This window comes from Cajanus cajan, chromosome 1, assembly GCF_000230855.2.
Source record: "Cajanus cajan strain Asha chromosome 1, NIPB_CcT2T_4, whole genome shotgun sequence".
NCBI lineage: Eukaryota > Viridiplantae > Streptophyta > Magnoliopsida > Fabales > Fabaceae > Cajanus > Cajanus cajan.
Window position 1 is genome coordinate 38,260,981 of NC_138517.1, and position 144,179 is coordinate 38,405,159.

At 33.3% G+C, this 144,179-nt stretch overlaps 5 protein-coding genes, 1 non-coding gene and 1 pseudogene across 17 annotated transcripts in view; 4 read left to right on the forward strand and 3 right to left on the reverse strand.

The window, feature by feature from the left end:
• Positions 1-4,420: 4,420 nt before the first annotated feature.
• On the reverse strand, positions 4,421-5,026 carry LOC145949621 (histone H3.2-like; annotated as a pseudogene).
• A 15,762-nt stretch (positions 5,027-20,788) lies between these two features.
• Positions 20,789-20,894, forward strand: LOC114915084 (small nucleolar RNA R71). The gene has a single exon (XR_003802945.1). It is a non-coding gene; the product is annotated as a small nucleolar RNA R71 (small nucleolar RNA).
• Positions 20,895-30,331: 9,437 nt separating this feature from the next.
• Positions 30,332-35,991, reverse strand: LOC109788083 (disease resistance protein RPV1). Its single transcript, XM_083060171.1, is given in 8 exon segments — positions 30,332-31,882; positions 31,884-32,062; positions 32,885-33,100; positions 33,296-33,382; positions 33,478-33,768; positions 33,879-34,354; positions 34,357-34,988; positions 35,479-35,991. Coding segments are annotated over 8 exon segments (2,949 nt in total). The 5' UTR covers positions 35,970-35,991; the 3' UTR covers positions 30,332-31,305.
• Positions 35,992-42,263: 6,272 nt separating this feature from the next.
• Positions 42,264-44,416, forward strand: LOC109803753 (zinc finger BED domain-containing protein RICESLEEPER 2). Its single transcript, XM_020365431.2, has 2 exons — positions 42,264-44,262; positions 44,361-44,416. Exons 1-2 carry the CDS (start codon positions 42,264-42,266, stop codon positions 44,414-44,416), a joined length of 2,055 nt encoding a protein of 684 aa, XP_020221020.2.
• Positions 44,417-62,442: 18,026 nt separating this feature from the next.
• LOC109803609 (INCREASED PETAL GROWTH ANISOTROPY 1-like protein 2) lies at positions 62,443-72,812 on the reverse strand. Of its 4 annotated transcripts, none has more exons than XM_020365249.3 (9): positions 72,672-72,812; positions 72,452-72,556; positions 66,959-67,577; positions 66,130-66,561; positions 65,902-66,033; positions 65,206-65,387; positions 64,835-64,946; positions 64,250-64,393; positions 62,443-63,114 (listed from the first exon to the last, which is right to left on the reverse strand). In XM_020365249.3, the coding sequence occupies exons 3-9, from the start codon at positions 67,565-67,567 to the stop codon at positions 62,998-63,000; spliced, it is 1,728 nt and encodes a 575-aa protein (XP_020220838.1). In that variant the 5' UTR covers positions 67,568-67,577; positions 72,452-72,556; positions 72,672-72,812; the 3' UTR covers positions 62,443-62,997. The 4 variants fall into 4 exon arrangements, with proteins under 4 accessions (XP_020220838.1, XP_082916304.1, XP_020220841.1 ...); XM_083060178.1 differs by having other exon boundaries at positions 72,452-72,560; positions 72,672-72,801; XM_020365252.3 differs by lacking the exons at positions 72,452-72,556; positions 72,672-72,812 and adding an exon at positions 67,767-68,100.
• Positions 72,813-75,801: 2,989 nt separating this feature from the next.
• LOC109803407 (uncharacterized) lies at positions 75,802-118,112 on the forward strand. 7 transcript variants are annotated; one of them, XM_029272387.2, is made up of 17 exons: positions 75,804-76,139; positions 79,159-79,259; positions 79,770-79,889; positions 88,678-88,767; positions 88,879-88,994; positions 105,133-105,232; positions 105,695-105,766; positions 105,843-105,890; positions 105,988-106,065; positions 106,137-106,256; positions 106,391-106,496; positions 111,072-111,235; positions 111,504-111,638; positions 112,423-112,553; positions 117,179-117,241; positions 117,333-117,411; positions 117,517-118,112. In XM_029272387.2, exons 1-17 carry the CDS (start codon positions 75,899-75,901, stop codon positions 117,604-117,606), a joined length of 1,854 nt encoding a protein of 617 aa, XP_029128220.1. In that variant the 5' UTR covers positions 75,804-75,898; the 3' UTR covers positions 117,607-118,112. The 7 variants fall into 7 exon arrangements, 6 of the variants coding, with proteins under 6 accessions (XP_029128220.1, XP_020220555.1, XP_029128223.1 ...); XM_020364966.3 differs by having other exon boundaries at positions 79,162-79,259; XM_029272390.2 differs by having other exon boundaries at positions 75,987-76,126; positions 79,162-79,259.
• Positions 118,113-140,743: 22,631 nt separating this feature from the next.
• Positions 140,744-144,179, forward strand: part of LOC109803627 (CBL-interacting serine/threonine-protein kinase 1) — a 6,123-nt gene continuing 2,687 nt past the window's right edge. Inside the window, exons 1-4 of one of the 3 annotated variants that reach the window (XM_020365293.3) lie at positions 140,744-141,381; positions 141,701-141,766; positions 143,931-144,002; positions 144,103-144,179. The exon at positions 144,103-144,179 is cut by the window's right edge and continues 31 nt beyond it. In XM_020365293.3, the coding sequence (XP_020220882.1) occupies positions 141,193-141,381; positions 141,701-141,766; positions 143,931-144,002; positions 144,103-144,179 (404 nt within the window). In that variant the 5' untranslated portion in view covers positions 140,744-141,192. The remainder of the gene's footprint in view (positions 141,382-141,700; positions 141,767-143,930; positions 144,003-144,102) is intronic. The other 2 variants (XM_020365291.3, XM_020365292.3) reach the window with 2 other exon arrangements.

Genomic DNA, 144,179 nt, shown 5'->3' on the forward strand with positions numbered 1-144,179 from the left:
AAGTTTTAAACATATGATCAATCACAGTCTTTTTCTTAAATTTTTCATGCAGTTGTCGTGTCCATTTATCATTACTAGAATTTTTTTTATTCCAGTATAATGTATAGACATATCCCCTATAAAACTCTGTATTGAAGAAAATGTAGAGTGCTTCTATATGTTAGTTTGATACAACAAAGTAATATTTATTAGGACTTGAAATTGTTTCATAAACTACAAACAGAATACGAAATGGATTTGTTGGACTCGATTTAATTTGTATCCATTTCATGGTGAACATCTTGTTTATGGTATCTTTATAAATTGAGGTACTTTATAACAATCTTAGATTAATAAAAAATGTAAGTAGTTGTCACGTGTTTTTGTTATCTAAGAATATAATATTAAAAAAAATTCAAGTTTCGCATCGACTAGAGATTAGACAATTGAATAGTATATAAATGGAAAACAACTCTCACCTTACAAATCGATTTTGTAGGATTGAGTTAGGCTTAAATCTACTATTCTAAAATAGTATTAGATCTATCCTAGATTCTTAAAAATGGGTCATCTATCATTAATACAAGTACCATGAGCATGAGGGGGTGTATTGAGAAAAAAAAAAAAAAAAAACTCAGGTCCCACCAATCCTATATTATTAAAAAAAGGGTCACCCATCATTTATCATAGTGCAGTGACCCGCCAATCCTAGATCATTAAAAAAAGAGGTGTATTGGAAAAAATTCAAGTCTCACCTCTAGGCATGGCAACGGGGCGGGGCGGGGGCGGGTTTTACGTCCCCCGCCCCCGCCCCCGCAAATTTAAACCGCCCCCCGCCCCCCGCCCCCGATACCCGCCGGGGATAAAATCTAGGTCCCCATCCTCACCCCCGGCGGGGTTCGGGTTTCCCCCGCCCCGCCCCCCGCCCCCCGCTTTTATTTTTTTTTTTCTTCTTTTTTTCTTTTAAATAAATATGAACAATTTAAAAAAAATAAAAGAAAAATAAAATAATATAAATTTTTACATATAAATATTTATAATTTTGGTTTATATATATAAAAATAATTTTTTAATTATATTATTAAGCGGGGCGGGGGCGGGGGCGGGTATGGGGACGGGGGCGGGGTGGGTATTAACATCCCCGCCCCCGCCCCCGCCCCCGATTTTATCAATCGGGGAAAACCCGAACCCGAACCCGAACCCGATAAACACGGGTTTTCCCCATCCAAATCGGGGCGGGTTCGGGCGGGTACCCACGGGGCGGGTTAGATTGCCATGCCTACTCACCTCAACTAGAAATTAGGCAATTAAATAATATATAAGTGGAAAGCAACCCTTACTTTACAAGTCAGTTTTGTAGAGTTGAGTTAACCTTAAATTCACTATTATAAGATATATAGGTATAATAATTGTGGATTTCATCTTTCAAAGATGCACTCGAAATCATCCTTAGTTTGCTCACAAATCTTTCAAAATGGACAGTTTTCCTCACGAAGTTGACATTTTGAAACCCAATTGGTACAGTTTTATATAGGATGTTAATTGGGCGTAACGAGTATAGGAAGTAATCTTTTGCTATGTTCTTCGTTGGATAAATTTCTATCTTTTATCTGTCTTCATATTCGTAGAGGTATCTATTAAGTAGATAATTTTATATTTTTTAATTAATATTTACAAATATATGTGGATATTTATTTTAAAAATAAATATATTTTTTTAAAAAAATATAAATAATAATTTCTATCTATTCTAATAATTTCTTTAAAAATAATAGTTTAAAAGTTAAAAATTTAAACTATTCAAATATTATACATAATTTTATTAACCAAGATTCTTTAATTTAAAAACTAAATTTAATAATTAAAATACTTCTTTCTCATAAGTTTAAATAAATTTAATATATATTATGTAGTTGAATATTAGTTAGTATCTACAAGAATAAATATTATGATAACCATACTACTGTGTTAATATGTGAGTATCCATGACCCATAATACAAATTCATTTGTTACCTATAGCGGGTTTTGGGTTTTATCCGTGATATCCAAATGTGTTAGACACCCTTAATTATATACTTCTTTTTGGATAAAAAAAATGGTTTGGATTTAAATACGTCCAAAGAAAAAGTGCATTAGTACAAATAAAAAGATAGTTTTCTTTTATATTATATATATATATATATATATATAAGGAATTTTATAGACAAAATTAAAAAAGAAAAATTCAAATACATAATTTTATTTAAAAAATTATTATTAAATTAAAACATATTATCATTTATTTATCATATCTATAAAATTTATTTAACCAAAAAATCTATAAAATTATATATATTTAATTAAAATAAATACTTAACTTACTTAAATTTTAAAATAAAATTAATTATATAGGATATTCATAAATAATTTAGTAAAATAATAGTTTGATAAGTAAAACACTTTTTATTTTTAAACTTATATAATTTTAAGCAAAATAATTTCATTTTTATTTTTCTTGCAGATAAAAATCAGCAAGAAAATCAGCAAGGAAAATTACCAGTGTAATTTTCTTCAATTAATTAAAATACCATTAAATATTACTTATAGATTTATTTTCACAAGAAAATTTCTCCAAGAAACACACAAAAATTTCCATGATAATTTTTTTGCATATTTTTATACCAACTGTTGTAAAATTTGTAAAACAAAATTCTTACAAATTGTTTTCCTCAAAAAAGATCTATAAGAAAATTTTGCAAATTATTTTTTGCAAAAATGTTCACAAAACTTCTTTACAAATTTATTGTTGCAAAAAAATCTGGAGAAAATTCCTGGGGTTTTTCTCCTTAGGAAAATTTGCAAAAAAAAATAAAACTTTTTTTAGTAATGGAAGCTTGAACAAAAATTTAGAGTTTTAAAATATTCTCTCCCTAACTTTTTTTTTTTAAATCTTGAGTTATGAACTTATGAATTTCATTTTTTTAAAATTGACCTTATATATATTGGTCTTCCTCAGGCCATGTTTTGCACTTAAATTATATCATCTATAATTTAAGCCTAGGATCATCTTAATTCTAACTCTCATCCCAATACATGCATAGATAGCATACAAGAACTCAAAACAACACAAAATATCACTCTTAATTACATATATCACTAGTATACATAATTAAGAGAGAAAAAAACATGGTGTTGTAGTGACCCCTATCACACACCACCTTCACCACCACCACTACACCATCATCATCATCTTCACCACCACCACCACCATTGTTATCACTACCACCTTAATTACTATATTTGTATACATTTTATAAATTAAAATAAAAAAGTGACATTTTCAGCATATGCCATGTGGTTGAAGGTGAAATAACATGCAAATATTCAATTTATGTGTGAATATTTTTGAAAACTTTTTGTAATGTATGAGAAAGTAGTTATAAGTTTGAAACAATGTTTGTCTAAGAAAATGTGAAGAATAAGGAGATTTATAAAACACTTTGTTTTTATACTAATTCACTCAACTAAATTATGTTCAGTTACCTTCTAATAAAACTTAGTCTTTGTGTGGGAGTTCTTTGATAGTATATGTGACATTAGGGTGTGGTTTAGAATTTTTATTTATGTTATTTGAATGTTTCTAGAATATGATGTTAGACTATTTTATTATGTTTTATTTAGAGTTATTATTGGAGTTTTGACTTGAGAAGTTAGTTATGTGGTATCCTATGCAAGATTTGATATTATTTACTTAATTACTTATGTATGAATTTACACTACAAAAAAATCAAGTTTTAGCTACCACCAAAATCGGTCGCTATTTAGGTAAATTCAGTCGCTATTACATTCAGCGACCGAAATAGCGACCGAAAAATTCCGTCGCTAAAACCCTGGTCGCTATTTCAAATAGCGACCGAAATTTTTTCCGTCGCAATTTAGCGACCGAAAAATCAGTCGCTAGACAATAAAAATCCGTCGCTAAAATTTTGGTCTCCTAACTTCTGGAGACCAATTTTGCGACCGAATTTTTTGGTAGCAATTTCCGTCGCTATTTTTTGTATTTATTTAATAAAAACATTTTATGAATCAGTCGCTATTTCGGTCGCTAAAAAACTGTTGTAGCTACGGATAAACTCGGTCGCTATTTCGGTCGCTAAATAATTGATGTAGCTACGGATAAAATCGGTCGCTATTTTGGTCGCAAAATAACTGATATAACTACGGATAAAATCGGTCGCTATTTCAGTCGCTAAAACACCATCAAAAACAAAACAAACCAAATAAATTTAAAATTTTAATTTTGATAAGAACAAGAAACAGATCCTGAGAAAGTAAAAGAAAGAAATGGGGACATGTTTCATATAAAAGAGGTGGTAAAAAGAAATATCCATAAAGGTTTTTTAAATTTGGGGAAAGCTAAAAGCTTAAATCAAAATCACCTGTCTAAGGATACAAACAATGCTAAGACTTAAACATTAAAATTAAACTTGATTATCCTCAAATTACAAATAGGGTTATACATCCACTTACACCAAAACTAGAAATTTCAGACTACTGATAAGTGAAAGTAATCGATTACAATACAGAAGGAAAGCCCTAAGCCCTCTCGCCCCTAATCCTACGAGCAAGCTGAATATCCTTGGGCATAATGGTGACTCTCTTGGCATGAATAGCGCAGAGATTTGTGTCTTCAAAAAGACCAATGAGATAGGCCTCGACGGCTTCCTGAAGAGCAGAGATCCTTGAAATCCTGAGCGATTTCCCTCACCAGCCTCTGGAAAGGAAGCTTCCTGATGAGAAGCTTGGTGCTCTCCTGGTACTTGCGGATCTCCTCAGCGCCACCGTGCCCGCCTGAAACGGTGGGGCTTCTTCACGCCGCCGGTGGCCGGAGCAGACTTACGTGCGGCCTTCGTCGCCAGCTGCTTCCTCGGAGCCTTTCCTCCGGTGGACTTCCTTGCGGTTTGCTTGGTACGAGCCATTGATATCGCAAAGGAGGGTTCCAAGAGTGAGAGAGAGAATGAGACTAGTGTTTGTTTTATTTATAGGGGTACACATCGCCAAAAAAGGTTGAGCGGGAATTTTTCTTTTTTCATTCGGCCAAATTTTGATTCAGCCGCGCGAATGTCACCGTTCATGCGGGTGTCAATCAACGGATGAGCTCTTTCCTCAACTTAAGCCATAGATCGCGATCCCTGTCGCTTACAAAAGCACCAACAGAGATACAGTTTGACGAGCAATTGTTTATTTCAATTGGAAATTACATTGGAAAAGCACGAAATTTGAATTTATTTGTCGTTCTCCAACGTGTTTCTATAAGATCACCCACGGGGTGATGTGTTTGATTTGTCTAGAAAGTCAATTCTACAAGAATGAAAACTCCTCGACAGAGAAAAATATGAAATGATGCACAAATATTATATACATTGGTCTCATTTTATTATAATGACTTGTGTATTCTTTTTTTTTTTCTATAAATGACGATGATGGAATTTGAATTAAAGTTTCATATATATTTTCCAAATCTCTTACGGTTAAGCTGATTCTATGGGATAATTGTGAATATTTTTAGTATAAATAATTTTTCATTATTATTTAATAACGTATTATTAGAATTGTGAGATTATGTATGCGTTTACTATCTTATTTTCATTTTTAAATAACTTTGTAAAATTTTGAAAATTAATTTAAACGTAATTTTTTTCTCTTTCTTTTTCTTTTAAAATCTCATAATAAAAAAAAAAGAGTAAAAAAGTGAAGAAAAATTCTCCTTGTTCAAATAAGTGAATAAAAAAACTTACATAGTTGATTTTATTAAATAAAAAAATAAGGAAAGAAAAGTAGTTAAGCACTTATATGGATCTTTGCAAAAAGTTTTTCAAAATCAACATAAGTTCAATAAATAATTAATAATATTAATAAAATTAATATCTCTACTCTAATCTCATATGTTTCTATTGCTATGTCATCAAGAACATCATCAACAGCATGGTCAGGATCATCTGGGGTAGTACTCGGTGCAGGAGGGGTTGGCCTTAAAGGGTCAATGTTGAGATGGCGTAGTATATATCGCATCTGCTCATCATGCTGTCGCATATGCTCTTCTAATGCTTTTTCCTTTGCTTCTTTTGCAGCAAGCTCAACATTTAATTTAGTTATCCTATTTTGCATTTCTTCTATCACCCCTGCAGTGACTGGTGATGGTAGTGACTTGGAAGATTGTGACTTAACTTTAAATTAATCTAACTCAATTGGAAGATAAATAAAATTTAATAAAAAAAGGTGCTTTATAGAAAAAAAAAGTTTTAAGCAAACGAACCCATTATTAATAGGAAACAGAGTGGAGAAAGCAAATAGTTTTGTTAAACAATCAATTAGACCCAATTATTTATTTATTTATTTATTTATTTTTCGTTCTTACCTAATTCTCTTTGTAAACAAATGTGATACGTTAGCTTCTCTCTCCCGTCTTTCTATTATTTTACTTTCTTTCTATAAATAGTTTGATTGTTTGGCATATCTAATGAAGGAGTAAAGAACTAATTTCCTCTCCCAACATAACCCACCTTAAAGTGAAGATATTGAATAAAAATTTATAATGTTAAACACTAAACAGTAAATTATGAGGCATCTATACATCCACAAAATCCAATATATGATACTCTAATATATTTTAAATATTCTGATATATTTTAGATATGATACTTCTTAAATATGTACGACACTTTTTCATTGTGTCACAATTAAAAATAATTATTTTTTGTTCAGACATAATTTGAACATTTTTTTGATAAAGTAAGTGAATGATAATAAATTAACTAAATTTTTTAAATATATTTTAATTAAAAATATTTTTTTTTATCAATACAATGACTAAAAGTATTATAATAAATAATGAAATTAAATAAATTAAATCTTATAATGATTATTTTTTAATAATACTAAATTAAATATTCTAATTATTTTATAATAAATTAAAATAAAAAAAATAAAATATTTTAACTGGTATTTCAAATAAAATACATTAAAATATTATAATCAAAAGAAATCCGGTATTAAATCCAAAGATTATAAAAATCATAATTAAAATTATAATAAATATTTTGATATTAAATATTTGTATAAAGATATTGCTACAGATTTTAGATTTTATTTATTATATTTTATAATCAAAAGATATCTAATATTAAATCAAAAAGATTATAATAATTATAACTCAAATCCAGATAAATATTTTGATTTACTACTATAATAATTATCAAAAAGATAATTATAATAAACTAATACAGATTTTAGATTTTATTTACTATGTTTTATAATCAAAAGAAATCCAATATTAAATTATAAGATAATAAAAATTATAAGCTTCTGTATTTTATATATATATATATATATATATATATATATATATATATATATATATTACTTTCCCAAAGAAATCAAGTTGGTATAAAATTATTTTCATTTGATGATAATTTATTTTAAAATATTAAAATCTAGTTCATAAATAATTATGACAAGTAGAAATCAAATTAAATAGGAAGTTAAAAGATTTCTTATAAATTTTTTCCTGTTGAAAAAAAAATACTCCTAAAACACTGATGTAGCTACGAATAAAATCGGTCGCTATTTCGGTCGCTAAAACACTGATGTTTCACGGAACCAGATATGATCTTTCATTTTTCTTTTATAATCAAATTTGATTATGATATGAATTGATACGTGATTTTTTTGCCTTTAATTTATTTTGTAATCAGATTGGCTAATTTTGACTTGAAGCAACACATTAAAAGAGGCAATATATTTTGATCATTTATTTCAATAAAAATTTAAAAACAAATCAGCTATACTCACTTGCTCTAACTTTGATCTGAGATCCTTCATGGTTCTCAAAAGATGAATTATTCAATATTTATGTTTCTCCTTCTCTACAGCAAGTAACTGAGCTTGCAACTTTAACGATGAATACTCTAAAAAAATCACAACATTTAATTTGTGCTTAATTTATTTAAAATAAATAAATAAATAAACATTTATTTTAAAATTTTAAATATTTGTATTTAAGAAATTGTTATAGATTTTAAATACATATTTTTAAGTTTTTATTTTACTAAATTAATTGAATATAAATTATATTTTATCACTTTTTAATAAAGAGAGTGAATGAAATAAATTAATTAAAATTTTAAAATATATTTTAATTAAAAATATTTTTTTTTATCAATATAGCGACTAAAAATATTATAATAAATAATAAAATTAAACAAATTAAATCTTATAATAGTTATTTTTTATTACTGCTAAATTAAATATTCTTATTCTTTTACAATAAATTAAAATGAAAAGGTAATAAAATATTTTAATTGATATTTCAAATAAAATATATTAAAATATTATAATCAAAAGAAATCCAGTATTAAATTAAAAGATTATAAAAATCATAACTAAATTTATAATAAATAATTTCATATTAAATATTTGTATCAAATAAATTATTACAGATTTTAGATTTGATTTATTATATTTTATAATTAAAAGATATTTAATATTAAATTAAAAGATATCTAATATAATGTTGAGGATTTTTCAAAGTTTAGAAAAGATATTATATTATGTATATATATTACTTTTAATATTTTACAAAGAAATTAAAGTGGCACAGCGGTACCATGCGTGGCCCATAATCTCCATGTCCATAGTTCGAATCCTAGCTTTGACATTTTAATAAAAATTGCCACATCAATTGACATTTGAATGATAAAAAAAAAAAAGTTTTAGCTACTGATTTTAATTCGGTCGCTAAAATATTCAAAAGTTTAGGATTAGCGACCGAAATAAAATCGGTCGCAATTTTTTTTTATATTTATTCAAAATCGGTCGCTAATTCTGTCGCAGATCATGCTTTCATAAAACACAATTAAATAGCGACCGATTTTCTCGCTACCACCCAAATCCGTCGCTAATTCGGTCGCAAAATAGCGACCGAAAATTTTCGGTCGCTAAATCGATCGCTATTTTGATCAGTCGCTAATTCGGTCGCAAAATAGCGACCAAAAATTTTCGGTCGCTAATTCGGTCGCAAAATAGCGACCGAAAAATTTCGGTCGCTATTTAGCATTTTTCTTGTAGTGTTAGTTTTTGGTTTAGGAATTTCTTATTTATACTCATTGTCACATGTGGGGTAAAGGGTGTCACATTTAGTGGTATCAAATTCTAGTTGATTCAAATCGAACTGTATTATGTGTCGTGACTGCACATTTTGTGTGTACTCTAATATGTGATTGGTTATGTGTTGTGATATGTTTATTTGCCTTGACTCCTTTGTTGATTTGCTTGTTGGAGATGCTTCTTACTTAAGTAAGAAGTAGTAGTAGTTGTTAGTCATATCATTTATGTTGGGCATGTGGGTGTTAGTGGCAGTGTACATTGCTTGCATGCTATCCTTTTGGAAACTGTTGGAAAATCTTCATTGTGTGATATTGAATCTTTTAGTTGCATTCTTTGAATTTAGCACAACTTATTCCTTCATCTTAATTATTTATTGTCAAGATTCAATTGCTTATCTTCTCCTAAAATATTATCTACTTGTTGTGTAATGTTTTAATTTTTAGATACAATATTTTTATTTTTATTATTATACTCTTTTTAAAATAGTAGTCTAAATTTTTAGTTATCATATAATGTATATATATATATATACATATATATATAATAGAGAATAAGTACAATATTTTATATAATTACAAAATATTAAATTTTTATTACAAAATTTTCAGTAAAATAAAATAGAATTATATAATATTTATTCCTAATTTATAATTATTATGATCTGATTAATAAAATAGAATCATATAATATTTATTCACAATTTTATTCTTATTATTATTTTTTTAAATAAGACTCTTAAATTTTAGTTAATATATTTAAAATAAATAGATAAATATTAGTATTTTATTTTTATAAAATTTTATATTTTCAGTAAACTATATATATATATATATATATATATATATGTATGTATGATATCCAATTATATTATAATATTTAATTATTATAATTACATACAAAACAACTTATTATAATGTATATGATAACATATACATATAAAATAGAATGGTTCAGTGACTTGTTTTATAATGCATAGAGACCATAAAATATAGGTCACAGGATCAAATCATGTTGTGTCAGGATATATATATATATATATATATATATATATATATATATATATATATATATATATATTTTAGTAATTAAATAAAATTTTATTCAAAATCTATAAATATACACATACTGCAATATATATAGTAATTAAATAAATTATAAGGAAAGATAAATGTAAATCCGTAATTTATCTATTACAATTCAATGTCTGCAATTAGATAAATGCTTACGTTACAGGCCTAAAAATAGGGGAAGCCTTGAACAGAACTTTGTGAGAGAAAGTAAAAGTGAAGGAAACTAACTTTGTGAGAGAAAGTGAAAGTGAAGGAAACTTTGTGAGAGAAACAGAAAAGTGAGTAAGATAAAAACAATCTTATATATCTTTGAGCAAACTTTACTTCTCTTTAAGGTAAGGGGAGGAGAACTTTATCTTTTTAAAATTTTATATGCTACTATGTTTATTTAATTATGTTATATTTTGTGTGTATTTATTTAGTGAGGTGTCCCTAACCTCATTTATTTGCTTAATCTATGATAATTTTTACTCATAATAATTAATGAGGTGTTCCTAATTTGTGTTATTTAATTATTTTTTTATGATTAACTATAATATAATTTTGTTAAAATATATTTGACTCGTCTTGTCGTTATTTCTTCATGTATTTATAAAGATAAATATTATTCTATGGCCATAAGAATGAAAGTTTGAATTAATTTGTAATTGGAGGTTTACTCTAGGGATTTAAATGAGTAAAGATTTAAGGTGAAATAACCTTTAGTTATTTGATATTTTAATGTTCATTTATCCCGACTATTCACTACAAGTATAATTCAATTTTTTTTATATATCAAGAAAAATTATATATATAATTATTAGTATTAAATATTTCTTTGCATATTATGTCATTACTGATATTTATTGAATAATTGTTCTCACTCCTTATGTTTCTTGTGTAATATATGTAATTAATTTATAAAAATAAATAAATAATATAAATGGACGTTCCAGCAATTCCAACTCCTTTCCCTTCAGTAATCTCTGCAGTTTTTTCTGGCACAACATGGAGTGTTGAGGCTCTAGCCAACTCAGTAGTTTTTTCTAGCACAACATGGAGTGTTGAGGCTCTAGCCAACTCAGTTACTTTCAATGGATTAGCTGTGTCTTCATTCACCTTTTCTCCAAAACAAGAAATTCCAAATGTGATAGATGGATCCATAGTTATTACTTTTTATTTACCTCCTGCAAATCATGTGAATCCTATTGTAAATTTATTTCAACCACCTATGTAAATTTTATAGTAAAAAAACAACTATGATATGTAAATATGTACATATTGTAAATAATTTTAGAATAATATGTAATGTAAAAATTAAAATCGTACGTGAGATATAAGAAGTTATAATTAGGTACTAGTCTAATATGTAAATAATGTAATATATATGAAAAAAATAAGTAACACGTAGTGGTAAATATTTTTAGTTTGTTATTATGTATAACATTATTAATAACATACATGTGTTTTCAATCTATAAATTATATATATATATATATATATATATATATATATAATATTTAGACTAATATTAATACAACTAGACGTTACATGTTGCAATTCTAATTAGTGGTCTTGTTTGTTTTCCTATTGCTTGTTTATAATGTCTTTTTTAAGAGTCTGAAAAAATTCTATAGTTGACTTGTTTAGTTGCCTCTTAGTCAACTAGACATAATCATTAGTACAAACTAACTATCTTTCAACCATGTCTTATTAGTTTGTCTTGATAAAATGGTTGTCTTTCAAGCATCCAGGCAGTTGGAATTTTGTACTCTTGATATGAACACATTACAGAACTTCGCAACTTGATTAACCTCTAAATGCTGAATGGACACCTATCACAATGAGAGAAGTGATAGCTTGGCATATTTAACATGAATAATTAAATACAGGAGGTGGAGGGTACCTATGGTCTACACAAAAAATACATGATATTGATCAATTTCTTCTGGGTCATCCTTGAAGGAGGACATATCTTTTTCTGACAGTTTAAGTTCACGACAGTCAACTGCAGCTTCACGCATGGCATCAGCTTTCCCCCCAGGCCAATTAAAATGCTTCAAGATTGCATACACATCAGCCTGTAGAAAACATAATATATAGCTAATAACTATTAACTTCAGTTCTAGTTTTCTACTACTTGATTGAGACATAAACATTGTTGTTTGGTAACCATAATGTAATTATGAATCTTTTACTGAGAAAACTTATATAGATTTATGCTGTCAAACACTCAAACAACAAAATCAGGTAGCTCAACTGTTCACTTACAGAATATATAGCTAATAACTATTAACTTCAGTTCTAGTTTTCTACTACTTGATTGAGACACACTCATTGTTGTTTGGTAACCATAATGTAATTATGAATCTTTTACTGAGAAAACTTATATAGATTTATGTTGTCAAACTCTCAAACAACAAAATCAGGTAGCTCAACTGTTCACTTAACCAGCTGAGCGGATTGGAGGCAGAGAGTCATATTGATTCAAGGCGCTCAGCCCTTTCCAGGGGCTAAGCCATTTTGTACCTTGCTGAATTAATTGTTTAAAGTTGATTTAACAGTGATCTTGCTGTTTCTTATTTTTATTTGAACATATTGCAGATGGGAAAGACAAGAGCTACCCATGAAGTACCTGCTAGCAAAAAACGAAAGGGGGCCGTTTCCTCAAATCCCCCTCCGCATGATTCTGACAATGAGGAACCTACCCCTCCACCTGTAGCTCCAATCCGTTTGGACAGACAGAGATTTATGACTAAATCGAAGCAACAACGGTATACAGAATTGGAGTCTCGACAAATAATTGCTTAAATGAGGGTAGAGCTAGAAGCAGGAGAGTATACAGAATTTCAAGGAGAGCTGATTAGAAGGAAATGGAAAAAATTGGCCACTCCGGAGAAGAAATATAATGAAGACATCATTAAGGAGTTCAATGCCAATGCTTACCCGCTCCAGAGGACTGATAAGACCAGAAATAGCTGGGTGAGAGGAGCTATGGTCAGCTACTCCAGGGATGCCATTAATGAGTACCTGGGTAACCCTTATAGTCTGGGAGGAGATGGTCTTGATGAGTATGGCCGCATAAAGAAGGCCCGAGCGTTCAATGCTGATAAGATGGACAAGCTTTTATGTCTACCAGGATGCACTTACACAGTAGGAGTGACGGGGAACCCGGATTCATTTCTGAGGAAGAATCTGACCACCACTGCACGCATTTGGCAGAACTTCCTATACTGTAATGTGTATTGCCTTACACACATCTCTGATTTAAACATGCCCCGGGCAACTCTCCTTTACTCCGTTTTACGAAAGAATGGTATGGACATAACTTCCATCATTTCAAATGAAATACACAAGATTGTCCTTTCTACTCCTTCTCTGACAGGTGTTTCTAAACCCCTGGGATTTCCAGGTTTGATTACAGGGTTGTGTCTATTCAGTGGCTCTCGTCTTCCGGGTAATCTGAACAAATCTCTCCGACCTCCCATTAATGCTGCATACATCAAGATTCATTGTAAAAGTGAGCAGCAAGGTAATGCCTCACAGCCTAGACCTCAGAGGCAATGGCAAGGATCTTCCTCCTCTCAAGTACTTGGTCAAGAGTTCATGGCTGCTCATTTTCACCATATTGAGCAAAAAAATTTGGAAAATCATCTGGCGCTGATGTCTCTCAACACCAACATGCTCATCAGCAGCAGTTTCATGGAGGTCCTCCATTCCAATGGCCATCCCCAGAGACTTTCCAACAACAATTCTACTGGCTTGGGGACAGTCCACACTTTGAGGGAGGTGAGGAGGAGGAGCAGCCACAACAGGAGGAGCAGCCGAAGCAAGAAGGTGGAGCTGAAGGAGAAGATGAAGGAGACGATGACGATGAGGAAGACACATGAGGGTTCTTTAGCAGTTTATTTTGATATTTTACAGTAATTTTAGCAGTCGTTTCATTTATTGTCAGTACTTTGAGTTGCAGTCTATTTTGGGTTACGTTAATTGCTTGGACTTTATGTTTTTTTTTTTTGCTTTAGTTTGATGACTCTCCACTTGGTAAGTACTTTTGAACAGTTTCAGTTAGTATGATTGCCTTGTGTTGCTTTAATTTCATGTTCAATCTTTAAGTCCATGTTTGTCTGTTAGTTACATCTTTTTTGGACAACTGTATTATTAATGTATATAAAAAAAACAAACAAACAAACACAAAATTCTTTTTGGGAACTCAACTGACAAATTTTTCTGGAAGGAGCAATTTCATGATTCAAGTTTTCAATGAACAGTGTTTTCTAATATGGAAATCTACATTGTTGTGCAAGTGGTTGTACATTTTTGACTTTAATTGTGTGTTTCAAGTATGTTCAAGTGAAATTAAAATGAGTCTGAAGTTGTTGATGTCTAGGGCACTTAACCAAACCGTGTGAGTGAGTGGGCCAAACAGTTAAAATTCAATCTTTGAGAGTCATCACTGATTCATGCGATCAGTTTTGTTTGAGTCTCTCATGAGTTATAGTTAAGCTATGCATGGAATTTACTAAGGAAGTTGTTTTATTTAGCTAGTAGCCAAAAACCCAACCCATGAATTACATTGTCCCTGGAACAGACAAATATGACCCTAAACAGAACCCCTAAGTTTACAAAGAAAAACCATGATTGTCCTTAGCCTTTTTGGTAAGAGACATTCTCATGAAACAAGTGGGTTTGAACCAAGTTGGGGGTAGCTTGTATGGAGAGATCAAGAAGGTTGGAGCTGAATTGTACAGGCAAAGTGTGTTCCTGTGTATATCTATTACTCTAAAAAAAATCTATTTAGAGTTAATTTTAAATCAAGGTTCCTTGTTACCATTTCATCAATTTGTGTATAGTCTGAAAGAGAAGGAACTAGTAAATTCAATCAAAAGAGGGATGAGACATAAAGAGTCAAGAGAATTCAAGCTGGTGGGAGAATTTGGTATCAACCCATATGAGTGAGAATGTCTCTTGTCAAACAGGCCTTTAGATTCCCAAAGAAAAACCAAATCTCTAATAGCCAGGCCACATTACAACCCTCTTAAGTCCTTAGTGATCCATGCTTATTTTTAACAACAGACTTGTGGGAGACAGGTAACAAATCAGACTGAGCATGTTTTGGTGCATGAAAAGAGAGAAAAACTCACCCTTCACAACATACTAAAGAGAGATACACATTGGTGAGGAAATTTTAGTGCTCTTGACTGAAAACAATGGAAGATGAGTGGATGTTTCCCTTGAGTACGCTTGATGTTCATAAATTTTGTCATTATGTGGGCACCATTTGTAGTAGCATGTACTCACTGGATTTTTCCAACAAGTTCATTGGACTCTTTGAAATCATGTAAGTGCATTAACATATTTTTTGGGTGAAACTTTTAGTATTCACTGGATAGATAAGTTAGTATATTATACTCTCTATTAAGACCTTTTGTTTGAGGACAAAAAAATTTCTAAGTTGGGGGTAGCTATGAGGGGCTGAGCCATTGGGTCCTGGAGCAGAAGTTCTTTGATTCCAAATATAGCTAAGTTTGACCCCAAATTCCCTGGGATTCTTTTTCTAAACTTATCTACAACAAGCATACATTAAACATAAAAGGAAAATGCACAACATGAACCTAACATAAGAACAATTTTTAACCTAAGTATTAGATCCTAAACTTACTCTCTAAAACATCAACACACAACTGAAGCTAAGCATGTAAATACTAAATAACCAAAACCAATTTCAAAACATGTTGGCTGGGTTGCCTCCCAGAAAGCGCTTCTTTATTATCATTAGCTTGACACTCCTATTTGCTCATGGCTCCTTCAAATGTGTGCTGGTAGTGAATCTCTCAACCTCACCACCCAAATAATGCTTGAGCCTCTGGCCATTAACTAACCACGTCCTTCCAGAGGCAGGATCTTCAAGTTCAATGGCTCTATAGGATCTGACAGATTTAATTGAGAAAGGACCTGACCATTTAGATTTGAGTTTTCCTGGGAAAAGTCTCAACATGGAATTGAATAGAAACACCTGTTGGCCAGGTTGGAAGTTCCTGTTCAGAATTTTCTTGTCATGGTATATCTTGGCTTTGTGCTTGTAAGACTTAGAAGACTCATAAGCTTGCAATCTCATTTCTTCCAATTCATGCAATTGAAGCTTTCTTTTCTCCCATGCTGCCTTCAAATCATAATTTAAGGCCTTCAAAGCCTAGAATGCTTTGTGTTCCAATTCAACTGGCAGGTGACAAGCTTTACCATAGACAAGCTGAAATGGTGAGAACCCAATAGGAGACTTGAATGCAGTCCTATAGGCCCATAGTGTGTCATCTAACTTCAAAGCCCAATCCTTCTTAGAACTGGCCACTGTCTTCTCTAGAATCCTCTTCAACTCTCTGTTGGATACCTCAGTCTGCCCATTGGTTTGAGGATGATACGGTGTGGCGACCTTGTGCCTGACATTGTAGTGCTCCAGAACTTTTTGCAATTGAGCATTGCAAAAGTGAGATCCACCATCACTAATTAGTACCCTTGGTGATCCAAACCTGCAAAAAATATTTTTCTTCAAAAATTTTATGACAGTTCTAGCATCAGCTTTCTGCACAGCACTAGCCTCCACCCATTTCGAAACATAATCAACTACCACAAGGATATACTCATTCCCAAAAGATGATGGAAAAGGCCCAATGAAATCAATTCCCCAACAGTCAAAAACTTCCACTTCTAAGATGTTTTGCAGGGGTAACTCATGTCTCTTGGAAACTGTCCCTGTTCTTTGACACTTATCACAGCTCTTGCAATGTTCATATGCATCTTTGAACAAGGTTGGCCAATAAAATCCAGATTGGAGAATCTTTGCTGCTGTTCTTTCACCATTGTAATGTACACCATAGGGCGAGTTATGACAATGCCAGAGAATATCTCTAATCTCAGCCCCATAGACACATCTCCTTAGCAAACCATCAGCACCTATCTTGAATAGATACGGATCATCCCAGACATAGTAGTTAGAATCTCTAAAGAACTTCTTCTTTTGTTGCCAGTTGTACTCTTCCGGAATAACCCCTTCTGCTTTGTAATTTTCCATATCAGCAAACTAGGGTCTTTCACTTACAGTAAACAACTTTTCATCTGGAAATTCTTCTAAGATTTCCTCTTCTTGACTGGTCACCTCCTCATTGACAAGTCTTGATAGGTGATCAGCAACATGGTTCTCACACCCCTTCTTATCCTTGATTTCTAAATCAAACTCTTGTAGCAGAAGAATCCACCGGATCAATCTTGGCTTTGAATCTGCCTTTGTCAACAAATACTTGATAGCAGCATGGTCAGTATAAACAGTGATCTTTGAACCCACAAGGTAAGAACGAAATTTTTCTAATGCATACACTATGGCAAGTAACTCCTTTTCAGTTGTTTCATAGTTAATTTGATTTTCATTCAGCACCTTACTTGCATAGTGAATAACATGAAAAATTTTATCCTTCCTTTGGCCCAAAGCAGCTCCTATAGCATAATCACTTGCATCACACATTAGTTCAAAATCAAGTTTCCAATCAGGAGCAGTGATTATAGGAGCTAAAACAAGTTTGCTTTTTAACAATTCAAAAGCTTGTAAACAATCATGACCAAAATCAAACTTGTTATTTTTAAGAAGAAGGTTACATAGAGGCTTAACTATCTTGGAGAAATCTTTGATGAATCTTTTGTAGAATCCTGCATGCCCCAAGAAGCTTCTAATCCCATTCACATTGATTGGTGGTGGCAACTTTGAGATGATATCAATCTTGGCTGGATCTACCTCTATGCCCTTTTGAGAGACTTTGTGGCCAAGAACAATGCCCTCTCTAACCATGAAGTGACATTTCTCCCAGTTCAGCACCAGATTAGTCTCTACACACCGTTTGAGAACAATGTTGAGATTATTAAGGAAAACTTCAAAGGACGAGCCGAACACGGAGAAATCATCCATGAAGATTTCTATGCATTGCTCCACCAGATCAGAGAAGATTGCAAACATGCAACGCTGAAAGGTAGCTGGTGCATTACACAATCCAAATGGCATCTTCCTGTATGCAAATACACCAAAGGGACAAGTAAAAGCTGTCTTCTCTTGGTCTTCTGGATCCACAACAATCTGATTGTAACTTGAGTAACCATCCAGAAAATAATAGTAAGCTTGCCCTGCTAACCTTTCAAGCATTTGATCCATGAAAGGCAATGGGTAGTGATCTTTTCTTGTGGTTTGGTTCAACTTCCTGTAGTATATACACATCCTCTACCCAGTCACAGTACGAGTGGGAATCCATTCATTCTTCTCATTATAAACCACAGTCATACCTCCTTTCTTAGGCACAACTTGAACAGGGCTAACCCAAGCACTGTTAGAAATAGGATAAATCATACCAGCCTCAAGAAACTTTGTCACTTCTTTTCTCACCACCTCTTTCATTGTTGGATTCAAGCGTCTCTGAGGTTGAGCTACTGGTTTATAATCCTGCTCCATATGAATCTTGTGCATACAATAAGAAGGGCTAATCCCCTTCAAATCAGATAGGGTCCAACCAATAGCACCTTCATTGGCTTTTATAACTTGAATCAATCTATCCTCTTGCTCTTTTGAAAGCTGGCTACTGATTATGATTGGTTTCCCACCATTTGCTTCTAAGAAGACATACTTTAATTGTGGTGGAAATTGTTTCAACTCTAGCTTCACTATTTGATCTTTTTCTTCCTTCTTCAATTCTTCCTTTGACTGAACATTGGTTGATGAGCTTTCACCTTTGTTCAATGCATCAATCACATCCTGGACTTCCGTATCTATAACTTTATCCAACTCTTCATCAAACATGGACAAAGCCTTCTCCAATGGTGATGAATTCTTGAAATTGCTTTGAGTTTCCAAATACAAATCATCTAACACATCAATTCTGAAACAATCCTTATTGCCTTTGGGAAACTTCATTGCTTCAAAAACATTGAAATTCACCTCTTCATCTTGAACTCTCACCTTCAGCTTTCCATCATCCAAGTCAATAATAACTCTAGCTGTCTTCATGAAGAGTCTGCCCAGAATCAATGGAACCTCCAAATCTTCTTCCATGTCCATGACCACAAAATCAACTGGAAACATGAACTTGTCAACTTTCACTATCATATCTTCCACTATGCCATGTGGAAGCTTAATGGATCTGTCTGCCAATTGTAAGGTCATTCTTGTAGGTCTCACTTCCACTTCTCCTATCTTCTTCAACATGGATAAAGGCATCAAGTTAATACTGGCTCCAAGGTCTAAGAGTGTCTTACCCACTGATAAATTACCAATTGATACAGGGAGAGTGAAACTGCCTGGATCTCTGGACTTCTGAGGTAAAGATTTCTGTATAATTGCACTGCATCCTGCCTCAAGCTCCACAGTCTCTTCTTCAAGAATTCTTCTCTTCTTAGTTAACAATTCCTTCATGATCCTAGCATAAGTAGGCATTTGCTCCATGGCTTCAGTGAAAGGAATATTAATCTGTAGCTTCTTGATGATATCTAGAAATCTCAGGAACTGCCTTTCTTTTTCTTTCTTGGAAGGAGCATGAGGGTAAGGTAAGTTTTTTACAGGAACAGTAGAACTGACTTCCTTGCCCTTCTTTTTATTCTTCTCCTTCTCAGCTTCATTTTTCTCTCTTATTTTCTCACTATCTACACTCTCACTCTTATTGTTTTCTCCCTCATTCTTATCACTTTCTTCCTCAACCTCCTTTAATTCACTATTTTCTCCCTTATTCTCAGCACCTTCATTGTTCTCACTCACTCCAACATCTGCACCAACTACCTTCCCACTTCTTGTTGTTATAGCTTTACAATGCTCCTTGGGGTTGGTCTTGGTATTGGTTGAAAATGGGCCTCCAGACATGTCAGCTAATTGTTTAGCTAGCTGACCCACCTGCACCTCTAAATTCTTGATGGATGCCTCTGTATTCTTCTGGTTGTTCATAGATACCTGCATGAACTGGTTCAGAGTATCCTCCAATTTGTTGGTTCTTTCATGCATAGAAGGATAAGCAGGCTGATGTTGCTGTTGTTGTTGTGGTGGTCTATTAGATGGCCCAGCTTCATTCCTCCATCCATAACCTTGGTTGTTATTGTTGTTTCTCCAACCTTGGTTTCCCTACATATAATTATTAGTATTATAATTACGGGAATTAAAATTACCTCCTTTTTGTTGGTTGCCCACATAGTTGACCTCTTCTTCATTTGAAGTTTCAGAACAGTGACCATTGGGATGATCTCCCCCACAAAAATCACATTTTAGAGAAGAATTTGCTTGAGTTGAAGAAGAAGCAATAGCATGAAGCTGTTGTGGAATTTTGGCCATCTGCTTAGTCAATGCTTTAATCTGTTGAGACAGCAGCTTGTTCTGAGCAAGGATTGCATCATTTGTACTTATATCAAGAACTCTTCTTTTATGGGATTGATGTCTTCCATGCTCTGCTTGGTGATCAGAAGATGCCAAAGATTCTATGATTTGAGTAGCTTCTTCTGGACTCACAGTCATCATGGTGCCACCAGCTGTTGCATCCAATAACATCTTCACCTCAGGCTTGATTCCATTAACAAAGAAGTTCAGTTGAGCTATATCTTCAAACCCATGGTTTGGACATTTTCTGAGCAATGACTTAAATCTTTCCCAGGCTTCACAAAATGGTTCATCTGCACCTTGCCTGAAAGTAGTAATTTCTGATTTGGCCTTAATATACTTGGATGAAGGATATAATCTATTCACAAACTTTTTTTCCACATCACCCCAGCTTGTCAAACTTTGATTCGGGTGAGATTGTAACCAAACTTTAGCTTTTCCTGTTAAAGAGAATGGAAACAACCTCAAGTATACAACTTCCTCATCACCTTCAGGAATTCCCATTGTTCCACATAACTCATAGAAATTTGAAAGGTGTGAATATGGGTCCTCATGATCAAGGCCAACAAATTGTTGTGAGCTAACCAAAGTAAGGAAAGTAGGCTTCATCTCCATGGCTCTAGAAGTATTTGGAGCTGCAATGCTAGAGAAATTCCTAGGACCATGTTGTTGTGCATAATCACCTAGGGTCCTTCTAGGAGGCCTGGCTGGTCCATGTCCACCATTATGAGTGCCTGTTCCTTCTTCAGCCATTTCTGTTTCGAGGTGTGGTTGATTTGATGAAGTAGAAGAACTCAGAAGATCTTGCTGTTGTTTTTGGATTCTCTCTAATTGTCTAAGCCTTCTTGTTCTACTGTTGTTTCTCCTTGCCGTTCTTTCAATTTCAGGGTCAAAATGTAATTCCTCGGCTGGAGTTTTTCCTCGCATGCAAAGACTGACTTAAATAGAAAAGTTAGAACAACAGGTAAAGAATATATTTAACAAAATGAAAGCAAAACAATATATACAACAAGCTACAACTTAGAACAATAGAAATCACAAACTATCTTGACACAAGTCCCCAGCAACGGGGCCAAGAAACTTGTTGGATTTTTTTATATAGGCAAGCGTACCCAAGTCTCTGTAGTATAATTTAAAGGTTGTCGAACCTCAGGGACTTGTGAGATAAGCTATGATTTCTATTATACTAATTGATGCTTACGAATGTAAAATTTGGATAATTACACATGTTCAAGGTTGATATGGATGATTGGTTAAATTCAAGTAGCCAAAGATAATTTAACTTGTAGAAAAACAGTTATAAGAAACAGTTGGGATTAGACTTCATCAATCTCCCTCCTATGCATTCCTATTGATTCTTTCTAAAAATTCCATTACTCATTGCCATTGAGTTCTCTAAATTCATTCAGACCCAATCCCTTGGCATAAGAAATTCTAAGATATTTAATTCAATGAATGATTCCTCACTTCATTCAATTAAATATCCTGCTTTAAAAATCAGAACTTGTAGCAACCATTAATTTCAAGACCATCCCTGGCTCTCAAAACTAATGGGTGATTCATTCCAAATCTAGAGTTAGAAAACGTTACCCAACCAAATTCTAAACTCAAAATCAGAGATAAGTGATCAGTTTATCAAAGCATTAAGAACGAAAACAAATCACTAACATAGAGTAATAGATGATATATATATATGAATCAAAGAGGAATACAAAGGAGTTTGACGATTACATCAATCCCAACCCTAGAGCTTAGCTCTCCATAATACAAGAAATCACCAAATTACAAGTTGAAAAGTAGAAGAAGAAGGAGATCCTTTGACGATTCGCGTTCCCACGAGCTCCAAAATACTCTATTTTTCTCCTTTCCCTGTTCTCTATCTTCGTATAGCTTCATGATGCCCTTTTCTCTCTCCTCTGCCCTTATATATGTGATAAAATTAAAACAGAGTGAACAGGAAAGAGACAAATCCGCTCAGCGCCTTGAAACGGCTGAGCGGTTTGAAGAATCCTTCACCATGAAGTAACCTAAAGGGCTGAGCCCCTTGGATCCGCTGAGCGCCTTGGAAGTCCTTCACTGCTAAGCATTCAAAAGGGTTGGGCGCCTCAGATCCGCTGAGCGGCTTGCAGGCAGAAAACATCCTTTTCCTGGACCAAATCTGCTGAGCGGATGGTAGTGGCTGAGCGCCTTGGAGGCAGAGAGCACTCCTTCTCTTCCAGGACCAAATCCGCTGGGCGCCTCTGAATGACTGAGCGCCTTCAGTTTGGGAGGCTCTCTGGCTTGATTCCGCTAAGTGCTTTAGAATGGCTGAGCCATTCTTCTCCAGGTTTCAAAACCTACAAAATAAGCACCAAATTGGATCAAAAGCTTCCTATTCCCTGTACTAACATTAATCAAAAGTACCTCTTTGATTCTAAGCATATATAGATCAAAATAATATCAATATGTACACAAAGTGTGCTAGATAAGTGTCTCAAATGAATATTTAATCAGACTAATTAGACACTTATCAAGTGTTGAGGCTCTAGCCAACTCAGTAGTTTTTTCTGGCACAACATGGAGTGTTGAGGCTCTAGCCAACTCAGTTACTTTCAATGGAGTAGCTATGTCTTCATTCACCTTTTCTCCAAAACAAGAAATTACAAATGTGATAGATGGATCCATAGTTATTACTTTTTATTTACCTGCTGCAAATCATGTGAATCCTATTGTAAATTTATTTCAACCACCTATGTAAATTTTATAGTAAAAAAACAACTATGATATGTAAATATGTACGTATTGTAAATAATTTTAGAATAATATGTAATGTAAAAATTAAAATCGTACGTGAGATATAAGAAGTTATAATTAGGTACTAGTCTAATATGTAAATAATGTAATATATATGAAAAAAATAAGTAACACGTAGTGGTAAATATTTTTAGTTTGTTATTATGTATAACATTATTAATAATATACATGTGTTTTCAATCTATAAATTATATATATATATATATATATATATATATATATATATATAATATTGAGACTAATATTAATACAACTAGACGTTAGATGTTGCAATTCTAATTAGTGGTCTTGTTTGTTTTCCTATTGCTTGTTTATAATGTCTTTTTTAAGAGTTTGAGAAAATTCTATAGTTGACTTGTTTAGTTGCCTCTTAGTCAATTAGACATAATCATTAATACAAATTAACTATCTTTCAACCATGTCTTATTAGTTTGTCTTGATAAAATGGTTGTCTTTCAAGCATCCAGGCAGTTGGAATTTTGTACTCTTGATATGAACACATTACAGAACTTCGCAACTTGATTAACCTCTAAATGCTGAATGGACACCTATCACAATGAGAGAAGTGATAGCTTGGCATATTTAACATGAATAATTAAATACAGGAGGTGGAGGGTACCTATGGTCTACACAAAAAATACATGATATTGATCAATTTCTTCTGGGTCATCCTTGAAGGAGGACATATCTTTTTCTGACAGTTTAAGTTCACGACAGTCAACTGCAGCTTCACGCATGGCATCAGCTTTCCCCTCAGGCCAATTAAAATGCTTCAAGATTGCATACACATCAGCCTGTAGAAAACAAAATATATAGCTAATAACTATTAACTTCAGTTCTAGTTTTCTACTACTTGATTGAGACACACTCATTGTTGTTTGGTAACCATAATGTAATTATGAATCTTTTACTGAGAAAACTTATATAGATTTATGTTGTCAAACACTCAAACAACAAAATCAGGTAGCTCAACTGTTCACTTACAAAATATATAGCTAATAACTATTAACTTCAGTTGTAGTTTTCTACTACTTGATTGAGACACACTCATTGTTGGTTGGTAACCATAATGTAATTATGAATCTTTTACTGAGAAAACTTATATAGATTTATGTTGTCAAACACTCAAACAACAAAATCAGGTAGCTCAACTGTTCACTTAACCAGCTTTCCTTATTGTTAAAGCAGTAAAACTTTTCCTTTATTTTTTACTGCTATAATTAATTATGGTTGCTTGTATTAGTGGGTAAAGTTCTGTTGTAATTATATTTGCTTAGTCTAGTAGATAATATCTTGTTAGGTATTAGATTTTAGACAAATCTACACACTTAATGATGGTAGGAACATGTGTTTTACTGATAGCATTTATGAGCTTTATGTATGGCTGTCATTTTTCATATATTTGCCTTATATATGAATGAAAAACATGCAGAATGGTATGGTTGTCCAGCAAATACGAAATTGCTCTGTTCCCTAACCTTTCCTCTTCTCTGTTTTATGGTTTTGTATGATTTTTATGTTTTATGCTTTTGCTGCCCATTGCATGACTTAACAGTGGTATCAAGAGCATTGTTCTTATAGGCTATGGGTCTGAAAAAAAGTGAGAGGAGAGATTCAACATTTGTGAGTGAGTGATAAAATGGCTTCGGGGAATAATGTATTTGCTGTTCCTCAATTTTATGGGGAAAACTATCACATATGGATTGTCAAAATGAGATCATGTTTGAAGTCTTTTGGCTTATGGGAGTAAGTAGATCAAGATAAGGAAGTTCCACCATTGAGAGCTAATCCTACCATAGCTCAAATGAAGCAACATAAGGAGGAGACTTTGAAGAAGGAAAAAGATGTCTCATGTTTACATTCAGCTTTGACAGATGATGTTTTTACAAGGATTATGCATTTGGAAACAGCAAAACAAATATGGGATGAGCTGAACGAACGATATGTCGGTGATGAACAGGTGAGATCCATCAAACTATTGACTCTTAAAAAAGAGTTTGAAATGCTGAAAATGAAGGAAAGTGAATCAATCAAGGAGTACACTTCAAAGCTATCTCACTTGGTGAACCAAATGAGATTGTATGGTGAGGTTGTCCATGACCACAAGGTAGTCAAAAAAATGCTGATCAGTCAACCCATAAAATTTGAAGCCAAAGTTGTTGCCATTGAAGAGTCATGTGATCTTAAGAAACTAACCATTTCTGAAATGGTCAGTAAATTGCAAGCTCGTGAACAAAGATTCTCCATTAGAATGGATGATGTAACAGAAGGTGCATTTCAAGCAAGACACAAGGGAAAACAAGCTGGTCAGAAAAATAAAAAGAAGCATAATTATAAAGTAGTTGGTGACCAAAAGGGGAAAACCAAGATGGATGGGAGTAGTGAATCTGTAGCAAACAATCATTTTCCTCATTGTTCTCATGCAAAAAGAAAAAATCACTTGTCAAAAGAATGTTGGTATAAGGGGAAGCCTCAAATCCAATGTAATATTTGCAAGAAGTGGGGACATAGAGAGAGGTACTGCAGATTCAGGCAGAACCAATCTCAACCACAACATGCACATCAAGTTAACTTCACCGATCAGCAACTCCAAGATGAAGAACACTTGTTTATGGCTACTCAAACAAGTAGTTCAGGTTCAAATGATGTATGGTATTTGATAGTGGGTGCACAAACCACATGGCGAGGGACTCAAATCTCTTTACTTCTTTGGATAGGGTTGTCCAAACCAAAGTTAAGCTTGGAAATGGAGATATTGTACAAGCTGAAGGAAGAGGTACAGTTTCTGTTCACACTAGCAAAGGTCCTAAATTTATTCATGATGTTTTATTTATTCCTGATTTGGATCATAATTTGCTAAGTGTTGCTCAACTAATGAAGAGAGGATATTCTCTTTCATATAAAAACAATGGATGTATCATATTGGATTCAAATGATTCAGAAGTTATTAAGGTTGAAATGTGTGATAATAGCTTTCCAATCAGTTTGAATCAAGTGAATGAATCAGCTCTTGTTTCCAAACATGATGATTTTGTTTTATGGCACAAAAGATATGGTCACTTTAATATGGGTGCTTTGAAATTTTTGCAAACTCATGATATGGTGAGAGACATGCCTATGATGGGTATTATTGATGATTTATGTGATGCTTGTCAATTGGGGAAAATGCATAGGAAGTCTTTTCCATCAACAAATGTCACACGAGCAATGGAAAAATTGGAGCTTATTCACACTGATTTGTGTGGTCCAATGAGTGTTCCTTCTCTTAGCCAAAGCAAATATTTTCTTCTGTTTATTGATTTGACAAGAATGACATGGGTGTATTTTTTATCAAGTAAAGCTCAAAGTTTTGATGTCTTTAAAAAGTTTAGAGTCATGGTGGAGTCTCAAAGTGGCTACAAAATTAAAATGTTGAGATTTGACAATGGGAAGGAGTATACATCTAATGAGTTTAATGCATTTTTTGAAGATATGGGCATTGTTCATCAATTGACAGTAAGTTATACTCCTGAACAAAATGGAATTTTTGAGAGAAAAAATAGAACAGTAATGGAGATGACAAGATGTTTAATTGCTGAAAAGAAATTGCCAAAATGTTTTTGGGTTGAAGCTGTTTATACAACGTGTATCTTTTGAATAGGCTACCAACAAGAGCTGTTCAAGAGAAAACACCAATTGAAGTTTGGAATGAAGTAAAGCCCACTTCCAAACACTTGAAGATTTTTGGATCTATTTGTTATACTCATGTTGCAGCAGCAAAAAGATCCAAATTAGACAACAAAGCTGAAATGGGGATTTTCTTAGGCTATGCTGCAAACTCCAAAGGTTATCGGGTGTACAATATAAGGTCAAAATAGATTGTGATCAGCAGGGATATTCAAATTGATGAGAATGCATACTGGAAAATTGGGAAAATAATGAAGTTCAAAGGAGCACAAAAACAAAACAATTGACAACCAGTTTCGACCAGGAGCAAGCTGCAAATGAGAATAAAAATCAGATTGTTGAATCTAATTCTCCTGTGCTAAAATCCAAGTCTTTGGCTGAAATTTATGAAAAATGCAATTTTGTTATAAGTGAGCCTTCTTGTTTTGAAGAGGCTTCAATGCATGAAGAATGGAAAGATGCAATGAAGGAGGAGGTGGCCATGATTAACAAAAATGGCACTTGGGAACTTATTTCAAAGCCCAAGGACAAACATGTGATTGGCGTCAAATGGTTTATAGAACAAAATTAAATCCAGATGGTTCCATCCACAAGCACAAAGCAAGGCTTGTTGTGAAGGGGTATTCTCAAATGGCTGGAATTGATTATGGTGATACATTTGCGCCGGTTGCTAGGCATGAAACAATTAGATTAATTGTTGCATTATCGGCTCAATATGGGTGAAAAATCTTTCACTTGGATGTTAAATCTGCTTTTTTAAATGGAGTATTGCAAGAAGAAATATATGTTGAAAAACCTGATGGTTTTATTGTTACAGGTCATGAAGAAAAAGTTTATAGGCTTCATAAAGCCTTGTATGGGCTGAAACAGGCTCCAAGAGCTTGGTACAGCAGGATTGATTCTCATTTTCTGCAAAATAATTTCAGGAGGAGCCAAAATGAGCCTACTCTTTATGTGAAAGATTGTGGCAATGGAAAGAAAATTATGGTTTTACTTTATGTTGATGATTTGTTGATTACAGGTGATGATGTTGATGAAATTGAAGAGTTTAAAATCAGCATGTTGCAGGTTTTTGAAATGACAGATCTTGGAATGATGAGGTATTTTTTGGGAATGGAAGTACATCAGATTGATGGAATTTTTCTCTCACAGAAAAAGTATGCAAATGACTTGCTGAAAAAATTCAAATTGGAGAATTGTAATCTTGTTTCAACTCCGCTTGCTGTCAATGAAAAACTCTCCAAGGCTGATGGTGATGCAAAGGCAGATGTGACTCAATATAGAAGTTTGATTGGTAGTCTTCTTTATTTGACTGCAACCAGACCATATTTGATGTTCTGCAGTAGTTTACTTTCAAGGTTCATGCATTCACCAAGTTTAACACACTTTGGTGTAGGCAAAAGAGTGTTGAGATACTTGAAAGGTACTGCTGATTTTGGCATTTGGTATAGCAAAAGTGATGGAAAGGTTGAAGGTTTTGTTGATAGTGATTTGGCTGGATCTATTGATGACTCTAAGAGCACAACAGGGTATGTTTTTTCACTTGGTAGTGGAGTATTTTCATGGATCTCTAAGAAGTAAGACATGGTTGCTCAATCCTCTGCCCAGGCTGAATATGTAGCTGCAACAGCAACCTCAAATCAAGCTATATGGGTCAGGAAAGTCTTGACAAATTTGAGTCATGTGCAAATGGAACCTACTGTGCTATGGTGTGATAACAAGTCAACCATTTCAATTGCTAAAAATCCAATTCAACATGGAAGAACCAAACATATCAATGTCAAATTTCATGCTATAAGGGAAGCTGAGAAGAATGGAGATGTTCAGTTGATATATTGCAGGTCTGGGAGCAATTGGCAGACATACTCACTAAGGCCCTTCCAAGTGCTAAGTTTAATGAGCTAAGAAGCAAGTTAGGAGTCCTTGAGAAAAGTTTTAAGGAGGAGTGTTAAAGCAGTAAAACTTTTCCTTTATTTTTTACTGCTATAATTAATTATGGTTGCTTGTATTAGTGGGTAAAGTTCTGCAGTAGATAATATCTTGTTAGGTATCTGATTTTAGGCAAATCTACACACTTAATGATGGTGAAAACATGTGTTTTACTGACAGCATTTATGGGCTCTATGTATGACTGTCATTTTTCATGTATTTGCCTTATATATGAATGAAAAACATGCATAATGGTATGGTTGTCCAGCAAATACGAAATTGCTCTGTTCTCTAACCTTTCCTCTTCTCTGTTTTATGGTTTTGTATAGTTTTTATGTTTTATGCTTCTGTTGCCCATTGCATGTCTTAACACTTATCTACCAGGATTAAACTAAATGCTCCAGAAAAACAGAAGGAAAATATGGTAGAGTTAATATAACTCTGATGGGTTTTACGACATTGAATGAAAAATCATCCATCATTTCTAGTTTTTACTCTGATTTAACTAATGCTAATTTTTCAGTCTTCAGCAGTATAATTTTCAGATTTCAGAAAACAGGATGTACACCCTTTTCATACAAATTTAAACCGCTAAACTACTATAAATTTATAATGGAATAAAACCAAAAAGAAATAATAAACGTGCCTATTATTTCTAAACTTATAAAACTCACCTCAAGTTTATTCCTCTTTTAACCTTCTTTCACCAATTTTAATTTTCCGTCCATAGTGCTACTGACTTCTGAACACACCTTTCTCATATTAACTGCCACGTGTCATATAATATTACACATAAAATAAATGAGAAAGCTTCTTCCTCCACAACTAAGTTGCAAGAGAATAAAAGGAAGGAAGAACACAGAAAGGAGTTGCCTATATGACATCAGAAACTAAATTTCAAACTGCACACAGAGGTACGGTAGCAAGATTTTCATTTGTGTTGTCATCTACTCAAGTGTTAGGAAATGGAAAAAAGGAGAACTGATGCAAGTTCTGGTGAAGCTAGTGAACATAAGATGCTTTCTAATTACCAGAGGGTGATACAGTTTTGGTATTTCATTTTTTTTGTAACTAACAGAAAGCCAGTTAGTTTTATGACTTGCTATTTCTGAATAGTGAATCCATATTTGAACATACAATTTTCTGTTTTCTTTTGGTTCTTTACTGGTTAGTGCAGAGATGTATAATGTCAAAATTAAGTTTTATTCTAGCGATACTACTCATGATAGCTTGAAAAAAAATAAGAAAAAAAAATATTCCTCATATCAGTCAAACCAAGGAACAACACTTCTGACTAAACAGGATAAAGTTAAAAATAATTATGCATAAAGAATAAATAAACCTTAGTTTTCTCCTATCAGGTCATACACAAATAATATCTGTTAAGATTTTGATCTGTATAGCCATTGCCCTGTCTCTGCAAATTGTGGGCTTGGCCTGGCCTAAGAATTTCTTATTTCTATTTGTAAGAGCAGATTAGACAGAGAAAAGAAAGGTGACATCACCCATATGAGAACACATAAAAATTATCAACAGTCCTAAAACTTTTCATTCTGGACACTAAAATCTTAAATCTAAAAAAAATAACATTATGTTCTTCGGTTCTGTAGAAAGACCATCACTGGGAGTTCCATGAAACTTGAGGAGCAACAAAAGTTGCAATATGAAAGGCACACTTTATCAATTATGTTTTTCAGTTTTCAATGCCTCTTGCTACCATGGAGAATGCATTTGAATTGAGGTGTCCAAACATAAAATTGGAAATATGAAAGGCACTCTTTTATTTTTCATTGCAGGTAGATGTAGCAAACTAGCAATTTATATTGTTCATAAAATGTGTAAACTGTGAAGCGGGCTTTACCTCATCAGCTTGAGGTGTCACAACTCACAACACATTTTACAAAATATGTGGGAAATTATATGTTTTGGCATGATGCATCTTATATGCAACAGCTCCCTCCTAGAATTGACTTGTGCCTGCAAGACTTTTGCAATGGTTTCTGCAGCATGTACAGCCATATTCTAAATTTACAGTTCAGCTGATTGATTCTCTGGAAGGGTCTGGACTCTGAGAAGTCCTTTGAGTACCCTGAAAAGGACATTTTCATTAGATAAAGAGAAACGGGAGCAGTTGAATAAATGATATTGAATGGCTCAAACAAGTCTCTGCTAAATCTTCATACCACATCACATGATCTACTTTACAGCCAACCTGAAAAATAACAAAATGATACGATGAACAAATAAATCAACACCTACAGAAATGTAATTTTTTTTTATATACAATGATTTCGTCCAAAACCACAGGAAGGAAAGTACCTGAGACGAAACGAAGCACAACCCAATTCCATTTGTTTATTCAAATTGATTCATTGAGTCATGCAATTCCATTTGTTGGATGAAATTGTTATATATTGAAGTGCTTATTGGGCTGATCCCCAATCCTTTTAAAACCTGCCATGGTCGTGTAAGATAAGTTTCCAGGAAGGTGATTCGTGCCTCAATTTTAACCTCAATTTTAAACCGTGTTTGATTTTTGGCTCTTCTATTTAGGAAGTTAGAACATCTTTGGTCGTACATCACACACACATGATCTGATTCTGATTCTAGTGCAGTTCCACAACCATTATAATCTATGTACATTCTAACACTGTATTTTTCACCTTCACTCTCACCATCACTTATAGTGATTTTAACTTCATATCTTTCAACTTTTATCAATTCAGTGAATCGGTTGTCATTACCAAGGACGAAGCAGAAAATCAAGCCAAGCTGGGGGGAAGGTGGAGCAGAAGAGAGATCAATAATTACATAATCTGTTGTGGTCTTATACTCCAACCACTCTGGAACACTGCTTCTTGGATACACATAAACAGCTTGATTAGAACGATAATTATCTTCATAATCATTGTAATTTTCAACATGATCATAATAGGTGTTGGTTTGCAAATTTCATCATGTTGATTTGCACATTCAACCCAATAGCCACTAGAGAGTGTTCGTCCAAGTTCAAGCAATTCAAGAACAAAACTCGTGTCCTGGTTTCCCTTAATTGTTCAACAGCCGTTGAAGGAAACAACAACGCAGTCTTCAATGATTTGCATTCAGTGACATTTAAAGTTTCAAGGCAGGGAGGAAGCTCTGGTAGAGTTTGAAGTAAATAGCAGAATTGGGCTTCTAGAATTTTAAGGGACAGGGGAAGCTCAGGTAGACTTTGAAGTGATTTGCACTCTTGGACATTTAGAGTTTCAAGGGATGAGGGAAGCTCTGGTAGAGTCTGAAGTGAGTGGCAGCATCGGGCACATAGAGTTTCAAGAGATGGGGGGAGCCGTGGTAGACTTTGAAGTGATTTGCAGGACTCTACATTTAGAACTTTCAAGAACAAGGGAACCTCTGGTAGACTTTGAAGTGATTCACAAAATCTAACTTCTAGAGTTTCAAGGAATACGGGAAACTCTTGTACACTTAGAAGTGATCCACAGTTATTGGCTTCTAGATTTGTAAGGAAGAGGGGAAGCTCTGGTAGACTTTGAAGTGAAGCACAGTATCTGACATCTAGAGTTTTAAGGAATAGGGGAAGCTCTGTTATAGTCTGAAGTGAATCACAGTGTTGGGCATGTAGAGTTTCAAGAGAAAGGGGAAGCCATGGTAGACTTTGAAGTAATTTGCAGGACTCAACATTTAGAATTTCAAGAGAAGGGGAAAGCTCTGGTAGACTCTTAAGTGATTCGCAAAATCCGGCTTTTAATGTTTTAAGGGACGAGGGAAGCTTTGATATAGTCTGAAGTGAAATGCAACTTTGGACATTTAGAGTTACAAGGGAAGGGGGAAACTTTGGTAGACTTTGAAGCAATGTGCAAGATTTGAGATTTAGAGTTTTAAGGGATGGAGGAAGGTCTGGTAGACTCTGAAGTGAATAGCAAGCTTGTGCATCTAAAGTTTCAAGGGACAGGGGAAGCTCTGCTATTGTTTGAAGCTTGGTGCAATAGTATACATCTAGATGTAGCAGTTGGGTAAGATTGTTAAAGGATGAAGGTAACCTCACTATGGAACTTCCTGCTAGATGTAGTGATTTAAGCTTCCTTTGATGTCCAAATGATGAGGGAAGTACTCTGATCTTTGTATCTTCTAGTCTCAATTCTGTCATATTCTTTGATATCAATGAGAATTCTATAAGATTGATGCAAAGATCAAGGTTGAGATAATTGAGGCTGCATAAATGGGAATCACTTGCGAGTATGGTAAATGACTTGCAGTTCCAAAGGTCCAATTTTTCGAGTTTTCCAAGAGTGAAAATAGATGGATGCACCTTAGTCAACCTAGAACAACCCCAGAGGATCAAAACTTCAAGATTTATGGCTTTTGATAAATCTGGCAGCTTCTTTAACTCCTCAGAGCTGTTGAGGTCAAGTTCTTTTAAATTCACCAAATTCTGTAATAAAATGAAACAAAATGAAAATATCACACAAATCAAATTATTCATTTTTGTGAATTAACAGAAAATTGTAACTGTGAGCACATATTTACCTTCACTCCATCCCAAAGTTTTTTCATTTTGCTGAATGGTAATTTTAGTATTACTAGTTTTTCGGCAGAAAATTTCTCTGGCAAGGATTTCAAAGAGTAAGAATACCAACAAAGAAATCTTAGTTCAGTTTCCAAAAGTTGAAGACCTTCAGCTAGGATACTATGTCGATAAGAGCCATTATAAATTTCCAAAAATTGTAGTCTACTCATCTTCGCAAATATGTGATGGCTTAACTTTTGCTCCTTAATTTTTGTCAAGTCAATTTGCATGCTTCTAATGGACTCAATACCCTACACCAATGTAGAAGAAAAGAAAAATTAAACATCATCAAAAGCCACATTTCTTGCACATAAAATTTAAAATGTTATTCAAATGATGTTATATTCAGTTAGGTTTTAACCTTGTCATTTTTTAATGCTTCACAAATGTCATCAGGATCCCATAACCAGCTGCAGCTTCTAGGGTCTTTGTTAGACTCTCGACGAACAATCTCCCAACCCATTTCTTGTAAACTATCATGCATACATATAAAATTAAGCTTAGAGAAAGTTATAAGAGCTTTATCTTTCAGCCTTTCTAACCCAACAACCACTGAATTATCACTTTCTTCATCTTTTAGTAAAGATCTTAGATTGCCCACATTTACCTTTCTATGCAATCTAAGAACGAAACATGCAAGATCGAGAAAAATCCGTTGCTCTTTACGATCTAGATCATCATAACTCAGTTTCATAACATCATAAACTTTTGTAGGAGGCATTTTTTTAAGTTTGTTTAGTTCACTTTCCCATACTTCCTTGTTTTTTCCACGGAGACGATGCGCCAACACTTTAAGAACTAATGGGATGCCTTTGGCATAATGGTACATCCTTTTAGCTCATCATCCTCCCTTTGATGATCACTTTGGTTAAAAACAATCAAATTGAAAAGTTCAAGTGCTTTATCAAAACTAAATTCTCTGAGTCGATATATCTCATCAGCTTTGTTAGCATTAAGCACTTGCTCATCTCTAGTTGTTACAATTATTCTACTGCCTGATCCAAAATTATCGAGTGCTCCCAATAAATTTTGTAAGTGATCTGAATCATTCACATTATCAAGAACAATAAAAACTTTCATGCGACCAATTCTTCTAACAATATCATCGGGCAATGAATTTTGTGTGCTGATTCTCACAACATTTGTTAATAACGCAGAAAAAATTTCATTCTTCAAAGAAATTATTCCACGTTTGCTAGATTGTTCTCTTTCATTGGCTAAAAAGTAATAACCTTCATATTCAGATTGTAGTTTGTTAAATATTTCTTCTGCAAGGGTTGTCTTACCGACTCCACCCATACCCCAAATTCCAATAAGACAAATGTCTTTTGACTCTTTGCTCTTACGAATCAATGATTCTACATCTGCAATTTTTTCATCAATTCCAACAAGTCCTTTTGATCTAAACATGGGCTCTGCCAACTTTGTCAACACAAGATTGACAATTTCTTTAAGCAGTTCAGCATCATTTCTATATGACACACACAAAGAGAGAACGTAAGCATTAAATCAATGTCATTAATTTAACTCACTTTTTTAGAAGTTTGGGGGAGGGGGTGGGGGGAGAGGGGGGTGTCATCTTGCATTGTGGCATGGAAACTTCTCTTCATTTCTCCCTTCCTAGAGATTCCTAAACACGTCAATACTAAAAAGGGCCTTTGTTATATTTATCTAGAAATATTTTTTTAAAAAATTAACATTTAGAAATTGAAATGTTTTTAAAATGTAACATGGTTGTAATTCTTTTGTAAACCAACAACGCACAATTGGGCACATCAGACTTCTAGCATTGAGGCATGGGCTAAATTTATTTATCCAAAGTAATGAGTTACTGAATAATAAAGCAATTTACAAGTAAAGGTTTCATCATTTTTAATTTAAGCATCCAGGTTGTGATAACATGAATATAACTACATAACAACTAGAAAATATTGAAGATTTCTGGGGTAAAAAAAGCTTACTGAAACTTTGATGATTCAATTCCAGAAAAACCAGCAGATTCCCTCAAAGCCTGTCTCCACATTTGCACCTTGTTCTCATAGTTCCTTTCATGCTCAGCAAATGCATTCTTGTAACTCTCCAACGATTGATGCCTTACATGTGTGGGTTTCAAATGGTAGAAAATAGGGACTACAATCCGTCCATATTTCTCTTTGCATTCAAGTATTGTCACAAGTTCTTCGAAACACCAACGCGAACAAGCATAGTCTTGTGAGAATATGACCAATGAAATGAACGATTGTTTAATTGCTTGAACAAGTGAAGGCCAGATTTCATGCCCCCTCTCAAGTTTATCATCTACAAAAGCATATATTTTCTTCATTTGAAAAGCCTCAATCAAATGGCTTAGGAACCCCTCACGGATGTCCTCACCCCTAAAGCTAACAAAAACATCATACTTTATTTGAGGAGCATTGTTGTCTGACATTGGTTTTTCCTGTACACCCTTCATCTGTTTTCAAAAGAAGTTAGAAATGAAGTGAAAAATCATGGAGCTTATAAAACAAAGACATTGTTGGATAATCTTAAATTTCTAGAGATATCCGAGATATCCGAGATATCCGAGATATTCGAGATATCCAAGATATCCGGGATATCCGATTTAGTTATCTGGAATTATTTGATTTTGAGTTATTTTGTTTCAGATTAGATAAGATAGTTTTTTGGTAAGTTTTGATTTGATAAGATATTTTATTATCTTCTTGTTAATTCAGTACGTTGTACAATGGCTATTTAAAGGCCATCTCTTATTCAATAAAAATTACAGTGAGTTGCTACGATCACCCACAATTTTAGTGTTACTCGTCTCTCTTAGTTTTTCTACAAATTGGTATCAGAGCTATATGCTCTGAGTGCCGAGTGTGAGGGGAAAACAGTGTGCGCCTGTGAAGGGGGAAGAAAGAAGAAAGAGAGAGTAATGGCAAAGGTTGTGAATGGAATGACCGTACCACAACTGTCAAAGAAAACCAATTATGATAATTGGTGTTTACAAATGAAGACCCTGTTGGGTTCCCAAAGTCTATGGGACATAGTGGAGAAGGGGTTCCAAGAACCCGAGGAGGACGAAGACCAATCTGTGGCTCAGATTGCCACATTGGAAAAGACACGAGTGAAGGACAAATCGGCTTTGTATTTTTTGTACAATGCCGTGGATGAGTCAGGTTTCGAGAAGATTGCAAACGCTGCATCTTCAAAGGAAGCATGGAAGATCTTAGAGGTTGCGCACAGAGGTAACCACCGTGTCAGACAGATCCGACTTCAAACTCTCCGAGGAGAGTTTGAGAGTTTGAAGATGGAGGATAAGGAACAAGTATCCGAGTACATAACTCGGGTGGAGAAGGTGGCTAACCAACTAGGAAGGAATGGGGAGCCAATGCCAGCAAGTAGAATTGTGGAGAAAATCTTGAGATCATTAACAGATGATTTCGAGAGTATTGCATGCGTAATTGAGGAGTCAAAGGACTTGTCAGTTCTCTCAGTGGAAGAGCTCGCTGGGTCACTCGAAGCCCACGAACAAAGGAGGAGGAAGATGAAGAATACTCTTGATCAAGCATTACAGGCGCAACTTGATTTGAATGAAACTCGGAACACTCAGGGCCGAAGATCAGGAGGACAAGGACGAGGTGATCATGGAGGACGAGGCAAAGGACGAGGTGATCATGGAGGTGATCAAGGACGAGGTCGAGGACGAGGTGACCATGGAGGTGGACAAGGACGAGGTGATCGTAGCCAAGGAAGTCAGCCGAGGTCCGAGGTGGAATGTTATAAGTGTGGCAAACTCGGCCACTACGCAAAGGAATGCAGATCGGCAAATTGCTACAACTGTGGCAAATACGGTCACATAGCAAAGTATTGCCGAGCTAAAAGCCGAAGTGAAGAAAAAGGGAAGAATCTTCTCACAGAAGAAGAGGACGAGGAAGCAGGAATTTTGATGATGACGCAGAGCTCGGAGACCAAGCTACGTCCGAGTTCTGCCTCCGAGGTCCAGCTAAACTTGAGTTGCGTCGAGAGATCAACAATTGAGCCTCCAAGCTCATATGAGAAGTCAGAAGCCGAGCTTGATTCAAGTTGCCTAAACAACTCGGTCTGGTATTTGGACACTGGAGCGAGCAATCATATGTGTGGAGAAGAAAGTTTCTTCAACGAACTCATCAAGGTAAAGGCTGGATTCGTGTCATTTGGGGATGATTCCAAGGTGGCGGTAAAAGGGCGTGGAACCATCAAGTTTATGCAGAAGGATGGACGAGTTGGAGAAATAAGGAATGTCTACTACGTTCCCGAGCTTAAGAATAACATCTTAAGCATGGGGCAGATGATGGAGAAAGGAAACTCGGTTCTGATGAAGGATCGAGTGCTTTATTTGAAGGACAAGCATGATCGTTTGATAGCCCGAGTGGAGATGAAAAAGAATAGGATGTATAAACTGGAGCTGAACATCATTCAAAATAAGTGCTTAAAGCTAGACGTGAAGGATGAAGCAATGATGAGGCATTCTCGTTTTGGGCATTTAAACATTGGAGGTTTGACCGAGCTATCAAAGAAGGAGTTGGTGCATGGACTACGTGGTGTTGGGTATTCAAGAACAAGTTTTCCGAGCTCGTCCGAGTACAAAGCAAAGGAGCAAGACATCTACAACTCCACTAACGAGTTACATGTAGTATGTCTATTGACAGGCACAGAAGATATAAAGTTTGAAGAAGCGGTACTTGATGAGAGATGGAAGAAAGCAATGGATGAGGAGATCAGATCAATTGAGAAGAGTGAGACGTGGAAGCTGACAGATTTACCCACAGGAGCTCGGCCAATTGGTTTGAAGTGGGTATACAAAAAGAAGACAAATGCAAATGGCGAAGTAGAGCGCTACAAAGCTCGTCTTGTGGCGAGGGGTTATAAACAGCAGAAAGGCATTGATTATGATGAAGTTTTTGCACCCGTGACAAGGATGGAAACGATTCGATTATTACTGTCCTTAGCAGCTCAGCATGGATGGAAGATACAACAAATGGACGTGAAGTCAGCATTCTTGAATGGGGTGTTGGAGGAAGAAGTCTACGTGGAGCAACCTCTAGGGTACATGAGGAGAGGTGAAGAGAAGAAGGTACTGAAGCTCAAAAAGGCTTTGTACGGTTTGAAGCAAGCTCCTCGAGCATGGAATGAGAGAATAGACACCTATTTCAAGAGAAATGGTTATGAACAATGTCCGTATGAGCATGCTCTCTATTTAAAGAAGTACAAAGAAGATATATTGTTCGTTGCTCTATACGTGGATGACTTGATATTCATGGGAAGCAAAGCTGAGCTGGTTGAGGAATTTAAAGAAGTAATGAAGAGGGAGTTTGAGATGACCGACTTGGGCATCATGAAGTACTTTCTGGGCTTAGAGGTAGACCAAAGAACAACAGGTATTTTTGTGTCCCAAAAGAGGTATGCCGAGGAGATTTTGAGCAAGGCAAAAATGCTGAGTTGCAATCCAGTTTCTACTCCCATGGAACCTAGAACGAAGTTATCTAAAAATGAAGAAGCTGAAAAAGTTGATGCAAGCAGGTACCGAAGCCTAATCGGAAGTCTAAGGTATTTGACAAGTACAAGACCCGATCTGATGCTTAGTGTGGGAATTGCAAGCCGCTTTATGGAGGATCCGAGGCATTCACATTGGAAAGCATTGAAGAGGATACTAAGGTATGTGAAGGGGACGATGTCACTTGGACTGTATTTCACTAAGTCGGACAACTACCAACTTATTGGATACTCGGACAGTGATTGGTGTGGAGATGTGGATGATCGGAAAAGCACAGCTGGGTACGTATTCTTCATGGGAAACTCGGCTTTCACTTGGCTATCAAAGAAACAACCAATCGTAGCTCTTTCAACGTGTGAAGCCGAGTATGTAGCAGCATCTTGGAGTGTCCAACATGCAGTTTGGCTTAGAAACTTGCTATGCAAGCTGGAGATTATGAAAGCTGAGAAAGTGTTGATCCGAGTAGACAACAGGTCGGCAATCGAGCTAGCCAAGAATCCAATCAATCACGAAAGAAGCAAGCACATCGACGTCCGATTTCATTTCATCAGGGAAAAGGTGAAAGAAGGAAGCGTGGAGCTCGAACACGTAGGAAGTAAAGAGCAGGTAGCTGATATCTTTACAAAACCATTGCCGACAACAACATTTAAGAAGTTAAGGAAGTTACTCGGAATGAAAGAAGAAGGAGAAATTTAAGATTATGGGGGAGTTTTGTTGGATAATCTTAAATTTCTAGAGATATCCGAGATATCCGAGATATCCGAGATATTCGAGATATCCAAGATATCCGGGATATCCGATTTAGTTATCTGGAATTATTTGATTTTGAGTTATTTTGTTTCAGATTAGATAAGATAGTTTTTTGGTAAGTTTTGATTTGATAAGATATTTTATTATCTTCTTGTTAATTCAGTACGTTGTACAATGGCTATTTAAAGGCCATCTCTTATTCAATAAAAATCACAGTGAGTTGCTACGATCACCCACAATTTTAGTGTTACTCGTCTCTCTTAGTTTTTCTACAGACATGATATCTATAACAAGTTCAAATACATGAATACTAGATTCTTCTAGATTATCAAGCTTTCAAAATGTGCCTTTGTTCTTCTTTTCTTTGGTCTCAAAATGATTGTTGATGACAGTAGGCAGTCACTGGCCTCGCATGATACATATACTCAGTGAAGCTTTATATATACTATGTCAACTTTTGCCCTATTGGACCGTTTATCATCTTGCAGGACATGATGTTTAAGACGCAATTTTTTACAACTACACCTAGGGGTGTTCACAAAACTATTTAAAACTAAACTTTTTAAATAACTAAACTAAACTAAACTAAAATAAACTAAATTATTTTTTAATAGTTTAAACCAAACTATTAGTTTTAGTGTAGTTTATAAAGTTAAACTATTAAAATTAATAGTTCAGTTCACTAAAATCAAATGCAAACACCGAAGCTGTGAAACACATTCGCGCGGAGACTTCGTACCAGACTATTCGGACTCGCGCACTGAACGCTGAAGCTGTGAAGCACATTCGCGGAGACTTCGTACCAAGACTATCACGTTCGGACTCGCGGAGACGTAGGGTGGGTATTTCAATTTTGCTTCAATCTTCACTTTTCAATGATGGTTCTTCACTTCTTCTGATTCATCTTCACTTTTCACTTTTACTGAGTTATTTGATTTTGACTGAACTATTGGGTGTTTCTATTTGCTCTGCATAAGTAAAGAAAATATTTTTGTTGCTTGCACTCCATGTGTTTGATAATTTGTAGGCAATTTGCTAGACTTCAATTCCCTGCATTATGAGTGATCCAATGGTCTAGTTTAGAAGTAAAGGGTCACATTCATAAACTAGCATCAAACACATTTTACTTATGGGCATTATAGAATGGATGTTACTATTTTGCTCAGGCATGTTCTCACTTTAACAATCTTTCAGGTATGTGCATGTCAATTGCTTGGTAGATCAATTTAGTTAATATCTATGCCAAGTTTCTAAAGCACATTTGGACTTTAGCTCTGCTAATGTCGAAGTTTGGAATGACTGCGAGAGAATTCACGGCATAAAAGCACTTCAATCAATATATAAACAATCTTGAGATCGATAAAGCACTCTACTAAAGAATTTCAAATAAGGAGTACTTTGTTTATTTTCTCAAGTTTGGATAAGTGATATAGCCATTGAAGTGCTGCAATGCAATACTTAATGTAAGTAAACCTACATTATTTTAAGAAACGGTTTGCTTTGCTAACTAATTTATCTAGAACTACTACAATCCCGAATAACATTTTACTATTCATAGACAATGTTGTTATTATATGATTTAGTTAGCATTGCTTAATCAATCCCCAGCTGTTTCAAATCACATTAGATTCACTAACAGTTGAGAGGACGTTACATAAGGTTAGCTGATATGATGTTACTATTCATAGACAATGTTGTTTTGTTATAAATTTGTATTTTCCATTATTTCTTCCTTATTAGCATCAATTATTTATTATCTAGGAATACTCACATTTCTGCTAGTACACAGAAACTGAGTTCCACACTACCATTTTATCAAAATTCTGCTCAACTTTTTTACTTTGTATCAGTGAGGGAGGGGTGGTGGTGTGATTCAACCGGGTCTTTTTCTATGATTTGGTGTCATGCATTTGAAAAGTGAGGTGCAGTGTGAATCTTGTTTTTGTGTTTTGTTTTGTTTTTGTCTTTTTTCATAAAAAATCCTCACTTGCTCATTGTTTTTGGCTTGTGCAATGGCTTTGGACAAGACTCTTTTTTGGGTTTTCTCCTTGGAAAAAGGGTTTTTCCTTATCTTGTTTTTTCGTGCATCTGAATCTGGAATGACTTAATTCTATGGAGGAGTGGGAATGAAACTCATGCATGGAGCGTTGACAAGGAAGCGTTTTTTTTTTCTTTTGGGTTCTGTTTATGAGTATATCTTTTTCCTTTTAACCTTTTCGTGGCTAGTGTTTACACTTTTGAGCCACCTCTTTTTTCTTCACCCATTAACATGTGGTAAAGGCTTAACTGCAAAATTCTGCTTGTATCTTTACTGTTATGCGTTTTTTACTAAATAAAGATGCATGGAACTTCTTGTTACCTTGCACAAGTAGTTATAGTATTTCTATCATGTTTATCTGATAAAGGGTTGATCATTTATTAGCAAAAACTTATTTATTTATTTATTGGTTTGATAGTTGTAAGGGAGAAAAAAATTAAATGGAACCTTCTTTGCCAGAGATGGAACCAGATGCCTCTACCACTAATACTATATTACCACCTCATTCAAGCACATCATTAAGGCGTACTCGATCATTGGTATGGGAGCATTTCACTAAAAATTCTGATGAAGACCATAAGGCGAATTGCAATTATTGTGGTATCTTAATTAAGTACTTGACTGGAACTAGTGCTATGAAGACACATTTAATGAGATGTGATGAAGGTCCAAATAAAAGACTTAAAAGGCAAAGATCAAATTCTTCTTCATCACAAACTGTAGAAGGGCAAGTGAGTGGTGGTGTTCGCTCTTCGCCAAGTTATTTTAAATTTGACCAAGAAATATGCCAAAAGGAGCTTGTGAAGATGTTTGTGGTTGCTGAGTTGCCATTTCAATTTGTGGAGAATGAATCATTTATCAAGTTTTTAAGTGTGTTGCAACCACGATTTAGCGTCCCATCACGCTCTACATTAACCCGTCATATTTTTATACTCTTTAATGAAGAAAGAGAAAATTTGAAGAAATTTCTTTCTATGCATTGTGGGAGAGTTTGTCTTACAACAGACACATGGACATCAATCCAGAACTTGACTTATATGAGTTTGACTGCACACTTTGTTGATAATAATTGGAAGTTGCAAAAGAAAATTTTGAACTTTCGTCAAATCATGGGACATTCAGGAGAGATTATGGCAAAAAATGTTGAGATATGCTTGAATGAATGGGATTTGAATCGGGTTTTTAGTTTAACTGTGGACAATGCTTCATCTAATGACCTTGGGATTCAATACCTGAAAAAGAGGTTGATGTCTTGGCATAGTGTACTTTTGAAGGGGGAGTATATTCATATGCGTTGTTGTGCGCATATTTTGTGTTTAATTGTGAAGGATGGCCTTAAAGAGGTAGATGACTCCATTTTAAGAATTCGTGGTGCAGTCAAGTACATTAGATCCTCACCATCTAGATTGGCTAGATTCAAGGCTTGTGCTGAACAAGAGAAAATTACCTATAAAGGCCTTGTTTGTCTAGATGTTGAAACTAGGTGGAATTCAACTTACTTAATGTTGGAGGCAGCTCTCAAGTATAAAAAAGCATTTGACTTACTTGAAATGCAAGATAATAAATATGTTGAGGATCTCCATAAAGGAAAAGGTGTACCATTAGAATCTGATTGGAATGATGCTCGTTTGCTCTTACCTTTCTTGAAGATGTTTTATGATGCAACGATACGTATTTCTGGTTCTTATCATGTCACTAGTAATATATATATGAAGGAAGTATTTGCAATTGGAAGGAAGATTCGCAAGTATCAAGAGAATAATGATATTTTCATAAGGTCAATGGCTACTCGAATGAGAACTAAATATGACAAATATTGGGGAAGAGCTAATGGAATTAACATTTTGTTACTTATTGCTGTTGTCCTTGATCCTAGGTGTAAATTGGAATATGTTAACCATTTCATTGACTATTTATTTGATGATGATCAGGCAAATGAATTAAAGTTAAAGTTGTCTTCTAGTTTAAGATCACTTTATGAGCAGTACCAAGGTATTGAGGAGGGTTCTCAAAGTAATCACCAAGTAGTACAATTGGATGATGATGATGATGATGATGATGATATCCATGGTATGAGTTTTTATTTACAAACAACTGGGCGTAGATTTGATGCAAAATCTGAGTTGGACAAGTATCTAAAAGAAGATTGTGAGTCTTTCATCAAGTCAGTTGAATTTGATATTTTAAATTGGTGGAAAGTAAACTCAACTAGATTTCCAATCCTTGGAAGTATAGCTCGAGAAGTGTTATCCATTCCTGTTTCTACAGTAGCATCAGAATCTTCATTTAGTACTGGAGGAAGGGTTCTAGATCCTTATCGAAGTTCTCTTACTCCTAGAATGGTGGAAGCACTAGTTTGCACGCAAGATTGGTTGAAAGGATCATCTTTTTTTGTATTTACTAATGAGGACTTTGAAGAGCTTGAGAAATTAGAGCATGGTAAGTTAATATGAATGTTTTACATATTTTTATTATCTTTTTACAATAACTTTTCAAAATTATGAAATATGTTTATTTTTTATTTTTATTTTTTGCAGAGATATTGTCTCCACAAGAAGGGACTTCATTGACCGCTATTAATCTTGATGATTAACATTAGGTGAATGATTTCATTGCACAAATATTTAATATCTATATCTATATAATGAAAATTTCATAGTGCTCTATTTATTTAGCAAGTTAAATCTATATATTGCATATTAATGTGATAATTTTTTTTTAGGTTACAAACTATTTGAATATCAAGAAGCCTTGGACTGTACATGCAAGATTGTAATCAACATGATCAAAGGAAATTCTCTAGAGGAAATTTGAAAGACTAAGATTTGATTGATTTTAAAAAAAAAATGAATGAAAGATCTATCATGGGGACTTTTATCAATGTAATACTTGTTTTGCATTTCAAATTATTTTAAATTTAATTTATAATTAATATCAATGATTTGGTAGCTCAATTTAAAAATGTTGATTTTAAATTTATTTTTTAATATAGTTTAATTTAGTTTATAATTAATAATAATTTAATTTATAATTAATAATAGTTTAATTTATAATTAATAATAGTTTAATTTAATTAATATTATAGTTTAGTTCAAACTCCTAGAACTATAGTGCACTAATCTATATAATAGTTTAGTTTAGTTTAGTCAATATTTATTTTAGTTCAATTTAGTTTAGTGAACTATTTATTATAGTTTAGTTTAGTTTTCTTTTAGTTTAGTTTAGTTTAGCAATTTGAACACCCCTAACTACACCTACCTATTCACACACGCCAAACTCTTAATTGTACCAAATAGGGATGTTCATGATCCTATTTGATACAATGTTGTGTTATTAATAAAATCATAGCATTGTAAAATAATAATACGATTTGTCCTAATTATAAAATAAAGAATTAGCTTTTTCATCGATCTAAATTATGAGTAATAATCATTAATTTTTAAACTTATTTAAGGTTAAATTTATTTTATATCATTTATTTATTATTATTAACTTTATTTTTTTTTTGTATTCACTTATAATTAACAATAAATATGACCACTATTTAAAATAAGGGAAATTTTCTTAATTTCAATAATTTGTTCTATGTTGCTTATAATTAAGATAAAGGTAGCATTAAGATGATATTTATAATAATAAAATAAAATGGTAAAAAAATAATAATTTTTTTTGAATTGATTCTTAGATCATCAAATTTGCAAAATGTAAATCCATGATCCAAACTAATTAAAGTTAGATTTATTTGATTTAGATCGAATTTGAGTTGTGAATTTTATCTGGTTTTTCAAACCAACATATATCCTAGTACCAAATATATCTATTTATTATATAAAAAGTGAGTTAATATGTATTACGTCGACGCCTTAATTTAGAATATATCTAAAATTCTGTCATGTAAGTAACAATCCATATGTGTGATTTTATAATGTCTTTCTTATTTTAACATATTTTTATAACCACAAATCCTAAATATTTGAATTAACTTTTTCATGTTATTCCTTTCTTATGTCTGCCAAGCAAATTTATAGCTCCTCCACAGTCATTACTTTATCGTTGCGATAACTCTATTTATAATATAAAAATTGGGTTACTTTGAATTACATCGACACATCAATTTAGAATTAATATATTTAAAATGTTATCATGTCCGACAAAATGCTTATATGTCATTCTATAATGTCTTTCTTATTATAATATATCTTCATAGCCACAAATGTTAATATTAAGTCAAAAGAAGATCTTACATCTCTTGAATATAGAGTTTTAATGCTAACAAACAAAACGTTTATAAGAGAAAATATCTTAAAAACGCCTTCAAAAAATATTTTTGAAAACACTTATATCAAAAGAAGTGTAAGACATAGATTGTCTATAAGACGTTGTAAATTAGACGAAGCATATAGTCTGTCTAATATACATTAAATGCTTATTATTTATTAAAACTAACGACAAAAGTTTAATGAATATTTCATTCCTTAACAAATTAAACTAGAAGATTATCTTGGAACTCACAAATCTGTTAAAGAAAACAAAGATCATATTTTTTGTTAGGTTCAAGGATAAAGATTTCTAAAATCATAGAGAAAAGCATACAAAGTCACTATTGTTGGTACACCTAGTTGACATTACCTATGCAAGCTTCATTTGGCATGAAAAGATGATACGTAACCTTTTTGATCAGATAAGAGATACCATTTGGTGAAATACAATTAATGTTCGCATTAAATGAGTCGAAGGATTGCCTATCATCACAAGGAAAGACGATGAAGACAGACGAAGCAAACTTGTGAGTTAGACTCAAAGTGTTGCAACGGTCATCTTCTCTATGTTACTATACAAGAAGATTCAAAACTCAAGAAAGAAATAAATACACATTTTTACATAAGAGATATGCTTTTACGTAGAAGATATATCTTCATATAGAAACATACTCTCTATAAATCTAATCTTTGTTGTAAACACTTATTCCTCAATATTGGTTGTATAATGTCTAAGTGAGATGAACACAATACTTGTATAATTTTCATAACCATTGTTATTGATGAAGTTTCAGTTACTTGAAACTTCATGGAACAATCTTCAACTTCTTCTTGCAAATTCCTTGAGAAGGATTCAAGGAAGAGTTCTGGTGCTTGAAGAAGAAATGTTGCTTCCACTTTGAACTAGTTTCCTCGAATTAGAAATGAGTTTAATCCTAAAGCTATAAAGAGGAAGGCTCAAGGAGACTAAGAGAAGAGAACTCTCCTTGGTGACTTTCGGTGGGAGAATTTAGAATCTCTAAGAAGATTAATTCTCATTCAAATGCCAAAAGTGATGACAGTACAAGGCCAAAGAGAATATAGGCCTAAGAAGTGTGTAGGAGAAGCTAGCCTTAACCTAAGGTTAAGATAAACCATGGAATGGTTTAAGTTAACTTTAGGCGCCAAATTTGGATCCAACCATGTGCAAGGCTCATTTGCTTGTGATTTGGCTTGCATTTGAGTGGTATTTGAGTCATGCCATGTGCGCCACTCCACTTGACCGATCACATGGGTCAATATCATCTAAATGCAAACTAAATTACATATAAATGAGATGACACATGTACTTAACTATGCCTAAGTCTAAAAATGGCCGAAAATTACAAGGCCCAAAATCCTATGCTACTTGGCCAAAATACAAGGCCCACAAACAAGAATTACAAGCCCACTAGGCCAATCCTAATCTCTATGGGCTTTAATGCACAACCCAACTAAACAACACTATGGGTTTTTCTTGATTAGTGGCCCATTTTTCGTTCATCCTCTTGACTATGGTCCTAGTGATTGAGCCCTTGACCCATGGGCCTCCATCAGTTATAAGGTTGAGTCTAAAAATGTTTGTCTGAAAAAGAATATTTGTTTTGAGTCTAGCGAGGCTTGTCTGTAGAAGAATAATTATTTTGAGTTTGGAGAGACTTGTTGCTAAAAGAATACTTGGCTAGTTGTTTGGAAAGACAAATCAAAGAATACTTAGAGATTAAGTTAGAAGTGTCTTATTGAAATAATACTTGTATATTTGTTTAAAGATAATGGAACTTAATTTTATTATATTAAGAACTAAACATAGTTTCGGTGGTTGAGATGAACTAATATAAAAATATGCAATGTTTCATTTGACTCCTCTTCACATTTCATCTAAATAAAGTTACCACTTCACTATGAAAATCGTGTGATTTTTGATACACATTATTCAACATCCCTTCTAGTGTATATTTATTCTCCACACCTAAATATCTAGATTAACTTTTCCATGTTGTTCCTAAGTAGGGGTGGGCAAAATGAACTGAACTGAACTGAACTTATAAAAACTATACTAAACTTAAAAATAGTTCTCATGAACTGAACTAAACTAAATATTAGTTCAGACGAACTGAACTGAACTGTTTTTTATTCTATTAAACTGTACTGTACTGAACTATACTGAACTATAATATAAACTAAATTGAACTGCTCTACACCTTAATCTGTTTTTGAACTGCACTATTTTTAAACTGAACTATTCATGAACTGCTTCTAAACTGTGCCTAAACTATGCCTAAACTGTGCCACCAGTCTTGGTTCTGGACAGCCTTGCGGAACAGCCCCATCGAAAGCTCTTAGTGAGTTTACAATCAAACCTAAGAGCTTCTCAGACTGTTCTGGCCACTTGGTCTGAAGTTGCAAATTCACACAATCAAAACTATAGATACATATGTGCAAAAAAAATCAGCTCTTATGAATATAAATTTGTATAAATTTGTACAAATCAGCTCTTATGAAGTAGTGGCAGATGTCTCTGGCGGACAAATAGGCTGTCCAGGAAGAGCTTTTCCCTGAATACCTTTCCCATTTAAATCAGAGCTCTGCACAGCAGATGTATTACTGCTTTCTTCAACAACAGAATCCAATCTCTCATTAACAGGAACTTGTGCAGTGTCCATTGTTCCATTTTATCTTTCACACTCATAATCATAATTATAGCATATAATCATAATTTAATTTAAGAGGTAAAACATATAATCATAATTATAGCATATGGCTGAAGTATGAGATAGAAATCTGCTTACAAGTTTTATTGTACATTAAGAGGTTTAAGCTATGAAGCACTGATAATTTAAATTGCTTCGCATATGAGTACCATATACATATCTAATACCAATACTTTTGGATACTTTATCAATATGTATCACTGAAGTATCCGAAACTTATAAAAAAATTATTAAAACCCAATATTACTACATGAGTGTCGCAACCCGAAAATTTCCGATCTTGCGACTAATGGTTTAAACATCCTTTTAAAGATCTCATCAATTAAGGAATGCCCGGATACCAGACTAATCCTTAATCAATGGTTTTGAAAATAGGTTTTATGGAGTCGCCACCAATGTTTTACTCAAAACATTGGAAAAAGAAAAGATTTTTTAAAAGATCCAATAATGGCCTTCATACCCAGAATTGGGTTCGGGGGTCGGTTACGTGTAAGGAAGGTATTAAGCACCTTACAACGCCCTAAATCGGTACCCTATGATGAAGTTAATGCGATAAGAAATAATAAATTAAATATTATATCCCCTTTTATTGATGATTATTTACATGATTTAAAATTTAAATTAACAATTGACTCTAAAATATCTACATGATTGCTCTTATTATAAACAATATTTATCAAATGTAAGAAATAAAATAGAGAGAAGAAAATTGATTTGAATACCTCTTGAACGAACTCTATTAATCTTCAAAGATGGAGATTTGGGTGCTTTTTGGCAACCCTTCACACTACAATGCCTCACAAAAATCTCAAGAAATACAAAAAGAGAGGGGAAGAGAGAAAAAGAGAGAAATTTCGAGCTATAGGAAGTCTGGACGAAATTTTGGAGTCCGGAGAAATGAGCCCCAGCTGTCTATTTATAGACTTCAGGAAGGGGGTCCAGAACGGCCTGTTCCAAAATCGGAACGGCCGTTCTGGATATGGCCGTTGTGGGTTAATTTGGACCCTGGAACGGCCCGTTCTGAAACCGGAACGGCCCGTTCCGGGGAACCAAAACGGCCCGTTCTGATTTCAGAACGGCCCGTTCTGGGGCCAAATTAAGCCCACATGATTTGGTCTGGAACGGCCTTGGAACGGCCCGTTCCAGATTTAGGAACGGCCCGTTCCAGCCCCGTTCCAGTTAACCTTTTAACCCTTTTCGAATGAGTTTGGAACGGTTCGTTCCGATTTCGGAACGGCCCGTTCCAATTGGGGTTTTTTGGCCCCTTTAAAAGACTTGGAACGGCCTGTTCCAAATCTAGAACAGCCCGTTCTGGACCTTGGAACGGCCCATTCCGATTTTGGAACGGTCCGTTCCAGGCCAATAAAAAACTCAACTTGTGCTTTTGGGCCCTTTAAGGTCCTGTCTTCTTGTTGGCATGCTTCGGGAGCTCCTTCTCTTCGTAACAAAGGTCCATGTCTTTGTTTGTATGCCCCCCGGACGAAATTGGGTGTCTACAGCTGCCCCTCTTTACTTGTCCTTTGGAATAGTAATGTGTTGCTTTTCCAAAGGCAAGGAAAGACGTAGACATTTCGTCCGGGTCTTCTCTTCGTCTCTTTGGTGCTTCTGCATTGTTTCCCTTGTCATAGTGAGGTGAAAATTCAGATTTTCACTCTTGTTTTGACAATAGATACCTTCACGTTGTTTCCTTTGGGTAGACGGTGTTCCCTATATCCTTGTCCCATGGAGCAACTGAGTGTTGGATTGTATGCTCTATTAGGTGTCAAGGATGGTGAACCGAAACATCTAGGCTTCAAGACCCATGTGAATGCCCCATGTCGCTTCCTGTGTCCTGAATCTTCTCCTTTGCTTCAGCAGTGTAGATGCCCCCACACCATTTCTTTCGGGTAGATGGTGTTTACCCGTATCCTTGTCCCTAAGAGCAACTGAGTGTTGGTTTATATGCTCCGTCGGGTGATAAGGATGGTGAACCGAAACATCTAGGCTTCTAGTCTTGATGTAGATGCTTCCTACTGCTTCTGTTTGTCTCATGGTAGTGTGTTTCTTTATTTGTGGCTTGTTAAAGAGGAAGTATATTTATGAGCTCAGCCTCTCCAGGCTGGACTGATATTTAGGGCTTCAGCCGGCCCACTACTAGTTTTGGGGTCTAGCAACCCTTACCGATCTTGTACTAGTTTTAGGGATCTAACAACCCTTACTGATCTTGTACTAGTTTTGAGGATCTAGTAACCTTTTCTGATCTTGTACTAGTTTTGGGGATCTAGTAACCCTTTCGCTAAGGTCAGGTAACCCACTTTGTACTAGTTTTGGGGGTCTAGCAACCCTTTCACTAAGGTCAGGTAACCCACTTTGTTGTTGAAGTAGTTTTGTAGCTCAGCCTCTCCAAGCTGGACTGATATTCTAAGGCTTCAATTGGCCTCCTCTAAGGTCAGGTAACCCATTTTTTTGTTGAAGTAGTTTCGTAGCTCAGCCTCTCCAAGCTGGACTGATATTCTAAGGCTTTAGCCGGCCTCCTCTAAGGTCAGGTAACCCACTTTTTTTGTTGAAGTAGTTTCGTAGCTCAGCCTCTCCAAGTTGGACTGATATTTAAGGCTTCACCCGGCCTCCTCTAAGGTCAGGTAACCCATTTTTTTGTTGAAGTAGTTTCGTAGCTCAGCCTCTCCAAGCTGGACTGAGACTCTAAGGCTTCAACCGACCTCCTCTAAGGTCAGGTAACCCACTTTGTTCTTGTACTAGTTTTAGGGATCTAGCAACCTTTTCACTAAGGTCAGGTAACCCACTTTTTTTGTTGAAGTAGTTTCGTAGCTCAGCCTCTCCAAGTTGGACTGATATTTAAGGCTTCAGCCGGCCTCCTCTAAGGTTAGGTAACCCAATTTGTTCTTGTACTTGATGTCTTCTTGTTGGTGTTGTGAGATGAAAGACTACCCCCAGGTTGATGGGCAGACGATGTTTGATGTGCCCCTGTGTTGGTGGGCAGGAGAAGTAGATGGTTGACAGGGATTCCAATGTTGCCCCTGCCACTTGAGTATTGTGATGCCTCTCCAGGCGCCTGCTTGCGGTAGGGTTTTTTCTAAATTTCATTTTTTAGCTTCGGCTTTTTCATGTTTGAAGCTTGCCTTTTCTGCTATTTTTCTAAATGCTTCGGCTTTTTCAACATTTACGAAGCTCGCCTTTTTCTCATGTTTTTTGCTTTTCTTTTTTGTGTCATCATTGATGGAGGGATCTATTCCCACGATGATGTTATTTGCTGAATCTTGATTGATGAGTATTATTTTGGAAGCCACTCCTGGCTTTGGTTAGGGAACCATTTCTAGTCTTGGCATTCTCTTAGATCATCCTCCATTCAGTTGAGGAGTAGGACGCGATGGCCTCTTCATGCTTATGAGTCTGCTTATTTGGTTGATTCTATTCCACTATTGATATGTCTTTGCTTAGTGGGCACATAGAATCACTTCATGTTGTCGTTTGCCACTGCTTGGCTCATGCTCGGCTATTTTGCTTTGACGAGTGTTTTGTCCTGATGGCTCCTTCTGACCCATAATAAGTAGAATGCATGGATGCATGGATGTAATGAAAATGCAAGACAGAATGATTCTTTTATTTATATTTTTGTGTAACGCCCTTCCATATGCCCCTAACTCATATGCATGCGATGCAGTTTATGCTCATGTGTTTATTCCTAAAGATGCAATTCCTTTTTTTTTTATGTCGGGAAATTAACCTGTACGCATTAAGGTTAATGATGACGATTCCTTTTCATTCATGTCGTTTATGATCATTGTTGGGATATGTTCTTTTGAACACGAGGTTCCAGTGGCTCCTCAATTATCAATGTGTAGTCAAGCGTCTCCCAACTCCGTTCGGGGACGTCTCGATCTTTCCTCTGTGAGTATTCACTGTGCATTCTCCGTGTATATTTTTGGTACCATTTTAATGCCATAAGGGTCAAGCGAAAAGAAAGAAGGGATGTTTGTATTTTTTCAAAAGATTGTTAGAAGGGATTTTTTTTTCAAAAGGGGTTTTTAGAAGAATGGCTGGCCAAGGTGAGCTTTAGTGTTTATGGCTATTAAACAAGGCATATTTGTTGCAAAGAAGCTATCATTGTGTTTTAGCCTTTTTGGAAAGTGGAGTGATGACTCGGGGTTACGTTTTGTTTAGATGATCCCCCTGAGCTGCCTTTCGGTTTTCAACTCAGGTTGCTGCTTTAACGTCCTAACTTTTGCCTAGGTCACTTGAGATGTGTTTCCTAGCGGACATTTTTCTTTTGATATTTTCTTTTGCCTAGGTTACCCAATTTTGCTTGTCGGTTTCCTAGCAGATCTTGCCTTAACTTTTGCGCAGCCCCCTTAGTGGGTTCCCTGCCGGGCCTTCATTCTTTGCAGCGCTCGTGAGGTATGGGATGTCTTTATTTTTATTAAACCCTAGTCATGTTTGAACTCCTGATTGTTCCTTTGTTATCCTTTCCATGCTATTATTGAGTAACATTTTTGTCGCAAATATATCTTGTTTATTAAGGGTTAATGGATGAGGCCTAGAGTAAATATTTATAGGGAGAAGAGAAATGAAAGAATGTTATGACATTTAAAACAGTATTTCCAATTTACACGTGCCCTTTTAGCAAAGCTCGGAGGCCCGGGCATGCCCCGAGTTCGTGATTCATACATAGAGAGATTAACCGAGGTTGCCCCCTAGAGAGGCATGGTTGACGATTGGTTGAACTACATTATGAATGCATTCCCACTTGCTTGAATGTGGGTGTTTCGACTTCGGAGTGAAACCTTTATGAATTCTTTCTTTTTAAAGGGGAATACTCAAGCCGCCTTTCGGTTTTCAACTCAAGTAGGCATTACTTTTTTTTATTATTTTTTATTATTTTTATGTATCCCTAACTTTTGCATAGGACGTATCCTATCGGGATTTTGATTCTTTTTCTTTACCCTAATTTTTGCCTAGGACACCCTTTACAGGTTTTCATCCTAGCGGGTTTTTGTCATGCAATGCCTTTATTCTTCAATTGAGTTTTGTTGTAATTCCCTAGAAGCAAGGATTCATTCATTCTTGATTGTTCCTCCTATCCCAACAGTTGTCATTTCCGCATGGGGAACTCTTGGTGTTTGAATCGTCAATTTGGGCGTGTTATGCCCCCCAGTCTTCTTGCACAATTACTGGTTTTTAAGTGCTTTCAATTTGATGTATCGAGTTTGCACTTGACTACCAGTGATCTCATTATTTGATTAACACGCACAGGTTAGGTTTCCCTTTTTATTCTTATTTATTATTTATAAGGAAGACATATTATCTATATGAAGTGCAAAATAGGATGCAAAGATGATTGAAAAATTCAACAAATATCATTCTCATTGATTTATTTGTTTAGAGAACATTCTTTGTACAAATCTTTTGGTGCACTTTGATGATGTTGTTGAGGCTACAGAAGCTCGTGCTTGAATGATGTCCCTATGGACATGCTTGCTCGTTCGTTGATTTGCAATTAGTTCTTGTTTCTTCTCAGATTCTCTTCTTGTTATTCCCATCAGAAGTAACCATCAATAGGATCTTCAAGTTCACCACTATTTTGGTGATTGCCAAAATTTTCATCTTTATTGACGAGGTTGATGAGTCAGAAAAGAAAGATGCAATTTGGAGTGATTTGATAACGAATTGGAGGATTAGGGGAGCTTATCATCAAAAAAAAATTTTCGCTTCAATTTCTTTTTTTTTTTTGCGTGCCTCCTTTTCGAAATTTCAGATAAATTCCTATTTGAGTTGAGGAATGACATCTTTTTAAATCGGAAGAAGTCTGGGAAGATGTAGACTTTGCCTTCTATTGAAAGGATGACGAGAGTCCAAAGCCTAGTAGGCCTCTTTAGTGTGTGCACACGATTCTTGTACTTTAGAATGTTCTCCTTTCTCAAAAATCTTTACATACTATGTGTCTTCCATTTTCTAATGAATGTATATGCTAAACTAAAAGATGCATGATATTTGTTTTCTGCCTAAACTTTATCATTCATTTTTTTTACTAAAAGGAAATGATGCATGATTTTTTCTATATATTTATCTTTTTTTTTTTTAAATAAACTATCCTATATGATGCTTTGAAGTTTGGGTATATAGAAGGGAGTTAAAATTTTATCATATTTTTTATTAATATTTATTTGTTTGTAATTCTTATCTATTTGAAATAAATAAACACAAACAAATGCAACACACATATGCTCAAACAAATGTACACCCGCGAACAATCACGTTTAAATTCTTGGTCTGTGGTCCCTGCAAGAAAAGTGCATTGTATAGGATAGTTCTAATCTCGCTAGTCTTAAGGCCCCCAAGGTGCCCCCATTATAGGGACCCAGTATCTCTGTCGCCGTCACCTGGCAAACTCTAAGGTTTGTCGCAGTATTTCGGGCTAGAGTAACCGGTTATCACCGTGAGTGTGATTTCCGACAAGGCTCGCAGGCTCCAAGGCCAAACTTGGGCCGGTCGTACGTCAACCACTCCCTATGTTTATTACCCTCATGCCCCCGGGTGTAGGGGGAACTGTTGTGTGCAAAGGATTGTGTACAATTTTCATTTCAAACAAATGCTGAATTTAAACAGGCAAACAAATATTAAAGCCAAACAAATAAAGCAAACAAAGTAAAGGGGAAAATATTTAAATTATTATTTTTATTTTATTAACTTCATCAATTAAATGGGCCTGACCCTCTTTAAACGTCCCCAGTGGAGTCGCCATCTGTCGCAACCCGAAAATTTCCGATCTTGCGACTAATGGTTTAAACATCCTTTTAAAGATCTCATCAATTAAGGAATGCCCGGATACCAGACTAATCCTTAATCAATGGTTTTGAAAATAGGTTCTATGGAGTCGCCACCAATGTTTTACTCAAAACATTGGAAAAAGAAAAGATTTTTAAAAGATCCAATAATGGCCTTCATACCCAGAATTGGGTTCGGGGGTTCGTTACGTGTAAGGAAGGTATTAAGCACCCTTACAACGGCCTAAATCGGTACCCTATGATGAAGTTAATGCGATAAGAAATAATAAATTAAATATTATATCCCCTTTTATTGATGATTATTTACATGATTTAAAATTTAAATTAACAATTGACTCTAAAATATCTACATGATTGCTCTTATTATAAACAATATTTATCAAATGTAAGAAATAAAATAGAGAGAAGAAAATTGATTTGAATACCTCTTGAACGAACTCTATTAATCTTTAAAGATGGAGATTTGGGTGCTTTTTGGCAACCCTTCACACTACAATGCCTCACAAAAATCTCAAGAAATACAAAAAGAGAGGGGAAGAGAGAAAAAGAGAGAAATTTCGAGCTATAGGAAGTCTGGACGAAATTTCGGAGTCCGGAGAAATGAGCCCCAGCTGTCTATTTATAGACTTCAGGAAGGGGGTCCAGAACGGCCCGTTCCAAAATCAGAACGGCCGTTCTGGATATGGCCGTTGTGGGTTAATTTGGACCCTGGAACGGCCCGTTCTGAAACCGGAACGGCCCGTTCCGGGGAACCAAAATGGCCCGTTCTAATTTCAGAATGGCCCGTTCTAGGGCCAAATTAAGCCCACATGATTTGGTCTGGAACGGCCCGTTCCAGATTTAGGAACAGCCCGTTCCAGCCCGTTCCAGTTAACCTTTTAACCCTTTTCGGATGAGTTTGGAACGGTCCGTTCCGATTTTGGAATGGCCCGTTCCAATTTGGGTTTTTTGGCCCCTTTAAAAGACTTGGAACGGCCTGTTCCAAATCTAGAACAGCCCGTTCTGGACCTTGGAACGGCCCGTTCCGATTTTGGAACGGTCCGTTCCGGGCCAATAAAAAACTCAACTTGTGCTTTTGGGCCCTTTAAGGTCCTGTCTTCTTGTTGGCATGCTTCGGGAGCTCCTTCCCTTCGTAACAGAGGTCCATGTCCTTGTTTGTATGCCCTCCAGACGAAATTGGGTGTCTACAATGAGACATAGAAGCGGTATAATATAAAAAAATTGGACCAAACACTACTTTCATTAGAAAAATATAAATGAGTATAAATGAGTAAACAAAATATCTGAACATGATCCAAGCATAAATGAGTATGCTGGAATCAAGATCACTCCACCATTCCAATCTCTCAGTAGCATTGAAATTTTGACAACCATGATAACCAGACATTTTACTACTAAACAAAATGAAACCAACAAAATCAAATATAGGTTTCTCATCAACAAAAAAAAAAACGTAAAACTATAAGTTGTATGTTCAAATATGTAGGTTCTCCCATGAACAACAAAATCAAAAAATTAATACATCTTCAATCATCCAAATGAATAACACTTGAAGGTCCCACTTCATCTTGAGAGGTTATCTCTACAAAAAAAAAATATATATTCTATCATTTTCAAAAATTTAAAATATAAACTAAAAAATATATAGATTTTTAATATAGACTCACCTTGCTTAATTTTCACGAATCTAACACTAAACATCACTATGCAAGTACTCACTTGAAAACCTACAGAATAGACCTAGAATCAGCCAAGTCTGAACAGTGTGTTTGTTCCACTTTATATAGAGAGCGCACATCACCTTTTTCAGGTAAACCTTAAACCTTAAACTGAGGTGTTGACACTCAACAGAAAATTACAGAGTAGCATATAGATATGAAGTGATCCATATAACAAAAGGTTAAAAATATGAATGTGATCAATGAAAAATGGAGAAGGGTCACCTTTGGTCCTCTAGAAGGCACAAAACCTCTCATTCAAACAACAAAACATAACCAATTTATCCAACAAAGTCCTTCAACAAAAAAGAGTAATCTATTTTTAATGAAAAGAACATTTAAGTGTCATTGACTATAAACAGAGATAATTATTGGGAATCAACAAAAGAATAAAAAAGAACAAATATTTTAGGGAAAAAGGGATACCCAGATAAAATTTTAGGGAAAAAGGGATACCCAGGAAAATACTTCTCCAATACTTTCCTAATCTTCAAATTGGTTTCACCTTCTCAACTGTTGCATGAATTAATTTGAAAAAATAAAGTCCATAAAAATCTGAATTAATCCTCAATGTAGCAGACACCATCTACATTCGTACTAGCCAGAAAAAGCAGATTTGCAAGGAATTAAATTCGTACCATCTATAATTTAAGAGCTATAAAAAAGAGCCAACCCGTGCCTGTGATTCGTGAAGCCGTGAAGGAAGATTTTTTACATTTACCGGTAGGCCGTGGCTGTTGCTGGTGTGACTCGTGTGAATGTGAGTTAGGGATTCCTAGCGTAAAGAGTCAATCCGTGCGGTGCCTTCTTTTATTTTTTAATTAATAATTATTTATAGTTAACTAAACTGTAACTTAAATAAGTATAGTTTTTTAAAACTGAATTAAAAAATAGTTTAATTCAGTTTTATTTTAATCAGTTTTAGTTTTTTAGTTTAAAATAAATCAGTTATTTAATAGTTTTAGTTCAGTTTAATTAATTTTGCCCAACCCTATTCCTAAGTTGTGCTTGTCAAATAGATTCATAGCTCCTCCACAACCGTTGCTCCATCCCTGTGAAAACTGCTCTTCCGCTTTCGTCGTCTTTCACTATCTACCCATTGCTTCCATTCCCATGTCTCAAATCTTTCAAATCTTCTATTTATCTATTTATAATATATAAAGATCACCTTTATATATGAGAATTCCAGAAAGACTATGTAATTGTAGTTTTCAATGTCACAAACATATTAATTTTACCATAATTTTATCTTCTATCTATAACTCTTTAATATTAAATATTATGTCCAAATTTTAATGACTATTACCATTCGAAATCAATAATTTGAAATTGTATTAAATTAATATATATATATATATATATATATATATATATATAATAACGACTAAAAACAAAAAAAAATGACATTTGATGAAAATGCCAGTTTTAAAAAATAATTAAAAATATTTAATTAGTATTAATTAATCATATTTAGTTATTACTAATTATACACAAAATAAATATTTATTTATATGTATACTTTATAAAATGAAACAAAATGTTTTCACAATCAACATGGTATTCTTTTTTTGGTAAATTGTACTATATATATTCATCTTTTATGACCACACCAAAATTTTAGTTACAATTGCTTCCTTCTATTTTTATTATTATACGAAAACTTATTCACCGATCATTTTTAAAAAAAAAATCATTTATTAGATAATTACTTATAGTTAACAGGTAATTGTAACCTTTCATTTTAATTTTTTTTTAAAAAATTAAAATATTTTATTATAGTTAAAGTCATTAATTACATAATTACTTAAAATTAAAAAGTTTAATAACATCTTATTTAATACGTTAATCAGTTAAAAGGTCTCATTAAAATTTGAAAAATGTATTTGTTTGAAAAATATTAAAATAAAGATTGCTTAACTAAACAAATTATTTGGTGAGGTACACATAAGAGAAAATTTTATTTATCAGAGATTCTAAAAAACTGATTATAAGTAAATTTCACTCCTAATAACATCTTTTATTATAATTTTTTCTTCCTTAGCTTTTCTTTTTACTTTTATTTTGCAGGTTAATTTGAAAAAGATTATCAAAGTTCACACACAAATAATTGTAATTGGATTTGAATTAAATATATAGTTAATAAATGAGAAAATAATATTATATTATAGAAATCATATAATTCTTCTCTTTTTAATTGAACTATCCACAAATTAGTTTGAAAAGGAGAATTGGTTTGAAAAAAGGAATTGTGCAATATTAATATTGTAAATTCAGAATATTAATAATATGTATCATTTCAAATATAATAATATCATACTACTAAATTCTAGAACATTTTTTCAAGACTATAAGTTCATCATATATTTTTATTTATAGTTTCGGTTATTTTTTTTTTATATCTTTAATTTCAATTACAAAATTAAGTTGAATTTCAAAATCAATGTAATAAGAATCGAAAATAAAAATATAACATATTTTTTCTTCAATGTATATCACTAGATCTTTCTTGTGCGGGTTGCGTCCACGTCTTCATAATCTTATTTCTAATTAATAATTGGACCGTGATTCATGTAATTAATAGAGGAAGAAAAAGATGTCTTAAGTGGAAAAAAATGGTTAATCTATAATTCATGTTGGACTGCAGGTTTCTAAATGATTCGGTGAGGAAACAATGATTGGAGGAAAAAGAAGTGGCTTCGGTGTGTCTAAATGTGAAGTATAAATAAAGAATGTGTCTATACTCTATACTACTCTTTCTCCAAGGACAGAGCTAGAAGAGTAAACTCAGAGAATCCATTTTAAAAATTAATATTTATTGAATAAATATATAAAATATAAGTATTAAATTTTAAATATAATATATTTTTAATTAATATTTTAGGAAACATTTTATGATTAAAGAATAAAAGCATCATTTGCAACACCATTACTCTTATTTGTAGTGCATGAAAAAAAAAATAGTCGTTATTATTAATAGAATCAATAGTTAGTATATATATATATATATATATATATTATTTTACTCAAAAAATATAATAGTGGAAAAAAATTAATATAAAAGATAAGAATATATAATTAGAATATAAGTATAATTTATACCTATATATAAAAGAAGTTTCTTATTTTAGTGTATACGTTATTGTTGACAAATTTAACCTTTAAAAAATTGCACAATAATAATTAATAAATGTAAAAAAATCCTTTATTTTTGAATCTTTTGATAAATGGCTCACTACTTTTACTAATGTGTGTATATTTAAAGAAAAATAGAATAATTTTTATCCACCAATAATATAAAAAGGGATATACCTCTTTGGTGTCTATTTTTTGAAAGATATTTATAAGATAGAAGTATAAATATTTTTCGGAAAATGGACACAAAAGATATATATATATATATATATATATATATATATATATCATTATAATTATTATATTACAAATTATATAATTATATAATCTATAATATTATTATATGAGTAGCATATGATGAGCCTTCTAGTTGCTACACTTGGTTGAAGTTGATATTGTCAATTGTAATCCTTTTGATTCCTTTAAGATGAAGCGTTTTATTTAAAGTCATTTCCTACAAGTATTTGTCTTAACCAAAAAATTATAAACAACAAAGTTTAACTCTCAAGTGGCAAGGCATCTAATTAAGAATTAAATAATTTGGCCAACTATAGTCAATTAAAACGAGTATGTCAAGATTAAATCTTTTCTCTTTGGATAAATCAAAGGCCTTTTTTTAATCATGTTTTTCAATTTCTTTTAATATTAAAGAAACTTTTAATCAAACGGAAATAACTCTTACAATCTATCATTTTATTCATTAGACATAGAGGTATGAAGTACCTTGATTTCATTATAATTGGATAGCAAATCTTATATTAGTGTGAAAATTTGATAATAACAAAATAAAAGAAGAAAAAGTAGTACCTTATATTTGACAAACATTGCCAAGTAAGAAGAAAATTAAACAAAGAAAGTGGGAGGTAAATTAGATAGAGTGAAGATATAATATTTAGAGAGTAGAAGAGAAATGTATGATAGAAAGAAATTAACACGTAAAATGAATTATCAAATCACAAATTATGTGTAATCAAAATTGAGAAAAAAGATGAAGAAAAAATAGTATCTTTCTAATGATGACTGTAGTGTGATGAAAATAGACAATTGAGGAATTGGAATCATGTGTAATCAAAATTGAGAATAAAAAAGATGAAGAAAAAAATAGTACATTTTTTATGATGATAATGATTGTAACAAGATGAAAATTAGACGATAGAGGAGAGTGAATTGAAAAAAAAAAGATGAATTAAAAAATAATACCCTTTTGATGATGATGATTATAGTGAGATGAAAATTAGACAATAGAGGAGTGAGAATTATATGTAATCAAAATTAAGAAAAAAGACAAAAAAAATAGTACTTTTTGATGATGATGATTGTAATGGGATGAAAGTTAAACAATAAAAAAATGAAAATATTTAATTGACGTATTGCATGTTCGAGGAACAATTGATAAACATGCTTACCAGACAGTTAAGTTTCAAGTGCAAAGTTTAATGAGTCAAGACGCAAGCTGGAAGCCTAAGGAAGATTATTAAATATGCAAAACTTAAAAAAATAAAATAGTCTTTGCAGTAGATAATGTTTTGATGTAATTATAGTGAGTAATGTCTTATGAAATATTTGTTTTTTTGAGCAAAATTGTACACCTAATGATAGCAAGTACATGTATTTTGTTGTCAACATGCATGCCTTTGATGTATGTCTGCTATCTTTTGTGTATTTCTCTTAAATATCAATGAAAACATGTAGAACACCTAGCAATATACATGGTTGTGCAGCAAAAACGAAAATAGCCATGCTCTTCCATTCTCTTTTCTCTAGCAATATACATGGTTTACCATGTTTCATGGTTTTGCTGTTATTGTATGTTTCAACAAAAGCAAAGGCTTTGTATGCTTGGACTTCTCTTGAGAACATATACATGAATTTGTTTTCTCTAGTGCGGGTAACGAGTGTTTTTGGATTAATTGATTTTTTGGAAAATTATTTATTTTTTTGTCAATTTCTTAATATACATTTAATGAAAGATACTTGTTTTTCTGAAATAAGCAGTTGCATGTATGTTATATAAGCAATATCCCAAACTTTACTTCCCAACTGAAAATGTAAAATTATTAGTTTATTACAGCAACTCAGTAAAAGTTAATTATATCATATGCGCCTACACATGCAAAGCTTCTTGTTCTTGTGACATAATTAGAGAGTAAAGGGGGTCTAACTTAGGGGAAAAAACTATTTAAGCTCAATAATATTGGAGATTTTATCCACAGTAGACTAGCCACTTGACTAGCTCAACCACTCTATGGAATGTTCTTTCCTCAGATCAATCTCTTCAAGTTCCTTCTTATTTCTTCGGAATGGTTAATAGTAGGATAGGACTTAGCTACAGTTCTATAGGTGTGGTTGGTGCTGTTGTTCAATTCGAAATGGAAATTTATGCATAAATGTGTATTAATTTGATCTGCATTAAATGCAAATGCATATTATCGAGATAAATTTCCAATTCTAATTGGAGAACATTACCAACCACACTTAAGAACTATTCCTATGTTTTATCCTTAATAGTATTGAACAATGCGGATAATGGAAAGAAAGCATAACAAATCAAAGGTTTTCATGATGATGCTATTCCAGCCAAAAGTTCTGGAGACCCTGCCAAGTGTCCTGCTGGCACGTGTTGCCTTATCTCTTCAAAAGCACACAAAGTTTCTGCATCCAAACCTCCAGCAATCTACAAAACATACGAAAATAAGTGAATCAACTAAGTAAATGATGAAAATTGTAAGAATATTTCCTATTGTGAGAAGACACTGATACTTTTTTGCTTTTTATAAAAATGAGTTGATGGTTGGAATGATCCACTTAATTGTTTAGACTCATTACAACACCTAATCGGATTGATATACTAGGTGACTACAGTGTAGGTTCAATCCTTAGCATCTTGTGATGGGAGAAACTGCTAGAGTAGATATTGTTATTTATACAAGTTAGCTCTAGTGTTTTACCTAGTGAGAGTAGTTCATTGCTGTTAGATGCGGTGTTCTATAATCATACATGGTGCCCCAATTTGATTACAAAGAATGAATATTTCATTTTTATCTAGTTGGGTATCTTTCTTTTTCATCCTAATGATATGCAATGTCAAATTTGTAATTTGTATACGTGTTATAATTTTATGCTGGAGTGACAATGATCTTCTGTAAAAATGTTAATAAATTGAGTATATAACACTAATACTCCCTAAAGTCTCGTGAACTTGCACATAACCACTCTACTTTTTAATGTTTACAACAATCTCCCTTACAGGAGAAACAGTGCTATGTTTTTCAAACAATTAAGGGAGATTTGTGTGATGTCAAAGGGATGTTAATTTAATCTTTTCAAACAGTCAAAGGGGTAGTGTAGGGATAGAAAAAAATAGGGGGTATACATACAATTTTCCAAAAGTGGAATTTAAAGTTTGTTTGGATACAAGTTTGAAGTGCTTCTAAGAGTTTCTCTAATGAGAAATACTCTCTATGTTTAGTAGAGAAACTTTCAGAAACACTTTTAAACTTGTATCCAAATAGTTTCTTACTCCAGTAAATTCAAAGGCATGAGATGATCAAAGCATTCTACACTTTCCAAAACTTCCAACATGATTACTAAGTTAGCAATGGATGAAACAGCAATCTAGTAGTAGTAAAAAGCCTACTGGTGTTTGTTGCTGTGAAGGGCTTCAATTTATGATGATGCCCTCTTGGCCTCTAACATGACATTTCTAAAGATTTGCAACTAACTGAAACATATGTTGGGAAATTATTATTAATGACACTTAATTGACAAGAAAATCTGCAGAGTCTTGCAGACAGTTGTGTAAGAAATACCTGATGAGCTCTATATGCAAAATGCATGCCCTGAAGCAGAAGGGATTCTTGACTAGATTGTCTGTCTGAGTTCCGAGCAGATCCAAGCTCCATTCTCAATCTTTTCATGTACATCTTGACCAAAAGCATAGAAGCCTGCTTAATCTGCAGATATGGCATATTTATTAGTCATCAAATAAAGTTTTACTAATACAAATTGGAAATTTAGCTTTCAATTCTCAAAGATATACATAATGCTTAAGTGGGTAATCAATTACCATGGATTTGGATTAACACATCCTAAACCAAAGTATATCCTTCATCCAATTAGTTATGTTGATCTCAGTGCTTCATTTCATTTTAATTGAGTAAATCAAGATTGAAAGTAATTAATATATCGTGTAGGGAAGGAGTAAATGCAAGGAAATTCTGCATAACTATGGCTCACACAGTTTAATTCATGACTTATATTATATATATTCAAGCAGACTAATTTCAACAATTGCCAGAGTTTTTCAAACATAACTTCTAATTCGTATAAGAAAGACAAGGTTTATGAGTGTCATTGTTGTTATCACATTCACAAAGAAAGCCTAAAAATTATACCTTGGTCATGATTCCTGAATCAAGCATCCATGAAGTTGGAATTTTGTACTCTTGATATGAACGCATTGCAGAATTTCGCAACTTGATTAGCCTCTGTATGCTGCACTCAGACCTATCACAATGAGAAGAGATAACAGCATTAGTATCCCCCACACTATAAACCTGGCATATTTGACATTAATAATTAAAGGAAAATGATGTACAACAAATTGTACACCATCATTTTTTTTTGTATCTATCTTTCTCCATCATATCATTTATTACATTTATTAATGATGGAGAGAGACAGATCCAGAAAATGCTGTTGTAGAAATTGTTGTATGTGTATCATTACTCATAATTAAATACACGATATTGATCTATTTCTTTACTTGTCTAATAGGTTGGCCATCTTTCTCAAGGAAACTCCACATGGAATTTCAGGGTCATCCTTGAAGGAGGAAATCTCTTGTTCTAACAATTTAATTTCGCGATACTCAACTGCAGCTTCACGCATGGCATCAGCTTTCCTCTCAGGCCAATTAAAATGCTTCAAAACTGCACGCTCATCTGCCTGTAGAAAACAGAAAATGTAGCTAAGAAGAAACCAACATCAACATGCTATTTGCATATCATCTGTAGTACTACTTGATCACATCACCTTAAAACACACATTGTTTTTGGTATCATAATGTGATTATGTCTCATTTACTGATAAAACTTTTATAGATGTACATTGTCAAACTACAAAATCAAGTAGCTCAAGCTGTTCACTTAACTAGCCTTCCTTATCTACTAGGGAAACTAAATGTACCAAAAAAATCGGAGGAAAGTATGGTAGAGGTAATACAACTCGGAAGGGGGCATGACATTAAATGAAAAATTAGCAAGCATTTCTAGTTTTTACTCTAAACTAACTACTGCTAAATTCTCAGTCTTCAGATTTCAGAAACAAGATCTACACCCATTTCACACCAATTTAAACTGCTATGCTGCTATAAATATATAACATAATAGAACTATATGTCTCATACCAATGATGGAGAATAATTGAACCACTAATATAATTTTGATACACACTCACTCACCAATGATGAAAGTTCACCATCCAGCCAATTGACAAAATTTAAGACATCTTCAATATTGGTGTAGGCCGCTTCTACCACCTTTTTTATAAGGCTATTAATGAACTCTCCTTTTGTTTCAATGTCTGCCCTTATCTGGAAAGTGTAATCAGTCACTAATGGTGCATATTTATGTCGAAAAAGACAGAAAATGTTTAACCACCAATTGAATTTGAAAAACACAATGCTTACTGCTAAAAGATGAGCAGAACGGTTCTGAATTTCTCCAACAATGCTGCTGTGTACATTGACAGCTACCGGTTTCTGCTGTCTAATTGATCCTGTTGTGCTTTTCATCCCTTCTTGATTCTTCAATGAGTGAAATAATTTCACAAATGCAGGGGCCCTTTGGGAATTATTCGCTTTTGCTATTGGCCTAGAAGGGATTGATGGTGGTATCGGTGGTGGTGGTGGTGGCAAGCATGAGTTTGGTACAGGTTTTCTTCCTATACTTGTAGTTATTTTATCAGGAACACTAGGAATTGCTGTTGGTGCTGGAATTGGTGCTTTAACAAAGCATCCATCAGTGCTGGCTTCCTTTTTCACTATGGACCGTTCCAATTTGTCAGCAATGAGTTTCTGAATGTGTTTAAACTTGGGGTTCTGATGTTCTCCATTTGGTTCCTTCATCCACAATAAAAATTAGACTCATTCCTAAGACGGCATCGTTGATAGATAAACCTCATCCACTAAACAGATATGTGGCATTATCATATAAAATAACAGTAAAAAATCTAATCAAACTGCATTTGATGATTCTAATAAATGGACTAACCATACTAGAAATTATCAACAGTAAAAAGAAACAACAATTAAAGAGAAGAAGCAGGATAAGAACACATTCCAAAAGTCCATTTTTTTTTTTCCTTTAGCATATTGAACCTGTTTGGATAAGTTAGAAGAGTTTTTACTCCAAAAAGCTCCTTATTTTCAATAGAAAAACTATCAAAAACTCTTCTAAGTTTTTATCCAATCAGGCTCATTATAACAAATAACAAATCATTAACACTTGAATTCTCACCTTCTCATTGCTACCCAAAGACACCACCTTTGCTTCAGCAGCAGCAAGATCCCGAGTGAGTTTCCTGTTGTTAGACTCCAGCTCCACGTTCAAGCCCTTAACTTTCTCCAATTCAGCTTTCAAAGCCAGCACTTCAGACTGCAGATTCTTGATCAAACTCTCACTCACCACAAGCTTCTCCATCAATTCCTTCTTATTCTTCCCATCAGGGTCCTCCTTGTCCCTCTTGAAACCAAAATCCCCACTCCTTGGCCTAGAAAACTGTTCCACAACATGCCGACTCACAAAACGTGCCACAACCTTAGCCTCTTCAACTTCCCTGCCCCTTTGGTTTCCCACAACCTCTTCATTGGGCTTGGCCTTGTTCATCACAAGACCCCTTTTGACCCTTGAATTGTGCTTCAACTCTGGAGTCACAGACTTGGCTCTCCTTGAAGGTGTTGACACCACCCCATTGACAACCTCGGGTGGAGTCTTTGGAGGCTCTTTGTAATTGGAAGGAAGTCTTAAACGTGATGGAGTTAAACTGTTCTGAAGCTTGATCACACTTTTTGGTGTTGTTGTTGTTGCTGCTGCTGCTTCTAGTGATGCTGGTGACTCTTGCTTCATGGCTCTTGTTCTGAAAATGGGGTCTCAAAAGAGAGAGAATAGATCAAAGAATGACACAAGAAAAAGAACAAAAGAGAAATAAAAAACAAATGGTTCTTTGTGTCAGTGAAATGGTGGTGTTTTTGTGAGTGGCAATAATATAAGTAGTGGTTGAAGAAGGAACATGCCACCTAGAAAAGACAGAGGACTTATGCAACACCTTTGTATGTGGAAGATGAGAATGATACACAACACAATCAGTGATAGTATGGTGTGGCAATTGATGGTGAACAATGACACCACCCCATTGAACCTGAGTGACTCAACACAACTTGAGTGAAATAAAGAGCTTTGGTGATTCTTTTTCTTTCTTCTTCTCGATTAAGTTGCACATTGAAGTGATGTGAGTGGGAGTTACTAAATCACTTGTTTGACATGGAATGGAAAAGCTCAAAAGCATGGTGCTTAACTTGGCCACCCCAAAAGAAAGTGACCCACATCCAAAGGCTGAGGACACTATGACTCATAAGGTACGGTTAGATTCTAGTAGAAAAAGGAACAGAAAATTCCATTGATTCTTTGTCTTTTACTAGGTAGAATCTAGTCCTAGTTCTTCCACTTTAGATGGCATATATGAATATATAATGCCCAGGACTAGTTGTCAATAGGAACTTACTTAATACCACAACAATGTTCCATTTCAATTGTATTGCTGAACACAGTATAAAGTTTATCAATAATCTTCTTATAGTTAATCAAATATCAGAATATAAATAAATTGCCTATTAAATTATTTTTGTGCTTAATTTTTTAAAATAAACACGTTCTTATCGGTGAATATTTAATATTGAACTTTTAGGTTAAATGTTTTTATTATTTGGTTAAAAGTTATTATAATTGAATTGAAAAACATTCTAATATGCAGAACTTTTGGATATGTTGTCTATTTATCAAGCAAGCGTTGCCAAGAAGGAGTAAAAAAAAAGATAAAAAGGGATTTTGTCATTTGTTGGTTTGTATTCCTTTTCTTCTTTGGTCTAATCACAAAACCACTAAGAGAGAAAAATGTAATGCAATTTATAGAAAAGAGACCCAAGTTCTTAGTTATGACTTAAACATTATAAACCCCCCTTTTTTTTTAAATTGAATAAAAATTAATTTTGAATTGCTAAACAAAATTAAGATATGCGTTCAAATTAATCCTATAATTTTACATTAAAACGTTTATTAACGTAAAAGGATTGATTATGGATATATATTCTCAACCATACTGTTTCTGTCTCTGAAATTATCAAATTGCTAGTTTACCCACTAAAAAATTGTGAGATTTTTTTTATTTTTTTTGACATAATGTAAGAGATATTTTTTGTTTCTTATTTCCTTTGCATTATTTTTCATTGTTGTCCTTTCATTTTGTTTTGTCCCTAGTAGGACAGCACATTAGCAGTTGTAATGATGGTACTATAGGCCAAGTATTCTACATACAAACAAAAACATGCATGTACCGATGACGATTTTGCTATAAAAGGACTAAAACCGTTATTGGGGTCCCAAAAGACAGGTAGTGTTTTTAGTGCAATGGGTGAAAGTTTAAAATTTTTGGTCTCAAGTCTTAACATGCCATGGAGCGAGTTCATAGAAGAATTTGTTGTGTACCTTTACCAAAATAGGTAGTGTCAACATCCTTAATTCAATGTGCCAGTAACATTGAAAACATGAAACTTCGTCATTATTTAATAAAGTACAATAGTACTTTGACAATAAATCAAATTCCAAGAATAAATTATATGTAAAGAGTCGTGTCTTCTAAGGTGAAATTGCTAGTTGGATGTTATATATTTTGTAAGGCTAACACAAAACTGTCTTATGAAGGGTAGATTGTGTTGGGGAGTTTTCTGAAGTGGGTAGACATAAAAAAGAGTGTATTTGATTTCAAGTACAAGTTTGGTGGCATTTGTCTTTCATTGTAGCTTAATTTACAAGTATTAACAGCCTCGTAGCAATGGTTCATTGATCAATAATGCATTTGCAATTGATATAACAACTTACACACTAAACCCCCTTTTTTTTCTTTTTTTTTTTTCTCTAACTATGTGGGAAAACAATGCTTTGATTTTGGCTGAAGGGAACAAAATGTCACTTGCAAGCATGGAAACAATATCTTTAAGGATATGGATTCCTCTGCCTTAAATGTCAAAATCAAACTCATTGAGGTCACACTCTTTTCCTTGTCTTTCACGGTTAATTACAAATTCTTCGTAATAGGGACCACGGATTGAAAAACGATAATTACAGAGGAATCAAAGATTATGAAAGTAAAAGGTAAGACATTGCGGAATTTGTTGGTAGATTAATGCAAAGAAGAATTTTACTTACATTTTGCTACGTTGATCTATATTGGATGCATCAGTTTGAGAAATGCAAGACAATGCACATTGCTAAGGTTTTTTTTTTATTTATATTTTTTATTCTATGCTGGGACCCAATATTAAAATGGCAAAAAAATTGTCTCAAATTCTAGAATCGCCTTGTATGAACAATATAGTATATGCTTAGATATCTACTAAAAATTCACATTCTAATGAAAAAAATCAAAAGCTTGTGAATGCATTTCTTTTAATCCCAGTTGAGTTAAAGTCAGTTAATTTCCAAAGCAGAAAATTCTGTATTTCATTTTCATCATTTGTAAAAATCTTTCAAATTAGTTGAAGTCGCAGTACTTCTGGCGGGATCACTCTATGCACTGATGAGCTAGAGATATTTAAGACAACACAAAAAAAAAAAAAAAAACTCAAGAATCCAAAAAGTAGAAACTGCTATAACATGGAATAATAATACTAGTAATAACTATGTGATCTCAACATTTTGCACAAGCTAAAAGACAAAAAAGAGGAGTGGGTATCATGGGTTTTAGCCATCATTCTTTACTTGACGCTCTTAAAGCAGAAAAAGTTGTAAATTCCTTTTCCCTTTCTACAAGAAAGATTCGTCATCAAGAAGTGTTTTAGACCTTTAAAATCTTAATGGAACCAAGTACACAGTAAAACTGATAAGGAATGAATGGATTGGTCTTGCATTCCCTCCAATTTTAAAATAAAATAAAACAATTAATGCTGAACATATATTATATATGCACTCAATTTCTTTACCAAAAAAAATATGTACTTAATTTACCTGATCACTGGCATAGTATCTCATAAATGTGAATAAGTGGAATTTGATTAGTTTACTTTTTTGCATATGGGGATTGCTCACATGAAAGTTTTTCAAGCCTCGTGTGAATGCAAGGACGATTTCATATAAATCCTTAAATTTGTAATAATAGATCAGATTGTAATGTGTATATTTAAGTTAAAATATATATTGTACACGTGTTACAATTTAATTTATTTTGATAAATTTAACGATTTAAATATATTAAACTATAGTAACTTTTATATTTATTAAAGTTAGAGAATCTAAATTGTTAAGAAAAGTGACACGTGAAATCAAAATGAACTACATATGCAGCACCACATTTATGATATTGATGTATGAAAGTGACAGAGAGTGGTGTAGCATCTGCAGCTCTATATTTTAGAGCCATTGCATGCTACACACTGTTCAAAGCAGTCTTTTGGTGCCACGTCTTCCATATAAGGGCATACACAAAATTAATAACACCTTTGTTAATTATCACATTGAGACCTGAGGACACTTGAGCTTATTTCTTCTTTATATAGTTTTGTAAATGCTGACTATACATTTGTTGCTAAATCAAAGATTATGGTCTGAAATCTGCAGAAAATAAAATATGCTTTATTGTAATGCCTAGTGAAAACTATGCATGCTATGGACAAATATGTGCTGATATACAGTATTAGTCTGAAGTTTTTTCATCAACCAAAACCTTTTGGTTCGTTAGTTTCATGAATTCATAATGTTTTAATTTTCTCATAATCTCAACTTTTAGCAACTTTGCTGATTGGTGTCAAGAGAAGAGAACTATTTTTTTTTTCTTATTGAAGCTAAATAAAACATATATATTACTTTGTATTAAAGTAATAAAATTTTTCATTTTTTTTACTGATATAATTAAGGTTTAAATATATTTTTAGTCTTTCAAATTTAGGATAAATTTATTTTTGGTCTCCTAAATTTAAAATTATTATTTTTAGTCCATTAATTTTAAAAACTTATTTTAACCCTTATATTCAAATTTTGTTAAAAAATTTATCAAATATTATTGCATAAACTCTACCTACTAATAACATCACATTAAATTTAATTGATATTATTCTTACTTTATCACTTTCAGATATATTATTGGTGATCTAAGGAACTAAAACAAGATTTTTAAAAATTTTAGAGACTAAAAACGAATTTATCTTAAATTTGAGGGACTAAAAATAAATTTATCTTAAATTTGAGGGACTAAAATATATTTAAGCCTATAATTAATTATAGTTGCTTTGTGTTAGTGGTTATATTATGTTGTAATTATGTTTGTTTACTTCAGCGAGTGGTTTTTGAATAAGTATATGATTTTAGACAAATTTATACGCTTAATAGGAAGTGCATGTATTTTGCTTTATATGATATATATGATTGTCATATTTAATGTATTTTTCTTATATAAGAATAAAAAATGTAGAACAATATGAATATCTAACAAATATGAGATTACTTTGTTATCTTACTTTTCTTCTTCAATGTTTTATGATTTTATATTTTATGGTTTCGCTACCATTACATGTACACTTTAGTTATGAGGTGAATTTGAGCTTGGAGTTTTCAATATTTGAGAAGGGTCAGAATAAACTTACATCACAAACAATTAGGTGAAAGAGATGATTATAAAAGTGGACAAAGTTTATTTCGTTCTGCAAATTACTTCTTGTGAATCATAAACAATTGACCAAGTACCTGAATTTATATTCCACAGCTATATGTTGTAGTTTTGAATCTTAACTTTCCTTGAATCATTTGTCAAGCCTTCCCAAAGTTCTGATCACACCTTGATGTCATCATCTAGCTAGCCAGAAAGATGAACATATATTAGTTGCATGCATGCAGGAATTGGTTAGCTCTATATATGAACTGGTCATTAACATGATAGAAAGACAAGGAATGAGAAAAAGCACACCTTGAAGCATTTTGCATTCCAATTAAATCCAACGATCCAGGTAGCATAATATTATGTGTTTCTTTGGTTCAAATGATCATGGTTATAAGAAAGAGTTGAAAATATAAGATGGAGAGAGGAAGGCAATGGGGGGGAGAAGGAGTGTGAGGGGGTTGAACTAGGGTGATTTCCCTTTGAAGGAATACTTGAAACACACAAGAAAATGTTCATACATTGCCTGCGGTTAGTTGTGACTTCACATCACACAAGTGCCATTTGTTACTGCGGTTGTGATTTAAGAAATGTCATTATTTTTGTTTGAAATGACTTGTCTTTTGCAATTTTGCACTTGAATTCACGTGCCTAACATTCTATGTCTGTTGCATAAATAGGTGTGAACACAAGATTCGTCTCTTTTCTGGTGGGTAAATGGATTTAATTAAAAGTATCTTATAAGATGGGAGATATCAGCATATACATGTCTTCATCCAACTATTTTTTTACTATATCTTAACCATACTTTAATTATACCATTTTTGTTCTCCCTAACTGAATATAACGAGACTTTTGACTTAAAGTGGGATTATTATTGTGTTGGCACCCCAATGATAAAGTGGGATTTGTTTTTAAACTTACAAAAGTTATACACATTTAATTCTTGATAAGACACTAAAAAAGTACAATTTTTTTTAGTACAAGAATAAAGATCGAATAAACATTTTATACGTACAAACAAAAAAAAATTGTATTCTTTTTTTAAATATTTAAGCTTCAACTTTGGTATATCAATGTCAAAAGATTAATAAACTAAAGAGCTATTATGATCAAGATATTAAATTTAAAGCCTATTATATTAAGGTAGTTATAACACTTCTAGAATGAAAACAACCTGGTAAGCACATTACACCACCCATTTTTATTTTTATTTTAAATTTTAAACACATCATTCATTTAACTTTCACTTTCATTCCAACCTCTAATATTTCAAAGATGTTTTTTTTTCTTTCTTTTTTTCTCTTTTGGTTTGTCTTCTGAAATTCTTTTAAAAATAAATTGGCTTCTGAATTAAACGTTTATAGAAGTCTACGTGAATGAGTATATATTATGTTAAAATTAGGAAGTCTATTATTCTGAAATTGTAATTTTGGAACTCTATTTGTTAAAAGTATCTCGGAAATAACATTCTGAAAGTGTATTTTTATATAGTTTAAAAAAGTCTGTTTATATGTTTATTATAAGCCTATTTGTTACAAAACCTATAAATAAAATTCCGAAAGTCTGTTTAGGTGTAACAAATAGACTTCCATGGAGAAATTTTTGAAATATAAAAATAAACTTCTGAAATTATAATTGCGGAAATATACAAATACACTTTCGGAATCATAAATCTGAAATAGAAAATTTATTAAATTCCAAGAACGCATGAGTATTTATTTGTTAAGGATATTCTCCGTAGGAAAAAGTGACTAGTGTGTTTCGAAAAAAATAGGTAGTGCAAAAATAATTCTGAATGCACTTTTATCAATGGTGGACCAATTTTTTTTTTTTTTTTTATCATTAAATTAATCTAATTTATAATTATTAATAAAGAAAATATATTTTTAAATAACTATTTTTATCTCTATTTTTTAATTTTTTTTATCTATTTGATTATACAATAACTTTTAGAGATATGAAGTAATTCAGCTCCTCTAATCTTTATAATACATTTTTTATTACACCAAATTATACATATCTTTTCAACTCCTTTCCCAGTCACCTCTCACAATTATAGTGATAATCCTAAATCTTAAATCCTAATATTGTGACAATTGAACTCAACATCTTTTCACATTTGATCACTTTAGATCTACATCATCCAACACACAATGCCATCCTCTTTTATCAAATATAAATCACTAGAAAATCTTTAACATTTCGTAATAATAAAAATGAAGAAGAAGAAAACACCCCATATAAGTACAAAAGCTTGCTAGGGTGGGAAAATTAGGGAAATGTATAAAGTGGTTACTAAAAAGAGTACTCTCTTTATATATTAGTATAAATTATATATATATATATATATATATATATATATATAAATATTATATTTATATTTAATTTTATATAAATAGATAATTTTAAACATAACATATTTTGAGTTTACAATAAATATTTGATATTGTGATGATTTATTTTAAAAATATTAAACAATTATAAATAAATATAATAAAAAATTGAATTAGATTATAAATTTAAAAGAATTTCTAAAAATCTTCTTATTGAAAAAGAAAAACTTAAAAAAAAAATGTAAAAATCTCTAAAAAAAATCCTCTTGTTAATCATATATATTTACGCTAAAGATAGTCATATTTAATATATAAAAATTTATTATTTTAAAATTATTTAAATTTAATTTATAAATAAATATAATAGATAAAATTTGAATAGATTAAAAGTTAGAAAGATTTCTAAAATAAATTTGTCAGAGAAAAGTCTTTAAAAATATTATTGTATAATAAATATATTTATCTTTAATAAATAGAGGTTGATTTATATTATTATTATTGTTATTATATAAGATATACATTTTAAATATTATTATTATTATTATTATCTTTTTATATGAAATATTATATATATATATATATATATATATATATTATTTATTTATTATAAGCCAACATTTTTAATGAAGGGAGATTAATACAATTTAAATTATTATCGTATATGTAATTAGAGTTCAACTGAAAACATTTGCATTAATCAATTTCAGATTTTCACAAGCATTTTTAACTATATCTAATCAATGCGATCCTATCACATACCATGTAAAGTTACATAAACTTTTCGCAAGTGTAAATCAATTTGACTAGTACTTATTTTAATTTTAAACGTTAAAATAATTCCCATAATATAATATTAGAGAAAAAAAAAGTACTCTTTATTTTTCTTGAAATAAATTAAAATGAATAAAAAAAATTATAAAGTAGGTAGCCATTTATTCTATAAAAAAAATGAATAATCATTTTATAAATGGTTTAAAATTAAAATTTTTTTGAAAGAAGGTTGTTTAATTTTCTTTAAAAAAAATAAAATAGTTCGTATATAAAATAAAAATTAAGGCGATTAGTAAAAAAAAAAGTATTCTTTATATTAATACTAAAAAATGACATTAACCGTTCACTACCGCCAACTCAACCGCTTCCTCCTCTCACTTCGTCTCTCCGCCGCACCTCCGCCGCCGGAAGCACCGTAGTCCGCCGGCGATGTTTGGGGCAAAGGTCTTCACCAAATTCTCCATACCTTTTGACCTGTCTCCAAGTAACCGCTTGACTAACGGAGTTTCTTTCCGTAACGGCCTTTTCGGTGCGAGAGAAAGCGCTTCCACGCTGTGTCTCTGTTCCGTTGACGGTGGCGTTTTCTCCGTTACGGCTTCCGGAAATTGCCACGTGGACTACCTCGGGGAAAGCACCAAGGGGAACTTGAACGTTAAGGTCGAAACTTTTGGTAACTAAAAACTTCTAACGTTTTTTAGTTACGGTTTTGTGTTGTTATATGTGTTTGTACTGTCATCGATTCTTGTTCTCTTCTTTATATTAAATTTGAACCGAAGAGAAAATGGAAAGAAAGAAAAATTAAATGTTTGTTTGGAAAAATCATTTTTTTTATCCAAAAAGAGAAAGAAAATGAAATTTTGTTTGTGTTTTTTTTTTTTTTCTTTTTAACGAAAAGGAAAGAAAGAAAATGAAATTTTGTCCGTGTTTTCTTTCTTCTCTATTTTATTTTCTTCTAATTCAAATATACCATGGGGTTTTCAAGTTTGAGCTGTGATTCCGATTTTGTTGCTTCATGTGTTGAACAGAACCAGGTTGGATGGATTTGTTTTGTTTTGTTTTGTTCAGTCATAGGATGGTGAATTTGTCTCTGATATTTTTTTTTCTTTGGTTATTATTGGCTATCAAATATGGGTCTCATTTCCTTTTTGTTGGCATTTGTCGTTAATTGATTGGAACTTTTGAATTTGGCAAATGCTAATGAGCCCTGTCAGGGAACTTGGTAAGAATTTAACAATGGAAAGTATTAAATGAAAAGGAATTTTACTTGTGTACTTGTGTCTTTTTTTCTTGTTCTCATTTTCAGTTTTCACAACAATGGAAAGTATTAAATGAAAAGGAATTTTACATGGCACTTCAAAACATTAGTCATGTCCTTATCATATCCATGTCAGACACTTCACAAATACTTCAAAACACGCCTAGTTGCATTTTATGATTATTATGGTTTTAGTTCTTAAACTTTTATACTAATACAAATGAGAATTTTACAATAGTTAGACAAATAATACTGCCTCCGGTTCTTATTATAAGACACAATTTAGAAGAAAATGGAATTTTTTTATTTTATAATACACTTGCCATTTCTATAAAGCATTAATTTTACTTTTAATATTTTGTTCCTATTAAAAATTGTGAGAATGTGTGCTTTTTGTTGTTAAATAATAAGAAGAGAATTTGAGAACTAAATTTTTTCTCTTGTAAACTCTCCAATTGTCATTCACCAATTTTATTCCTCCATAAACTTTGATATGGAGTAACATCACCTCTCCCATGAAAATTTAATGATAAGTAAGAAGGGTAAAATTGATATATATTGATCTTGTTCTATAAATCCAATAAAATTAATTAACATAATTACTTATATTGGTTCGTGTGATTTGGTTAAAAGTGTCTTATAATAATGATAAGAGGGAGTAGCATTTTATTATGTCTATAATAACTCATCCTCATTTTAAAGACATCATTTCTCTCTTTTGATTTAGGATTTGTGTCTGTTGATTTTACACTGATTTTATATGCTGTATAATAGTCATTTCCTATGATTTAGTATGTGCTTTGTGTCATATCTGATAAAAAAAATTAAGCCCAAGCTCAGATAATACACAAAACATGTTACTGGGCTTGGTGTTTTGCCCATTTTATTGAGGTCCATGAGGTAGTCAAGACAAGTATTTTTAGGGCAAAATCTCCTTATCAATATATATGTTTAACTAATTTCTTGTCTAAATAATGCACTGATATTTGGTTTATTGGAGGAAGACTTGGTTATTTCTAGTACAATATTGTGTGTATCTTCAACAAGGTTTTAATTTCTAGTCATGGCTTTAAGAGGTATGTATGATTTGCAATGAACTGCTCTCTATCTTGTGTTCTAGACATTTGCTGTTTGACAGTTTATACTTTATAGGGAAAAATCTCCTATCCAAGACAAGTATTTCTAGGGAAAAATCTTCCCTACACTATATATGTAAATAATTTCTTGTCTAAACAATGAACTGATATATGGTTTACTGGAGGAAGACTTGGTTATAGCTTGCACAATTTTGTGTATATCCAACAAGGGTTTAATTTCTAGTCATGGCTTTAATAGGTATGCATGATTTGCAATGAACTGATCTTTCTCTGGTGTTCTAAGATATGTGCTATGGTTTAGTGGAGGAAGACTTGGTTATGTCTTATCAATTTTGTGTTTATCTTCAATAAGGTTTTAATTTCTAGTCAGGGCTTTAAGAGGTATGTATGACTTGTAATGAACTGCTTTCTGTATGGTGTTGTAGATATGCACCATGTTTGACAGTTTTTAGTGGAATAGAAGGAATGGTAGGGTATGAAAGAGGAGTCACTTTCTCTTGTTTGAATGTTTAAGAAAAGGATGGGAGTTCTCTTTACCTTATTCTGAGTTTAAGTAAATTGAAGGAAAGCTATTTCCTTTATTTAAGTATACCCCTTGCTCAACTTTTCTTTTTAGCAGATGGGAAGGGAGGAGATGAAACAGTCATTTCCATTTGTTTGAGTGTTGTAGTTAAAAGGATGATATTTTGAAGGGAAGAGCTAGACAATTTTGATAAGGCAGCCAGAGAGGAAAATATTACAAATCAAAATATTTCTACCCCACAAAAATTGCATATAGAATCAGTAGTTTTTTCTTGAAAACATTTGCACTGGAGGAAGGCACTCAGCCCTTGGCTGTTTCCTTTATTTAATTTAGGGTAAAAGTGTAGCCTGTTTCTCAACTTAACCGTATAGTTTGTTTATTTAATCAGTGAATCAAATGGAACATACACACACCAAACGTTTGACCTTAGCATTAAAAAAAATAAGTTTTTCCTTTCTCACTTAATCCGTCCTAAAGTTTCTTTTTTTTAGTATCTTAAGGTTAAGTTCTATTTGATTTAAATAAATTTACATTATCTCTTGAACCAAATTTCAGTTAAATGGATATACTTGAAGGTGGTAAAATGTATTTGTTTGTCTAATTCAATTCATATGCCTTGAATTGGGGAGGAATAATTTTAATGCTTCCCCCTTCCTTTTCCCTCAAAATTTCTGAAACATGGATAAAGTAATTATGATATAATTAACACTTGTCACAAATTACTGATATTAATTAAAGATATTTATCTTTGGTCTTTGTCAAATATCCAGCAATATGATATTGATTATGGTTCCAAAACTCATGGTTTCCCTAGTAGGAATCGATGGACATGCTGCATTAGAAGGTCCAATTGAGGAGGTGGCCAGAAGAGAGGCTAGAGAAGCTGAAGATTTACTGAAAAAATTGGATATTCAGGTGCGTTAGGCCTACTAGTTTTATGGTTTTGGGGTCTCAAAGTGAATAGTTATAGAGAAAAGTATGCATACCTTCCCTTGGGAAATTTACAAAGCCTACGCAAATTGAAAACATCCCATTATCTAGTTTCAGAAATTGCATTGAATATTTTCATTTCATATACATATATAGATTTTTTAGACAGCCATAATAAACAACTAGATGTATGCCTTTGTATAATGTAAAACCAGAAGGGGTGTTATTGTAGGTTTCACAAACTTTTGAAAGTTCAGACTTAGATGAAATTTACTTAGAATTTAATTGGATACATTGACAATGTAAAGTTCTTTTTACTTGATGTCCAATCATGGATTGCCATGTAACTAAAAATTCTTGACTTTTGTAATAATAACTATAAAAGTCATATCTAGGGTGATTCTAATTAGTTGATAGTGTAAAAATATTTAAACAGATAATATATCAAACTTAAACTTACTTATAAGACTAACATTGTTTAGTATCTTCTTGCAGATTCCTTTTTTGTCAAGAGATTCACCTCATGGAATATTTTGCATCCATACACTAAATCTTCAGTCAATTAGTGTCATTGGATATGACATGGACTATACCTTGGTGCATTATAATGTGAAGGTAACTGTTGAAATTATAGGGATTTAACTAGGAAAGAAAGAAAAAAGAGAATAAAGACATTGAATAATATTTTTTTATGTGTATGATGATGTCTAGAAAGAGAAGAAACTATTTTATTCAATATGCTTATGGTTAACACGTGTACCCATATATATACAAATAAAAAGCTATCTTTTATCTAAAAATAAACTAAAAGATAAATTTTCGTATCCTAAATATTGACTGTATTTACATTACATTCTCTAAAATTGGTGAACGAGTATTAATCATTCCTAACTTGCCAATAAGTTCTTGGAATTTTGTTGTAGAGAATCCATTGGTGAACACATCTGCCAATTGAAGACACAGGGATATAGGCTGTGTCTATAAGACTGTTATCCAATTTATCTTTGATGAAGTGTTTGTTAGTTTCTACATGTTTGGTTTTGTCATGCTGTACAGGATTGTGGCAATGCTAATAATAGAATTGTTATCACAAAACAACCTCGTAGGTTCTTCACATTTTATTTTGTGGTTACTAAGAATAATCTTCGTCCATAACCACTCACATATATCGTGTGCCATTGCTCAAAATTTTTCTTTTGCACTAGAGTGAGCAACCACATTTTGATTCTTGCTCCTCCATGTTACACTACTTCCTCCTAGAAACATGCAATATATAAAGTTGGATCTTCTATCTACAACTGGCCAGACATATTCTGCATTTGTATATACCTCTATAGACAATGTACCTTTTCTCTTGAACAAGAGTTATTTTTCAGGACTTGCTTTCATATATTGGAGGATTTTATCACTAGGTGCAAGTGCCTTTCTCAACGATTATGCATAAATTGACTTACCTCAGTAGCAACATAAGTGATGTTTGGTCTAGTGTGGGATAAATAGTTACTTGAAAAGGAGAATGATTTTATTATTATCATTCATACGTATTACATTTTCCTAACACCTATTTGTAACAATCTAATCTTCCAAAATAAGGAAATAAGGAAAAAAATATTCTGAAAAATAAACTAGAAGATTCTACAGATATTTTCTCTAATTAGGAAGATTTTCCTCTAATTACAACACTCCCCCTCAAGTTGGTAAATGAATATCAATCATTCCTAACTTGCCTACAAGATCTTGAAATCTACCCTGAGGGAGCCCTTTTGTAAAAATATCTGCTATCTGAAGTTCTGTAGGAACATGAGTTGTTATCACAAAGCCTCTGTCTAGATTATCTTTGATGAAATGTCTGTCAATCTCAATGTGTTTGGTCCTATCATGTTGTACTGGATTATGGGCAATGCTCATGGTAGACTTATTGTCACAGTATAGTTGCACGAGGTTGTCCACCTTGACTTTAAGGTCATCCAAAATGATTTTCATCCAGAGTCCTTCACACATTCCTTGAGCAAGGAAAGAAAGAAAATACTTGAGTTTTCCTAGGTCTTTCATTTCAAATTGGGCTGCCAATTTTTCTTTTAATGCCAATTTTTCTATTTCATCATCTCCTGCAATAATCATATCATCCACATAGACAAGCAATAGAGTGAGTTTACCTGTAGAAGACTGCTTTATGAATAGAGTATGATCTCCTTGGCTTTGTCTGTATCCCAAGGAAACCATTGCTTTTGTAAATCTTCCAAACCATGCTATAGGGGATTGCTTAAGACCATACAATGCTTTCTTTAGGAGACATACCTTGTTTCTTTCATTTTGCACTTCAAAACCTGGAGGAATCTCCATGTACACTTCCTCTTCCAGATTTCCATGAAGAAAGGCATTCATCACTTCCAATTGGTGTAAGTCCCAACCAAAATGAGCAGCCAAAGCGAGAATAACCCGAATTGTATTCATCTTTGCCACTGGGGCAAAGGTCTCCTCATAGTCAATCCCATAAGTTTGGGTATAGCCTTTTGCCACCAATCTAGCTTTATATCTTTCTATTGTCCCATTTGCCTTATGTTTCACTGTGAATATCCATCTACATCCTATTGCCTTCTTGTCTCTTGGCTTATCAACAATCTCCCAAGTTGAATTTCTTTCTAATGCATTCATCTCTTCTTTCATGGTTTGAGTTTAATGTTCAAATTTCATGGCCTCCTGGATTGAGGTAGGAATTTTTGTGGCATCAATGGCAGAAATAAAATTCCTGTGCTTATTAGAGAGATTGTTAGTGCAAACATATCGAAAAATAGGATATTTAGTGCATGACCTTCTTTTCTTTCTCAATGCAATGGGTAAATCCTTAGTAATACTTACCTCCTCATTGTTATTTTCTGGGATCCTCACCCCCGGATTAGACAATTTTTCTTGCTCGAGAGTCGAAGTGGGTTGTTTTCTTCTTTCATATTTTTTTCCAAAAAATTTGTCTTCCTCTTTTTCTGCTTCTTCCTCGCTGTGGACCATGGTAGCTTCATTGCTCAGATCTTGGGCATCCTACAAAGACAAATATGGTAATGACAAGAAGGAGAGCTCCTTCACTTCAAGTGTTTTCTCCCCCTGAAGTCGTGGACTGACATAAAAGGATTGTGTTTCATGAAAGGTGACATCCATGGTGATAAAGACGCGACGACTCTAAGGATGATAACATTTGTACCCTTTTTTATTAGAAGGATACCCAATAAAGACACATTTAAGAGCTTTGGGATCTAATTTACTACGATTATGATGATGAGTGAACAAAAACAGTACATCCAAAGACTTGACTAGGTAGACTCGATATTAGGGGACAAGAGGGAATAAAAGACAATAGAGACTCTATAGGACTAATGTCATTTAAGATACGGGTGCATAACCTGTTGATGAGATATGTGGCAGTTAACGCAGCTTCTCCCTAGTAATTTTTTGGAACAGACATTTGAAAAAGAAGAGCTCTAGTTACTTCTAGAAGATGACGATTCTTTCTTTTTGCAACCCCATTTTGTTGAGGGGTGTTTACACATGTTAGTTCATGAACAATACTATTATGAGACGAAAAATTGAGAAGTTCATGATTCACATATTCAGTACCATTATCAGACCTGATTCTTTTGATATTTTTTCCAAATTGATTTTGGATCAGACGGAAAAAATTAACAAAGATTTGGAAAACTTCTGATTTATTTTTCATAAGGTATGTCCATGTGACACGGGTACAATCGTCAATAAAGCTGTCATTCCTACAGTAGAAGAACTCATAGATCGATTGATTCGGGTCCCTTCACCGAGGCAGATCCTCACACAGAATTTGAGTCCTCTGCTTTTATCTCTAGTACAGCTGACCGTGGAAGTCGAGGGTGTGGTTGAGGTCGTGGTCGTGGTAAAGGGGTAGAGGAAACCTTCATTGTACCTACTGTCAGAGAGATGGCCATACACGAGACAAGTGTTATTCCTTGCATGGCTTTCCAGCAAGATAGCTAATGTGGCTCAATCTCCAACTTCAGCTCCAGAGCTCAAGATTGAACCGGAGGGCAATCATCCAATCACATTATCTACCGATGATTACCAAGAGTATCTTCAATTGAAGGCAACTAAACAGGCCTTTTCTTCTATCACTGTTGCTCATATTGGTAATTCTACAGTCTGTCTCTCTCATTCTACGTCTATTGGACCTTGGGTTTTGGACTCCAGTGCTTCTGATCACCTAACTGGTAATGTCTCCCTTTTCCTTAACCTATCATCACCTAAGACTCCACATCATATCACTCTTGCAGATGGGTCAAAAGTCCAAGCCACTAGTATTGGCCAAATATCACCTCTCCCATCACTACTATTAAAATATGTTTTACTAGTTCCTGGATGTCCTTTTAATTTGATTTTCTACCATATGTGCATCTATTGAGTCTCCTGGTTTAATCTATCGTCGCCTGGGTCATCCAAGCTTGAATAAATTAAAGAAAATGGTGCCTCATCTCTCACGGTTGGAGTCCTTAGAGTGTGAGTTGTGTCAATTACGGAAGCATGTTAGAGCTTCTTTTCCTAATAGTATTAATAGTCGAGCTATGTCTCCTTTTGATGTTATTCATTCTGATGTGTGGGATCCTAGTCGCGTTCCTTCTCTTTTAGGACATAGGTATTACGTCACCTTTATTGATGATTTTTCTAGATGTACTTGGATATTTTTAATGAAAAATCGTTCTTATTCAATATTTTCCTAAATTTCTATTCGGAGATCAAAACTCAATTTGGCAAAGTAATTCGAATTTTACGAAGTGATAATGCTAAAGAATATTTTTCAGATTGCTTCAAATCATTTATGGCTTCCCATGACATTCTACATCAATCTAGTTGCCCTCATACACCTCAACAAAATGGTGTAGCTGAGCGAAAACATAGACATACTGTGGACACTGCTCGTACTCTTTTATTGAATGTCAATGCACCCCCAAAGTTGTGGGGCGATGTTGTCCTCACTGCAGGGTATTTAATAAATCGAATGCCATCGTCTGTCTTGAATGATCAAGTACCTCATTCCCTATTATACCCATTGGATCCCCTTTATTCTGTTCATCCTCGTGTCTTTGGCTGTACTTGTTTTGTCCATGATCTTTTCTCAGGATGTGCTAAGTTGTCTGCTCGGGCCATCAAATGTTGTTCTTAGGATACTCTCGTGTCCAAAAGGGGTATCGTTGTTACTCTCTTGCTACGTATCGATTTTACATCAGTGCAGATGTCACTTTCTTTGAAGATACACCATATTTTATTGCCACAGATGTGTCTCCAGTTGACTCAGATCTCCTCTATCAGGTATTGCCTATTCCTCATTTTGATCATAGTGTGCCTCCTACCACACCTTCTACTTTAGAGGCACCAGATCCTCCCGCACTACCAGGGTCTGGCCATCCTCTACACCGATTTGGGATAACCTATGAGCGTCAATCACATACTGTTGTTCCTCCCAATGATTCTTCAATTGAGTCATGTGATTCTACTCCTGCTTCAGTCTCCTCACCTACTCCGGCCCCACCTACCTCAGTTGACTTGCCCATTGCTTTTCGTAAAGGTAGTCGTTCTACTTGTAATCCTCATCCTATTTATAACTTTCTTTCATATCATCGTTTGTCTCCTACTTATTATACTTTTGTCTCTGCTATTTCCTCTATTACCATTCCCAAGACAGTACAGGAGGCCTTAACCCATCCAGGATGCAATGATTGATGAGATGACAGCTTTAGACTCCAACCACACTTGGGTACTTGTCCCACCTCCGCCTGAAAAATCTGTTGTTGGTTGTCGGTGGGTATTTAATGTTAAAGTGGGCCTTGATGGACAGGTGGATAGATTGAAAGCTCGTCTTGTGGCTAAGGGATACACGCAAGTATATGGTTTGGATTACAGTGACACCTTCTCTCCAGTTGCGAAGATGGCTTCAGTTCGTCTCTTCTTGGCTATGGCTGCTATGAGGCATTGGCCTTTGTTTCAATTAGACATCAAAAATGCCTTTTTACATGGTGATTTGGAGGAGGAGATTTATATGAATCAACCTCTTGGGTTTGTTGCTCAAGGGGGGGTCTAGTCTTGTATGTAAATTACAGAAGTCCTTGTATGGCCTCAAACAATCACCTCGTGCTTGGTTTGGTCGGTTTAGCAAAGTTATACAGGAATTTGGAATGATTCGCTGCGAGACAAACCACTCTGTCTTCTTTAGACGCTCATCGACACATAGATTTATCTATCTTGTTGTTTATGTAGATGATATTGTGATTACAGGTGATGATCAGGAGGGCATCAAGGCTCTGAAGCAACACTTATTTAAACACTTTCAAACTAAGGATTTAGGTCCCCTACGTTATTTCCTCGGGATTGAGGTCGCTCAGTCAGTCCAGTATTGTTATTTCTCAGAGAAAATATGCCAAGAGACTGGACTTACAGATTGTAAGCCAATTGACACTCCCATGGATCCTAATGTGAAGCTTATGCCTAATTAGGGGGAGCCTTATCCTGACCCAGGGAGATATAAGAGATTAGTGGGAAAATTGAATTATCTCACCATGACCAGACCTGATATATCCTTTCCTGTCAGTGTTGTAAGTCAGTTTCTTAACTCTTCCTGTGAGAGTCATTGGCTTGCAGTTGTTCGAATCCTTAGATACATCAAAAGATCATCTGGAAAAGGACTTGTTTACAATGATAGAGGACATACAAACATTGTTGGATATTCAGATGCAGATTGGGCTGGTGATGCAAGTGATAGGCTGTCAACATCAGGCTATTGTGTCTTCATGGGTGGTAATCTTGTCTCATGGAAGAGTAAAAAGAAAAGTGTTGTTGCACGATCAAGTACAGAAGCAGAATATCGTGCTATGGCTCACACCACATGTGAGCTCTTGTGGCTAAAATTCTTAATTCAAGAGTTGCAGTTTTGCAAGGTTGGTCATATGGAACTAGTTTGTGATAACCAGTCAGCTTTATACCTCTCCTCTAATCCAGTTTTTCATGAGAGAACAAAGCATATAGAGGTTGACTGCCATTTCATCAGAGAAAAGATCCTCTCCGGTATCATCAAGACCTCCTCAGTTTGCTCTAAGGATCAACTTGCAGATATCTTTACTAAATCTTTACGAGGTCCTAGGATAACATATATATGTAACAAGCTAGATGCATATGATATATATTCCAGCTTGAAGGGGAGTGTTAAGATAATTCTATAAGATATAGTTTAGATATACTAGTTTATCTTCTCCTAATTTCTAGTTTAGTTTCCTTAGTCAGTTTTATCTAAATCCCTAAACTTTAGGGATTGATTATGTTTTATGCCTGTTTATTTTATTGTACCCATTCAGATTCAATAATAAGAAATTATTCATATTCAAGTCTCATTATTTCTGATCCATATCTATCACACAGCTTTGGTACTATGTTGAAATGACAGGGATTTGAGTTGTGAAGGACAAGAGAAAGAATAAAAGCACTGAATAATATTCTCTTATGTATCATGATGCAATATAAAACATGAAGCTCTATCCCCCAATTATGGCAGTACTAGACCCTACCCCGTACTAATAATAATCGAATCAAATAAGACAACAAATCTGAAAATATAACTCCTAATTCTAATCTCTCTTTTTAGCATTTTAGTGGCTGTTGCACATTGAGAAGCTTGTAGGCATTTTATTTGGTTAGTGGCTAATGGTTTTGCAAAATATTACTGTGACTGCTAAATGAATTTTGGCCTTTTCGTTTCCAAACTACTTTGTGGCATCAAGCTATCTAAAGTACAATTTGCATTTTATTAGGGGGATGCCAATTCAGCAGTTAAAACTGCATGCTAGCCCTTGAAAATTTATATGTTGAGGTTATGTTTTTCTATATCTCTTGTTTCCTTGGGTTTGGATGATGGTTTAATCATTAAATTTTGGCAGGACATTTGGGTGGATAGTTTTTTAAGGTTTTTTTAGTATTCTTTCACTTCTTTATTTTTCACAATGCTCCTACAATCTGATTTTATTCTCTTTTTTTTTTACTGTTTCCTAGATTTTTCTTTTCTTTAGAAATTGCATGACAGAGAAATATCTAATTTGCAGTCCCTTATGGTGTTGATGGATTCAATCCATCTCTTTCTAATCTAGGTAAGATAAATTGTTTTCTTTCCTACATGGTTTTGTTTTCTTGCAGATTGTACTTTTAATTTCCTACTTCTCCCATTAATGATTCCTACCATTTAGATATGTTCATTTGGAAATCAATTGCTCCCTTTAAGATCAAATCCTTTACACAGACTGCACTTATAAACAGATTTAATACCAATAATTTCCTTCAAATTTGAAGACCTCTAATTGGTTTCTCCCGATTATTGTGTGATGTGAAAATCTAGTTGTGAAATTGGTTCTCATTTGTTTTTGAATTGCCTAACAGTTTCACTTCTCTGGAATAATGTATTGGTGTTTTTAGTGAGGACTGGATTTTCCCCAGCTGTACTTTTTCCTAATTTTAGAGGATTTGACACAACACCGGCAGAAAAGGATTTGGTGTTGTTCTCAATTTGCAGTTTTTTGTTTTTTTGTTTGGAAAGAAATGCTTTATTGATGATTGGTTTCCTTGAGTTAATTTGGGATTTGATCAGTTCACCTAGCAAGCATCTTTCTAGTGTTCTGCACATCTGCCAATGGTCTTCAAAGAGATTGGCATGTTGTGTTGCATGGTCATTTTTGGGGTGGTGTTGTTTGTTTGGTCTTCAAAGAGATTGGCTTGTTTTGGTGCATGGTCATTTTTTGGGTGATGTCCTTTTATTGTTGGTATGGCTTTTGAGAATTTCTTATCCTCTTGTATTTGTACCTCCTTTTTCTACCTTAATAAATTCTTTGTTTATAAAATAGATGGAAACCATTCCTGAGGTTATCCAAGATAATCTTACATATTTCTAAGATAGAATGACGGTTTTACGAGATATTATCCAAGTAATCTAATAGTAATCATATGTTAGCATTATAATTTTATGCACCATTATGATTTAACTACTAAGGTCACTCATATAACATTATGTAATCTTCACTTGTATTACATGTCATACATATAAACAAAATACAAGTAAAATTTTTTAATTTTAGAATCCAATTATACCGAGTTAGGTGATACAGACCGCGACCGGGGTATCACATGAGTTTTCTTTAATGAATGTTCTTTGCTTTTGGCATTTGTTAATTTTGACAATTTACCACATGTGTAGTTGTACAAATTATTTTCCTTGTACTTTGCTTAAATTTTTACTTATATATGTTAACATCATTTGCATTGTACTTCAAATAATAAGTATGCTGAAACTATACATTATGTAGTGTATGTATCCTGGTAATTGGACTTCTCTGATCTGGATGTTTTCAAACAGGCTTGGGAAGGGCGGGCTTATGACTACTGTATGGAAAACCTCAAGAAAATGGGCTTCCCTGTTGATGGACTTGCATTTGATCCAGACTTGGTAACATGTCATCTCTGACAAGCTGCAGCATTTTGTGATTCATTGGATTAGTATTATCTCTGTTTTACTCAATTGATATTTGCATTCCAAAGATTCCATTAAATTGTTCAGGTTATTAGAGGCCTTGTCATTGATAAAGAGAAAGGCAATTTGGTTAAACTTGATCGATTTGGTTATATAAAAAGAGCCATGCATGGAACCAAAATGTTATCTACGCATGCTGTGAGGTAAGTGCTTAGCATTGTGATCCTGAATTTCAATTATAGAAATTAGTGCACAGCCTTGCCAATTTGTGAACAAACCCTGCAACAAGTAAACCTGTTAAAATTATATCACTTTTGGTGAGAATGATTTTATTATAATGCTTTGTAGATAAATAAATATGTTACTTGGCGTTAAGTTATTGATGATTTATGGAAGTTGCAACAATGTCGTCATATATTCAATTGTCCTAGAGTCAAGGTATCTTATACAAACCAGGTATATTGTTAGAAAAGTGTTCGCATTTCCCCCAATGACAAGCTTCCAACTTGTAGAGAAAAGACAGACACTGGAAATGGGAGTTGAATAGTATTTATCAAAAACTTGTACTTTTTTGACTAGTGAAGTAGTAGCGTTAACAATAAAGAGTGTAAGAGAAGAGACAGACAAAATACATGGTAATTACGTTCAGTTCTCAATCCGACCAGATTGAGTTTTACTATCTTTAAAAAAGATACAAATATTCTTTTAACAAATCACTTTTGGCTCAAACGTAATTGTTCTTTGAATTGTCTCTTCAAGTAATCTTTCCAAGTATTCTTTCAACACAAAGCCTCTCTAGGCTTCAACATCAAGTATTCTTTTAAAGACAAATCTTTTTAGGCTCAAACGAGTATTTTCTTTTTTTACAAACAAGTCTCTCTAAGCTCAAACCCTATAATAACATTTATATGTAGATAAAGTTTTACAAATGTTTTGTATTACAAATAAGACGAGATACAACCAATTAAGAATAATATCTTTATAGAAAGAATGAGTAATAATTTGTACAAGAGTTCTGCTCAAAAAGTCTTTTTCTTTCTAATCTTGAAGTTCCTTATATAGTAGCCTAGATGAAGATGACTATTGCAAAACCTTGAGAGTTCCTCACAAGCTTGCTTCCTTGGTCTTCATTACATGTTCCTTGGGATGAAAAGTGTTCGTTGAAACATTAAATGCTTGCATTAATTACATTTTACCAAATTGTCACTTTGCATCTAATCAAGGAGGATACTTACTAGCTTTAAGATGCCAAATGGACTTTCTATGGTGTGTGTCAGCGAAGAGCAGGTTCTACATCAACTTTTACTGACTTTCTCCGTGATTTCAAGGATCCTCCTATCCTTATTTCTTGTGTAGAGCATGACTTTATTTACTTTAACAGATTTATGAGTTTCAATGAGTTTCCTTTGTTCGATCTGTTAAGGAACCAATTAGTCATGCACCAAATAGTCATTACTCATGATAAATGATTCTCATTTAACACTTTATGAAATAAGATTGTATGCTTCATTTGATGACACATCGTCTGTCTAAAGGTTTACGTCTTATGCTTCTTCTAATTTGTATTTTGCAAAGATATTTTCCCTTTAGAAAAATGTTCAATTTGTTATCATTAAAGCTTGAAAGCTTGAAGCATCTAAGATCGTCTTTTGACCTATACATCCCAATTGAGGTTGATTCTGTAGATAACCACTGCCCAATTGAGGTTGTTTGCTTCTTAGTCATAAGAATATCTTCAGTTGTTGCAACTCGAACAACATCTTGTGCTTCTGGAGGAGGAAATGGGTCACCTATCCCACTCAAGACTCACCCCTCTATGTATCTCTTATATGCCATCCCATGTCTATGATGACACTTTTTCTCTCTACTATTGGTACATTATTTTCTAGAGGAGTTCCTTTGGTCCTCAAGAACATTGTCTAACATATTCAAGATTTCTTGGAATGTATCCTCTGAATTCCTAACACTTTTATCCCTCGAGAGATGATATGCTCACTTCAAGCTAAGCACATTCTAACATTTGATTTTGGGCATAGGAGTCTCATGCACCAATTGTTTCTTCTTGGACTCTTGAGGATGGGGAGCTTCTTTTGTGGGTGTAGGTTGGTGAGAGGGAATGGCTTGTGGTCGAAAGAGATGGAAGGAAACAAACATATTATCAGAGTTTGATGATGAATCATGTATAGTGATGGCGAGTTGTTTTTGGTGAGGTAGGTTGAGAGGATGGTGGTTGGACTCTTTAGGTGCTAGAGCCATGTGTAGAACGTTGGCTAGTCATAGGTTTCTTGGTCTTGGGCTCAAGACCTTCAACCTATAGTTCCAAGCACTTCTTCTTGTGTATTGGAGTATAGTTTTACTCCTTACTTATATATGCAGAATAGTAATGTAGATTATTTTTAATCTTCTTTTTACTATCACATTTATTGTCTTTATTATAGACCAACATAGATTGGCTCTATATAAACTTGTCTTCTATTTCTTGTGCAGTTAGTGAAAACATTTTGCTTATTGAAACATTCTCTTATCTTCTCTTTTTCGCTCTCTCTCTCTCTCTCACAGTTCTATTATGGTATCATAGAGCTCCTCGGTCCTCTTCTCCTTTTTTCTTCTCCGTTCATCTCGACAATCTTGTCATGGCTAAATCCACTCCTCCAGCGAATTCCTCTCCACCACCATTGCCCCCTCCACCTATCAATGCTACACCTATCAATACCATTCCTTCAAAGAACCCTCCCACTAATTCCTCTCCGTCTCTCACCTTTTCCCACACCATATCAAAAAAACTGGACACCAAGAATTATCTTCTTTGGTGCCAGCAGGTCGAACCGGTAATCAAAGGCCACCAACTCCATCATTTTCTTGTTAACCCACAGATTCCCCAGAAGTTTCTCTCCATCATTGATCGTGATTCTGGTCAGATATCTGAATCCTATCTTGCTTGGGAACAGCAAGATCAACTATTGCTATCTTGGCTGCAGTCTTCCATGTCTAAAGACATGCTTACTCGGGTTATAGGTTGCAAGACGTCCTTTCAATTGTGGGACAAAATACACTTCTACTTTCATTCTCACATGAATGCCAAATCCCGTCAACTCCGCAATGAACTACATAGCACTAATCTTGAAAATCAAACCATTTCTGACTATGTTCTCTGAATTCAAACCCTTGTTGATGCTCTCACAGCCATTAGTGACTCAGTTTCTGCAAAAGAGCATCTTGACATCATTCTTGAAGGCTTACTGGAAGAATATGAATCAACTGTGTCACTCATCAGCAATCGTTTTGACATGTTGTCCATAGACGAAGTTAAGACCTTGCTTCTTGGCCATGAATCTCGCCTTGACAAATTCAAGAAGAAAGCAACTGCATCTATCAATGTCACTACCACCAATCTTGAACCCAAGTCATCTTTATCGCACCCCCAATCAAATCTTGCTCATCAAGAACCTCGACCTCAATTGCTCAACGTCATGGGGGTCGCACAATTTTTCGTGGTGGCTGTTTCCCTAATCGTGCTGGTCGCGGATGAGGCAGATTCGCTGGATTTCAATGCCAGGTCTGCCATCGCTATGGACATGTTGCTTCTTCTTGCTATTATAGGTTTGATGAGACCTTTGTCCCGTCCTCCCCACTGAATGCACCCACGTTCCCTTCTACCAATCACAATGCAGATGCAGGTTCCTGGTACAACAGTCAAACCGCTCTAGCCCAGTACTTCCCATCACCCTCACAACACAACAACACGCTCACCCTCCACCCCACCAACACGGTATTCTTGGACCTAGACCACAACCCACCACATAAGTTCACTTTGCCTCCACACACAAGCTCAAGCCATGATTGCCTCATCTTCCTCCTCGAGCAACAATACTTGGTATCCGGACTCTGGGGCTTCAAACCATGTAATCAATGTCTCTCAAAATACTCAACAGTTTACCCCTTTTGAAGGACCGGATCAAATTCATATTAGTAATGGACATGGTCTTCATATTAATTCCACGGGTGTCACTACATTTCCCTCCCCAACAAATCTTAAGTTTCAATTTGCTCTAAACAATCTACTTTTTGTTCCCTCCATTACCAAAAATCTAATCAATGTTAGTCAATTTTCCAAAGATAATTCTGTCTTTTTTGAATTTCACCCTTCCGTTTGCATGGTAAAATCCCAGGATACTAAAGAAATCCTTCTCCATGGCTCGGTTGGTCCGGATGGTCTGTATCAATTCCCTGCTTTACTTCCCACCACCAGTACACAACCTGTCCAGCACTTTAAAACTGCCACATCTCCCTCTGTTAACACAGCAAGCCAGAAATCTATTTCTTTTGCCACTTGGCACTCTAGATTAGGTCATCCTAATGCTGATGTAATGAAACTTATTTTTTCGAAACTTCCATATTTAATCTGTGAACAATATTGAATCAGTTTTTTGTGCTTCTTGTTGTCTTGGCAAATCTCATAGATTACCCTCAAATCTATCCAAAATTGTTTACACCGCACCTTTTGAATTAATTTTCAGTGATTTATGGGCCCTTGTACCATTCACGTCTACATGTGGCTATCAATATTATCTCACCTTTGTTGATGCCCACACACGCTTTACATGGATCTATCTTCTCAAAAACAAAGCCCAAACTCTTGGTATTTTTAAGTAGTTTCATACTATGGTTAAGAATCAATACAACTAACCAATCAAAGCCTTACAAACTGATTGGGGTGGTGAGTATCGCCCCTTTACAGCGTATCTCAACGATGTTGGAATTCAACATCATATCATATGCCCACACACATCACCAAAATGGGGTTGTTGAACAAAAACATAGGCACATTGTTGAACTTGGCCTGACCCTGTTAGCCCAAGCTAATTTGCCTATGCAATTCTGGGATCATGCCTTCCTCACTAGTGTTTATCTAATCAATCGGCTTCCATCTTCCTCTATTCAAAATGTGGTTCCATATCACAAACTTTTCCATCAACCCCCAAATTATCACTTTCTCAACATCTATGGTTGCTCTTGTTTTCCACATCTTAGACCTTACAACAGAAACAAACTTCAATTTCGATCACAAGAATGTGTCTTTCTGGGGTATTCAACCTCTCACAAAGGCTACAAGTGCCTTGTCGCTGATGGGCGTCTCTATGTTTCTAAAGATGTTGTATTTAATGAAACTAAGTTTCCCTAGAAGGATGTCTTCTCTCCGCCCACTGTCCATTCTTCCCAAAGCTCTGTTCAGGTTCCTCTTACTGTGACCCACACTCAAGCCTCTACACCTTACTCTTTGTCAATGTCCTCACATGAGCCCTGCCCAATTCCCACTCATCAAACGCCACCCACTATGGAAGCCGAGCCTTACACACCAGCATCCTCACCAAACATGTCTTCTAAATCCTCTAAACCACAAGTCGTTGCCACAGGTACCTCTCCATCCAATTTATCCGTCCCTACATCACCTGTCCTTGAATCCGATACATTTCCATTCATTCATCCTCACAATATTCACCCTATGACAACAAGAGCAAAAGATGGCATTGCCAAACCACATCTACAACCCACACTTTTATTAACCCATGCTGAACGCAAAACAATCAAACAAGCCTTATCCAACTCAACCTGGTTTGTTGCAATGCAGAAAGAATACAATGCCCTGCTTAGTAATGGCACATGGTCTCTAGTTCATCTACCACCGCATAGAACTGCCATAGGCTGTAAATGGGTCTTTCATGTCAAAGAAAATCCAGATGGCATTGTCCAAAAGTACAAAGCTTGTCTCGTGGCTAAGGGGTTCAATCAACAATTTGGATTTGACTATAACGAAAACTTCTCACCTGTCATCAAACCTGTCACTGTTCAGCTTATCCTTACTCTTGCGTTAACCCATCATTGGCCTCTTCAATAACTAGATGTCAATAATGCCTTTTTAAATGGCACCCTTGAAGAGGAAGTGTATATGACTCAACCCCCAGTATTTGAAGCTACTGATAAAAACCTAGTCTGTAAACTTCACAAAGCCATCTATGGGCTAAAACAAGCACCTCGTGCCTAGTTTGAGAAGTTAAAATCAACACTACTGTAGTTTAACTTCCAAGCAAGCAAGTGTGATTCGTCTTTGTTCGTATACTCAAATGCCAACACTGTCATCTATATCTTGGTATATGTAGATAACATTATCATCACCGGCAATAATCCAACCCTTCTTCATACACTTGTTTCTCGACTTCACTCAGCCTTTTCCCTTAAAGATCTTGGTGATCTTGATTACTTCCTTGGCATTGAAGTAAAAACTCAATCTGATGGCTCCCTTATCCTAACTCAAAGCAAATATATCATGGATTTCTTAAACCGCAGATATGGAAGCTTCAAAACCCATTTCTTCTCCAATGATTAGTGGCTGCAAACTATCAAAAGCTAGCACTGAAGACTTCCTAAATGCTTCTCTCTACTGTTCAGTAGTTGGCGCATTACAATATGCACATCACTGGTCCGTTGTTAAATGTATTCTTCGCTATCTAAAAGGCACTACCTCTTGGAGTCTCCATTTGCAAGAAGCCCCTTCCAACTCCTCTTTATCCATTCACGCCTACTGTGATGTAGACTGGGCATCTGATCTTGATGATAGGAGATCTACATTAGGAGCCTCCATCTTTCTTGGACCAAATCTTGTGTCTTGGTGGTCCAAAAAGCAAACTGTTGTAGCTCGTTCTAGCACTGAAGCAGGATATAGAAGCCTTGCTCTTGCCAAAACTGAAGTTACTTGGATACAAACCTTACTCTCTGAACTTAAAGTTCGTCATTAAACTCCAATTGTTTTCTGTGACAACTTGAGCACCGTGGCCCTAGCCCACAACCCTGTTCTTCATGCACGCACTAAGCATATGGAATTAGATCTGTTCTTTGTTCAAGAAAAGGTAGCTACCAAGCATCTTCAAGTAGTGCATGTTCTAGCCATCGATCAATGTGTTGATGTTTTCACAAAAGCTCTATCTCCTGCTCGGTTTTGTGTTCTTCGATCCAAGCTTCAAGTAGTCGAGTCTCCTCATCCTACTTGAGCTTGCGGGGGGCTATTGCAGTATAGTTTTACTCCTTACTTATATATGTAGAATAGCAATGTAGATTATTTTTAATCTTCTTTTTACTGTCACATTTATTGCCTTTATTATAGACCAACATAGATTGGCTCTATGTAAACTTGTCTTGTATTTCTTGTTCAGTTAGTGAAAACATATTTTGCTTATTGAAACATTCTCTTATCTTCTCTCTTCCGCTCTCTCTCTCTCTTACACACACACACACAATTCTATTATTGTGGTTAGGGAAGAGATGGCCTATCCCTATTCAGCGTTGAGTTGTGAGGTTGATCTCTGTCACACCTCAACCATTCTCATAACTGATGGTGTCGATACTGATGGCCTCTATCACCTTGGTGAAGAGCATCCCATAGGGAATGGGTGCTCCCTTGTTCTTGTCATGGTCTGATTAAGACATGACCTCCAATGGTTGAACACAAGACTTGCAAGTTCATAGTAACCCCTAAGCATAGATGTAGATGTAGAAGCGAGGGAATATGCATATAGACTTCTTCTAGTTCACCGTTTAGGAAGGCATTCTTAATGTCTAGTTGATAGAGTGGCCAATCTAAATTTGCAACCAAAGAGAGTATGACTCAAATTGAATTGAGGTTGGATACCGGTGCAAAAGTCTCTTCATAGTCCACTCCATATGATTGGGTAAACCCTTTTGTCACCAGTCGAACTTTGTACCGGTTTATACTATCATCGGCATTGTATTCGATGGAGAATATCCACTTGCATCCAATCGATTTCTTCCCTTCCGATAGAGTGATGATTTTCCACATGCCATTTTTAACCAAGGCCTAGACTTCTTCTGTTAGAGCTACTGCCCATTCAGGTTGTTGGAGTGCCTCTTGAACATTCCTTGGGATATTTTTGTTGTCAAGAGTTGCCACAAGAGACCTATACCCCTATGATAATTTTCCATAGGACACATATTTCTCAATGGGGTGTTGAGTGCAAGATCTCACCCCTTTTCTTAAGGCAATAGGAATGTCAATGTCATTAATAGTTTTAGGATTAAGAACGATATTACCTAGGGAAAACTCATTTTCTAGAGCCTGGTTGGATTCATGGCTTTGCCTTGGATCTGTGCTGGACTCCACTCCCTTCCTTCTCTTCCTGAAGTACGTCATCCAGTTGTCTCCTTGTGTGGTCGGGCTTTGCTTTTGCTGAGATGTAATCCTCTCTCTAGCTTCAATTGGTGCAGTTTCTATTGCATTTTCCTATTCAATTTCTGTTGCAGGTGGAGTCTCGGCTGGTTCTGCATTTGGGACAGATTCGGTTAGTTCAAATCCCAAAAATTCTGTTGCGTTTCCTGCATTTTCTACTACAGTTTCCTCTTGTGCAGGTGCAATATTGGTTGGCAGATTCAACTAGCTCAAATCCCAAAAGTTGAAATTCTACCACTTCAATTGGATAATAAGTCTACTCCCCGTGAATGCTAACTTTGGGGTAATAAGGCTGATTCTCAAAAAAAATGACATCCATAGTGTGGTAAAGTTTTCTGGTATGGGGTGAATAGCATTTGTACCCCTTTTGGTGGGGGGAGTAGCCGAGGAAGATGCATTTGATGGATTTTGGGTCAAGTTTGTTGCGATGAGGATTGAGGTTGTGGATGAAGGCTAAACATTCGAATATTTTCAAGGGAATGGATGTAAGGATACGACTGGTAGGATATGAGGTTTGGAGAGTAGAATAAGGGGTGTTAAAGTTGAGGATTCGGGAGGGCATTCTATTTATGAGATAGGTTGCAGAGAGGACAGCTTCTCCCCAAAATTGGTTGGGTACATTTGTAGTTAACATGAGAGATCTGGTCACTTTTAGGAGATGTGTATTCTTTATTTCGGCAACTCCATTCTGTTGAGGGGTATCTACACATGAATTCTGATGTATGATTCCATGTTTCTGAAGGTAGGAATTTAGTGCAGAGTGATAATACTCTCGGCCGTTGTCACTTCTAAGCACCTTAATTCTACTTTGAAATTGTGTTTCCACCATAGTATAAAATAACTTAAATATTCTGCCAACTTCTGATTTATCCTTCATTAGGAAAACCCAAATGACCCATGTGTGATCATCAATGAAGGTGACAAACCATCTTGATCCAGTGACATTGTTTACCCGTGATGGCCCCCATATATCACTGTGAATTAGGGAGAAAGGTTGAGAGGGTTTATAGGGTTGAGGCGGGTAGGAGCTACGAGTATGGGGATGGGTTAGAATTTGCCTCTGTTGTGTTGCCTCTACTGTCCAAGTTTTTGGTCTATTTTGTCTCTGAATGTCTGCCATGAATGATCCAGCAGGTGTCCATAGTGTGGCCCAGTTTCTTGTAATGATCACACCAAGGCCGATATTTCTTTTGAGATGTATGAGGCTGGTTCCCCCTTGTTGTCATTGTTGAGCCTTCAATGGATGGGGCTGCACTTGACTTTCCAAGCATAACTTTTGTTGAGAATAATGGTGAATGGAGAGAACATATTCCTTGTGTATTGCAAAGCAAAAGATGTGTTTATATACAAGTAGTGGGCCTAGGCCCATAAGATAAAACTATATCTAACACTATGCACCAAGCTTGTTACAAATATAATCAATCCTAGGACCCCGTAATGATTTGGTGAAGACATCTGCCAACTGATTAGTAAAGTTAACAAACTGAGTAGTAATGTCCCTAGATAAAATCTTCTCACGAATGAAGTGACAATCTATTTCAATGTATTTGGTCCTCTCGTGAAATACTGGATTTGAGGCAATATGAAGGGCAGCTTGGTTATCACATATGAGAACCATCTACGTAACTTCGCCAAATCTCAGTTCTTTAAGCAACTGTTTGAGCCAAATAAGCTCACACGTAGCAGAGGCCATAGCACGATATTCTGCTTCTGCACTAGATCTTGCCACTACATTCTGCTTCTTACTTTTCCAGGAAATCAAGTTATCACCGATAAAGACATAATAACCTGAGGTGGATCTCCTATCAGAGGGAGAGCCTGCCCAATCTGTATCTGAGTATCCCACAACTTGGGTATGATTGTTGTAGCTATATAATAAACCTTTTCCTAGAGCACCTTTGATATACTTCAGAATGCGGATGACTGCATTCTAATGTCCTGCACATGGAGAATTGAGAAATTGACTCACCACACTAACCGCAAAAGAGATGTCACGACGAGTTACTGTGAGATAATTCAATTTCCCAACCAATCTTCTGTACCTCTCAGGATCTGAGAAAGGCTCCCCCTCAACGGGCTTGAAACTCATTAGCCCAGTTTCCTCTAAAATATTCAATGCATACTTTCTTTGAGATATTACAATTCCATTTGTAGATTGCGCTACCTCAATCCCCAAGAAATATCTAAGTTTACCAAGGTCTTTTGTCTGGAAATGATGGCAAAGATGTTGTTTTATCTATCAAGTAGATGCACCCAGCAGTGGAATGTCGATAAAAGACCGAATGATCAGCGTCGCTTCGAGTCATACCAAACTGTTGGACTACGGTACTAAATCTACCAAACCATGCCCTTGGAGACTGCTTAAGACCATAAAGTGATTTGCGGAGACGACATACCAAACTGGAAGACTCTCCCTGAGCAACAAACCCAGGAGGTTGCTCCATATAAATTTCCTCAAGCAAATCCCCATGAAGAAAGGCATTTTTAACATCCAGTTGATAGAGAGGCCAACGGCGAAGAGCAGCCATGGCTAAGAATAATCTGACAGAGGTCATCTTGGCAACGGGGGAGAAAGTGTCGCCATAGTCTAATCCAAAAATTTAAGTATAACCTTTGGCGACCAAACAAGCTTTGAGTCGATCAATGGTGCCATCAGGACCAACCTTGACTGTAAAAATCCATCGACATCCAACCACAAACTTCCCAGGAGGCAAAGAAACAAGATCTCAAGTACCATTGTTCTGAAGAGCACACAATTCATCAATCATGGCTTGTCTCCAACCAGGGTGGGCCAAGGCATCACCTACATTTTGAGGAATAGACACAGAGGAAAGAGAGGAGAGACAAGTATATTGGGATGGGGATAACCGGTGATAACTCAAAGTAATATAATGAGGGGAAGGATTACGAGTAGAACGGTTACCTTTCCGGAGGGCAATAGGGAGGTCAGACTCAAGTGGTTGGGCTGGAGGGGACGAAAGTGGTGGCACCGAAGTAGAGTCGGGTGAGGGTCCAATGGGAAGGCTGGAGCGTTGCCGACGATGATAAACTTGAAGTGGAGGCGGAGGTGGTGGGTCGGGTGACACAACAGACACAGGAGGAGTATCAAAGACAAAAGGGATGGTGGAAGGGGTAAGGACAGGTGTAGGAGAAGAGGAAGTAGATGAAAAGTAGAGAGAAGACTCAAGAAAGGTGACATCAGCTCAAATCAAGTAGCGACAAAGGGAGGGTGAGAAACATTTATACCCTTTTTGAGACCTAGGATACCCTAAAAAGACACATTTGTGACCGGGCGGAGAGTTTGTCAAGACCAGGACTATGATTATGGACAAAACATGTAGATCCAAAGACGCGAGGAGGTAGAGGGTGGAGTGGTTGAGTGAGAAATAAAATAGAGTGAGGTATTTGATGGTTGAGGACAGAAGATAGCATTCGATTAATGAGATAGCATGCGGTGAGAACAACATCACCCCAAAAAGGTTGAGGAACGTGACCATGAAGTAAGAGGGTGCGAGTGGTCTCAATTAGGTGTCTATTTTTGCGCTCAGCCGCCCCATTTTGTTGAGGGGTATATGCACAAGAAGTTTGATGAAGAATGCCATGGGAAGCCATAAAGGCGTTAAAGGAGTGAGAGAGGTATTCCCGAGCATTATCACTACGAAAAGTACGAATAGAAACACCAAATTGAGTCTGAATTTCATTATAAAAAAATTGAAATATGGAAAATAATTCGGAACGAGATTTCATTAAAAATAGCCAAGTACATCGAGAGTAATCATCAATAAAAGTTACAAAATACTGAAATCTTAAAGTGGACTTAACCCGACTCGGCCCCCAAATATCATAGTGAACTAAAGTAAAAGGAGACAACGCTCGGTTGGGGACACTTGGAGAAAAGGAACTACGACTATGTTTGCCTAACTGACACGACTCATACGACAAATGAGACAACTTAGACAAACGTGGTACAAGGTGTTGAAGCTTGGCAAGGCTAGGATGACCTAATTGAGCATGGATGAGGGAAGGGGAATTCGCCACCAAACCAACAGGAGCAGAGGTGCGTAGGTGATAAAGGCCATGAGACTCACATCCGGTGCCAATCATCCGTCCTGAACTCCGGTCCTGTAAAAAAATAGAATCTTTAGTAAAAGAGATAAGACAATCAAGAGAGCGAGTAAGACGACTAAGGGATAATAAATTAAAGGGAGATTTTGGGACATAAAGAACATTGTCAATGGAGAGAGAAGGAGAAAGATGGACAGTACCAACACCATGAGATGTGGCGCGAGAGCCATTAGCCATAGTGATCCAGGGTAAAGAAGCAGAGGTAGAAAGAGAGGAGAAAAGAGACCGATTACTAGAAATATGATCGGTAGCACTAGAATCTAGGACCTAAGGGCCAAGAGAGGTGGAGTGAGTGAGACCAACAAACGAAGGGTCTGTGTGCGCAACAGAAACAGTGGAATTGGAAGCTTGACATTCCTCATACCATTTAAGGAAGTCATTGAAGAGAGCTGGAGGTCCAGAGCCAGAACTATCAGAGGGGGTAGTACCAGATGTAGTAGAGACAGGAGAGGCAGTGTGGGCAACAGCAGTAGCAGGGCGAGGGGGATGACCATGTAAGACGTAACAACGGTCAATTGTGTGGCCCAGTTTGTGACAGTGATCACACTTGGGACGACCTTTGCCCGGTTTGCGAGAACGTTGACGATCATCACGTTGAGAAACCAAGGCAGAGGAATTGCCAGTGGGAGCTGAAGAAGGTATGTCAGGGGAAAACTTGCAAGGCACACGCAACAGAGTGGACCAAGCCGAGTTCAAGGTAGGCACGGTCGGAGATCCCAAAATTTGATCACAAATGGAAGAGTACTCATCAAGAAGCCCATATAATGCCATCAACATAAAGAAAGTTTGGCGTTGTTCTAGTTCCTTGGCAGGAGTGGCAGTGGGAGGCAAAAGTTCATTGAAGTCATGTAGAAGGCCATGAACTTTGCCCAAATACTCAGCCATGGAGCCCTCAAGGCATCGTGAGGAAATGATATTCTGGAGATTTTGACACACACCATAGAGACGTTGAGTATCATTGGTGTACAATAATCGGGCTTGTTCCTATACATCAACACATGTCTCATGGGCACGAAAAATTTGTTTTAGGGAGGGATGAATGGTCGACTTAAGGACACTACAAATTTGAGCGTCAATTTTCGACCAACGAGGACGATCCTTCTCATCAACGGAAGCAGCTGTCTAGGTAAGGTGAGCAACATAATCCTGTCCCTTAAGCCAAAGTTTGATATCCGAAGCTCAAGTATCATAATTGGTTCCATCTAACTTGTCAATGGAAAGAGGGACATTGACATAGTTAGTGAAAATAGAGGAGTCTGGCCGAACAGCGGAAGGGGAAGCCATAGATGCTGGAACAGGAGAGAGAAACAGCAACAGGAGAGAGAAAATGGCCCGAGAAGGAAGAGATCCGTGACAAATGAGGTCCGATCACAAAACAAATAATAGATCGGGATAGAGGAGGTCAGGGCGAGTCCGGTGCCGGTGGTCGCCATCGGAAAAGTCGCCGGACGCGCCGCCACGCGCGGCGGCCGACGGAGAGGTGAGAGAAACCGCGCGCAGCACGGAGTTGGCGCGTGTGGGCACGTGCGACCTCCGTTTTCTGCGCGACCGGTGGCATTGGTTTCGCCAGAGGAAGGCGAGCCGGGTGGGGAACAGTGGGTCCACCGGAAAGTCAAGGATAGGCTCTAGATACCATGTTGAGAATAATGGTGAATGGAGAGAACATATTCCTTGTATATTGCAAAGCAAAAGATGTGTTTATATACAAGTAGTGGGCCTAGGCCCATAAGATAAAACTATATCTAATAACTTTCCTCTTGCTCTCCCCTCTTCTCACTTTTGAAAATACTTCTTGAATTGTTTTAAGAGGTTTGGTTCCAAGGATTGTCCCCCGAACTTCATGAAGATCTGTGTTCATCCCTAATAGAAACTTGTAGATCCTATCTTTCTTCAACAATTCTTTATACTTGTTATCCTCGGTACAGCTCCATTGAACGTCTTCATATATGTGCAATTGTTGCCAATGTCGATTGAGTGTATTAAAATACTTGGTGACTGAGAAATCACCTTGTCATAGGTCATGGAGTATGCTCTTGATTTCAGATAATGCAGACGTATTGTCCACATTTGAGTAGGTTTCCTTCACTGCATCCCACATCTCCTTGACAGTATCATAGTACATGAAATTTTCCCCAATTTCATTAGTCATGGTGTTGAGCAACCATGACATGACTAAACTGTTTTCTAGTTGCCATGTGTTGAGATTGGGGTCACCCTTTTCTGGACTATTGGAGTCTCCTGTGATGTAACCTTCCTTCCCTTTTCCTTGAAGAAAGATCTTAACTGATTGTACCCTTTGAGGGTAGTTCTGGCCATTCAATTTAAGACTAGTGCTAGGAAGAGTAGGTCCTTCGACCAACTGGTGGCCGAACCTTCTACCTTGTTCTCTCCCATGGCTGGTGGCGCTAGGTTAGGGATGGTTCAGATTGAGCTCTAATACCATGCGGAAAAATATGATGTATATTTCTCTGATTTTGGAAAAATACAAAGGTGGTATAAATAAAATACAAGGGAATAAACCTGCACACTAATCTATCCCTGAAAATCAGGGAAATAATTCTCCCTATAAATGTTGTATCTAAATAATTAAAGGAGGGGAAATAAAATTGATCTTATTAACATTAAATCCTATTATGGGCTATACAAATTAGAATTGAATGATTCTAATTGATATATGATGATCTCCAACAGATTCGATTGATATTCACTGATCTCCAATATTTTGTTTTAAATATAACGAGTTGTGTTAATAGCTTCTTCCTAGAAGTACTTTGGCAAAGAATTTTTGTAGAGAAGAGTTCTAGCAATTTCTTGTAAAGTTCGATTTTTCCTTTCAACTACCCCATTTTGTTGAGGTGTTTTTTTGGTAAAGAGAAGTTGTAGAAAATAGCTTCTGCCTAGAAGTACTCTGGCAAAGAATTTTTGCAGGGAAGAGTTCTAGCAATTTCTTGTAAAGTTCGATTTTTCCTTTTAATTACCCTATTTTGTTGAGGTGTTTTTTAGTATAGAAAAGTTGTAGAAAATACCTTTTTTCCGCAAAATATTTTAAAATGAGTTTTCAAACTCAATTCCGTAGTCACTTCTAATGACAGATATATAAAAATCTTTTTCATTTTGAACTCTTATAGAATATTTCAGAGACACTAGACTAGTTCACTAGTTTTCCAACACAACCAACTGGTCCAACCTGTTAGAATATGCCATGTATAATTGTTGTAGTTAGTTTACATTTCTGTTGTATAACCGCAAGCTCTTTTGAGAGCTCTGTTGTATTAGTTTTTGTTCTGTTTTGTTCTACTAGTTAGTTATGGGTTGCTGTTCAGTTACAACTGAACCTTGTATTTTCCCTATTATAAATATAGGGATACTTGTAGTCTTCAATAATCAGTAGTAATGAAATCACTTCAGATTTACAATATTTCTATTCTCTTCTAGGATCATAATATAAACTCATTCTTAATTTCCCTTCTGACTAACATAAACCCTTGTATTTCTTTTACTAATTTACAAAACTAACTAGTTACTAACATAAATAACTATTATAACTAAGTAATTAATGGGTATCTATCAAGTAAGAATTCTGTTAGTAATATTCCACCCAACCCAGTACAACATGATAGAACCAAACTCACAGAGATAGATTCTCATTTTATGAAGGAAAAACTTGGTAGTTGTCTTATAATTACAACGTATGTCATTTCGGGACTTGAACTGGTAGATGTATTTATTCACTTGGGAGCTTCCCAGTTCCCACATCAATTTTATGAATATGTAAATGGACACCACGCACTCCAATTTATGATAGAATGTCCTTTGTAATTATTCAGATCGTTTCTGTAATTGACAGGTTTTATTTCTGTATTTCCTGGTTATGTTTACCCTATATAAACTGATTGGTGCTTGTATTTTGAAATCAATTTAATAATATTCAGTTTTCCCTTTATTTTAAGTGTTATCTAATTTTATTTGCATGGAAGTGAGATATATGGGAGAGAACTGGTGGACCTGCGGGAGGAGAATCGATGGGAGTTTCTCAACACATTGTTCTCTGTGTCTGAAGCTGTGGCTTACATGCATGTATGTTTCAGTTGCTTTTGAAAATCTCCAAAATTTTACTGGAGCTGTATTCTGCCAAAGTTGTATGGTAGCATTGGGATCTTAATTTATCTATTTTTTTAGATCCCTGCAAAGGGTGATGGGTTGTGTGTGTTTCTTAAAATAGAGTATTGCTAGCTATATCTACGAACCCTATCAGGGTACGTGGAAATGAAACTACCAAGTCTCTTTATTTTATTCGTTACTGGTCAACTAGCGATTCCAAATGTTTTATTCTTTCAAGTAGTTAATAGGTCCAAGTGACAGTTCCGAAATATTAAAATATTAAGTTAAAACATGAAGCCACTTTGTTCTTTATGATTTTTGTCTTGTGACTAACAGGTTACATATATTATAAACATTTATTTACACGTGTCCACTTTAATTTGATTCAACATTTGACTAGGATTTAAGGAGACTTTATTCATGTTGTGATTGTTTCAGATGGTTGACAAATTGGAAGATGGGGTTATACCATCCAATCTTGGCTCCTTTGATTATAAAAGGCTTTATAAGGTAGTGCGCACGTATTTTGTTTAAATTATGTTTTAGTTGTGATGTTCTCTGTTTTCACCTTTGGCTTGACTTTCAGGCTGTTGGAAAAGCTCTCTTCACAGCACACGTGGAAGGTCGCCTCAAGGTGAACACACGTGGAAAACCTTTGGCTTGTTATTGTCTAAGATGATATATTTATGTTGTGCTTTATTTGCACCTAATGGCTTACTAAATTTTTGCAGAGTGAGATTATGTCTAACCCCGAACAATTTGTGGAACCTGATCCAGAAATTCCCTTCACACTTTTGGATCAGAAAGAGGTATTTCTTGTAGTACTTTTTGTGTCACCCATAATGTGTTTACTCATTACATATTTGTCTTCATGAAACAGGCAGGCAAAAAACTTCTGCTTATTACAAACTCAGATTATCATTATACAGACAGAATGATGCATTATTCATTTAATAGATTCCTTCCGAATAGCATGGGTTGGCGAGATTTATTTGACGTTGTAAGTTCTTGTTAATTATTGATACAAAATGAAGTTATACTCTTGATAGTTGAGGAATGAAAAGTACATGCTATTCTCTTTATTTTAGTGAAATAAGCCTTGCATAAATGGATGTGGGTTTGGTTCATGAGTAGGTAATTGTCTCGGCACAAAAACCAGAATTCTTCCAAATGTCACACCCCATGTATGAAGTGGTGACAGATGATGGTCTGATGCGTCCATGCTTTAAAGCTCAAACTGGTATGTACTCCATACGTACCATATAGTACGTTTCAATTTTCCACAAAGTTTAGATTATTCTTATTTTCTCTAATAAAGAACATCACATGTTACTTCAAATGTATCTTATATTGTTTAATGCCAAGCGTGTTCCGGTATATAAGAAACAAATTAGTCTTATTTGGTCCTAATTAATTATAAGAAACATGGGTCTATTTTTAAATGTATTAATTGGTAATTGTCTTTTACATGTTAAAACAATTGTTTATTATATGTAGTATAGCTTTACAAAAGCTGGCCCTATCTAACTTAAGGGTTAAGATCCATAGGCTGTACCTTTTTCCTGATTTTTGTACTTGTTCTGATTTTACATACATATATATATATATATATATATATATATATATATAATATATACCAGCTGAGCAAGTTTCTCACTGTTTTTGCCGCAACTCAAATCTCAAGTTGGTATCAGAGTGGGTTACATTCTGCTCTGTCATACCAGTCCACACTGTCTGTCGCCACTGTTCGCTGTCGCTAGTTTCCACCATTTTCTCCAACGAACTCTGGGTTAGGTGTGCCTTAAGGAGCGCAATCCAACCCAAGAAGTTGCGTGACCTAATACCTAGGCACGTACCCTCACGCGTCGATCTTCTCTGGTGCCTTGTCCAACGCGTGAATCTCACGCACTGCCCTCTGCCTATCAAAATCTCGTCGGACCACTCCCGAAAGCTTCGTCGGCTTCCTCTGGTCATATTTTTGCCCTCAATTATCAAGTTCAACCTACTTGGAAGTGTGGGTCGTGGTGGTCACGTTTCTTCTCTTCCGTCTTTGTCATTAAAATGGCCTCCATAAGTCCTGTTATCCCTTTTTCTGGTACTCCTACCGTTACCACTGCAAAACTGAAGTGGAAAAACTATTTTTTTTGGTCTGCCTCGGTGGAGTTGTGGTTTCTTGGTTAAGGATATCATGACCATTTGGAGAAGGAAACCAATGCAATTCCTAGTGAACATAAATCTCAATGGTAGAAACTTGACTTCCAACTATGTTGTCCTATGGCAATTAGTTGAACTTGATGTGTTAGAGATACTCAGGTCATTTAAGACATGTTTATTTTGGAAGGAGACCCAAGATATTTTTGCTAATGATATTCAACATCTTTTTGATGCAATCCAGAGAGTTGTTTCTCTCAAACAAACCAACCACGATATGGTTTCACATGTAACTAAGGCTTGGACTGCAATAGAAGAACTGAAAAGATTTATTGCGACTGACTCATTGGAAGGTGTCAACAAAAAACTTGATAAGTTATACATGGTTCTAATTTTGAGAAGTTTACATTCAGATTTTGATCATGTATGTGATCAAATTATAGCTGGTGACCAAAAATCCCTTCCATGGACAACATAGTTACTAGACTTCTTCGTGTTCTACCTTGGTGAAAGATGAAAACCCAACTGAAACTATTGAAACTTCAACAATGCTAGCACCTCATGGAAGAGGAGGACGTAGCAACCGATGAGGACGTGGTGGTAGAAGTGGATGTCCCAGTGTACATATTACAAAAGAATGGGTCATGCACAAGAAAATTCTTATTCCTTGCATGGTTTTCCTGACAAGGTAGCTCATGTGTCTAAATCTGAAAAAAAGATTCCAAATTTTCTAATGAGGAGTACCAAGGTTATCTAAGACTTAAATCTGGAAAATCTAACAGCCAAGCCCAATCTTCTTCCATGCCAAGTGTTTCAACATGTATTTCTCAATTTGTGGAAGGTCATGGTCCATGGATACCTGACTTAGGTGCCTCTAATCATATTTCTGGTAACAAGTCCTTATTTTCATCCTTCTCTTCTCTTAAAGTTCCTCATCTTGTTACTGGAGCTAATGGGTTCAAAGTTGCATCTCAAAGAATTGGTCATGTTCCTTTGCCTCCTTTAAAATTAAATTTTGTTTTGCTCATCCATCATTGTCCTTATAAAGTAATCTCTCTAAGCCAACTCACTTGTTCATTAAATTGTTCAGTAACATTTGATGCTAATTCCTTTGTCATATAGGAACGTGGTATAGGTTGTCTAATTGACAAAGGACATGAATCACGAGGTCTCTATTACGTAGAAACCTACCCACATGTGTCTTGTTTTGCAACTTCAGCACCAAAGTTTTTGCATAACCGTTTGGGTCACCTAAGTTTAGCAAAATTAAAGATAATGGTTCCTAGTCTCAAGCAACTTCTAGTTTTGAAATGTGAATCATGTCAATTAGGAAAACATGTTAGGTCATAGACTCCTGAACAAATTGCACAAAGATGTAACTCGATTTTCTCTACCATTCATTCAAACATTTGGGGACCAAGCCGTGTCACATCTTTTGGTTTTATATATTTTGTAACCTTCATTGATGAATTCTCTTGATGTACTTGGATTTATTTAATGAAAGATAAATTTGAACTTTTATCTATATTCATGTCTTTCTTTAATGAGATTAGGAACCAATTTGACAAGATAATTAAAATTTTTAGAAGTGATAATGCTAAAGAATATTTTTTTACTGAACTTTCTTCCTTTATATCCTTGCAAGGTATTTTATATCAATCCATATGTCTTCACACACCACAACAAAATAGCATAGCAGAAAGGAAGAATAGATATCTCATTGAAACTGCAAGCTCCCTAATATTGAATACAAATTTTCTCGTACATCATTAGGGAGATGTAGTCCTCACTGCTTGTATTTTAATAATAAAATGTCTTCTTTTCCTCTCTTGAAAATCAGATTCCTCAATATCATTTTTCCAAATGACCCTTTATTTTATGTCTCTCCTTGGGTGTTTGGTTGTACTTGCTTTGTTCATAATGTCTCTCCAAATTTAGACAAACTTTTTGCAAAGGCTATTAAATGTGTTTTTCTGGAATATTCTCGCCTTCAGAAAAGATACAAATGTTATTCTCCAACTATCAAAAGGTATTATATATCTGCTAATGTTACCGTCTTTGAGGACACCTTTTTTCTCATCTTCCATGGACAATCCTATTTCTGTTCAACAGGTTTTTCCTGTTTCATTCTCCAATCCGATTATAATTCCCACTCCTTCTAACCCCAACCAAAATGAGAATCAGTCTCACTTTCATACTCATGATCCAGATGAAGTTATTCCATCCCCCCCTTATTACATATCAATGCAGGCCACAAGCTGAAGACTCTTGTGATTCAGATCCTCCAATAGCTTCCTAAACCACTGGTCCTTCATCCTCCACGCCTTCTCATGACTCCAATTTCGATTGGCCCATTGCTATTCAAAAAGATAGTTGATCTACTTGTAATCCTCATCCTATTTATAATTTTTGAGTTATCATCGCCTATCTCCTTCATAATTCTCTTTTGTTTTCTCTTTGTTGCCTACTATTGTTCCTAAAACTATCAATGAGGCACTTGATCATCTTGGATGGCGACAAACCATGATTGATGAAATGCAAGCTCTTGCACACATGGGAGTTTGTCCCTCTACCTCCAAGAGAGATGATTGTCGGTTGTAAATGGGTTTGTGTTGTTAAAGTTGGACCTAGTGGTAAAGTTGATCACCTTAAAACTCGGTTGGTAGTCAAGGGATACAATCAAATTTATGGCCTTGATTATTGTTATTAGGGAATAGGATACTAAATGTTTCGTTATCAATTGTATTGGCTTAGCTTAGGACAGTTACTGAACTTCAGCTCGGTTTGTTATTCTGTTAAGATTTGCCAGCTTATCTAGTTGGTTAGTTTGTTAGGATTGCCATCTATCTTGTTGAGACTGGCCTCTATATATAGCTTGTACCTCACCTATACAATCAGTTTTATTCATTAATGCAATTTACTAAATTCTTTGAAATTTTGTTCTTTTATATGGTATCATCGTGAGCACGGTGAGATCTGGCAATAACGTCTTCTTCGCTTTGATTTTGCTCTTTGACTCGTTTCTTTGTCACCGTCTTCAGTTGTGTTTGGTTGTACGACTCTGTTCGTTCTTGTTTCAAATCGCTATCTTGTTACATTCATTGTTGAGGCTCTATTTGCCCTTTTCTTTTTCGATTCTTTAATTTTCTCTATGGATTTCTCTTTGTTTCTGCTTCAATTTAGTTCTAATGGCTTCCGTTCTTGAAAATCTCAATCAAACTTCCTCAAGTGTCCCAAACACCTTCTCACAAACCGTCACATGCAAGCTTGACGAGAAAAACTTCATGACTTGGCAGCAACAGGTCAATGTCGTAATTCGTGCACACAATCTTGAGAGATTCGTTGTCAACCCGAAGATTCCGATGAAATATCTTACCGGCGAGGATCATGATGGCAATAACATCAATCCTGAGTTATAGACTAAAGTTAAATTTCTACCAATTAGGATAAATATGGATCAAATCAAGGGCTCAAGTCAAAGGAAAATAACATAAGTGCTTCAAATTATACCACAAGATTAAAGCAAATATGACACTTATCACTAACCAACCAGCTAATTTTACTTGTGAAAGTGGGGAATGCATTGACTTTACAATGTGCTACATTTGAAGTTTTTTTTAAGATGATTTAACTTTTGTTGTACTTCATTTACCATATTCTGCAGGTGGTGTGTACTCAGGGGGGAGCGCGCAGATGGTTGAAAATTCCCTAAATATACACGGAGACGAGATACTGTATATTGGTGACCATATTTACACTGATGTTAGTCAATCTAAAGTCCATTTGCGATGGCGAACAGCATTGATTTGTCGGGAACTGGAAGAAGAGGTTATTACAATCAGTTTATGCATAAGAGTTTTCTGATTCTAATTTAATTTTTCTCTCTAGAAATTCTTTTCTGTTTAGCAGAAAAAGATTATATTATCTCGTTTTAAGAATGGAAATATTATATAAATGCTAGTTAATATGAAGTTTCTGCCTTCAACAGTAACTTTATGTTGAACCATATGTACTGTGTTAAGCAACTATCCTCAACTGGTCTCCATTCTCCAAAGCTGAAAATTTCTTTGTGCTCTATAAAATGTTAAAAATGCAGCACAGTGCCCTAATTCTTAGCCTGGGTCATAGAAAATCATTGGTGGAGCTTATAAATCAAAAGGAGGTTATAGGTGGTCTCTTTAACCAGCTACGGCTGACTCTGCAGCGGCAAAGTACAGGGCATCCTGCTCATGTATGTTTGGTCCTTTACTCATTATTTTATGGCTTATTTGTACGCATACATCTTACAATTGTTGATTAAGAATTTTCTTTTGCATTGTTAGGTTATTACCCATCTAACCTTCCTTTGCTTGTGCTATTATGTTTTGTTGCCTCATTCCCCTTTTCCACCTTTTTAAGCTAAATATGTCCATCCAATGCCGTCATTAATCTTCTGATTACAACTCTATTTAAGCTGTTCTGTACCTATAGTATTAAGCCTGGTATTCTTTTATGGGATTAAAATGATTTTTCCTTATATGTCTTGAAGCCTTATTACTTTCAAATGTCAACTGAGCTACTCATGTTTATGCAACTCAAAATATGGTGAAAATTATCCCAATGTTGACCTTATCTACTTTGTTGGTTCTCTCGAGTTATTGAATATGCAACCCTGTTACATGTTTCATTTTAAACTGAACCAGATAAGTTTGATGAGTAAAAAGGATGGCAATATGTTTTCATAATATTGATATTAAGATTTTCCATGTACTGAAATACCCTTGCTGCAACTAATGTGGATGACAAAATCCTCATCAAGAGCATGCAAAAGTTACTTCTTGTTATTCAAAGACTAGATAAATTGACCTTTTTTACTCTATTGGTTCTTGATTTGGTGTTTTTGAATGTGCATTGTTTTACATGTTTTATTTTCTGAATTGAACCAGATAAATTTAATACAAAATAATTATTCAAGAATGTCAGGTTGGCAAATTGTCATTGTTAATATTGATATTAACATTTTTGTATATTGAAAGACTGTTGCTCAAACTAAATTGGAGGATGAAAAACTTACTGAAAGCATGCAAAAGCTACATATTGTTATGAAAAGACTAGATGGAAAAATTGCTCCAATGCTAGAGGCAGATGGGGAGCTCTTCAATAAAAGGCAAGTTCAAAGAACAGACCTATTGATTTAGAAATTCTGTCTTCTCAGCTATTATTGATTTCTGCCCAGGTCTGTATATATATATATATATATATATATATATATATATATATATATATATATGAGGGGGGTTATAATTATACTGGTGTAATTTTTACTAAGTATTACACTGCTCAATAATTTTATATTAATTGTAAATTTTGTAAATCCAACCGTTAGATTGAAAGTTCATATCACTTTATACGTATATATCAAATTTTGTTAAAATTGAATAACTTAAAGGTAATCAAAATATTCATATTTTAGTGTATTTTGAAATGAATATATTACATCAATTTTGTTTTATAAAAATAAAGTATCAAATCATCTTGGATTAATATAAAATTTTGTATATATGATCTAAAATATATAAACTTTCAATCTAATGGTTAGATTTACAAAATTCACATTTAATATGAAGTTATTGAGCGGTGTAATACTTAATAAATACACCGGTGTAATTATAACCCCCCTCTATATATATATATATATATATATATATATATATATATATATACATCTAGCTTAATTTGTTTATTGATTAGCCATGGGAAGGAATTAGTGACTGATGATTGATTTTAGTCAAAATACCCAATTTGAAATAGTCCCTTGCATTTTTAAAAATTCAAAACTCCTCCGTCTACTTTTTTCTCCCATCCATTTCTCTGTTTCCTGGAAATTAAAAATATATCGATGGTGCAAAAACAAAGTGAACAAGAAAATTAAAATAACAGATAAAAATATAAAAATACTGAATAGATTAGAAATGAGAGAAAGGTACTGCACTCTTAGAGAGTGATAAGCCAAGTGAGGAATCCCCACATTGGACTCTTAATCAAATTGGACAACTAGGACCAATTTAAGTACTCCTTCTGGATTAAGCTTGAGTGAGAATAAGTTGTTCACTTCTTGATCCAAGGCTTCCTTAGCCATCTTATCTCTTGATCTTGTCAAGGGTCTCCCAAGTCCTTGTAATGTTTCTTCAAGCTTTGCTCCACTTGGGCCTCCAAGGTCTCCATAAACCAGGTAGGCACAATTTTAGGGTTACCTCTATCAGGCTCTATATACCATGTCCAAAGAGAGGAAACAAAGGCATGGGATACTGAAAACCATGTCTCAACTATACAATTGTTATCTCCCTTGGCAAGTGTACCAAATCGTATAAGTAGTTCAATGAAAGTATGAGTATCTTCTCCCAAGGGACTTGCACAACACTTTACAAATTTACTTGTTATACTAACTAAGCTATTAAAAAGGCAATAAATATTTGATTTGTTGTAGTAACTAATGTAAGAAAACAATGTGAATGTTATAAGAATTCTTTTTGGTATTTTCGTAAACATTTAGGGTGCAAAACTTTATTCTAAAACAATATTAATAAATGTTGGGGTTTGACTTCACTAAACCTTCCTCTCATGTTTATCAATGAGCTCACAATAGTCATCATTCAGAATTTATCAATCACTCTCAAAAATAACCAACTCTAATTCCTTACAAGTTGGCATCTAAGTTGCTAGATTAACCTATCAATCCCTTGCATAGTTTAATCAAGAAACCAACTTTAAAAACCAGAGCTTAAGAAAGACTAATGGCATTTATTATGTTCCTAGCAATAAGCACCATTAGCTGCTCTATTTTCATTCAAAGGTTTAAAATCATTTTCCAATCTCTTAAAAACCTCAAGTTCAAGTTAAGGGTAATCAAACCATAACAAGCATTATGCACAAGAAACAGAGCAATAAAACTAAATAACAATTAAGATTGATCACTTAGAGTTTATACATGAGAATGGGTGTAGTTACATCAAACTCCACAAGGGTGAGTTTAGCTACACATAGACATGTAGAACTCTACAAAATGATGAAGAAAGGAAGAAGCTTGATCTTGAAGGCTCCAGAGCTCTCCAACCGTCACACAGACTCCAAGAAAGGTTCTCCTCCTCTATCCTCGAAATTCCCCCTTTTAGGTCATAAAAGTTTTTGTCTTATCTGAGTAATGACATGTCAGCACAATTCACACTAAGCGTGAAATGCCATGCTAAGCGTGAGGGATTGATCTGGAAGGGAGTGACTTTCTGGAACATTGATGTTAAAGGGATTCAAGTTTGTTCAACTTGAGGATTGAAGTTTGTTCCTTGAATCTCTGCCAAGCTAAGGCTAAGTGTGGATCTGAGGCTTAGCGTGGAGACTTAGCCAAAAATTCTTTCTGCTTTGAACTCGCCACTTTATCATTTGCTTCCTTCCTTCATTCCTAGATTTCTCCTAAACTACAAAATAGCAATCAAATACTTGTAAGTTGCCTAAAAACATGATTCAAAGACAAAATGTGATCACTTATCAATTTAGATATGTTTTGAGTTAAAAACAAGATCTCAAGCTATTGGAAATTGATATAAGTGCTCCAAATTGGGCCATAAACTTAATGAAAATATAGCACTTTTATATTGGTGGGATGTAATAAATAAATACAAATAAATATAGGAAACTTTGTTCCTATAAACATGATATAATATGCCTATTAAATAAAATTGCACACTAATTACAAAGATCCTCATCTGATTTCCAAGAATACAGATCAATTACCTTTCTGTGTGTTCATCAGATCAGATCGAAATTGAGAAACTTTAACACTAGTTTTAGAGTTGAAAAATGATAAGAAACTTAGGAGAATCACACCACAAAAGTGAATTAATGTAGTTACACAGCCTAAGGTCTTATAAATCCTACACTGGAATCCCATACTCTAGTCCTTCAAGACTTTTCATCTCCAATTCAGCCTCCAAATGCTTTTGAAGTCTAGATATTTCTTCCTTGTTATCTCCAATTCAGCCTCCAAATGCTTTTGAAGTCTAGATATTTCTTCCTTGTTATACCGTATAATTATCTTATCATTGACATAATTATCAATGTTGTTACCTGTTTATTCTGATGTTTAAAAAATAAAGTGTGACCTGAGTGACTTTGCTTGTAGACAAATTTCTTCATTGCTAAGTTGAACTGTCCAAACCATGCATGGGCCAATTGCCTCAAACCATACAGGGCTTTTTGTAATTTACTCAGAAACTTGGTTTGTGAGGACATGGTGTACCCAGGTGGGATATCCATATAAACTAGATCATTATGGAGAAAGGCATTTTTCACATCAAATTGGAGTAGTAACCAATCCAAATTAGCTGATTGAGAATGAAGTGTCCTAACTAATTGTGTTTAGTTTAGCCACTGGATAGAAAGTCTCCCGACAGTCAATGCCATAAGTTTTTGTATACTCCTTTATTACAAGTCTTGCCTTGTATCTTTCAATAGATCTGTCTGCTTTATGTCGGATTGAAAAACCCATTTACATCCGCACTATTTTCTTCTCCCTTGGAAGCAGAATGAAGCTCCATGTCTTGTGTTATCCTGTAGTGCTTCCATTTCCTCTTTTATCGCTTGAACCCATTTAGGATCCTTTAAAGTTTCTTGAATATTACTAGAGATTCAGAGAACAACTGATTTACAAATGCCTTAAGTGGGTTTGATAATCTTTGAGAAGAAACATGGTTTGCAATTGGATATTTTACTTTTTCACCTCAAATTCTGGAGAGTACCGATCTAGGAGTTGTCCCTAATTATGTCTAAAAGGAAGTTTATAGGCCGCAGGAGTATTGATCATATACAGGGGAGTTAGAAGAGTTTAACCATAGTTACCAGGTTCACAACAGCTTAAACTATACTCCAATACATGTACAGTAAATAACATACGCGATGACTCTTGGCAAGAATGCAAGTGTCACATTTTAAATCTGGGTCATTTTAAGCTAGAAAATAAATCAGGTAAAAACTGCTTCAAGTAAATGAATGATGGATCCCCAACAAACGATGCCACAACAAAATCTCCTTATGCTCGACACCCAATGACTGTTGCATATGGTTGACTTGGCCCGTGCTAAAGTCATCAATATAGTACAGCCCCCCTTTTTAGTACCACGACCAATGATCTCCTTGGGGGAGAATATCCTGAACAAAGCTGAATTTATGATGTGAGTGCACAACAATCTAATTCTTTACTCGCCTGGCCAACAGACATCAATTTATTTGAAAAAGATGGAACAAATATGTGACAATGAAAGACTAGGTGAAAGAGCAACAATTCCAGCTCCTGCAAGTGGATATGCTCAAAGCTTGACGATGAGACATGGTAGGTGTCCGAGCCATGAGAGCATGTGGTAGCAATCATGTACCCATACATGTACCAAAGAGTATTGTGAACGTGGTAACTATGGTTATAATAACAGTCAAACTGTCAGTTCAGCAGTTTACTAACATAGTATATACAACTTGATACAATTATATATCTGACACGTGACCGTGTATTGTCTCAACAATCCTGGATTTTGGCTTTTGAAAAGTTGCAATAATTTGGATTTTTTCTTTTTCTTTTTCTCTTTTGGTTTTCAATTTCTCCTTATTTTGTTCTGCCGTGGCTGTAGCAAGAGAGGGGGAAACGGAGTGCCCATCGTATAAATCAACATATATGTTACATGTCTTGCATTTCAGTTATTTATACCACAGCCTATGGTATTAACCTGCTGTATCTGCCTGCATTAGGTGGGGCTATCTATCACGTGCTGGTTTGTGGGATAAAAGCCACTTGATGAGACAAATTGAGAAGTATGTTCTTTGTTCTAGACACCCCTCATCACTACTATACCTGACCATGCACTTTTTGAAAATGAACTGTTTAAATTTATTTCAATTGCAGGTATGCAGATATATATACTTCTAGGGTGTCAAATTTTTTACATTACACACCCTTTATGTATTTCCGCTCTCAGGAACAGGTATTCATATAATCTTCTTTTCCTTATCTCGTCTTCCAAATCCTTAAAGCATTAGGTTATTATTTGGGTTGTAAACTTGAGACATTTTTCTTTTTTGTTCTGCAGAACCTTGCACATGATTCATACACACACTATTGTTCACAAGTTGTCAAGTTTCCTTCCTATGGTAAATTGGACCAAAATAGAGAAATATAGGAAATAAATGTCTCTGGTTGACTTAAAACATGTATCATTTCAACCTTGTATAATGGTGTAGTGATGATATATACTATATTATATAAATGCATGATACCAAGTCTATGAAGGGCCGTAGATATCGTGTTTCACAAAGCTTTAGAAGTCCCCATGTCATTAAAAAGATGATTGGTGTTTTGGGTCAACAATAAGGATGGCGTAGTAAGGTACTTTCCCTGAACCAAGGGGTGTTTTAGTTTGCTATTGGTTTCAATGAGAGCAGAGGCCAAAGCAGAAAGAAATAAATGCAAGGGATAGTGTTTCCAACTGAATCAGAATGTCATGATTGACATGACATTGTTGGTGACTAATCAAATTTGTATGTTGTTACCCCGCTATTAGGTTCAAATGATTTATATTTCTACCATGATAACAAATCTTTATGCATTTCCTTGGCATATAATTTGATCATTTCAATAGTTTGGAAGCTTCAATAACAAAAAAAACAACGGCAATTGTTGGTCTTTGGTCCATGTTCTTCATTTCTCAACCAACTGTTATTCTTTGCTTTTGAATGGGACGTGATTTTTTTTAATATAATACTCTCTGTTCTCTATTATAAACAAAAAAAAAGATATATTTTTTATTTTTAAATATAAGCAAATTGTAATTACTTTTGTTTCTTTTAATGATATTTCTTATAAAATATTTTTTCTTTAATATATGACTTTTCAGTTATATTAATTTTTTTGTCATTTATAACAATAATTTGAGAAGAATATTATAGGAGTAAAATTTAATATAGATTATTAACTTTCTTAATATGCATGAAATCAATTTTCTTTTACTTATAATAGAGAGCAGAAAGAGTATCAAAGTGGAAGAAAAGTTACATGTATAGCGGAGTTGTAAAGTACCGCGAGTCAATTGCATTGATTCTTTCAACAAATGGAAGTTTAAAGCCAAATAGATAGAGAAAGAAAAGGCAAACTCCGAACACCTTGAGCTGATCTCAAATAAGTGCTGAAATTTACACCAACGACTAACGACAATCATGGAGTATGTGGATCTATCAATGCTATTGGATGGAAAATTTAAATAGATTAATTTATTTGTTTGAAGAATTTTAAATTTTTTAAAGTAAAATATTTTATTCAGATAAAATATTTATAAAGAATTTGAAATTCAAAAATGTAAAATAATAAAATTTAAAATTTCTCATATTTTTTTTTATTTCACTTATATATTTTATCTTATCTTTTATCTCTTCATGTTTTTAATTATTGAATATTTAAAAATATTTCTAAAATTAATAAATATTTAAAAATTAACTAATATTTATTTTTTATAAAATTTAACTTAAAAATATCAACATATAAATATATTTTTAAAATAAATTTTATCATGATAGAATCAATTGTTATATCTAAACTAACAATTTAAAATTTGAATTGACTTATTCAAACAAATATTTTAAAAATAATAAAAATTAAAATCAAAATAATTTAAATATCAAAAATTTCAAATTCTTTGAATGTGTAAAATTCTCCATCTAAAAAACACCAGGATGTGTAGAAATCAATTAAGTTGAATTTAATTAGGATTAAAAAATTACATTAATAATTTCTTTTTCTTTGCATTGGAGCACGTGGTTTTTTTATTGAATGCAGTTTTAAACTGGTATTTAACCATAAATTTACCTATTTGGATCATGATTGTCTTTCTTGGAGATGATGTGTGTGTACCAAAATTAAATAAATAAATAACACCAACTAAAGAGAAAAGGAAAAAGTGAATTGCTTCCAACCAATTCTTTCTCAACTTTCTTTGTGTTTTGAAAAACTCAATATGACCGCTTTGACTGATTACATTTTAAACTAGACCTTTGGCTGATTGAGTCATATTCGTCTATATTTTTTTTTGAGTTGGTTACTGGAGTATCCACCGCTGATAGTAGTGACTAATTTTCTCGCTACGTTGGAGGCACCTCAAAGAGTGAGATAACTGGCATCAAGATTGCTTAAGTGTGGATAGCAGTGACTAATCATATTCGTCTATATGATTGTTTGTTCCTACAATCATATCAATTTTTTATTTTCAAGTTTGTATTTTTTAACATTTTAGTAAAATAAAATTAAGAATAGAGATTTTCCTTGCATTCCTCTAGTTTTTTTTTTTTTTCCTGAAATTCCTGTGACAGTTGAGAACACCTTTAGCGAGTATATTGAGCTGAATAAGTAATATTTCTTTTGATATAAAAAATTAAGATTAGGATAAAGTACGATTTCATGTAAGATCATATTCAATTACTAATTTCTTTACAGATTTCTAGTGAGATTACAGTTTCATTCTCCACAAAATGAATTTTAAAACAATATTTTACTTAATCAACCGGATATTATTTTGATTGAAAGGTTTTATAGAAATTATAAGTGTACAATTAATTTAAATTAAAAATTAAAAAAATTGAAATATAATTTTAACTTAATATAGGAAATATTCAATGACAAGGATACATAAAAGTACACCAGTTGTTCATATGACATCGATTTATACCCAATTCCTTGGTATGTGTGAAATCTCTATTCCAACACAAATAATTAATACTTAATATATTGTTTGCGGAAGTCATACAAACGAGATTATAAGAGCATATGCAATAGAATTGTTTATAAGCAACCCTCATTGCAGATGCTCTAAAAAAGTTAATCATTCATATACTGTCAGTGTAAAGTTTTTTACACTGGCAACTAATCATATCTTTTAAAATTGTTTATTTTATTATTATTTCATTAAATAAGTAACTGACATGACATTATTAAAAAATATAATTGGTTGCCCGTGTAAAAAAAAATTTACACGGTATAGGTGATTAACTCATTATAAAATAACTAATCCCTGACTAGAAACTATACAAACTGTCAAGCAAAGTTGGGACTAAAAAATGTGGATGAAAAATTGATGGTACATATTTTGTGGAGAAACATAACCAAATATTACATATAAAAAACAACTTAGAGTTGTTATGTCAAAGAAATGTTTCAGAAATTCAATTACTTCAAATTGTTCTAGCAAACGATGTTGACTTACAATAAAAAGAAGTCATTTGATTTTATGAGTAAAGGAGTAGGAGGTAGACTTGGGATATATTCGGTTTGAAAATCAAAACTAAAGAATTCATATTTTAATATTTTACAACAAATGTCTAAACTCTATGCTCCCACTATTTTTTTTTTTGTTTATTCCAACTTCAGTATGGGTTGTTTGAAACATACATTATGAAGAGCATGACCAAACAAACTTTATCAATTGATCATGTTATTCTCATGTTAAGAGATTTGGGAGACTCAGAAAGTGGGGAGTATCCTTTGATTTAGATAATAAATAAATTAATTTCTTACTTTTGTCATAAGTTTGAGAGCTTTGACATTCTATGTATAACTTGTTTTGAGTATACCATGGGAATCTTTTCAAGCTACAGGTTGTCTTTTTCTTTTTCTTTTTTTTATTTTTCTTTCGAGAGATTTATGGTATAAAATGGTAACTGGCCAATTAGTATTTTGAAAAGTGTACTGCAATATCCTTAATTAATATTTTGATTAGAGATGTGAATGGAGGATACTGATAGTAGCTTTCTATATTAAAGTTTAAAGTTTAAAAAGTAATCATTAAAATAAAATAACTATATCTATGCGAATATAAGTGGGTACTTGTATATTTTTTCAATTTCTATGGATATATATCCATGAGTAGCCACTAGTATTTACTAAAAAAATATTTATCAAAATATTTTAATCATACGTTTTAGTTATTTGTAACAGTTTTTTTTTTCATTTAAAAGTTTGTATAATTTAAAAAAAATTATAACTAAAATTTAAATAAAATCTACACACAAAAAAAAGATTGAAAGTTATAAAATTAAAATGCAAATATTCTTCATTATTATACTAAAGTTTAAACATTTAATCATATAAGTTTAAAATTTTTGTAAAAAAAAATATAAGTTTAAAGTTCAAATAGTGATTATTAAAATAAAATATTTTGATTACACATCAATCAAAATAAAAGATAAAGCACAATACTTAATTATTATAAATCTAAAACAAAGTTTAAATAAAATCAAAATCATACAACTTCAAATAAATTAAATATTAGTGAATACAAATATCCATGACTAAAAATACTATGGTATCCATACCATCTTTATTAACACTAATGGGGTCGAGGTACTTCGTGCCTCTATTAAAAATAAAATAAAAATAAATAATAAATAATAAAAATATATTGATCTAATTGGTATTATGATTAATTTATTAATTTCAAGTTCTTAAATTTGATTAAAAAATATTTTTTCTAATTTTTTAAAATAAAATAGTATAATGGTAAAATAAATGGAGACCAAGATAGTTACCAAAAAGAATATCTCTTTATATATTAGTATAGATATATATCCCTTACTCACATATATTCATTTACAATATCAATTTTTTATCTGTTATGAATTTTATCAACTGATATTCCCACAAACCAAATTTTTTCACATCCCTAATTTTGACTAGTGTAGTTGGATCCTAAGAGCAACTCCAATAGGATTTGCTTGTCCCATAAAACAACTCAAGTTCCGGTTTCTTGTCATTGGAGGACTCTTACGTGACAACATGAGTTGCTTGAAGAAGAGAGAGAGTTGCTTCCTCAAACAATCGTTCCTTACCAGATTTCAAATGGCATATTTGGAAACGTTTCAGAAATAATAATGATGAAAATTAATTTCGCATAATATTTATATATTTACTATTACTTTATTTTATTTTTAATATCTATTTTTTCTCGTAATTTATTTTCTTTCATTGTAGTACAATTATAATTTTTAATAAAAATTTAAATTTGATTCATAAATGATTAGAAAAAAAATTTTAAAAGTTAAATTTCTTAAAGTTTTTTATCATTAGAATAAATTTGTTTTTGAGTAGTTTAATGCTGACATGACATACTGTTACTGAGGACTACTTTTTTTATTTTTCAATGCATGAAGCAACTCAAATGAGTTGCTTCCATTGGAGATGTCCTAAACACCTCACGAGGTTCTGTTTACTACATGAACTACAAAAACGACATGATTTTAACTGCCACTGTTAGCATTGAGTTGATGGGTAAATGACTCTTGGATTCACCTACCATTCTCAAGCACCTATTTTTTCTCCCTCAACAATAATAGTAAAGATGTTACATTTGTCGGGGAGAAAGAGTATTAGGCTTGCTCAAATTAATTTTTTGGGTCAATAATTATCTTTTAGGTTTAGTTTTCTAATTTTAATCCCAATCTTCATATACATATGATAAATATTTTATATTATCACAATATTATTTTTAAATATAGATAATTCATTTTTAAAATATTAAAATTTATTTTATAAACAAATATAATATATAAAAATTGAATTAGATAAGATAGTGTGAATTATTTGTTATTACTATTTTAAAAAAGCTATATATAAATGGTTGTGATATCACTATATACATAGATCAATTAGGACACATGGTTTTTTCGTCTTTAACTTGAACTTTAAATATGTAATTACTTTAAATATTTGAATTTAATTGCTTAGCAAAAATTACATCCCCTGAGTACATATTATGTACATGGACAAAAAAATACTTGAGATACTTATTGTAAAAAAAACTATAAATGTTTGTATTTAGAATTAAGTAACTTTTATTAATATTTCTTAAAATTGGTTTGATTATAATTAATTTAAGAATTAAAGGCTATTTATTAATTTGTACTAGTAAGTTAATTAATGTGAAATTTAGAATAACATTCTTTTTAGTGTTAATTATTTTATTAAATTAATATTATTATATATCATAAAATAGTATCATAAAATATATGTTATTATCTATTTTAATATATATACTATAATGTTATATAATATATATATAAAATATTATATTATAAATAATCATAAGGTTTTTTTCAACTTCCATGATGTAGAGAGATACAATATTAATAATAATCGATTTTATAGTTACAGTAACATATTCTTTAAAACACATTTTTCTTAACACATTCATGATTTAAAGATTTTTAAAAATAGAAAGAAAAAATCATTGATTTCATGGATTTTTCTAGATATCATTACCAATAGACTTATAAATTATTATTTTTTATTTGAAACCAAATAGAAACTGCCACCAATGTTTCATTCGATTTGTCTAATATCAACTGCATCTGTCACACCCCTTATTTAGAGTGGCTCACTTGGGGTCTCCATTCTCCACCTCTTCCACTTTGCTGCAGAAGAGGATCAGTTTGTTTTTGCATGAAACCTCAAAGGGTCTGAACAGATCAGTTGTTATAAGAAGAAAGAGTATGGGGTAGGAGTGGATACACTCTATAGTGGCAACAGATCTAGAGGAGACTTCAACTAATATTGTATGAGAGGTGCACCATTATAGTGTGATATGAGATTAATCTTAAGGTTAAAAATTGTGGACTATCAATCATACACCACTTAAGACACTGACTAACCCTAGCCATCTTCATTTAAAGATAAATAAATGTAAAATTTGAACACAACCAATATGAGAGGATTAATTATTTGTCTAGCTTAGACCTTGCCTTCAATGAAAGGGAATAGCTGGTGAGTCTAACAATTGGAGCAAGGCTATTCACACAAGTAAAGAGCACAAACAAATCAATATCTGTGATTTTTTTATTTTTTTTTTGCCAAGAAAGTAACAATTAATAGGTCGATCGATAGCACCAATCCTTTAAAGGATTAAGATATGGTCCATGGTTTTGAACCGTGAAATTAAATGTACATGCATGTGTGCACACCCACCACCATCTCCAAAGATTAATTACCCTTTACAGCTTATTATTAATTTCTTGTGGACCAACTTCATTTCACAAGCTTTGTTTGTTGTTGAGTGTCCATGTGAAGTGGTTGGCAATAAAACGTTCCTCTTTCGTCAAACCCATTTTTAGCTTTCAATATGGCAATTTAGAGAAACTTGCATATCCATGTATCTGTGGCCACAATTTATTTTCTTGTGAACATCATGGCTTCATTAAATCACAATTTAAGGTGAGAAATGAAATGAAAACACTCCTACACTCCCTTTCGAGACAACTGAACCGAGCCATGTGGTGTTCAAAATCTGAGTGTTGACATTACATCATATTTATTGGAGACCCTTTCTGTGCATAAATTTTTTGTGGACACTAAAAATGAGGAGTTTATTTGAGATGATATGTTGTTCGTTCATGATACAAAAAAAATCTCTATAGAATGGTTTGAAAGATGCTTATGTTCATGGGTCCGGCGGGTTAGATTTGAGATATGTTTTAATTAAATTAAATTAAATTAAATTAAATTGATTTAGATTAGGTTTTTTTTTAAGTATTCAACTTAAACCAATTCAATTTAATTATATTTGATTTAGTTTTTGTTATCATTGAGAAAAATACAAGAGAAACTAAGGTCAAACAAAAGTTACACTCATGATATCAGTCAAAAACAAATAAAACTTAACTCTGAAAGACAAATCTTCTATTAATTTAGTTTAAATCAGTTTATTGGATCTATCATTAAAATAATAAAAATTAAGAACAAATAAAAATTACATGACACAACTTTTAAAACATAATTTCATGTCTTCAATAAATAAAATATTTAATATTACTATGATATTTAGTCTTTTGCAAAATATTTATTATATATAACTAAAATTTATAATAAATCATATGTACTATTAAGTGTTATGGTTGAACATATAATCATATTTAAAATTTGTATAAATAGATATTTTTTTAAAAAATAAATTATATTTTAAATTTATGGTAAATAATATTGTAGTATAATATTATCTTATTTATTGATAATTTATTTTAAAATATTAAAATTTAATTCATAAATAATCATGATAAATAAAAATTAAATTACATAAGAAATTAAAAATAATCTATAAAAGTTCTTTTGTTGAAGAAAAATATATAAAAATACTCTTACATAAAATAAATGTTTATATTTAATATATAAGAGTTGATTTGTCAACAATTAAATACTATAAAGTGTTAAAAGTTTGTCAAGCCTCAACAACGTTACAATTCAAAACAGTTGTAAATCTACCATGTTCAACAACATTAAGAATGCAAAACAAAATTTTTCATTTAGCCAACACCAAAAAAGTCATTGACAAACTCTCAGATACTAAATAGTTTATTTTAGGAAGTGTATTGGGTTGAAATTTTAAAATATTTTTTTAAAAAAATTATTGTAATTATGGTATTTAATCAATACTTTTTTTAATATAAGAAAGTCATGTGATATTTAATTAAAACAATTAGAATTTTTTTAAGAGTACACTAAAATCTAATAGCATTTAATTAAGACAATTAAAATTTTTTTAGGAGTACATCAAATTCTAATAGTATTTAATTAAGACTTTATTAACTTAAAAAAGTTTGGTGGTATTAGAAAACATAGAAATTTCAATGGATTATTTTGAAGAATGAATTTTTTGTGAGACTTTTTAGTATAATTTACATATCATTCACTCATTCAATAATCTCACCAAAACCTTTGAGCTTTCGCATATTTTTCATTTATTTCTCCTCATTTTTTGCTCCCTCGCCTTTTTTCTTTGCTCTTTTTCCTTTCTTGCTCTCTCCCTCTCTCATCTTCTCTTTTGTTTCTATTTCTCTGCTCTCTCTTCCTTATCTCATTTTTTCTCTCTCTTCTTATGTCTTCTCTATCTCATTCTCTTTCTTTATTTGTTCATCTCTATCATTTGATTGTTCTTTTTTATCCTATCTTCTTTCATCTATGAATAATTTTTGTTACATTTTTATCTATCAATATTGATGTATAATTTGTGACACCCTCTACCCCGCATACCATAATAATAAAATTTGAATACACAATCCTTCATAATTGAAATACTAAAGTGTTTAGATAGAGACACTACACCAAAATTAATTTTTTGTGGCAATTAATTTATTATTTAGCGGCCATATAAATGACCATTATTTTTTTACCATCATTTAAATAAAGACTGGTGTATCCATGTCGCTAATACTATTATCAGCATTTATATAAAATACTGGTAAAGATCTACTAAATTGCCGGAAAAACTTATTTTTTTAGTGGCAATTCTAGTAGCCATTTTAAAGGTTATTAAAAGTTATTTTTTTCAATTGTCTCCTTTACTTTAAATAATTTATTCCTATAATTTTCTTTTCTAAATTCATAACTTATATACTTTTTTTTATATCTACTCGATGTGGGATTTGTAAGATGAGGGTTGTCTTTTATTTATATATTTTTTAATTTTCTTGTCTCTTAAGAAATGTGAGATTTATAAGGTGAAAGTTACTCTCTAATTGTTTTATAACACTATTGACTTTGGTAATAATGGGTGATTTGATACCAATTTAGAATAGTGAATTAGGAGTCAACCCTATAAAATGAACCTGTAAGGTGATAGCTATTACTCACTTATATACTATTTAATTATTTTATTTCTAATCGATGTGGGACTTAAGATTTTTCTAATAAATAGTTGTCGCTAATAGTAAACTTTAGTGTAATATAAATACATTTTTAGTGGCTATTATATATCAGCCATTAATATTTTTATATATGGCGGCAATTAAATTATTGCCATTAAATAATTGTCATTAATAACAAATTTTGTTGTAGTGAGAGTACCACATTCATAACTTAAACAAAGAACTTAATCAGCGAAAATTACAAAGAAATAATACTAAGGTTTCCAAAATAATTTAATAAGAATAACATCCTAATCTAATCCTATCTACGCCCCGATGTCACGTATCCTATCAGAGTAAAGCCCAACATAGAAGCCTAAGCTTCATCACCAACATCCTCAGCCTCATGTTGATAATCACCTGTATAATAGTCAAAGGAAAATAACACAAAAGAAAAGGGAGTGAGAAACATCTCACTCTGTCTCACGGTGTAGGAATACACACTAGGTAACCAAACACAAACAAAACATGTATATGTACAACAATATAACATTCCACTCATCAAAGACATAAAAATCACTTTAGTATATATAACTTTAAAATGCATATGTAATGGACACAGAATACATATTATCATACATGTGGCACCAGAACACATATCACATGATGTATTGCCACTAGTAATACACGAGAGTAATCTAGGAGTACATGCTGGGTCACGCACTATGCGCACTCTCACTAGAAGGACATATTATCAGGGTCTCATCGGGATAGCTAAGCCGCACAAGATACATCCCATGCACACAATGGGTGAGACTGAGACTTCTAAACTGAGCTATCCCCAAAGACTAATCCCCAAGCTTTTACACAAGGGGGTCTTCCCTGGAGATGTATTCCATATCGTACCCTTAAAAACATTTATGCAAATGATGCATGTCAATCAAGACTCTATGCATTCTCATATCACATTATCATGTCTCATTATAACATCGTCATGTCTCATTATCATATAACATCATATCTCATGTCTCATATTCACTTTTCACATCATCTTATCATATTCACATAGTCTCCACAAAGCACTTTACTTTATATCAAAACTTGCCTATTTTTGAAATTAACCACAAATTTGTACATCTCATCCAACAAGGAACACAACAGAACAATCAGAAAGCAAAACAAAAATATTCATATTTTTCCTGTTTCTCATAGGGTTCTCTCAAGAACCCACAGAGCACTCTAATTCATACAATAAACATTCAAAACAATAAAATTTACTCATACATACTAATTACATCAATTAGAACATTCAAGAAGAAACATAGATGAAACAGATACAGTTGGAAAAACCCTTCATACATGAGCATACAATAAACATAGGATTGGGGTCAATCCCACTATCCAACATACATTCTCATGCCTAGAGCGAGGTTTCTCACTCCCCTTTATCTGGCTAAGTAGAAGACGAAGCTAGAGCGGAATCTGGTTGATCTCCTTCTCTTAGTTCTCCTTGGTCTTCAAAGAGTGTGTCTAGAAGCAATGCCAGAGTTTGCTATTTATAGATGATAGGAGTGTCCAGAACGGACCGTTCTGGAACAGCCCATTTCGGATCCAAAATGGCTCGTTCTAGACTCATTTGTCATGTGTAAAATTCACATCTGGAATGGCCCGTTCTAAAACCAGAATGACCCGTTCTGAGGTTGCGTTTTAACATATAACGGCCATGTTTGGAACGACCCGTTCCCAACTAGGGTTATAGGCCTTTTCAGTAGTTTGGAACGGCCGGCCCGTTCCAATTTAGGAACGACTCGTTCTAGGCTACCAAAAATAGGTCTTTTTAGTAGTTTGGAACGATCCATTCCAGTTTGGGAATGACCTGTTCTGGGCTACTAAATCACCCTTATTAATCTTTAAGCCTTCGTATAATCTGTGAAAATCGGGGTGTTACATAATTTATCAACTAGATAACTATGAATCATCCTATCAACCTTCATCACCTTAGGAATGTAGTTCACTGTTTAATCTGCTTTTAAGTTTGAGGGTTCCCATTAAAAAACCAAGCCATCAGAAGAGAAGTAGATCCAAGTGCGAAAGGAGTTCTAATTCAATTGGTACCAACGATCATGCTAAAGTTCTAAATACTCTTTCTATTTTTGTCAATTTTGAAAAAATATCTAACATATTGGAGAAAAAAGAAAAGGACAAGGAGAAAGAGAAAGATATTAATATTTGGGATGCTATAAAAGAGATTCCAAATTTGGATGACAAAACTTGTTTTATGATTGCTAATTTTCTTGATACTAATTAATGTAACACCTTATTTTCTAAAATAATAATATTATTATATATATTATTATATTTTTATATTTAAGTCAAAATTGTTTTTATTTTTATAGGTGGGAAGATATTTATATTATTTATTTATTTTAATGGGAAGAAGGGAAATGAGTTAGGTTGATCTGGCCCAATGGAATTTTAAGAAAGGGGTCAGGCAGAATTAATCATATCTATCTCATTTTGCATTTTGAAGGGTTAAAAGAGAAAAGGAAGAGGAGAAGGAAAAGCTAAAGAGAACTATTTAGGACCATCTCAAACCATGTCAGATTACTCCTATTGACACAATAAGGTATGGGAAGGGAAATGAGTGATTCATATGTGGGATTACAAAAGAGAATGGGTAGTGGGAGAAATCCCTAAATTCCTAAGATTTTTCCATTTCCTTTTTGAAGTTGAAATTGTCGATTCAATTAGGTTTTCTATTGATTTATAAATGTGATTATTATATTGTTTGTAAAATTGGTGATCTATATGATAATTGAATTCATTGGGATGTGCTCTGTAAGTTAGGATTCTTATAAATTGATAAGCACCCTTAATTATATGAATTAATGAGTAATTGAGAGATTTTACTTATGGATGTACCTTACTATTTTTGTAATATCTTTCTGTGTGATTAACCAAATCAATTTCTGTTTGTTGAGTTAGAAAGTACACACTTGGGGCTATAATTTAGATTGTAGAATCATGTAAAAATGTTAAGAATTGATTGAGTTATGCGAATTATAAGTTTAGTCTTCATTCTAATGCATGAATTATTAAGTTTTGTATTTTCAGCCATGCAAGGTGACCTTAACGACATTTTTAGGCTTTGTGTTCTTCACAAACGTTGTAGCCTTGGATGTTATATTTCCAATGGTGTTGAAATCACTCAAAAAGGATGTGTATAACTCAAGTTATGGTCAAAATGGTGAGTAAAGGTCAAGCTGTTAAGATTTACGGTGTCCAGCGGATATTCTAGTTCAGTTTGCGTTTTTGACGTTTTGGGACCCCTTTTTGGCATGTTTGTGATACTTTATGATTTCTTAATGATTCTTTATAATACTTATGATATGATTGAATGAGTTTGATGTGAGATTGTGAAATATGGTATTATGTTGATGGATTTTGATGATGGTTGTGAATTGTATGATGTCCAGTAATGAATATTGTATGAATAAATATAAATGGTGATCATTTGGCTGAGTATATTTGAGTATGAATGGTTTGTATTTGGATGAGTGATGTATAAGTATGGTTGTATGCAAATTACTTAATAATTATGCATTAGCATGAATGAAAATGAGGAATGAGTTTGGTGGCATTAGCATGAACATTGGAGCATGTATATATGCATTACCTTAACCTGTGTGGTGATTAACAAGGAATGTATGATATATATATATATATATATATATATATATATATATATATATATATATCAACTTTGACCTGTGGTGATTAATAGGGAATGCATTACCCTGACCTGTGTGGTGATTAACAATGTAGCCATGCGTAGCGATGCCTGAGGAGATTGATAAAGTTCGCTCATTGAGCGGCACTCTGAGTCAATGCTTCTTAGAAGGTTGTATTACATAAGCATTGGTGTGAACTTGAGCATGGTGCATAGTTGTGTTGCAATGTGGTGATGAGGATAGTAGTGAATGGATTTGAAAATTGATAATAAAGTTATGATCGGATATTATTATTGATTATATGTGGGTTGACTTTGTATTGGGTGGGAATTCTTTCTTGTATATCACTTATGAACACTTGTTTTTTTCACCTGTATGTGGTTATTTTAGGTTATGATGATCTTGATGTGGGTGACACTCAAGGTGTCGAGAGTTAAAGTTATGGGTTGCTTTAATAGTGTGAAATCAGGACAATGAAATTAGATTAGGAGTTTATATACTATTTGAATATACATTTTCTTTTCGATTTATAAACTATTGTAAAGTCTATACTTTATAACTTCATTTCAAATTGGTTGAATGTTAGAGGCAATTTTCATGTGAGCCTATTTTACCTACAGTTTTAATTAAAATTTTTGCAAATATTTATATTGTTTGTTGGGGGTATAATGGGTGTCACATTTAGAGCAAAGAAGGATACTTTCTTTAAGATGTCATTAGAAGAACGTTCATCTTGGATAAACTTTAAGTTCGAATGATTAATACTTTGTTGAACTATATTTTTTTAAGTGTCATTTTGATTATATTTTGGTTGAAGTATTTGATTTATATTTTGGTGGAGTTATAATGGTTAAACTTTAATAATATATAAAAGAAATTTGGATTGCATTATATTTTGACAATGGTGAAGAGATAAGATGTAAGCAATTATTATAGTCATCATGAAAAGATATCACAAAATGTATTAGCAACTTGTAACTTTAATTTGGAATTCATGTATGTTCTTAGTGGGTATGAGGGTTCAATTCATGATTCCATGTTATTAAGTGGTGCATTACCAATGAGAAATGGACTTAAAATACCTCAAGATAAATATTTTTTTAATAATAAATAATTTTTTTAGCTTTTCAAACTAATTTTATGTGTTGTATGTGTAATTAAGTAAATATTTTGTAACGAACTGTGAATTTTCTAATAAATTTCGATTTTTAGCTCCATTTCGAGGTGTGCAATATCATTTATATATAAGATTTTACATGTCATGGTAATTACTCTCAAAATGAAAATGAAGTGTTTAATTTATGACATGCACCCTTAAGAAATTTGATTGAGAGAATATTTGATATTTTTAATCACGACTCACAATTTTTAAGTTAGTGCCTCCATTTCTATTTAAGATAGGAGTAGAACTTGTATTAGCATGTGTATCACTACATAACTTTCTTTATAAAGAATGTCGTTATAATGAATTACCAATTGAATTAGTGGATGAATTTTCATTTCTAGTGCTAAACCATAATTTTGAACATCTTGTTTAGACTCAAGAGTATGAAAAAGAATATGCTAATGCACGGAGGGATAATATAGCTTTAGATATGTGGGGAAATGTTAATTAAGAGGAAATTAGAGTCAATTATTTGTCACAAGATAGTGACATTTATTTTTTTAGAAGAGAAAAAATGTGTTGATTTTATTTTTCTTTATTATTTATTATATTTTTTTTTATTAATTCTTGTAGCATTAAATGTGTTTTACAAATACATATTTTCATGTGAAATCCATAAAATGTTTTAAAATTTTATGCTATAAATCCATCAAAATTCGTTAAAATTCAAATTATAAAGTCTTGATTAAAATTTATGCTTTAAAAGTCTTTAAAAAATCTTAAAAGTCATGACATTCCTTGAAAGTCTTTTAAAATTTATTAAAATCCACAAGACTTTTTCATACTAAAATAGTCTTTCGAAATCTCAATCCAATACATTCCATATACATTAAAAGTGTAATTTTTACAATAATATATATATATATATACATACAGATATATATATACACACATATATATATATATACACACACACATATATATATATATACATATATATATATATATATATATATATATAGGGTTAGATTCATTGACACCATAGTATAAAATTAGTCAAATGATATTTTTAATAAATTTTTATAGAATACATATTTATGTGTATTTTGAATAACATTTTATACATTAAAATAAAATTATATGTTAAACTACTAAATAATTTTAGAATTGTATGCTATTTTATATATTTGATTTAATTAGTAATATTATGAAATATTATTGTTGGATCGATTGAATTTGCATTCTATAAAATATTGTGTAAGGTGTCATGTCATTAATTTGATATCATGGTGTCAACGGGTCCCGACACACACACACACACACATATATATATATATATGTGTGTGTGTGTGTGTGTTTGTGTGTGTGTATATATATGTGTGTGTATGTGTGTGTGTCTATGATATAAATGGTAGAATAAGAAGACACTCCCAATACTACCAAGTAAAGCATGTGTGTGATATAAATTGAAGAATAAGAAGACACTCCCAATACTACCAAGTAGTGCACCAATAACATGTTGGGGCTGCTAGTAGAGGCCCACCTAGAGGATTAGTGCATAGGCTTGAACCACAACCAGTTCCACCCAGTTGCAGATACTCACTAGCCCTTAGGCATTAAGGGATTTCCTTAGGAAAGGTTACCCAACAAGGAGGAAAAGTGTCGTTACAAAAATGCAAACCAACACCCAAGAATATGAAAGTTTGATCTAGGACCTTAACAACTTTTGCTAACCCTTGTTGGCTACATGCATGTTAGAACATATTATCTGTCATGATTACCACCTAGTGTAAATCAACTAGCATAACATTATTTCAATTTAACCTAATATTAAGTTTGAGTTATAATTTTGTTACACAATTTAAACAAGATTGTTTTTATTGAATAATACATCTATATTTATTTTTTTGGTGAAAGATTATACATTTATATCTATAACAATAAATACAGACAATATCATTTTTGTTGTACACATTTCTTTGAGACTTTTTTTATTTATTTATTATGATAACAACAACACACTTCTTTTTTAGTGTAGAATAACTAAGTACCTTTATTAATTTAAATAAAAAATATCATTTATTTAAAATCATTTTACTCTTTAATTAATAAATTACACACTCTACAACCATTTCGTAACTTCTATACAATCCACACAACAACATTAATGTGTCACAAAGTGACTTTTTTCCCTAATGTGGTATAAAGAAAGTATTATCGATCATGATTAGAATATTATAAAATATTACCAAAAGTTGTTAGTACAAATGATTTAACACTTATGACTTAGGCATGAAGCTACGACTCAAGGTGTCAATTTGTCCCTTATAAGAACCTACTCGAAGGGAAGGATTTATACCTTATTAATAAAAAAATATATTAGAAGATATTTTATAAGAAAAGAATCTTATAATTTATCTGTTAATTTGAATATTATTAAGAGCTTTTAATTCGAAGGTTGATTCGTTAAAATTTGATGTATAACATAAATTGCTGAGTGGAGTAAATCTACCATGATTTACTTTTAAAGTAAATGGATCCATCCTACACACACATATATATTTGGTATTCCTTTGTTGTAAAAAAAATGTAGCGGGACAGGATAAAGAGTTACATACCTGCACCCGAACCTAAACTCGATTTCTCAAGTGGGAGAAAATTTGTACCTGGTCAAAGTGTGTTTTCCCATCGAAACTGAGTCAAGGTCAAACAGCTGCTCACGGGTGTGAATTTAGTTGTCATGCTTAGATAGGATGTGTCATTGGGATTAGTGGTTTAATGTCTTTTGGATTTATGTTGGAACTTATTTCAAATTTTTTAGAAACTTTTTACTGTTTAACATTTCATTTATGAAAACCTTGAGAATTTATTTATGGGACTTTGTTTTGTTAAAGTGACATGAATTTGTCCTCTACCTAAGAAGCATTTTCAATGCAAATCATTTAGTTGTTTTTATGAAAAGTGCTTTATCTTAAAAATCTTGTATTTTTAATACATGTATTAGCTAGAAGGGTAAAGGATGTCATACAAGACACTAAAATCCTAGACAAGATCTTAAGATACAAAAGGGGTATTAAAGACAAGTTTGGTCATGGATATATAGACAAAAAGTTTGTTCTTAAGGAGACCACACATGTATGGTCATAAAGACTTCACAAAATCAGTTTTTCTCTCTTCTATTCTTTGTCCATCTATTTGTATTTGTTTCAAAGTGTGAAAACTATTTATAAAGTTTTCCAGACCCAGATAATCGATTATTTTTAAAGATAATCGATTATTTTGTTCTTCATGAATTCTGGAAATCACTCAAGAACAGAATAATCGATTATTTTGTAAGATAATCGATTATTCCAGAGAGTACTTCTTGGAATAATCGATTATTTCTCAGATAATCAATTATTATAGCAAAGTTCCCTGAACCTCTTGCTAGAATAATAGATTATATTTAATAATAATCGATTATTTTGAGTTATTTTTCAAAAACTCGATTTCACACTTTAAAAAACTTTCCAAGTTATTTGAATCATCATCATACTCACTCTTAGTCAATTTAGATTAAGATTAACTCATGCACAGAGCATACACATGCAAAATAAACTTAATAAGGCAACACACCATATAAGAACATATAAGCTACTCCTATTACATACTTTATTCTTTCATGATCTTCATGTCTTCCTTTCTTGATTAGCTTGTCCTTTGTTATTAGCTTGTGTCCTTTGTTATCATCAAAACTCTCAGAATTTCAGAGTTGAGTTTTATTCATCATCCATGAATCTCAACACATATGAAAAGGCAAGAAAACTGTGACTCATGTTACCATCCTATATTTAAAAAGGCCAATGGGAGGTTGTCATGTGGCATGGTGTGTTTGGTGTGATTATACAAATTCATGTGACATGTTGGCTCCTTGAATGACCTAGGAACACCTTATCCCCTCCATGTCGGATGTCCTAAGCCTTACAAAAGCAAGTAGACATCCCACATGGTCCAAAGGGAGGTGTTCTTGAGTCTTCCAAGCCCAATATGTCCAACAAGTCTTTATTAGTTGCACCCCTTGTAAACTAATATTCACACCCCTAAAAGTAAAATACAAGGACATAAATTTCTACATTATTTGACCCAAATATAAGGTCAAAAAATAAGAAAAATATTTACAAGGAAAAATATTCACCAAAAAGAGAAAGTAAGCTACTAAAAGGAAACCAAAGCTCAACAAGAGCTTGGGTTTTCTTCCTTCATGTCTAACTCACTTCTCTTAATTCCTTTAAGATTAAAACCGCAAGCATGATGTTATCACAACTTCTTTACACTATGAACACCACAAAAAAATTGTGTGGTTGAGAAAAAGAATATGTAATTTCAAGAAATGGTTAGAACCATGTTGAACAATAATTCAACTCCCAAATGCTTCTAGGTAGAGGCAATAAATAAATATTTTTATTTACAAAATAGAATCTATATAAGACCTATTCTAAATAAGACTTTGTATGAGTTATGGAAAAGATACAAACTCAACATATCTTATTTTCATCTATTTGGACGTCAATATTTCATTTGAACACTAAGGATAACTTTTGAAAGTTTGATTACAAGTATCTTTATTGGAATATTATTAGGTTACTTAGAAACATCCGAGGCATACAGAGTTTTTAACTTGATAACATTAAATGTTGAAGAAGACATCCATATAAGGTTCAATCACAATAAGTGTGAAAAAAATATCAGAACTAGATGATACCTATTGTAGGATGAACTAAAGAAACCTTTGTCCACAACTCCAAAAGACGAATCCAACTCTGACTTTTAATTTTAATAATGTCCCCTCTTATAATCTAACTCTGGATCCTTCCTTTTATGAGATAATTCAACATATATATCTATTAATAATGTAAAGGGAATAAGTTTTGTAATAACTTTCTTCCCTCTAAAACTCTCTAACTCTTTCCTTAAAAAATTTATCAAAAAAAATTTATTATATAAATGTTAATTGTAAAAATTAATAATGTAAAAGTAAAAAGTTCTATAACAACTTCCTTCCTTCTAAAACTCTCAACTCTCTTATCTCAAAACTTCTTAAAAAAGCTTTTTTTTTTTTTTTATATATAAATGTTAATTATAAAAAAAAAATAAACTAATACATAAATTATCGTAAAACATTAACCACATCAATTTTAAATTATTTCAGTTTTAAAGTAAAAATAATTATAAAATTTACATAAAAATAATAATTATTATATGCTAAAATATAATAAATATTAGCAAAAAAAATATTACATTAGCAAAGTGAATAAATTTTATAATAATTTTTTCTCTCTAAAATATCATAAATAGTAATTATAAAAATTATTATTTATTGTGTTTATATAAGAAATGTAATTAAACATAATTTACATAAAAAATATTAATATTTTTATGTAAATATTTAAAGTAAAATATTCAAAATTTTTAATTCTAGAGATTTTCATCTAAAATAATATTCTTATAAAAATAAACATAATAATACATTAATATTGTAAACTATAACATCTTAAAACATTAATTACGTTATTATTATTTCAGTTTTAAAATAAATTTAAATAAAAAAATTACATATAAAATATAGACTTAGTATATATAAAAAATAACTTTTTTTGCAATTGTTTTTTCCAAAAATTTATTAGTTACATTAATTTTAAATTATTTTAATTTTAAAGTAAAAATAATTATAAAATTTACATAAGAAATAATTATAAAAAATAATTATGATTATATGCTAAAGATAATAAATATTAGTGAAAAAATAACATATTAAAAAAATGAATACCTTCTGCAACAATTTATTTTCCGTAATATCTTAAAATATTAATTACATTATTATTAATTATTTTAGTTTTAAAATAAATTTAAATAAAAAATTACATATAAATATATAATTAGTATATGTATATAAAATAACTTTTTGGGTAACTGTTTTTCTCAAAAATTCATTAATTACATTAATTTTAAATTATTACAATTTTAAAGTAAAAATGATTATAAAATTTACATAAGAAATAATTATTAAAAATAATCATGATTATATGCTAAACATAATGAACATTAGTGAAAAAAATAACACAAGTGAATAACTTCCGTAACAATTGTTATTAAATATCAAAAAGTAATTATTAAAATTTCTATTGCTAATATATTACTATTGGAAAAATATGTTTTAGAAGAAAAAGTCATATTAATTAGTTAAATTGGTGTCAAGATATGTATATACTTAAGTTATCATTAACCTTCAGATGTTAATATTTCATTCAAATATGTGTTATAATGTTAACAACTTAGTATATATTTATTTTTTAATATTATTTTTATTTATTCTTAATATTATTATACTTTATATCTATTATTGTTGTCAATTTTTATTTATAAAATTAACTAAATATCATTTCATCCAATTTACTAAAATAAACCATGTATCACATGGATATCAATCTACTCCCTCCGTTTTTTATTCATAATTATTTTGATATTATTATTTTTATTCTTTTTTCATTGTCACTTTTCTAAAAGCAATGACTTATTAATTTTCTTTTTCATTTTTATCCTTAATAATTAATGCGTTTTTACTGAATAATGTGTTTATTCATTTCCATTGTATCTATTTATTCTCCAACCACCTAAAGAACATAATAGAAAAATAAGTAATAAATATTTAAAAAAATTAAAATATCAATCATTTTTTACGTTAAAAATGGAGGGAATAGTATAATTTAATAGATATCATTTTGATATATATATATATATATATATATATATATATATATATATATGATGGTTCAAACGGTGTAATTTTTACTAAGTGTTATACCGCTCAATAACTTTATATTAAATGTGAATTTTGTAAATCCAACCGTTAGATTGAAAGTTCTTTACTCCTAAATTATATATACAAAATTTTATATTAATCCAAGATGATTTGATACTTCATTTTTATTGATATAATATATCTAGAGGAATTATAATTACACTGTGTAACTTTTACTAAGTATTACACCGCTCAATAACTTTATATTAAATGTGAATTTTGTAAATTCAACCGTTAGATTGAAAGTTCTTTACTCTTAGATTATATATACAAAAATTTATATTAATCTAAGATGATTTGATACTTCAAATATTTGTAACAACTTAGTATAAAATTCACAAAATTCACAATTCGTATAAAATTATTGAGCGGTGTAATACTTAGTAAAAGTTACACCGGTGTAATTATAATCTCTCTCTATATATATATTGTGTGTTCTGATATTTGATTTATGTTGCTTCAACTAATAACTTTATGATTCAACCAATAATACAATGAGTTAATCATTCATACATTGCTAGTGTAAAAAAACTTTATATTAATAGTGTATAGGTCATTAACTCTAATACAATATTGAGTTAATAACCTATCAGAGTTTCAAAGCATTGATACCAAAAGTCATTCTCATTAAATTTTCTAATAAATGTTTGTTCAAAGACCTATTCTTAGTGAACAAATATTTATCTTATTATGGGATATCTTTTGTGAGTACAATATCTAAGTAAAATTATCATTTTTACTATCGAGTGTGTCGAACCAGTGATTTAAAACCCGGATCGAACCAGCCGGTCGGACTGGTTGGACCGGGAACCGGTGGTCCAGCCGGTCCGAATCTTAAGTTGGATCGGTTATGCAGTCGATCTGTTTCAAACCGGATTGAACCGGTCAATTTTCTGGTTCAACCGGTAAACCGGTGCGTCAAACCGGTTCAACCACTTTTTTTCTTATTTTTTTTAAAAAAAATTTAAGGGACCATAAACCACAAAAATAATAATGAAAATTAAATCTCTTAATGCAAGAGCAAAGAGTCTTATTAAATATAACAATGACTACTTGTTCTAATGTATTTGTTTGTAATATATACAACTTAAATAACTTTTATAGTATATTATTAATTTTAAATTATATATTTAATAATATAATATTTATGTAGATATTATATATATTATTTTGTAATATCAATTGCAATGATATTATATATCTACATATTATTTATATTTTTAATTTATATTAATATACAGTTTAACATGTAATTTTTTATGTATTTTTTTATAAAATAAAAATAAAAATAATTTTAAATAAAATAGAAAAATTGAAATTTAAAATAAGATATGAATTTATTAAAATTTATAATATAAAATATATTTAATATGAATATTTTTTTAATAAAATTAAATAAAAATCGAGTCATGCGGTTCAACTAGTGATCCACCGGTTCAACTAGTGACCTATCGGTTCAATCTTTGACCCAATAATCCAGTACCTTAACCGGTTCCATGACCGGTCCGGTTTTTAAAATTATGTTTCGAACAATTTGGGTATCTAATAATAATAATATTAATATATTATCTATAATAGTATTATTTAATTTTTTAAAAATACATGTTGTTAAATGTAAATGCAACCCTCAATACATCCTATAATATTTGAGAAAATTTAAGCTTTGAAAGAAAAAAGAAAAAAAGATTATATGATTTATTAAGGAGTGATTAAGAATGAGTTGGGCATTGGGAAAGAGCGAAACAGCAAGCAAGCGTGAAACATCCACCAATGTTTGTAACGCCAAAGTGATCCAACGTTACGTGTCGGGAATCCGTTGTCCAAGTTGAACGGTTTGAACCAATCAAGATTACAAATACGAATAGTCTATTTATACATGTTTTTGCCACATATATAACGCACACACTTTAAATAAAACAAAATACTAGTAATAATAATAATAATAATAATAATAATAATAATAATAATAATAGTATATATAAACTGCGTTTGGAAGTCTTTGTTGGCCATCGATCGTTTCAAAACAGGAAAAGCCATTTATGTTTATTTCTTTCTTTCTTTTCCTTGTTTGCAAGTGAACCAAACAGAACATAAACATAAGCAGAAGCAGAAGCGGGTTCACTTGATTTTTCCTTCCAAATCTCGATCCTCTCTCCCAATCCAAGTAACCCCTTTTGCTTATTCTCACAAATCCCATTCATTTCGTTTTCCGTTACCTTTTCAAACCGTTTCATTTGGTTACATTTGCATAACCCACAAAGTTCCAACACATAAACAAGAGGACCCAGAAGGATCGCTTCATAAAGAAACAAACTTTTGGGTTTGTTTTGATCGATTTTGGCATATTGAGAAAAGGGTCGTGTGGAGGCACAAGTTTTTGCAAGAGGGTGTTTTAGAGAGAGAGAGAAAAAAAAAAAAAAGAACAAAGGCGTGTTTGGCGATGGTGATTTTGAACCTTGGGAGGAAGGAGGGGCAGGGAATGCGACTTGGGAAATATGAGTTGGGAAAAACTCTTGGAGAAGGCAATTTTGGAAAAGTGAAGTTGGCAAGGGACACCAATTCTGGCAAACTTTTTGCTGTTAAGATCCTTGAGAAGAGCAAGATCATTGACCTCAATAACACTGATCAGGTTTCCTTCAATTACCAACTCAATAATTTCCTTTTACTCTTTTCTAATCTCATTTTGCTATGTCCATGCTTTTACAATTTCCAAGTTTTCTAACTTAGTTTAGTACCTCTGTACCGATTCAATTTCTCTTAAATCTTGTGCCACAAATTGAAACTGAAAATAATGTAATTGGGTTTCTATATTCATCTGGTTTTTCCAGTTTTTGTGTAAAGTTCGTGTTTGTTTGTTTGTTTTTTTTATTTTATAATTTTTATAGTACATGGCTTATAAATTCTGATTAAGTGCAACTTTTCAGTGTTCTTACCATTCTTTTTCATAGCAGATAAAGAGGGAAATATCCACCTTGAAGCTCCTAAAGCATCCCAACGTTGTTAGATTATACGAGGTAACATTCTAATCCTATGATTCGCCATAACAAACTCAAAAAAAAAAAAAGTTTGTTGCACACTTTTTCTCTCTCCTCCACCAGCCTCCAATTTTTCTGGGTTTTGAATTGATCCACTTGTGGATGCACTATTTTTAGTTTACCCCTTATTTTTTTATTTTTTTATTTTCTTAACCATGTGTTTTTATTTTACAATAAAGTGCAATTAATGCACTTTAAAATCATTGGTTTTAGAACTATTCCTATTTGTGACGTGTTGTTTTTGGCATTTCTCTACATGGTCAGAAAAAGTTAGCTTAGCCTCTTTTTTCCTCCGTGGAAACCTGTTTACGTGTTTATCGGATCCCCATTTTGTACAGTTTCTTCACTCTTTGAAACAATCACAAATTTGGATGGCTCAGATTTATCTTGATAAATCAAATTTTTAGTGTGAAATTCATTTCATTTATCCGATTCCATGAATAGACAAAGCAAGAATCACTAATGACTATTTCACACACGCACTAACCAAACCCGCCACCAACTAGGTCCACACTTCCCTCAATTATTGATTTGGTTCGACTTATTGGATAATTTGATAATACATGTAATTATTTTAATTGAAGTGATCGATTGAATTGAGGACCACTAACAATATCAAGTTATTAGATGGGATAAAAATAAATAAACTAAAAAACTAGTGGTGAGGTGAAGCTAAATCATGCCACAAATTACGATCTCACCAAAACACGTTTTGGAATCCAGTTTTGATTTCGTGTCTTTCAAAACACGTTTGGAATTCATCTTCGCCTTTGCATATTTTTCGAACCTCGAACACTTTATGCTTCGAATATTCCTTTTCACGTTAAAATTAACTGTTAAAATATTATTTATTTTTGTGGTTGTAGTTGGGAAGTCGTATTAGAAGATCGTGTCTATCTTAAGATTTTTTCTCAAGTTAAAAACTAACGTGTTTCTCATTGAATATATTCATATATTACTGTCCCATGTGGCGGTGGATTACATTCTTGGACCCTTAAAAATTTTAAATAATTTTAGAGATCGTAGCCTATTTTCTAAAAATTTTGTTTGAAATCATTTTCTAATCATTATCATGCTTTGAAATTAATATTAAATTATCGTCAAACATAGGATCAAGTTAAAAATACATGACTTATAATAAAAGACTAATTCTATAAACATGACACCTACTTTGAGTTATAATTCTAACAAATGGTATAATAACACCACGTAGTGGGTCCCAATTTGTTTCTGCTTATAATCATGATACGTCTTATGCGTAAAATAACATTCTTCAAATTGGAAATGAGAGTTTCGTATTAACTCATTAAATTAAATACGTTTTTTCTTTTCAATCAATAATAATACTTTTTAAGTATATTTCTGCCCATAATTTGTCATTATTATAATAAATTGAATAAAAGCTTCCATTGGTGGGAAAATTAGTGTATCACTATGATTATGTGTTTAATGTTTGGAGGGCAGTATCTACTTACCATTATTAGCACTCATGCATAGCATAGCATTTTCAGGTCAGATGGCCCCACCATATATATTATGTATACAAATGGTCTCGTGTATATATAGAATAATAGATACAAAGTAAATTTTGCACCATGTATTAATAATATGTATCAGATGGTTCCACCATATATATTATTCCACCAGTAACTGAAATGAAAATCTGTACCAAGTACCAACTCTTTTATACAAATAGCACCTTTTTGTCAAGGACACATTATGTGCCATTAATGTGCTAAGTGAAAACACGTAAATGATTTTTATTTTATAAATTTGCGTTACACCCTCTGAAACAAATGAGGTTTTATGCTTGAAACATTTATCTTGTAATATTCAAACTTTTCAGTAGAAGAATAGGGGGCACAAAATACTTAAACTATTAGGTTTAGACTGTAAGACATGAGAATGAATTGTGACATATCTAACAGGAACAAACCTCAGATTTTAAAGGAGAATGAAGTGACTTAGAGTCTATTTAGATATAAACTAAAAATGTTTTCAAGAGTCTTTATTAAAATAAGGTGTAGTTTTTGGTGAAAAGACTTTTAAAAGTTCTTCTAAACTTGTATTCAAACAGAATCTTAACACATTTACAAAGTAACTTACCAATGAAACCTTGATGTTCTGATTATGATTTATGCAGGTCTTGGCTAGCAAAACCAAAATCTATATGGTGCTTGAGTACGTGAATGGAGGAGAGTTATTTGACAAAATTGTAAGTAGGAGAATATGCTTGTTTTTGTCATATTTCATATAAATGATGATGTTTTTGTGCATAATAGCGATGATAATCAATGAGATACTTGTATTCACAGGCATCCAAAGGCAAACTTAAAGAAGCTGAAGGTAGAAAGATATTCCAACAGTTGATTGATTGTGTGAGCTTCTGCCA

Coding starts and splice junctions, on each gene's coding strand:
- LOC109803753 (XM_020365431.2), top strand. CDS start 42,264: ATGGAACCTTCTTTGCCAGAGATGGAACCAGATGCCTCTACCACTAAT. Junction 44,263..44,360: donor GCTTGAGAAATTAGAGCATG/GTAAGTTAATAT, acceptor TATTTTTTGCAG/AGATATTGTCTCCACAAGAA.
- LOC109803609 (XM_020365249.3), bottom strand. CDS start 67,567: ATGAAGCAAGAGTCACCAGCATCACTAGAAGCAGCAGCAGCAACAACA. Junction 66,034..66,129: donor GTTCTGCTCATCTTTTAGCA/GTAAGCATTGTG, acceptor TACACTTTCCAG/ATAAGGGCAGACATTGAAAC. Junction 65,388..65,901: donor ATGGTGAACTTTCATCATTG/GTGAGTGAGTGT, acceptor TGTTTTCTACAG/GCAGATGAGCGTGCAGTTTT.
- LOC109803407 (XM_029272387.2), top strand. CDS start 75,899: ATGTTTGGGGCAAAGGTCTTCACCAAATTCTCCATACCTTTTGACCTG. Junction 111,639..112,422: donor GTACAGGGCATCCTGCTCAT/GTATGTTTGGTC, acceptor GTATATTGAAAG/ACTGTTGCTCAAACTAAATT. Junction 117,412..117,516: donor ATTTCCGCTCTCAGGAACAG/GTATTCATATAA, acceptor TTTGTTCTGCAG/AACCTTGCACATGATTCATA.